This window comes from Phodopus roborovskii, unplaced genomic scaffold, assembly GCF_943737965.1.
Source record: "Phodopus roborovskii unplaced genomic scaffold, PHOROB, whole genome shotgun sequence".
NCBI lineage: Eukaryota > Metazoa > Chordata > Mammalia > Rodentia > Cricetidae > Phodopus > Phodopus roborovskii.
The window spans coordinates 1-142,572 of NW_026125484.1; the positions used below are offsets into that span (position 1 = coordinate 1).

At 44.5% G+C, this 142,572-nt stretch overlaps 5 protein-coding genes across 6 annotated transcripts; 2 read left to right on the forward strand and 3 right to left on the reverse strand.

Moving 5' to 3' along the window:
• Nucleotides 1-19,477: 19,477 nt before the first annotated feature.
• Nucleotides 19,478-42,275, forward strand: LOC127215592 (glycogen [starch] synthase, liver-like). The gene is given in 17 exon segments (XM_051175997.1): nt 19,478-19,612; nt 21,931-21,972; nt 21,974-22,054; nt 22,056-22,124; nt 24,048-24,230; nt 27,045-27,189; nt 27,685-27,802; nt 28,340-28,460; nt 29,487-29,593; nt 30,659-30,718; nt 31,162-31,240; nt 32,176-32,289; nt 34,644-34,770; nt 36,551-36,646; nt 37,608-37,771; nt 38,829-38,909; nt 42,036-42,275. Coding segments are annotated over 17 exon segments (1,953 nt in total). The 3' UTR covers nt 42,267-42,275.
• A 2,393-nt stretch (nt 42,276-44,668) lies between these two features.
• On the reverse strand, nt 44,669-51,041 carry LOC127215588 (spexin). Its single transcript, XM_051175991.1, has 6 exons — nt 51,036-51,041; nt 50,626-50,706; nt 50,452-50,509; nt 49,748-49,810; nt 47,766-47,849; nt 44,669-44,787 (listed from the first exon to the last, which is right to left on the reverse strand). The coding sequence occupies exons 1-6, from the start codon at nt 51,039-51,041 to the stop codon at nt 44,669-44,671; spliced, it is 411 nt and encodes a 136-aa protein (XP_051031948.1).
• A 7,726-nt stretch (nt 51,042-58,767) lies between these two features.
• Nucleotides 58,768-71,973, reverse strand: LOC127215589 (vesicle transport protein GOT1B). 2 transcript variants are annotated; one of them, XM_051175993.1, is made up of 6 exons: nt 71,824-71,973; nt 67,136-67,227; nt 65,508-65,686; nt 63,038-63,119; nt 61,424-61,456; nt 58,768-61,060 (listed from the first exon to the last, which is right to left on the reverse strand). In XM_051175993.1, exons 1-5 carry the CDS (start codon nt 71,846-71,848, stop codon nt 61,448-61,450), a joined length of 387 nt encoding a protein of 128 aa, XP_051031950.1. In that variant the 5' UTR covers nt 71,849-71,973; the 3' UTR covers nt 58,768-61,060; nt 61,424-61,447. The 2 variants fall into 2 exon arrangements, with proteins under 2 accessions (XP_051031950.1, XP_051031949.1); XM_051175992.1 differs by lacking the exon at nt 61,424-61,456.
• A 2,043-nt stretch (nt 71,974-74,016) lies between these two features.
• LOC127215590 (ATP-dependent DNA helicase Q1) lies at nt 74,017-95,016 on the forward strand. Its single transcript, XM_051175994.1, has 14 exons — nt 74,017-74,065; nt 80,207-80,404; nt 81,610-81,789; nt 83,317-83,423; nt 85,144-85,342; nt 88,674-88,840; nt 89,527-89,608; nt 90,430-90,578; nt 90,667-90,784; nt 91,238-91,376; nt 92,468-92,559; nt 93,452-93,671; nt 94,004-94,133; nt 94,817-95,016. The coding sequence occupies exons 1-14, from the start codon at nt 74,050-74,052 to the stop codon at nt 94,964-94,966; spliced, it is 1,947 nt and encodes a 648-aa protein (XP_051031951.1). The 5' UTR covers nt 74,017-74,049; the 3' UTR covers nt 94,967-95,016.
• Nucleotides 95,017-95,509: 493 nt separating this feature from the next.
• Nucleotides 95,510-113,945, reverse strand: LOC127215591 (pyridine nucleotide-disulfide oxidoreductase domain-containing protein 1). The gene is made up of 12 exons (XM_051175995.1): nt 113,869-113,945; nt 112,362-112,442; nt 111,035-111,154; nt 108,105-108,233; nt 105,765-105,838; nt 102,313-102,473; nt 101,227-101,327; nt 100,324-100,456; nt 99,179-99,291; nt 98,562-98,684; nt 96,697-96,834; nt 95,510-95,970 (listed from the first exon to the last, which is right to left on the reverse strand). The coding sequence occupies exons 1-12, from the start codon at nt 113,941-113,943 to the stop codon at nt 95,722-95,724; spliced, it is 1,497 nt and encodes a 498-aa protein (XP_051031952.1). The 5' UTR covers nt 113,944-113,945; the 3' UTR covers nt 95,510-95,721.
• Between the last annotated feature and the right edge of the window lie 28,627 nt (nt 113,946-142,572).

Sequence of the window (142,572 nt, forward strand, 5' to 3'; positions counted from 1 at the left end):
AAAAAAAACTGTTCAAATTTATATTAAATATGTGAAAAATAATAAATAAAAAGGACTTGATAAACCATTTCACACACCAAGAAGAAAATAATCCCAAATATTAATTTCTTTTTTTGAAAGCTTTACATTTGTTGTTTGTTCACCTGTGGGTATGTGTGTGCATGCCACAGCTCATGGGTGAAGAGAACAACTTGCAGGAGCTAGCTTGGGTGCCGTATGTAAAGAATATGTTTTTCCTCCCGCCGCTGATCTTGTCCTGCCACCGCCCCAGCCCAAATAACACACTGAGACTCTTATTTGATATAATGCTGTTGGCCGGTTTGTTCCTTATGGGATAGCTCTGTCTTAAGTATTAACCCATTTCTGTTAATCTATGTATTTCCACATGGACTCCTCTTACCCTCGGAGAGCGGAGCAGTGTCCAGCTCTCTCCAGACTCTCCCATCTTGACTCCTCCTCTCCTTCCTATTTCCTCCTTGTCTCCCTAGTCCCGCCTATCTTGCTTTCCTATTGGCCAGCAGTGCTTTATTCATTAACCAGTATGAGAAACAGACTTACAGAATGACATCTCCCATCACATCATGTGTGTCCCTGAAGACTGAACTTATCCGGCTTGGCTGCAAGTGCCTAACTGCGAAGCCATCTCACAGGCCCTCATTGAGTTTCTTGAATACCATAATGATATACAAACCATCATTTGCTTTTCCTACCCTTTGGTAATTCATCTGTGCTGATAGCAAAGCAAGACTTTACAGGTCAAAACGCGGTATCTTTTATTGATAGAGAAGGAACAATTTTTTTTGCATCCTCAAGAGACTGGAGTAATATTTATTTTGAAACTGAGAAATTCCAGGACCAATGATCAGAGAATAGCAGACATATAAGTGGCATATTATTCCAAGATGAATCTAGATTAGAATAAAAACAGCTTTCCAGGAAATTGAAAAAAGTATGAAGAGTTTGATGGGTTAAATAACACAGGGAATTTTAATCCCTAACAGGGTGTGGGATGGGATCAGGCAAAAGGCTACGATGTGGCCCAGGTTCTCCATTATTTTGTCCACAAGGTATTTAGCTGCCTATATCTCAAAACACCGATGGTTGTCAGCCCCAGCCCCAACCCCCCCTCCCCCGTCCCCCAACCTCCCACTTCCCCCTACCCCTGGGCCTTGAGGAAGGTGAAGGCTGCTTGGATCCAGGCCTCCCGCCCCCCAGCAACTGTTGCTTTCAATTCCCCTGGCGACATGAATGATTCGTTCTAATCAGCTGAATATAAGAACAATGTGCAGGGTATTTTTTTTAACAGTGTTTAAAAATAGCGCATACCTCTTGCTCTGCGCTTTGCCAACGGCGCCACGAGCTGCTTCTATAACATTTAAAAATGTATTAAAATTATCTGTTGGGTTGGGGTCACACGTTTGGGGAATAGACCACCAGAGTCTATTAAACTAGAAGCAAGCTTTATTCCGGAAAAAAGAAAAGAGAAACAAAACAAAACAAACAAAAAAAACCCAAACAAAAAACCCCACGGGGGCACAAAAGCTTATCAGCTACAGCAGTGACCACAGCCAGATTGAGCTTCTGAAATGTGGCAAAATGGGAGTTCATGAACTCTCCTTTTTATGGTAAGAAGCAAGCATTAGTCATGAACAAAGAGAATTTTTACAATCTTGAGGCCAAACTCACTTACAAATTTTTTTTTTTTTTTTTTTTTTTTTTTTTTTTTTTTTTTTTTTTGTTTTTTCAAGACGGTTTCTTTGTGTAGCCCTGGCTGTTAGTAGTATTCGGGCATTTGTTGCTTTTCCTGGGGTTCTGACGGGATACGCCCTCAGCTGCAGCCACTAAAGCACCCACCTGTGCACATTCACTGTGTTCCTTTAAAAGAGGGCCCTCCCACCTCCCATCCCTCTCTCCTCTTCCTCTCTCTATCTGATCCTCCCTGTCTCTTTTTTCTCTCTCTCTCCCCATTTCCTTTCTCCGCCTTCCATCCCTGAAGGCCAGGCTCCCCCTCCTCCCTTTTTTTTGATCCCTTTTCCAAAAACCCCTCTGCTTGAACCCTGTCTCATGGCATCCCTCCTCTCTTGCATGCTGCTTTTTCTTAAATTACAACACTGGCCATCCAGAAGGCTCTGCAGCCCAGGCTGACAAGAACTCACAGAGATCTGCCTGCCTCTGCTTCTAGAGTGCTGGAATTAAAGACATCAAGTAAAAACCATGCTGTGGTATGGCCAATGAGAAGCTGCAGCCAAGTTTTATTCCTGGGAGCCCTATCCTGTACTCTTCTGTAGTTAGGTCACTTGGAGAATGTAGCCATTCAGTGGAAGGTGAAAGTAGCTTCATCGGTGATTTAAAGAATGCTACCTTTCTCTCTGCCTCTAAAGGGAGCTGCTAGCCCCCAGAAAGTTGGGATCAATCCTGTCGAGGTCTATGTTTACATTTGCTTAAAAAAAAAAAAAAAAGTACACATGTATTTATCAGCACACAAAAGCCCCTCTGGTGTTTCTAGTGGTGATTGAAATAGTCCCATGTGGTTACCAGAAAACAAGCAGTTCCTCATATCAGCTGGGATAAACTCCTTCTCGGGGAGAGTGTTGCTGCTCTTGTTCTTTGCATGGTTTTTAGCTAATATCCTAACTTTTGTTTGGAGTTTGAAATAGCAATTTTCATCTTAACAAGATTCAAAGTTCTTGTGCTCCCGTTGTGTTGCTTATGGCTATGAGCGTATCTATTTTATCCGGCCAGCTGTGTGCTGAAGTATGCAACTCAAGGAGCCAGTTGTTCAAGGAACTTCTGCAGGTAACAGGAATTTCTGAGGGCACTGGAGCATGTGACTGGGCCTATGAGTGACAGGGAAGGGTCCATCAGCCTGTTGAGCAGAATGATTGGAAGAGAAACAAGGAAAGCATGGCCTGCGGCAGAACATGAGGGAACAATTTAGATAGTATGGCTTCTCAGTATATTCATTTTGTCTGTTTGCTTGGTTTTGGTTTTTCAAGATATGGTTTCTCTGTATCTTTGGAGCCTGTTCTGGAACTAGCTCTGTAGATCAGGCTGTCTTTGAACTCCCAGAGATCTCCCTACCTCTGCCTCTGGAGTGCTGGATCTCACGGCCCCCTGCACCACTAACACCCATTGAGTGTTATGCTCCATCCACACTGTGTGCTAGGGGATGGTTTGAGGCTCAAGGATGGAAACAATATACCCCGCCCTTGCCTTCCCTGGGTTTGGCCGGGGCCAACAGTATGTTGCGGTGGAATATACTACAACAAAATGTAGATGTGCCCCAGGCCATGAAGGAGCATGGGGCTTCAGCAAAGACAATCTCTGATATTAGAATTTAGGAAAGCTTTGGTCTAGGTGACATCTGACTGAGTCTGAGAGGGGAAAGATGAACTGACCACGAGAATGAATATTACACAGAATCCCTGCAGAAGGAATAATATCAGGGGAGAAGAGAAACTGGTCCGGGTGTGTTGTGGGTATGGCCGAACCTGGGAACACCAGGCTGGTGACTCTGAGTGGAAGATGGCGAGGCTAGATGGCCACCACTATAGAGATTGGTCACTTGGAAAATCTACAGTGGTCCAGCCACACGCAGGCATTTCACAGTCTTCAGGGAATGCTGAAAGTGTCTGAGAACCTGGATGTTATAGATTTCAGGCTCACTGGATCTGTATTTTTAAAAATGGATTTCTAGTACTAAAAGAATGGTATTAACATGTTTCATCATAAAAAAACATAAAAATTGGGGGCTGGAAAGAGGACTCCCTGGTTAAGAGCACTTGTTGCTTTTGTAGAGACCCTGGTTCAATTCCCCGTTTACACATGGTAACTCAAAATTGTCTGTGACTTCAGTCCCAGAGGACCTGATGTCATCTTCTGATCTCCTGTGTAAACCTGGAGACAGAAATACATGAGGCAGGACACCCATAGACTTAAAATATAAATAAATGTAAAAATTCAGCATAAGTGTTGGGATGGTGGCAGTGGGATAGACACAGTACCTGTTATAATTCTCAAAAAGTAAAACTAGATAATAAAAATTTCAGTTACAGTAAAGCCCTAGGTTTTTAATAAAAATACAAATACTGTCTTCCCTCTATTCATGATCTGGGGAAGCAACTGTTCTGGCTGATAATAGATGGGAAAAAATACTTGACTCAAAAAGACTTTTAGGTGCAAAAGGAATGGACTTTCCTGCAAGGGGCCTCTTGGTCCTGCTGGGCAAAGGGTTGTTAGTTTTTTCTTCCAAGCTGACATTGTGTCTCTGCATTTTCCCTTTCTTCCCCCCCCCTTTTAATGTTTCCAAATTTTCTCCGTTTCCCCTGTAAGTAATTCCCTACTACAGCTGTGACAGTTGACCTTTCGCTCAGGCTTAGTGACCAGAGGGTACCAATCCTGTTTAGGGTATTTCTCTGTGAAGAAGTGATAGGCACCGGAACATGAATCACGTGAGGAGAGGAAGGCACAGAGGATACAAAAACACTTTGACATAATTACTAGTGAAGTAATTGCAAATGACAACCACTACAAACCACAAAACAAGGTAGTTATGAACAGTAATCAGTATGTGAGAGACATGTTTGGAGGAAGATGTTCAAATATCCAACAAGAGTCTTTGAGAAGTGAAATGCTCCTTTTGTGGGGAATCCCTCCTCTAAGATTGCAATGGGCCCCAGAGATAAAAGAACGTGAGATCATCCATGGCAAAAATGTGCCTCAGTGGAAGTGGATGAGCAGTTCCATGGAAAACATGCCAGGACCCAGCCACACATTACTGATGAGACTTAGACTAGGGGAAGTTTGGCTGAAAAATATAGATGCAGGCAGTTCTGGAGAATTCTTCAAGACGTTAACAGAACTTTAAGTGACACAAATAGTGGTCAGGTCACATGAGAGCAGACAGCAGACAGATTCTGCAGTAGAATTTCTTAGAGTTAGAAGCTCCAAGCCTTCTTGACTTTGAAACTATCTGTAACAGTTATCTCTAATTATCAGCAATACTTAGACACTGCAACTTTGTGTTGGTCTGTGTAAGATACTTGATGCAAACACTCAGTCTACTGTGGGTGGAACCATTCCCTATGCAGAAGGTCCTGAACTGTGTAGCCCAGAAGGAGTGAGCAGAACACAAGGAAGCAAGTGAGCCTATATGCATTCATTTCTCTGTGTTTTCTTAACTGTGGATTGTACCTTTATTGTGCCAATTTTTACTGTGGCTTCCTAGAATGATGAACTATATCCTGGACTTGTGGGCTAAGCAAAACTTATCCCTGGTTGCTTTTTGCCAGGGTACTTAATCAACAACAGATATGAACCTAGGACATAGTTAACTGACCTTTACCTTGGTGTTCTGGTCTAGAAAGGACTACAGTGTCAGAACAGCTTTCCTAGAATTGTGGTGAGGCCAAACACTCAACAGACAAAAGACAGTTAATACACTGTGGGAACATCTGGATGCTCTGGGAAGGTCTGGTGGTGTCAGTTGATCCTGGGCATTGTAGACAGAGACAGAAAACCTCCAGCTCTAGAGGGAACACAGTTGCATTCAAGCATTGATAAAAATTAGTTTAGAATTAATCACTAAAAAGGGAAGGAAGTCTTTTTAAAAACAAACTAGTAACAGTCCAGAAGTGATTGGATGCTTGCATAATAGAATATTTTACCCTGTCAGACCTTTTGTTATTCTTCCCCTAAATTTGGTGGAGATGGGAAACGCAAAAGTTCTACCCAAGACCGAAAGAGCAGGAATCCAAGTAGCTACTCAGACACAGTGGAGTCAGACCTGGCAGTGCAGTGACCAGAAGGGGTTAGTTAGCCACAACCCTGGAAATAGCCATTGGAGCAATCTCCCATTCTCTCTTTCAGCAGAGTGTTCATGATTTTTTTTGGGGGGGGGCACGGGGACCAAGTGTGATGATTAATCTTGTCATCTCAGCTGCATCTAGGATCAGCTATGGGAGAAGCTGTTGGCCACACCTTTTAGGGACTCTCTTGCTCGGGTCATTTTAAAATGCTAAGACTTACCCTGGCAGTGGCATTGGCAGCCTGGACAAAAGATCTCAGGGAAAAAGTTTTGCTTTTTTTCCTTATTGCCTTGATGTCTCTAGACCTTGCTACAGCGGCAGTGACATTATTTGGGAAATATCAGAACCCAGAATCTCAGGCATCCCTTGTGACAAAGACCAGTGTTTCTCTGGCCCTCATGGACGGCTGGGCTCTGAGTCAATCCGCTCAGTGGGAAGGACTGCTGCGTCCTCGCCTCTCTCCACTGTGAAGCAGCTTCTGTTCAGTTAGCCTAAGCTGTAGTACATGAGCTCATGTAATAAGTCCCTCAAATGAATATTCATTTCATCAGCTCTATTTCTGTAAAAGATGCCAACTAATGGACTGTGTCATGGGAGTGTTCCAGAGAAACAGAGTGGTAAGGATAGATTTCTCTAGTGTGTTTGTGAAGTGTTATGTTAACTAGGCAAAAATGTCCTACATTTGTTTTTGCTGCCGAATATTACTTAGCTATGTGAAGGTGTGTTAACATTTGTATCTGTTGCCTTTGTTAATGATGTCAAGATGTGTTACATTTGTTTCACCTTGTCTGCCTAAAGCACCTGATTGGCCTAATAAAAAGCTGACCCGTCTAATAAGAAAAGTGGGGGATAGACAGGACAACAAGCAGAGTATAAGAGAATCAAAAGAAGGAAAGGAATGAGGGAGGGAGGGAGAGAGAGAGAGAGAGAGAGAGAGAGAGAGAGAGAGAGAGAGAGAGAGAGAGAGAGAGAGAGAGAGAGAGCGCTAAAGCCAAGCCAGGTAGACTGATTGTGATACACAGAAGGGAAGAAAATTAAAAAGCCCGAGGCAAAATGTAGATAAAGAAACAGATTAAAATAAGAGCTAAGCAAAAGGCCAAGCATTCAAATAGAATAACAAGTTTCCGAATTATAATTTGGGAGCTGGTTGGTGGCCTAAAGGAGAGTCTGATACACAGTGGGCTAATGGTGTCTGGATCTGGCTCCAACTCAGAAACCTCCTGGTAGCAAGCAGAGCTTTGAAAACCTGTGGTGTGAACCATTTCATTAACTGTGTAAGATAAATACATCAACTGCTGAACTTCCTGACTATGGGGGTGATATAGCCAACTACCTCACGTTCCTGACACCTGAGTCCAAATCAGTCCCTTCTCTATTAAGTTGCCACTCAAAATGTTATACTTTTTTATGTGTGTGTTATGTTGTGGTGTGTGTGTGTGTGAGTGTTGTGTGTGTGTTGTGGTGTGTGGGGGGGTGGGTGAGTGTTGTGTTGTGTGTGTATACGTGTGGGTGTCTGGGTGAGTGTTGTGGTGTGTGTGTTGTGTTGTGGGTGTGTGTGTGTGTATGTGTGGGTGTCTGGGGGAGAGTTGTGGTGTGTGTGTGTGTGTTTATGTGTGTACATGTGCATTGTGTATGTGGGTGTGTGTGAGTGTTGTGTGTGTGTTGTGGTGTGTGTGTTGTGGTGTGTGGGTGGAGTGTTGTGGTGTGTGTGTTGTGTGTGTGTGTGTGTGTGTCTGGGTGAGTGTTGTGGTGTGTGTGTGTGGGGGTGAGTGTCTGGGTGAGTGTTGTGGTGTGTGTGTGTGTGGGTGGGTGGGTGGGTGGGTGTGTTGCGGTGTGTGTGGATGTTGGTACATGGGTGGAGGTCAGAGAACAACTTGAAGCCTTTGGTTCTCTCCTTTCACTGTGTGGGGCCCTGGCTTGGATGTAGGTTGCCAGACTTTCAAAAGTACCTTTACATCTCCCAGCCCATGTTTTACTTGTGCTGAGATCTTTTACTGCAACAAAAGGAAAATTTACTAAGACACAATTGATTGGAGGCAGTTTTTATCTGCCAAAAGACTAGCACAAGAGATTTTTAAATTCATCTTATTAAAAAAAGATGAGAGAAATGCAGGTGTTGTCTTCATTAAAAAAAAAAAACTGTATCTCTGTTTTGGCATTTTTTTATGTTTGTTCATACTACGTATAATAATAAACAAAGGGAAGAAAGGCAATCAATTTGAGAAGGCATGGGGGTTGTGGATGAGGTTGGAGGGAGAAAGGGAAGAGTTAAATTATAAATTAAATTTCAATTATAATGACAACAATTTAAAAATAAGGACACGGTCTCTCTTTTCTTGTTTATTTTAAAAACCTATAATTGTGAATAAGCTTCTTTTTATCTTAATAAATTTAACCTAGAAGTTTAATTAATTCTTTGAAAATTTCATACTATATAAAAATAAGCAACTTTATTCTTAAAACTTAACATTGTTAAAAAACAGTAATATGAATCGTAAATATAGAAATGAAACTGGAGTTTCGGGCTTGCTGGTTTTTCTTTCGTTACTGTTAATGGAACCCCCTGTGACCACTTCTTCCAGATCTTCATGTTCACCGTATTGTTGTGTGACACTACTTCCTGGCCTCAACAGGTGCCCCTTTCTATCTGGTGATACAGCTTACATTTTGTAGTCTTTTTCAGGAACTTCATGGTACCTGATCCAACATAATTTATCTATATTGAACAAGATTAAAGCCTCTGTGTTCACACTAAAGCAGAGACTACTGTTGAGTAAAATATCCCGGGTGTGGCACAGACACAGGGGAGGATCTCAGGAGTTCAAGGCCAGCCTGGTCTATATAATAAGTTCTAGGGATAACCAGATTATATACAGAGACCCTGCCTCAACAAACAAAATATCCTGGACCGCTAGAATGGTGCACATAATAGGTGCTTCATAAACATTTCCATAATCAGCCAGGCATTGTGGTACATGCCTTTAATTCAGCACTTGGGAAGCAGAGGGAGGAGGATTCTCTGCTTGAAGCCAGCCTGGTCTACAAAGCAAGTTCCAGGACAACCAGGGCTACACAGAGAAACCTTGTCTTGAAAACAAACAAGCACAAAACAATCAAACAACAACAAAACACGCCCAGAGCCATCTTGGACACACAGGTGGAGCTTTCCAAGCCTTGGGAGTCCCAAGATGGACAGGAAGATTCCAACAGGTGCATAGCCATAGCTTTCCTAAGTGTATCTGGTGACCCCCTGCTAGCCTAGTTAACACAGGAATCAAATTCAATTTCCATCATGCTCACTCAACTCATTCTCTTGCTTCTTTGCACCAGTGGCAAAAAAAAAAAAAAAAAAAAAAAACGCCACTACACGGGGTGGAACTGGGGCTCAGCATCCTTCTTCTTCCACTCCTGTCCAGAACAGCTCCCTTCAGCCTGCAAGCTCATCACTTTGTATTTTTGGTACAAACTTGAGATTTGTGAAGGGAGAGAACTGTGCTTGATACAGGTCTTTCCTCCTCCCTCCCTCCCTCCCTCCCTCCCTTCCTTCCTTCCTTCCTTTCCCAGATTTCGCATTCTGTGGGTCAGACTTCACATCAGTGAAATGGATTGGTGAGAATATAATTGGCAGTGACACCTCATTTAGTCCCATGGTTCCATGTCTCTTGACTTAACAGTTTTGAAAATGGTATTCACCACCACAAAAGCAAGAGTTTGGCAAAGAAACTCTCCTTGCATTGAAAATGGCAGTCAGAAGAGTTACCACAAGTGTCTCAGAGGCATCATCAGGAAATGTCACTGAACTTGTTAAGACTTGACATGAGAAAGTAAAAGAGGAACTAGGAATTAAAAAAAATAATCAAAATAGGGCTAGAGAATGGCCTCAGCCACACTGGTGCCTCAGTAGGACCTGTAACTCCAGTCTGAAAAGATATAAAGCCCTGTGTGGGGTCTCACACACATGTGTACACACATCCATCCACAAATCATAACAAGCAAATCTTTTTAAGTTCAAAAAAAAAAAACAAGACTGGGAATATATAAAACAACAACAAGCTTTTGAAAGCTATTTTATTTACTTTGTGTGTGTATATACATGTGTAATTTGCTGAGCATAAAGCCATGTGTACTAGACATAACCACTACTGCATAGAGACAAAAAAAAATATCCTAGTTTTAGCCAGAGCCTCCAAGCCTGTTGATGCAGCTTTCATTCACATGCGTGCATGAATACATACATACATACATATACATACATTTACAGATGTGGATCAGTCTTACTGTTCATTCTACCAGCATACCCTACTGATTATTTGTGATGAGCCTTCAAATGTGTTCACTCACCTGAGGTTCACTACAAGTATTTTATGTAATTAAATATTCATAGTATGATATTCAAAATAAATTTGAAAAAAGAAAACTTTCTCTCGCTCCATCACCCCCTCCCCCACAGTGGCCCACCACCCCTAGGGGCACTGACTAGATCCTTACAGACCCTGAAACAGGATGCCACATTAGCTTCTCCAGCCATTCTCTGCCTTCCTTTGGGACTTTGTGCCTTTATTCCCATGTTGAACATGTTGACATCTCCAGAACTGATCTGTATCCATTGGATAGGCACTAAATAAACAATGGCAAAGTTCATATCACTAGTGGCCCTTCGGCTTGATCCCACCAGGACTGTGCACTTGGTTTAATCCGTAACTAGCGTGAATTGGCTCTCTGCAACCCATTCTGCGCTAGAGAAGCAGCCGAGATCACAACAAACCTGTGCGCTGCCTCCCTCCTAGCAACCCTTTCTCACTACATGTCAACATGACCCTCTCTTCGGTTTTTACTGCAATTTGTGTTTGCAGAGCCCTCAGTGTTATGTCAATACACACAAGGCATTTCTTCAAGAGACAGACATGCTGAGCATGTGGCACGCATCCGTATTATTGTAGAATTAGATTTTCTTTAAAAATGTTTTATGTGTGTGTGTGTGTGTGTGTATGCACGTGTGTAACAGAGGTGGACATACATGTCACAGCATACACGTGGAGGTCAGAGGACAACTTTGTGCACTTGGTTCTCTCCTTCCATGGACCACACTCAAGGACCTTGCTGCAAGATCTTTTATCCCGTGGAATCATCTCATCAGCTCTTGTACCTGAATTTTAAAGTTAGCCATATAAGCTTTTCTGTTGGACTTCAAACAGGTAAATAATAAATGATGTGACTACATGTATATCAATAGGCAAGGATAATGATTTATAAGTGTCACTGAATCCTGGAAGACAAACACACAATCTATTCCATTTCTATAGATGTATTTATGCTACACATTGTAATACTGAGTTTGCCCATTTTGAGTCATTAAAGAAATACATAAATTATACCAACTCTAAATGTGTTGTTGGAACCCTAATAATTAATAATTATTTCTGAGCCATGTACTTTACAGGTTTAACTTGCTGTCAGCATGCCCACATAATTATGCTTTTTTCTTCAGAAAATCGATACTTACTCCACATGCTTGTAACTGCTGTGTGTGTGTGTGTGTGTATGTGTGTGTGCCGCGTGTATGTGTGTGCCTGTGTCGTACGTGTTTGTGCATGTGTATTTGTGTGTGTGTGTGCATATGTATGCATGTGCGTGTACATGTGTGTGCATGTGTTGTGTGTGGTGTGGGGGTGTCTGTATGTGTGTACGTATGAATAAACACACTAGCACACACATAGTTGTATACCTAGAAATACAGGGAGAAGCAGATATATGCATGCCATTTACTGGTAATTTAATCCCGAAATCCCCATGAAAATTTAGATCCTAACTCTTTTGCAACATTTTCCTGTATTTGAATACTTTCCTGTCCACTGGATTATCAAATACTATCAATCCCGTAATACTTGACATTTAAAATATACAAATGTGACTAAAATCCATTTCTATTCAGCCCTTAAAATGGGACTGACAGTCATTAAAGTAGCCAAAATTATACTCTGTGTGTGTTATTCACACACACTTCAGTCTATGCTTGTGTATATATATTTAAAAAAAAAAAAGTTCAGTAATTACAGAGACTCAGTATCCAGCATCTCACCACAGTTCAGTTTGTACATTTAGAATAAGATAATTAGGAATGAAATTCGAAGTTCTAGGTAAGAAGACCGCGGCAAGGCGCGCACTGCCACACTGTGAGCAGTGAGGGAAACCCTCCCTGCTCAGGTGTCTGCAGATGGTGAAACCGCATCCAGCGAGCGCAGAGTTTGGTCTAAAGGACAAGGGCTAAAGGACTGGACTCTTGCCACTGTCGGTTTGTCCTCTGGCTACCTCCACGGCTGGGAACAGGCAGGTTTCACTTGCGATTTTTTGGGGAGGGGCGGGGGTGCACAGCGTCTGTGTGGGTATCTCCTTTTCAAGGTCTGCCCTGAAAGGCAGCAAAGGAGCGGAGCCTTCATCCAGCTGCAAGTTCATGTGACCTCAACTTGCTGGTTCGCTGCAGAACAGATCCCAAGGCTGGCATCTCTCAGTTTGTGCCACATCCTCATCTCCTGCGACTGCAGATAGCTGATACGGGTCCCCAAAGGCAGCGGAAGAATGCTCCGGGGCCGGTCCTTGTCTGTGACTTCCCTGAGTGGCCTCCCTGTGTGGGAAGCCGAAAGACTCCCGGTGGAAGACTTACTCTTTTGAAGTGTCTTGGGAGGTGACCAACAAAGGTTTGTACTGTCCTTAACATTGGCCTGTGCTGGGTGCGTGCGGAGGGACGGTACTGTCCTTAACATTGGCCTTGCTGGGTGCGTGCGGGAGGGACGCAGACCAGGAGCCACAGGTGACCCCAATGACGATGCACTACCAGAGAGTGGGGTAACATTGGATCTGAAGATACCCATAGGTCTCATTACTTTTTCTCAATAGGCAATGAAAACATAAGCGACATACGGGGTGAAGAGGGAGAGAGTGAAAATGCTAGTGGAAGTTGAATATACACATTTATGCTAAAGTTTTAAATTAATGTCATGACAAAGTAGGAATTTAAAAAGTTTTTTTTTTTTTTTTTTTTTTTGTTTGAGCATTTTCCTCTGAAATAAGAAGCAAATTAAGCAATCCTTTGATTAGAGACAAAGCTGTATGTGGCCATGAAAAATATATAACTTTAGCTCTTTATGTTATTCGTCTTTGTACTATTAGTGATTATATGAAAAATTCAATGTGTGTTCTAAGAATTCCAGATGAGATTGGATTAGGGTTTTTTGGGTTTTGTGGTGTGTGTGTGTGTGTGTGTGTGTGTGTTTGGTTTGGTTTTGGTTTTTTGGGACAGAATTTCTCTGTGTAACAGCCCTGGCTGTCCTGGATCTCACTCTGTAGACCCAGGCTGGCCTTGAACTCACAGAGATCTATCTGCTGGTCCTCTGCCTCCCAGTGTTGGGATTAAATGCATATGCCACCACCGCCCGGCAAGATTGGATTAGGCTTTAATTAAATTGTGTTCTATTAAAAGGGATGAAATTAACCTTTCTCCGATGCTATGCAAATACAGAGAAAAAAATAAGGAAGAAAATAAAATTGGTTAAAAAAAAAGTGCTTTTAAAATGCAGACAACCTGATGATTTCCTAATACAGACATTTCTAAGACTATATGGAAACCAATTCCTGTAGGGTGATGTTTTCTAGTTAAGGATGCTGGATGGGGTGTGGGGGGGGCCACTGTCCAGTTATGGCTGGCTTAGAACTCGAAGATTCAAGTGCTAAGACTACAGGTGTGTGCCATCACACCTGGCTTAAGACCGATCAACGCAATATTAGCAGGTGAATGAATTTCAATGGCTGAATTCTCCAAGATCAATCAAAACCAGGCAGAAAGATGGGTGGGTAAATGGTAGCACCAACCTTTGCAGTTTGAAGATGGGAACTCAGAATGAGCCGGGATCCTATTTCTTCCTTGCATCTGTTGAAAGTCAGCTAGTATCAGAATTAGGATTGTATTTGCTGGGAGCTGGTGAGATAACATGCCCAGTAAAATGCTAACCTCGCAAGCATGACGATCTAGTTCCTTCCCCAGAACTCACATGGAAAACCTGGGTGTGGTGGCAAATGCCTGTTGTCCCAGGGCTGGGAAGTGGGGACCAGTAGACCGCAGAGGCTTACTGGCCCGTCAGCCTCGCCAGGTGCTAAGCTCAGGCAGATGAGAGACCCTGTTTCAAAAAACAAAGCCCCATGATGGCGTTTGTTGACCTCTGGCCTCCTTGTGTATGTGCTACTCACTCACATGTGCACACACGTGCACCCATGGAACATGGGCACACACGTGCACCATGTAACGCACACACACACACAGAGCTGTATTTGAACTCTGTCCTGGTTTCTACCTCACGCTGACTGTCCAAAGTTCTCTGGTACAGATTTCGGAACTATGGGAACGGAGGGTTAGCAGTGTGTCTCTTCTGTTTGAAGTGCCCAGACCCACGCGAGGCACTGAGTTCTTTTCCTCTGGATTATTAACAGAGAGCACCCCACCTCTGTTCCCGGCTCTTTCAAATGCCCCTTCCAGGCTCCCGGGTATCCCTGGGTTTCTCTGCAGGTAAGCCCAGGAACTCGAGGAGCGAGCTTTGGAGAGGGAAGCTGGTGAGGGTCTGTGCTGGGAATTAGTCATGAAGAGCTATGCACAGGCCCCCGGACACCAGCAGGGCTCTTCTTGCTTCCATTTTGCAGTCATGAATGGGGACCGTCAGAGATCACGCGTGAAAGTTGCAGTCCCGTGAGTCCTATGTGACATGCATGCTGATCTCTGGCGCTAAGAGAGGTTCCCTGGCAAATAAAACATATTTCCTAACTGGGTGCTGGTTGCTCACACCTTTAATCCTCGCATGAAAACAGAGACAGTTGGATCTCTGTGACGGGTGAGTTCGAGGCCAGTGAGTTCCCAGGGTGGCAGGCTCCAAAGTTACAGAGAAACCCTGTCCAAAAAAAAAAAAAAAAAAAAAAAAAAGTTCAATTGCCTTTTTTAAAAAAAACAAAAACAACCTTTTTTTTTTTTTTTATGGATGTTTTGTCTGTGTGTAAGGAAAGACCAGAAGAGGTGTCTGCCCTCTTGGAACTGGGTTTCAGAGGTTGTGAGCTGCCATATAGAGAACTGCAATTGCACCCGGGCAGAGCACAAATGTCACAGCCCCTGTTAATTGGCTTAACAATGCTATCTACTCATGATGATGTCTTTAGCATATGTCTACTATTTTTCAATCTAGCTTGAGGTTGCAGCTTTGGTTTGGGGTTAAAAAAGAAAAAAAGAGAAGAAAAAAACTTAGGATACTTTTGGAATATTTAGGTATATTTAGTATCAGTTAAGCTTCACAAGTAAAACAACTACCGCATGCTCTGGCCATCCTACAATGATCTGTGGAGACTAAGAAATGTTTTCATAGCCAATAGAACAGGACTTTTAAAACTGTTTCTTTTTATTAAATGTATGTGTGAGTGCTGGCAGGCACGTAGGTCACTGTACCATGCTATAGGAAGTGTCCGTGAAGGCCAGAAGGGAGTTTCTGACCCTTGAACGTGGAGTTATGCATGGTTGGGGGTGCTGGGAAATGAACTCCAAGATTTCCCTCTGCAAGAACAGCAAGTGGTCCTATGCCTTGCTATCTCTCCAGACCCACAAAAGACACCCGAGAGAGGAAAGCAATTCTCCGGTGGATCACAGCTATGCCACATTATGCTCTGGCCTCAAAATGATTATTCCTACTTCTTCCCACTAGCCTCAAGCGGTTGCTTTTTATTCACTCGTCTGCCTACTATCACAACTATCCAGCTATTGTTTAATAAAAAGCCTTAAGTGTCAGAGGTACTGGGAGAGCAGACTATTTGTCTTGAACCCTACAGAATGTGTTCAGTCCTCTGAAATGCTGAGGCTCTTCAGGAAGATGGCCAGGACTGCATGTCATCATCCAGTGTGATGGGTGTGAACTCTACTGGGTGTTGGTGGTTGGGGTGTAATTCCCAGCCTACTCTAGCCTCAGCTGCCCGGTGGAGAGACATTTGTGCAGAGGTCTCTGGGCTGAGTCGGCGTGGGGGCAAAGCCGGTGAAGGAGCAACAATTCGGAGAGGGGGTTGTGTGGGGAGAACGCTATGCCCCTAGACTCACAGTGTGTAAACCAAGACGCACACTGTCGGCTGTTTACAGAAGGCAAACCGGGAGGCTGTGGAGTGGTAGAGACTGAATAGGCGAGGCTGATTGTGAAACTCCTGATAAATTATTACCTAAAGGTGACAGGCAGGCGTAAAGATCCACAAATGACTGGAACGTGCAATGTTTGCCGTCCAGAGTCTGCTCTGTTTTTACTCACTCAGGATAATCTCCAATTGTATCAGATTTCCTGCAAATTTACATCAGTTTTTTTCCCCTTCACTTCTAATGAATATTTTTTTTATTAATTACATTTGTTCTTTGACAATTCTGTACATGCATATTCTATTTCCTCTCGTCCAACCCTCTTTTTATCTCTCTCTGTCTCTCACCTGTCATCTCCCCCTGTCCCTACGGGTCTCTTCATACATTCATGCCTTCCTTTCTTTTTTTCCTTTTCTTTTGTGACCACTGATTTTAACCAAGATTGTCTGCGTTTGGAAATCTCCACTGGGGACTGATGTGCTAGCTGTTTGGTTCTTAGCTGTAGGGGTTGTTTTTTGAGACAGGCTCTCACTGGCCTGATAAGGCTACCCTGGCTAGCTAGGGGGCTGCAGGCGTGTGCCTGTCCACCTCTCCTGTGGGGATCACGACAGTCTGAAGACTCATTGGGGTCAGGACCTCAGGCGTACACAACAAGCTTTATACCGGCCGAGGTCTAATGTGAGCCTATTTCTGAGACGAGAGTCTGCTATTTTTTTTTTTTTAAATCAGATTTACGGATAGCCCGGGGATTGATGTGGAACACAGCTTATTTGAGAAGTGTCTGTTTAGGTCTGTTGCTCACCATATGGGGGTGGCGAGTCATTATGGAACTGGGTTTCCCACATTCTCTCTTGGTATTAACTCTTTGTGGGACTAATAATCATTCACTTCCACCCTGGAGAAGCCTCAGTTCCACCCCGTTCACTGCTTCTTTTGCTGGTTGGCGTGAGTTTGGGTGTCCCCCTGTGTCTTGAAGGTCTCATCCTGAATGCCTTGTCTCTCCCACTGGTTGGAGTCCTCTATGATTTCCTTCCAGAGATTTTCCTATCTCAGTCTAAGCATTAGCTCATTTGGACTGAGTTTTGTGGTGATGTTTGGTTCCATGGCTGAACTTGCAGACATCCACATTTCCCACAATCTGTCACTGATTTCCTCTCCCCAGCCGGTTGTTCTTTACATCCTTGTCGGGAGTCAGTGGACTGCAGCTGTGGGGATGCATTGCTAAGCTTTTTCTTCTATTTCATTGTTGGCGCTGGAGAGATGGCTCAGCCGTTAAACTACGATCACACCAAAAATATTCTCTTCCATTGCTATCCCTGTATTTTATTTTACGTACTTATTTATTTTGGTTTTTTGTTTGTTTGTTTGGTTGGTTGGTTGGTTGGTTGGTTTGTTTTGTTTTGTTTTTGTTTTTTTGAGACAGGATTTCCCTGCGTAACTGCCTTGGCTGTCCTGGCTCTCACCAAAGATCTGCCTGCCTCTGCCTCTCGAGTGCTGGAATTAAAGGTGTGTTTTTATTACTACGTGTTTGTAGTGTGCTTTGGAACCAGGTAAGTATAATTCCTCTTGCTTTGTTCTTTTTATTTTTATTGTTATAAAACACTTATTTTTATTTATGAGTGTGTGTGTGTGTGTGTGTGTGTGTGTGTGTATGTGTGTGTATGCCGCCTGTGTGAAAGTGATCATAGAGACCAGAAGAGGCTGTTTGAGCCTCTGGGACTGTAGTTCAGGTGTCTGTGAGCTACTGGATATGGGTGGTGGGACTCAAACTTGGGTCCTCTGGAAGAGCAGCCAGTGCTAGCTCTTAAATGTTAAGCTGTCTCACCAGCCCCTGGATTGCGGTTTTGTTGTTGTTTTGTTTTGTTTTTGAGACAGGGTTTCAATGTGTAACAGTTCTGGCTGTCCTGGAATTCCCTTTGTAGACCAGGCTGGCCTCAAACTCCTGAGATCTTCCTGCCTCTGCCTCCCAAGTGCTGGGATTAAAGTATGTGCTACCAGCGCCTGGCCTTTCTTGATTTCTTTACAGGTAAGTTGCTTTTGGCATATGGAAATGTTGCTGCTTTTGTATGAGGACTTTGAATCCCATCATAACTTTACTAATTTGTTGGTTTTAGTAGGGTTTTTTGTTTGTTTGTTTTGATTTTTTTTTTGTATAGTTTTTGGGATTTTCTAGATATTAGATTGTGCGATCTGTAAATAGCAACAATCTGACTTTCTTTTCTTTGGCTTAGAAAACTGATCATTTGTTCTCATGACTTTCTGCTCCAGCATAGGTTTCTGTTACTATGTTAGATAGAAGTGATAAATGTATGAGCACTTTCTCACCTAGAGTTTACAGAGAGAGCTGTCAGGCTTTCTCCACTGAGTGCAGGGCTACCTGTGGGCATGCTTACCCTGACTTCAATGTTGCATAATGTACACATACTGAAAGGTCACACACACCAGAAAAATGTGACTATTTAGAAAGCAGAAAGAAAAGCTCTAAACTTTTCTAAGTCACTGGGATTCTTTTTGTTAGTCCAAAAGTATCTAGAAAACACACACACACACATGCACACACATATATACACAGATATATACACTCTTACACATATATACATACACACATACATGCACATATACACAAATACATACACTCACAGACATATATACACACATATACATGTATGCATGCATATACATTCACACCCATATCCATACAAGTGCACACACACTCACACATTCACACTCCTCCACAAATTCACACAAGTTTAACCAGGGACAATGAGTTGGCTCATCAGATGAATATATCTGCAACTAAACTTGGTGACCTAAGTTTAATCCCTGGGGCCCACAAGGTGGAAGGAGAGAACCAACATGTGCAAGTTGTCCTCTGGTCTTCATACATGTGCTATGACACACATGCACCCCTCATTCATAAAAATAAAAATGCAATTTAAATTTTTTAAGAAAGCTAGGTCCCAACTATGTCATTGAGCTCTTGTTTCCCGTGTGGGTTTCTGAGGACCACAACAGAAAACATTCCATGGTCACACCCTCTGAACCCCAATGCCGTTTATGTTTTCATGAAATCTCTCTCCCCTCAGTGACTTTTGAAGACCCATCAATCCATTGTTCTATTTCAGTTATGATCTCACTCTGCTGTCTGGAGGCTGTGGAGTCAGCCTGAGCTGGAATCTCAACTCACCCAACCCCTGTGTGATGACAGATCTATCACAAAGTCTCTCTGAGCCTTGGTTTATTCATTTGGGGAATAAAAACAGGATCATCCCTACAGTGTTCTGTGAAACTATGAGAAACACCTCGAGTGGCTTAGAATAGGCCCAACATTGACCTTCTCCAAACATTTTAAAACCTACCCTTTAAAAAAGTTAAGAGAAATGCTACTTTAAATAGTACAGATAGTAACAGATGGGTAATTCATCTCTTGAATTACCTGCCACCTGGAATAATAATGGGAACTTTTCTCCTTCACAGTTGGGGGGCATCTATACTGTGATTCAGACCAAGGCCAAAACAACAGCAGATGAATGGGGGAGAAAATTACTTCCTGATAGGTCCCTATTTTGAGCATAATATGAAGACTCAAGTAGAACAGTGCGAGCCCATCAACGATGCTGTCAGAAGAGCCATGGATGCAATGAATAAGCATGGCTGCCAGGTAAAAGATTCCAGTTGTCCCTTCCCCTCTGTAACTCTCAATGAACTGCTCTCAGAAAGCAGATCACAGACACCCTCCAGCAACTGTCAAGAGATGGCCATCCGCCTAGCTAGGGAAAAGAGCAGATTTCCAATGACAATGATTGTTCTCATAGAGTGTGCTGGGAAAGCTAAGATTCTCTGACAGGAAAATGAGTGGGGAGCCGCAGGAAGACCCAGAGTTAAGATGGTCTTAAGAAAGCTGCAGTTAGGGCTGTAGAGATGGCTCAGAGGTTAAGAGCACTGACTGCTCTCCCAGAGGTCCTGAGTTCAATTCTGGGCAACCACGAGGTGGCTCCCAACCACCTGTAATGAGATCTGGTTCCCTCTCCTGGCCAGCAGGTACACATGCAGACAGAACACTGTACACGTAATAAATAAATCAATCTAAAAAAAAAAAAAAAGTTGAGACTATGATAGACAATAAAGTTTCAGGACTTTTAAAAAAGAAAAGAAAGTTGGAGTCATAGGAGTTGATGGCATTATATTCAAAGCAGTTTACTGAAAACTGACTAAGAATGCTATACTAGTTCCCTTCTTTTGCTGTGGTAGGGCTGGGGATGCAGGTCCATGGGAGAGTACTAGCATGCATGAGGCCATGGGGCCCCAGGTTAGAACCTGAGAACTACGCAAAGTAAAATAACAGAATTTGTCACTGTGATAAAATACTGGGACAGAAAGGAAGCAGGGGGAGAAAAGTCTGTAACGCCAGTACCAGAGGATCCAGCAGCCTTTTCTGGCCTCCTTGGACACCAGGCATAAACATGGGCACGCAGACATATATTTAGGCAAAACTCCCAGACTAGCCACGTGGTGGCAAATGTGTGTCCTCCCAGCACTCACAGTATAAGGTCAAAGGATCCAAATTTGGAAGCCAGACTGGATTACATAACAAGGTGCTTCTCACATGTGATATTAAATCCAGTATCTGTGAAACTCAGACTCACAAGAAAGTGATAGGGGGACAGAAAAGAAGAAATGACATGATCTGGACACCTGACTTTCAAATTACTTCACATAATGAAGAGAAACATTTGGAGATGGCATGCAGATACGTGGAGATGGGTGGGCTCTCCAGCTTCGGAGTTCAAACACCAGATGTTATCACTACTCTTCTGGGTGTAGCTTGATGTGTCTGTTAATCATGCTTTGTCATGGCGACAAGTACCCGAGAAACAATTCACAGGAGAAATGGCCTGTTTTGGCTCATGACTTTAGCCTTAGCTGGCATCATTGCTTTTGGGATGTAGTGAAATGGAATGAAATGTAATGTCATAGTGGTGGGAATATGACTTAGAGGTTGTTCAGTTCTTAGTAGACACAAGCAAAGAACAACCAGGAGGGACTAGGGACTGACAAAATACCCTTGAAATGCATCGTTATCCTTATAGCTATTCAGTTGTGAATTTTTGAATGAGTTCATCTATTGAGTCAGTACCTTTATGATCCAAAAGCTAGAAGTTTTCTAATACCTAAAACAAGAAACTTATGCAAATTTTACCATTTTTACGTAACTCAGTATTAGAAGTCTTAGCCAGAGCAATAAGGCAAGAAAAAGAAATAAAGGGCATCTAAATTAAAAAGGATACAGCCAAATTACCAGCTAGACATGGAGAAGCCGTGATAGTAAGATATACTGAAGGAAGGTAATAAGCTCAAGGAAAAGGTAAACAAGTTAGGTTAAGTTAAAAGAGCTAGTGTGAAACATGCCTAAGCTAGGCCAGGCGTTCAAAACTAACAATGAAGTCCTCTGTCATGATTTGGGAGCTGGTTGGTGGCCCAACAGAAAAGGTCTAATACATGCACTTTTGTCTTTGGGGAAGCATTTCACATTAACCCTTGGCCTGCCATTGTTCTTTGTCTTAGTTCCTTTGTTGTGCCTGTGATGAAATACGCTGACAAGAGTAAGGGACAAAGGGCATATTTGACATGCAATTATAGAAGGATGTAGTCCCTCGGGCATGAACAACATAGCAGCAGTCAGGACAGGCTATAAAAACCCAAGGTCTTCCTGTGGGTAGGTTCCACCTCCTAAAAGTTCTTATGTACAGTATCATATCGTCTGTGAATAGCGGAAGTTTGACTTCTTCCTTTCCGATTTGTATCCCCTTGATCTACAACATTCCCAAAGAGTACAAGCAGCTGGGGCCAAGTGTTCAAGCGTTTCACATTCAAATCACAACCCTTTCCAAATGTTTACATCTTCTAAGCACATCTTCTAACTCCTCTCATATGTTGTACTTAAAAGACAATGGCTGCGTTTTCCTTTCTCTGTATCAGGTGTATTTTGGAAGATGGCTTATAGAAGGGAGTCCATACGTGGGTGCTTTTTGACATAAGCTCTTCAGCATGGAACCTGGACAGGTGGAAGGGTGACTTCTGGGAAGCATGTGGCGTTGGCATCCCCCCATCATGACCGAGAAGCCAACGACATGCTTATATTTGGGTCTCTAACTGCCTGGTTCTTAAAAGAGGTACGGTTTTCTGTATAATGACAAAGCACAGGGCATCCTACTGCACTGAGGGTCCATCAATGACCCAAGAATTTGGAGATAATGCATTTATATTGATTGTCATGATGTATTTTTAAAGAATTTCAAGAAAATATTTACCATTCCTCAACTATGTGCCAACCTTTACAACAGAATAGTAATAATTATTATTATTTATCTCATGTAATATTTAAATGAAGTCATGTATATAAAACATCCCAGCTATAATCACCTGATTATGTATATGGCATGCAAAATATATGTATAAAAGAGATATAAGCCATGAAAAATACAAATAAAGTGTAGATACCAGGAAAGACTGGAAACATTCCATTTAGTCTATGTATGAGTCACTGTACTTACAGTGATTACTTGATATTTCCATTATTCACTAAGGTCTGATGCTGCCTCAGCAGCTATGCAGGAACCTTGGCAGCAGTTTAGTCCAGAGGTGTGGCAGCGTAAGGCCACTGGAAGACAGTTTGTTAAATGAGCTGAGGCTCTATTCTCTTACCTTCGCAAAGCACGGTGGAGTGATTTCCCTGGGGGCCGCCTATCACCTACAGAGGGTTACAGCTAACATGAAAGTCAGATCTTCAGGAGGAGACCCTAGTGAGGAGGGAGCTAAGGACATAGTATTGTGAGGATGCTCCCCTCTGATGAAGTTCTACTCAATATTCACCAAGGACTGACTGGAGTAGGTAGGCAGACAGCTTCTTAGAGGTAGTAGAAAAGAGAGGAAGCCAGGTTAGATATGTGGAAAAAGTCTGTCACAATGACAGATATACGAGTTCCATGTGCCACCAACCGGTTCTTCTACAATCTGCCTGCCTGAGCCATGGCCCCAAAGTGGAGACCAGCCATCAAGGGGGGGGTGGTGTGTGTGTGGTGTGTGTGTGTGTGTGTGTGTGTGTGTGTGTGTGTGTGTTAGTGCATTTGTTTGGCTTTAGAGGTATATTGGGGGGGGGGGAATGTGTGTGTGTGTATGTGTGGTGTATGTGAGGGGTATATTTATGGAGGAAGGTATGTGTGTAGCGTGTGTGTATGTGGTGTGCATGTGTTTGGTTGAGGGTTATGTTTGTGTGTGTGTGTGTGTACACATACATGTGTTGGGTGTGTGTGTGTATGTTTGTGTGTGTATGTGGTAAATATGTTTGGTGAGGGGTATATTTATGAGAGAAGGTGTGTGTGTGTGTGATGTGCATGTGTTTGGTGGGTTTAGTGTGGGTTATATTTGTGGGTGTATATATGTGTGTATGTGGTATGTATGTGTTTATCGAGGGCATATTTACATGGGAAGATGTGTGTGTGTGGTGTGTGATGTGTTTGGTATGGGGATGTATTTGTGTGTTGTGTTTCTTGAGTGTGCTTTGTTACACGTACTTACTGTGAAAGTGTGTGTATGTGTTGAGTGTATGTTGTGGGAATGTATTTATGTGTGTGTGCTGTGCATGTGTTTGGTATGGGGGTGTATTTTTATGCAGGTGTTTGTGTGTGATTTATTTTTGAAAGAGTCATATGGGTAGACTCAGTGGATTCCCTTGGTTTCTTCAAAAGCATTACTTCTGTTTTGAGCCATTTAGTGAATGAATATTACTACTTGTTGCATGTTTATCAAGTTATTAGTATTATAACTGGTATTTATTATTTATTAATAATATTTTTATTTATTTGTGGATACAAAAATAAATCTGATCAATTGCTTAAAGGGAGGATTAAGACACAAAAACATACGAACTTACCAATGAGTCAGTGAATTCTACTTCTTGCTAAGTCTGCATGCTTCTTGTTTAGACCCCTTTAGAGGGATACAGTTTATACGCCCGTATCCATCCTTCTGCTGTGGACAGTGCTCAAGATCAAGCATCACCAATCACTTTTCTAAAGGCTTTTCTCCTGATCCAGGTGACAGACCATGCAGACGGTAAACACGTCATTGCCCAATTCCATGAATGGCAGGCTGGAACTGGTCTGGTCCTTTCTCGTGCCAGGAAACTCCCCATCGCCACGGGATTTACCACCCATGCCACACTACTTGGGCGTTATCTCTGTGCAGCAAATATTGACTTCTACAACCAGCTTGACAAGGTAAACCACCCACAGGCCCCCCTATTCTCTCTTTCAGCTCACTGAAGCCCAAAGATGAAAGTTATTGATCTCCACATTTCAGCTAACAACCACATGGCAGCCATGCCCTTTCAGCTAACTCCGAATTCATGGAGCGGTCTCCCTGGGTGACAGAAGTGGAAGGAATTTGACTTGGCTCAGAGTGCATCAGAATATAGAGGGCTGAGAGGCCCAGATGGGCTTAATAGGAGGAAGACACAGTACTGCCAGGCATAGGCTCCTGCCCCTCCCTCATGATTGACAGTAGACAGCTGGGATCTTAGGTAGACCCCAACCCGAGCCTTGTTGCTCTGTCCTCCACGTGAGTCACTTACTGGAACACACTTCAGGCAAATGGCTCCTCTTCTTTCTGGAATCCTGAAGTGCGTGGTGAGGAGCTTACAGGCCCCTCGAGCAGCTGTCATGGAAAGTGGAGGAAGGCACCTGATGGCTCTTTTTACAGATGGCCTAATTCTGTGACCCCAGATCATTCACTTTTTATCTGTCTTCAACCTTCAGTTTAACTGGAGTGATGAAGGTATCGTCCCGATTTTAATTTTATTCATGTGTCTGTGTGAGCCTATGCCACTTGTGTGTAAGTGCCCTTGGAGGCCAGAAGAGGACATCAAGTCACCTGGACCTGCAGCCACGAGTTGGGGAACTGCTCAAGTGGGTGTTGGGAATTGAACTCAGGTCCTCTGCAAGAGCATCACGTGCCTTTGCCATTGAGCTGTCTCTGCAGCCCCAACGCATCTTCTATAAAGTCAGAAAGATTATCCAAGACACATTATTTGATGACCATCAACTAAAACATGTGTGTTTGGAAACTATTTTACTTATCAAGTCAGTTAAGCACTTGAAGGTTTGGTTTCATTATTAGGAAAATTAGGAACTTGAAAACTTGAATTTTAGAAACTTACCCAGAATTATTAGTTCCTGGATCTTATGAATCAGAGTGTGTGTGTTCATGGATGCACATTCATGAATAATTACCAGTAGCCTGGGGTGGGGTTGATGGCGCAATCTTGAACACATTTGGAATGGGAGGATGCTTCTTCTGCACACCTCTAACACTGCAGACAGCCGTGCTAATGAGAGCTGGCCTATGAAAAGGTCAGCTCAAGCTAAGGCCCAGGCTTTCAATGAGTCATCAAGGGATTTGGAAAACCAGGAGTCCAGGCAGGTGTGCAAACAGTATACAGTAACTGTCCGCTAATGAGGGCAAACCAGCAACCTACGGTGTGCTCCTCGGCAGTATGTGCTGAGGAGGTCAGGCTTGTATCTTCCAGGAGGTCAGGCTTGTATCTTCCAGTGACCCATGGAGCCATCACTCCAGAGGGTTTTGTGGGCTCACAGATAACAATCAATTAAATCTAATGATGTGTGATGGGCAGTCTTATTTGGGAACAAACACATTATAATACACAGATAGATTTCAACAAGCCTTTGGTTAAATGGTGACATCATCATGCCTTCGATGATGACTACATATCTCAAGTATGTTCAGATATATGTTACGTATTTCAAGCTCATCATTCTAGCGAATGGTTCGTCCTGCCACTAGTGGATAACAAGTAATTAAAAATCAGGCTTTCACCTATATTCATAAGCATGTTTTTTTTTTTCCAGTGGGAGATCCCAAGCTCACATTAGATTTAGATTTAGGCAATGTGTAAATCGAATTACACTCCTCAAATAAGTCATTTAATGGAAATGTGACCCTGGGTAACAGACAACATGAGTTCCAACAGGACAGTGAAGAGCAGAACTGAACACTGTGCTGTGGGCATCCAATGATGCTGTGCGTGAATTTGTCTGATTTTCTTTTAAGGCACCGCCAGGGTCTCGGGGAAGCTTTGTGAGAGCTAACCCTGAGTGAGTGAAATGGGAAAAGGTCAGTTGTTCAAGGGTTCATTGAGGATTTGGTTTCTGGGGGTTTAGTTTGTTTTTAGCTGAAACATCCAGAATGCAAATACAAAATCCTATGAAAATATTATATTACAAATGATATCAAGAGTGACAGATGAGCCCGCAATCTAATGCTATCTATTTAAAGTGGGCATGCATTCTTTGAAACTAACTTGGAAGGTATATAAAACCAAGGGCGGGGGTCCCTCGACAAATTAAATAGGGTAATAATAATTATCCAAACTTCACTGTCAGCTTTGTTTCATTCCTTCAGTTTTTAATTAGATTTTATCAAAATAGGTGTTTTGCCTACATGTATGTCCATTCACCCTGCGTGTGCCTAGGGTCTTCTGAGGTCAGAAGAGGGCATTAGATCCCCAGGAACTGGAATTACCGATGGTTGTGAGCTGCCTTGTGGGAGCTGGGAATCAGACCTGGGTTCTCTGCAAGAACAGCCGGTGCTCTTAACCATTGAGCTCGCCTGCCTCCTTTTTTAAATCTTTTTTGTTTGTTTGTTTTGTTTTATGGCCCCAGCACACTTCTGCTGCATGATTCTGCTACACTTTTTTCTATTTTATGATTTATTGTTTATGATAACATATGAAACATTTGGAGATTACAATTATCTTTATGCTTACAAAGTAAGGACTAAGAAAACATGCAACGAAATATCAATTTTTTTATAGGCAATAAAATAGCAGTCTGGAAGACATGAAGCAAACAGGACTTTTAAGAATAGCAATTTTGTAAGTTAGCAAGTGGCTTCATTTGCACTAGTACTTTGATGATGTTATCGAGACTTTTTATCACTTGTGAGGAAGTGAACTTGTGAACTACCGATTTTGTTTTGCTTGCGAAGAGATCACAAGATGTGTTTGTCCTCCACAGTTCAACATAGACAAAGAGGCAGGGGAGAGACAGATTTATCACCGCTACTGCATGGAGCGGGCCTCCGTGCACTGTGCGCATGTGTTCACCACGGTGTCCGGAATCACAGCTATCGAGGCGCAGCACATGCTGAAGCGGAAGCCTGGTAATTAGAGAGGCTGGGTTTACCATCTCTAACACACACACAGCAACCTTGCTTAACGGAGCCCAAGGACAGGACTGTGGCAGCGTGGGGGGGCTATGCTGTGTTCTGTGTTCTTTCCCAGTGTTCCCTTGGATGTGGGGTTCTCTTGGACGCTGTCGTAATTAGGGGTTTCAGTTGCTGTGACAAACACCATGACCAAAAGCAACTTGGGGAGGAAAGGGTTTGATTCATCTTGCATGTCCTTTTTTTCTCTCTCTCTCTCCCTCTCTTACTGCTAAATACCTCGGAAAAGCAAACCACAACGGCCACTTCCATTTACCCACAGAGCCTCAAGTGTTTGCCCTTCCACACTAAGTCAAAATTATCTTTTAAGAAACTACCAGAGTCAAGGCTTTATTTATTTATTACCTACCCACACCCAGACATTAAAGATGACAAAGAACGTATTTTATCTCTCAGGAACCAGTCCTGATGGTTTTATTTTGCTTTTTCCAGATGTAGTAACTCCAAATGGCTTGAGTGTTAAGAAGTTTTCTGCAGTGCATGAATTTCAAAATCTCCATGTTATGTACAAGGCTAGAATCCAGGACTTTGTTCGAGGTCATTTCTATGGGTGGGTATGTCTCTCTTCCTCCCTCCCTCCTTCCGTCCCTCCCTCCCCTCTCTCCCTCTTTTCTGTTTCTTCCTTTTCTTCCTTTTCTTTCTTCCTTCCTTCCTTCCTTCCTTCCTTCCTTCCTTCCTTTCTTTCTTTCTTTCTTTCTTTCTTTCTTTCTTTCTTTCTTTCTTTCTGTCTTCTTTAGAACACCAGGGCTATAGAGATGGCTCAGTGGTTAAGAACATGTGTTCTTGCAGAGGACCGGAGCTGTGTTCCAAGCACCCACATCAGGTGGCTCACAGCCACTTGTAACTCTAACATGGGATGGGGATCTGACACCCTGTTCAGGTCTCCAAGACACATAGGCATGCACGCATGCACACACACACACACACACACACACACACACACACACACACACACCCCTTTGCAAGGTGTTACCAACCATTACAACAAATGCTCTTCCCCCAGGCTCCTTCTGCTTGAGTAGATGTCCTGTTGTGGGTCTTGTTGCTAGTATTCTGTTTTATTAGAAGTTGCTTTGTTTTGTTTCAGTCATTTGGATTTTGATCTCGAGAAGACTTTATTCCTTTTCATCGCTGGGAGGTATGAGTTCTCAAACAAAGGAGCTGACATCTTCTTGGAATCCTTATCCAGGCTCAATTTCCTCCTAAGGGTAAGGCCCTGGGGTGTGGCACGCTGACTTTCTGCTGTGGGGTATGAAGAACCTGGCTTTCAAGAGGAAATTTGATTTTGACATCGTAAAATGATAACCTTGGGCAGGTGAGATGGGTCAGCCAGAAAAGGTACTTGCCACAAAGTCTGATGGAGGGAGAGATTCCCAGAAGCTATCCTCTGAACTCACACACACACACACACACACACACACACACACACACACACACACACGTTCATATCCACACATATCCATATGCTCATAATCTTAACTGAATTTTCAGGCTTTTACTCCAAAGCTGCTTGATATGTGTCATTGCCCTGTGAGAGATGTTAGGTCTACGACATTTGTGGAAGAAAGCAAGAAAACACAGATTTCAGATGCTAAAAAATACCAGTTTAAGTATCACTTTACTCCTAATAGGCTATGGGCACTCAGATAAAATATTACACATACTCCCTTGACATCAGTAGAATGCGGGGACTCACATCTAATGTGTATGGTGGCTGTGAGGGCAGAGGTCAGTTGTGGATTTAAAGTGCCCCAGCACAGAACCTGCTACATCAATGTGTGAAGCACATTTTGGCCTAAAAGACGAGAAGCATGAAAAAAACAAAACAAAACAAACAAACAAAAAAAAAAAACAATCCATTTGTACAAATCAGTAAATTAGAAAGAGCTAGAAGAATCAGAAGTAAGTCCTCATTAAACTTGGAGCCTGAACTTTTAAAGAAGGAATTTTGTTCTTTTGTTCTGTTTTTGTTTGTTTTTTTCCTATCAGGTCCCATGGGTTCTCTAGCCGCGGGCAAACACAATGGCATGGGTAGCTATTACTGTCTGTTTTACGTGGCCAATGGTGTGGGACAGGCATGACTGACAAACCCTGATTGGAAGTCAGGGCCCCCAGCTCAGCATTGTCTCTCCCCTGTGACGCGTGAAAACACTGTTTTCCAGGCTTAAGGTCCCGTGCCAGGTGCCTTTTGATCTTTGATAGGTGACGCCACTGTGTTCTCTAACCTTCCTCAGATGCATAAGAGTAACGTCACTGTGGTGGTGTTTTTCATCATGCCTGCCAAGACAAACAATTTCAACGTGGAGACCCTGAAGGGCCAGGCGGTGCGGAAACAGCTGTGGTAATGTCCCCTTTGTCAGCCTTCTCAGTCAGGTGACACGTGAAGGGAGCTCTGCCCAAGTGTGTGACCTCTGAGCTGTGCCCTGGAGCTTTGTTTCTCCTTTTATGGCTATGGCATAAATACTGTGTGTGGCTCTCTTCTCCTGGGGCTAGCTGCTGCTGCTGCTGCTGCATTTGACTGCAATGCCCGCACCACAGTGGGCGGTACTAGGAGAAGTCCCTAACAAACAACCACAGAATGAGCGAGTATCCATATATGGGCTTTAAAGATGGCTTGGGCATATCTTTACAGGGAAAACTAAAGTGTATGCCAAAGCAAGGAGATGAGTATAATGACTCCGTCTACACTCAGCCCAGAGCAGTTATGGAGCATTTCACTAAGGTGCTCTGTCTATACCTCCACCCACTGACCCACCCCGCTGGCAACAATTCCCCAGTTACCTCAGGCAAAAAAGAATTCCAGCTCTCTGAGCTATTGAATTTATTTATTTGTGAACTTAGTCCTGGATTCTTTTCAACCGGTCTAAATTAGCCGGTATGGATATAGTAGGAGAGGCTACATTAAAGAATACTTGTAGCGCCAAGGAATGCTGATGATACAACAGCACCTTCACAACGGATAATGTCTTAGTTACCTTTCTATTGCTGTTGACAAAGCGCAAGACCAAGGCAACTTATAAAGAAAACAATCAGTTCGGCGCTCACAGCTACAGGGGTTAGAACCCATCATGGTGGGCAGCATGGCAGTAGGCAGGTGGGCAACCAGGCTCCAGCAGGCAGACAGGCAGTCAGGTGGGCAGGGAGGCAGGCAAGTGATGCTGGAGCATTAGCCGAGGTAGAGGGCGCTAACTAGGAATTGCATGGGAATTTTGAGACCCCAGAACCCACTCCCAATGACTTTCCTCCTCTAACAAGGCCACACCCAAATCTTCCCAAACAGTTTCAACAACTAGGGACTGGGCATTCAAATATCTGACCCTATGGGTGCCGTTCTCCTTTAAGCCCCGAAGATGAATATGAAAAGTTATGATTCCGTCTGAATTAGGACTCTGTCTGTGTCAAACAGGGACACTGCACACGCTATGAAGGAAAAGTTTGGAAAGAAACTCTCTGACGGGCTACTGAGGTAGGCATCTTAAACAGCTTACACATCATCATTTAGAGCCTCACATTCACACACCACAGTTTATTCACTTTTCATGCATTTTGTTCCAAACGTAATGGGATTTGTAGCCTTTGAAGATGTCATATGAGCACTAGCATTTTACCTTCCATTGACATCATCAGTAGACAGCTTGCATGTCGGAGACCATGTGTGCATATACGCGCACAGGTTCTTATTCAGTGGGCACTCATTAATACGTCAGTCTGAGACTGGAGGGGCTCTTGAGTTCAAATATATTTTGAGTTAATACAGCAAATAAACAATAAATATTCATATATTAAATCTGTGTTGATATCTTAGCAAATAACCTTATTACAATAGATGAACTACATATGCCTGGCACTTAGGAAACACTTAACCTAGTGCCCGCTGTTTTTTAATCTTTAACGCTGTTTTCATCGCAGAGGAGAAATCCCTGACATGAATAGTATCTTGGATCGAGATGACATAACAATTATGAAAAGAGCAATATTTTCAACTCAGGTAAGGAAAATTTAAAAGTACCTACCATCTCTCATGATCGTTAAAAATCAGCCTAGGCAGTATTTTCTTCATTCGGATGAAGGAACTTGATAAATTAGGAAGTTTCAGGTCTGGGAGTTGGAAAAAATATTCTCTTTTCATTCTGTGTGTGTGTGTGTTTGTGGAGCTGGGCACGTGGAAGCTGTGTGGAAGGAAGAGGGGAAGCTTGAAGGAGTTAGAGTCTTCTCTCCACCATGTGGGTCCCAGACGAACCTCAAAACATCAGTCTCAGCACCAGAGCCGTCTTACCCACCCAGAAAAATACTCTTATGTAGTCACTGGAATGATTTTAAATGTGCTTTTATGAATCATTTTTAAGGGATTCTTGTAGATATCTCACAATTCTGTCTTTGAACCCATTCAAAGAATTCCTTTTGAATCAATACCCTCAGCTGAAAACCTACATCCATTATAACAACCGCAACAGAAAACTTGTGAACATCTCCAGAAGTGCAGAACCCCTGCCATAGCGGAGAAAATGCCAGCGTTTCTCGGCTGAGTGGGATTACTTTAAAATGTATTGTAGTGTCCTAGACGTGCATTGGGGTCCTGCTAATAGAGTGCTTTGCTAGACAATTCCAGTGAATCCACTTCATCTTGGACAAAGATTCCAAAGTACCTGCACATTCTAGAAAAATCCAGAAGCAGCTGTGAAGCCCAGCCTTTCATACAGTAGCTGCATGGGGCAGGGGCAGAAGCTTTCTATTCCTGTCTGTGAAGAAGGTTCTGGAACTGTTTGTTTTCCCCTGAACTACACAAAGCTTAGTATTCAAAGCAAGCATCATCTTAGAGGACTGAGTACAGAGAGGGTGTGTGACATGTCAGTGGCCTTTGCAGAAGTGAGTCACGCTTATTAATGCTTTTCACCGCCGACATTTTCTTCCCTGTTCCCTCAGAGACAGTCTTTGCCTCCTGTCACCACTCACAACATGATTGATGACTCCACGGATCCCATCCTCAGCACCATTAGGCGGATTGGACTTTTCAACAACCGTGCAGACAGAGTCAAGGTGGGACTAATTGCTTTGGTATAAACCGCTTCAAGATTGTACAGAACAGGCTGAGCAAACATTCGGTTGGTAAAATGCTTGCCATGCAAGCATTACAACCCCAGGTCACCTTCCAGCACCTCCATACCAGCTTGGCCTGGGTTCACACACGTGTAAACCCAGTGCTCAGGGAACCCAGGGAATCCCTGGAGCTCTCTAGCAAGCCAGCCAGGCCTAATTGTTGAGCTCCAGGCCAAAGAGAGACCCTGCCTCAAAAAGTAACATGGAGCACTCCTGAAAAACAACACCCCAGGATGAGCTCTGTCCTCTGCACGCCTGTACATACAAATGCAGGGACATCAGCACACACATGCACCCAGTAGAACATACATCCCTGTGCCCACATGCACATATATAAACAAAAAAAATTGTGTAGAGCATGCTTTGGAGGGAATTTATTGCAAGCTCTTCGTTGTTTTAACACCTTCTGTAAAAAGCAAAACAAAACAAAGAAACATGTAAATACTTCTAAGAAAATTGAGTCTGCTTCTTGTTTTAGGTACCCTTAGATATTAGTTAACTCTGGGCTTTAATCCTAACATTTGTTTTAATTGCACAATGTTACCAGTAGGCGCAAAGAAATTACCTACTCTTTAATGATGAAAATAAATTCTAAAACTTACTTTAGGGAAGAACTCTGATAAGAGTTATGTTTTTAAGTGTTCACTGTTTTTTATGCATTTTATTTCAAAATTACGTTTATTCATTTATTTACTTTCTGTGTGTGGACAGAAATGTGCCATGGCATTCATGCAAAGGTCAGAGGACAACTTGTGGGGGTCAGTTATTTCTTTCCACCTTTGGCTCCTGGGGGATCAAACTCAGGTTGTCAGGCTCAGCGACATGCACCTTATCTGACGAGCCACCTCCCTGGCCCTGCAAGTGTGTTCATTGTGACAAATTCTCTTCATATGGAGTGACGTTCTCATTATTGTTTTATGTGCATGGGTTGTTTTGCCTGCATGGTTGTGTGCCATGTGTATGCCTGGTACCCAAGAAGGCCAGAAGCTGGCATCAGAGACTCTGAAACTGGAACTACAGATGGTTATAAGTCACCATAGGGGTGCTGGGAATCCTGTCCAGATCCTCTGGTGGAACAATGCTCTCAGCCATTGAGCCACCTCACCATCCTCCCATCTGGTTGTGTGGTTGTGTGGGTTATGCACAGTTGTGTAGCCAGCCCTCTGTGTGTTCCTCCATCTTCCCCATCCAGTGTATACACTGGAATAGCCTTTCATTCTGGAGCCATCGTCCATTTCCCTTTTCTGGGTGACTCATCCAGGCGCCACCTCCTTTCTGCAATGCCCTCACCTGCTTGGTCCATTTGCTGGAGGTGATGAGTCTCAGTGGGCACATTGCTGTCTCTCCAATGTCCTTCATGTCAGGGCTCGTATTGGCCTCATTCATCTGAGCTTGGACAAGTGAACAATGATGTGTGCTTGTCACTGTAGCGTGGCATAGAAAGCTTTGCTGCCCTAAACACTCTTTGTGCGCTGCATACACACTGCTGAATAGTAGTTTGCCGATTCCTGACAATTCTGTCTTCCCCAGGATGTCATACAGTAATGATGTCTTACACATAAGTGGGTGTTTATGATTTATCTTGAACACCAGCACAGCTCTGCACACAGGCCTTTATGTATGTGTGGCATGTTTTTTTTTTTTTTCTTTGAGTCAAGTGTGATTTCCTTAGCAGAGAGGCATGAATAGCATCTTTGCAGGACGCTCCAGTTGTTGGGTGGATTAGTGAGTCTGGTGGACTCACTAAAGTCAAGAAGTGATAGATAATAACTATGTCCGTGTGAGAGGAAACAGCATGGTCTGATGTGGACAGGACTGTTTCAATATCTCTCTCCCTTGGGGTCAGTTTCCTCTCACATAACTCATGAGTAGGTCACAAGTGACCCATCCTCTCTTTGCTGCTCAAGCTGGGAACACACTGACAAATAAGACAAATATAACTTTCCTTGGGGAACAAGGCTGAAGAAGGTTTGAGGGATTCATTTGGTGTGAAAGCAGAAAATGTGCAAGCTAACTCTCTACCCTGTGAGCCAAGATTTGGAGACAGAGGGCAAAGTTAGGCGTGCAGAGTGGAGACTTTGTGCTATGGAGTGGGGGAGGGGAGGAAAGGAGAGACTAAGTTCTTTATTGTTCATCTTTCCCTCTATCCCAAACATAAAACACATGGATTCTCTGGGATTGCAGTAAGGATACAAGGATGATGATGATGATGATGATGATGATTATTATTATTATTATTATTATTATTATTATTATTATTGCTTTATTTTCTTCATGAGAACTTTCTCTTTTAGGTGATTTTACACCCAGAATTCCTGTCCTCCACCAGCCCCCTACTACCCATGGATTATGAAGAGTTTGTCCGGGGTTGTCACCTTGGGGTATTTCCATCATACTATGAACCCTGGGGTTACACTCCAGGTATGTGCTATGTGTAGATTACGGATAGATACTGATTTTCCTGTAAGGTATTTCAAGTGTGTGTATTCCAATGTTAAAGTTGACTGAACATCTCTACTGTGGCTTTACTTTCTTGGTTCCTTTAAAAAGTTGGGTTGGACCCACTCAGGCATTAGTTTTATGCTCTGTAGATCCTAACATAGGGGACAAAACCTATGTGACTGTGCTACAGGGGGTCTGCTGCCTCCTGAGTGGGTCAAGCCCGTTGTCTAATTGTATTCCAAAGAGGGAATAGATGTTCTATGAGGGTTGTGTGTATACTCTTTGGTTATCTCTGTAGATCACATTAATGTGAAGTAGAAACTAGGCAGAGCTGCTGTGAAAATTGTTAGTATCCCAATATGGTTCTTTAAAAGTTATTTCAAAAGATACAGTTTTTTTTTTTAATTTGAATTGGATTTTGTAAAACAAAAGTCGGCCCTGGAAACCCAGGTAGCGTTAAGAAAGCGCCGTGTTTAGTGGTGGCTAAGGCATTGCAGCTAATGCCATCGTATGTTCAGAAGCTCTGCAGTCTCCCTTTATCTTTTGCACATTGACAGTGAATTCTCAGATCCACTATTTGTCGTTCCCTCTTCTGGTCCCTAAGCGGTATAGTTACCATTAGCAACAAGAGTGATGGATTTCCATGTGTACTGAAGTGTCTTATAAAAAAGATTAACAGGGGTTTGAAGTGTAGCTCAGTGGTAGAACATGTGCTTAGAATATGCCAGGCCCCAGTCCCAGCATCACTGCATAAATAATAAATAAAAAGCAAACAGTTTGCCTACAGTCCAGCGTTAAGGATAGGAATAGCTTTCCTGTCTTATTGATAACAAGAAATACCTTCCTGATCTAGGTAAATTCCACTTATTTTAAACACAATGCAAAAAAAAAAAAAATATTGACCTACAGCTCAAGGGACAGCAGTGGCCAGGTAAAGGGGACCAGCATTCAGATCCCCCAAACCCACCAAATACCCCGTGGGGTTGGCAGTAAGCCTGTTATTCCAACCTCAGAATAATAGGAAGAGGGTCCTGGAGCAAGCTGGCCAGCTATACCAGCCACACTGGCGACGTCTGGGTTTGATGGAGAGACCTTGCCTAAATGAATACATTAGAAGAGCAATTGAGGAAATTTCCTTGATATCAGCCTTGGCCCTCAACATGAACGTGTACACACAGGTTCGCACACTCACTCACACACAGGAAGAAAGGTGTAGCTATCTTCGATATTTAGTGGGAAACGGGTTTTAATCAAAAGGCGAGGGAAGACTGAAGCAGACCACGACTTCCCTGCTCCTTAGAGAGAGTAGCAGGGGTGCGTGTAGAGGGGATCATAGTGGGGGGGGCCTGGCTGCGTCAAAGCACGCACCCTACCCCATGAAGTTATCGGGCAGAGTCACAAGCTCAGAACAGAAAAGACGCAGCCAGAAACCAGGCTGTGGGGCTTGGGCAGGAGAGAGCAGCAGAACTCTAGGACTGGGTGTCTCCTTTCAAGCCCCAGCTCTCCACGTCCCCCGATCATCACATCAACACCCATGCTTTAATTTCTTCACCTGCCAGAGAGCGATGATGTCAGCGTCACGTCAGGGGATGGTTGAAAGATTACATGTGTTGTGAGTGCTCATAAAGGGTTTATACCATGCCTGACAGGGAGTAACAACCTACCCCCAGGCAAACAGGACCCTTTCTCCTCCATGAGCGTGTGAACACTGAGGGTGGGTCCGAAGCTCATTCTTTGTTCTTTGTCCATGCTCTGGCAGCCGAGTGCACGGTGATGGGCATCCCGAGTGTGACTACAAACCTGTCTGGCTTTGGCTGTTTCATGCAGGATCATGTGGCTGACCCTACTGCGTACGGTGAGTTTTTGCCCCCATTGTGTCCTGAAATGAAATTAAGGTTTGTATTTCTCATTTAACTAAAAGAAGATTTAAATAGGCGACCCGTAGGGAAGAACATTCTTAATACTGAATATATTGCTCCCAAGAAGAATTGCAAGGGGGTGGAGCTTGGGCAAACTTTGCCTTTAATTAATTAATTAATTTATTTTTTGATGGTGGTGAAAGAATTTTTTTCCCTTAAGTCCTGGGAGCAATAATACTAAGTAGCTCTGGTCTTGGAGTATGCATATTGGCCACTCTATAGAGAACCCCGTTTAGTCTTTTCAAGATCCATGTCAAGGTAGAAAAAAACCAACAACACTTTTTTAAGACCATAGGACAATTTGCATTCCACTGTGTATCAATTCAGTTGCCTAGCAATGAGAAATTTTGACGAGGATGTTTTCTCTGCCTCTGTCTTAGCAGTTGAGTCTGCAGGGGGCAGCTCTCCTCTGCTTGGCTCTCAGTGAGGTTTCGGGGAGGTGGGGAGGACCTAATACAGGTTCTGCCTGGTGTTGCTGGTTTGTAACAATTCCTAGAGAATTACTGACCCAGAGGGCTACATATCTTTTTTTTTTTTCTTTTAAAGGTAAGTTCTACTTTGTTGACAGAGGATTAATGATGGTTTTTAATAATTAGAAGACTTAGAAAACATACAACCTTAGAAGGGGAAAGATAAAGTGAAGGTGGTAACTTAGGCAGATACTGATGCCAGGCTGGTTGTGGCCTTTGGTGGAACCTTGGTAATATATTGAAAGTAAGTCATGTTTTGGTTTGTGTGTGTGTATGTGTGTGTGTGTGTGTGTGTGTGTGTGTGTGTGTTCTCCAGATATTTACATTGATAAGTTGGAAGATGATTGTGTTTTGATTTGTGTATGTGTTCTCCAAGTATTTACATTTTAAATTGGATGTCAGATTTTGATATGTGTATGTTCTTCAGGTATTTACATAGTCGACAGGCGCTTCCGATCTCCAGATGATTCTTGCAATCAGCTGACTCAGTTTCTCTACGGGTTTTGCAAACAGTCACGCCGTCAGAGAATTATCCAGAGGAACCGCACGGAGAGGCTCTCAGATCTTCTGGACTGGAGATATCTAGGCAGAGTGAGCAAATTCCTAAGCAGCCAGGAGGAGCGTGTTGAGATCTTCTTGCACAATGAAAGCCTTGCTTTTAGTCCCAATCTGTAAATTCAACTCAGTACCATGAGTGCTGAAATCTCAGGATGTGTCCCTGTGCTTTTTAACTGAACATGAATCCTCAGAGTTATAAACCCAAGTCTTCATGGTTTCAGATAGTCCATGAGGATATAGCATGCCATAAACCCAGCATGCACTTAGCTTGATGCATAACAGGCATGCAGAAATGCTTTGCGGAGTTGAGAAAATGTCAAGAGCAAAGACCTTACTGTTTTTCACTCCACGGATGATGCAATCATATTCTTCAACAATGTAGAGTGGAAAGGACCCTCCCTGTGAAGCAGCAAGTACAGACAATGCCCTTATTCACTTATGCCATAGGCGTGCAATCACTGAGGTGTCCACATATCTTAAAACTGAGTGATTTGTTACTAAACGAAGACTTTAGCTTTCCTGAAATGTGGGTTTTTTTTTTTTTTTTTTCATATTATTGAATTCTCCTTGTCAAGAATTGGTGTAGCCATCTGCTGAGTATCTACATCCAATAATAATCATGCTCAGTGTGACCTAAGTAGTTAATACCACTACCTCATTTGAACCAAGAACAGGAAGGCCAGGCCTTAGACGTTCTTTCCAATATGTCTCAATATCAAAGGATTGAAGCAATTTCCAGTCGTGTTTATATTCAGCCCAAAGCTCAGCATGACCAACACAGATGATCTCCCTCAATATTTTATGGTATTTCTGGGCATGCCAGTAATAGAACTATAGATGGTCATTTCTTCATTGATTCTCAAACTTGGGACACATAGATTCCCCAACTTCAAATACACAGCTAGCTATTGGTCAACACAATGTCTGATATGGTAAACTATTATGTGATAGCCCATGATAAGTACAGTTTTACATATCTGTTAATGTGGAGATGGATCTTTCAGGCTTAGGAAGATAGGACCTTATATTCTTAATTGGTTACTGAAATACCTAGTTGGGTTGAACATGTGAGTTTGCTTTGTCTTGACAGTATTACCAGCATGCCAGACACCTGAGTCTAAGCAGAGCTTTTCCAGACAAATTCCATCTGGAGCCCACCTCACCTCCAACGGTAAATATTTAATGTACTGTTTGCTTTTTACAAAAATGGCATTTCTTACTTGACATTTCTAAGAAGACCTTTGAATCTGTAAGTAGCTCAGTATGCCAGCAGTATGCCTTTTATGGTGTTGAATCAAAGCGAAGAGTAGAGTCACACAAACCTAATGGCTGATTCACTCCATCAGAGGGGTGTCTCTTCATTATAACTCTCTCTGCCTTGATGTCGGGAAGCTCTGTTAGGCTCTCATTCTTCTGAGTCATTCAGCAACAGAGTGGTTTGATTTAACAGGAGGTAGATTTGCTATCCAAGGAAGTGTTCAGAGAATGACCAACTTGGCAAGAGTTAAATAGGACAAATTCAAGCTCAGAGGAGGAATTGGACCCCTGCATTCAGCATGGCCCACAGGAGTTTTCTCTAACATCCAATTAGACATCCCAATCAGTGAAACCACCGCAGTTCACGCATACTCTCTTCTAAAGGTAGAGGACAGGGTCTTCAGCTTGATTCATCCCTGCTGGAATCTATTGATCCTGATCCAAGGATTACTTTTTTTTTTTCTTTCTTTCTTTTTTTTTTTTTTTTTTTTTTTTTTGCCTTGCATCAATCCAAGGACAGCCTCAGAGGGAAAATATGAATTCTTAGTGTGTCCACATTTTTTGATATTGCAATACTTTGCTTTGTGTATAAAGTTCACACAAGAATTATGCCAACTGTGGAGTCAACATTTTTTTTTAAACAACCACGGAGAAAATCTTACAGTTTAAAAAAAGTTTCCAGTTTTGTCTTGGTCCACATTCATCACCATTCTTGGCTTCATGTAGTCCATGGATGGCAGGTTGGACACATCTGAGTTACCATTGTGTATAAGATCACCTTAGAGTCACATGCATATAGGCCCAGTTACTCAGAAGGCTGAGTCACAAGAGTCATTTGGATTTGTGACTTTAAGAGAACCATGGAGCAAGCCTGTCTTAAACAAACAAACAAAACAAAACAAACAGAAAGACCCACTTTGTTCAGGGGCTCTGTGTCCTGAAGAAGTATCTTTTGAGCAGATGTACACAATTTTTTACACTGTTGAGTGTTACCAGTTTTATCACCTCCCCTGAGACTGTCCATCCCTGTCAAGGGCACGAACATCCCTCAAATCCAGCTGCATTCTGATCCAGGGTCCTAGGCTGGGATCATTTTTACTGAAACAAGTTTTATTAATATGAGAGTGACTAGCCCATCTAGGTCAGATTTCTGGGAGAGATGTAGAAGGAAGGATTAGCCCCTACATGAGGCAGGAGGATTCCCCTGAACTTCCCCTCTGCACATGCCAACCTCTGCGGTTACTGGGAGAGCTGGGTGCCTCATTTACCTGAAGGTACATGTCTCACCTGCTAACTCAGCTCCAATCACCCATTTATGTTTTTCATTCAATTAATGAGAGTTTAGCTCTTACGCCTTCAGGTCCTAAGTGCAGGTTCCGCTCTTTTAAAAAATCCCTTGATACTTCCATAGACGTATTTAGATCACTCCCCATATCCCTCCCAACTTCATGTTTCCTCCTCCTCTTCTCCCTTCTCCTCCTGACCCACTCACTAATCAGTATTTCCCAGGAGAGGGTCGCAGCCCACCTCTAACTGAGGGAACTGTCAGCAGTTGATGGTCAGCAGGGGAGGGAGCCTCTGTCTTCTTTAGCAGCATGGCCCACAGTGTGTGACTCATGCTCCAGTTCCTGTTTTGCCTTCACAAAAAGTACCAGGAGCTCGAAAGGACTATACTTGTATAACACAATAACAATGTCCAAACGCGATCGAAATGAAGTTGCCCAGTTGCTTTCAAGCACACGCGCTCCTACAAGCAGGGATGCTGTGATGCATTCCAGGCTGTGTCTTCGGTGGCAAATGCGATCCAGGATGAACACCGTTGGTGCTGAGCGTGGGTTTGCCACATGAGCTTTCTCGATGACCACAGGTAGCTGAGCAGTGTCACTTATACCTCCATGATGTTTATCACAAACTAAAACGATGCAGTTGGTACAATCTCAGGAATCAATGAGGTCACCCTGCCTCATTGGATTCTTCTTAGTGGTGTCTGTTGGTGGCCTATGTAGCTGCCCATGTCCTGGAACATTCTGGAAACATCTGAAAGATGATAGAGCAACATGTGTGGCCATTGGGAGAAAAGAAAGACCCTAGGGTTGTCACAGACTTGGCACTAAATTTTGCTGTGCCACTCACATGCTGTGGCTTCTAGAAAGTCATTTGCTATCTCTCTCTCTCTCTCTCTCTCTCTCTCAGAGAGGAAGCAGGAAGAACTAATTTATAAGGATATTGTTAGAATATTAAATTAAACAGTGTATAATTATATACAATTATTATAGACAATAAATATAGCACTTAGTATATTTTAGTGCGTTATCACAGATAACTAACTGAATGTATAATGGATCTATTTTAATGTTGATAGTACCAGAGGCAGAGTTCCTAAGCACCTGAAGGATCACAACAGACTACCTAAAAAAAATTAAGTTAGCATCTGTACTGTCTGTGTCATTGAAAACTGGGAAGTCGGGGCTGGGAATCTGATGTTTTCATCTGGTATCTGTGAGCTGTGTGTGTGTGTGTGTGTGTGTGTGTGTGTGTGTGTGTGTGTTTGTGTGTGTGCCCCTTCACATGTGTTTGGATAATGTTAACCCTAAGCTGATTTGGAAAAAGACAAATCATGTGTATAGCATGCACTTGTGAAATGTAATTAAAAATCTTAAAAAGACCATTATATTTAAAAAAAGGAAAGGAAGGAAGAAAGAGGGAAGGGGGAGAAAGAGAGAGAGGGAGAGAGGGGGAGAGAGAGAGGAAAAAAGAAAGAGAGAGAGAAACAAAGAAAGAAAAAGAAAACCAACCAGGTGTGGGAGTGCATATCTTTAATCCCAGCACTCTGGTGGCAGAGGCAGGAGGATCTCTGTGAGTTTGAAGTCAGGTTTGTCTACATTTCGACAGTTAGGGCTATGCATAGAGACTGTTTCAAAACAACAAGAGAAACCAAAAGAAAAGCAACAAAACAAAGAGAGAGAGAGAGAGAGAGAGAGAGAGAGAGAGAGAACCTAGAAGTTATTTTGAACTTTTATGTCTTATTTGTCTTCGGCAGACGGATGGGTTTAAGTATCCCAGGCCCTCCTCAGTACCACCTTCTCCATCAGGATCTCAGACTTCCAGTCCTCAGAGCAGTGATGTGGAAGAAGACAGAGATGAGGATGAGGATGAAAGATATGACGAGGAAGAGGAGGCTGAGAGGGATCGGTTAAACATCAAGTCACCCTTTTTTCTGAACCACGTCCCAAAGGGGAAGAAAAAGCTTCATGGGGAATATAAGAACTGATCCAGAGCGTGCAAAGTAAGAATGAGTCTCCGAGAGAGTGAAAATGCTTGATTCCTTTTCCTTCTGAAAAAACACAATCACAGTTTCTGCCCGTAAAGAATGGAGGAGATTAAGTGGATGACAGTTTTGTAATTCAGAATAAAACAGTGTTATATTGTATTATATTACTTTAATCTTTAAGTCTTGTCTCTGCAAACTTAAAGATGAGTAGGACTTTTTAAGCAGTGGGACTGGAGGCATTTTAAAGATGGGTAATTTAGGTGGAGATGGTGACTCACACCTGTAATCTTAGCACTCAGAAGGCTGGGGCAGGAGGATTGCCATGATGCCAAGGCCAGACTGGTTTAAAGAGTAAGACCCTACATTTAAAAAAATGTTTAATGTAAGTGATGAGAGTTTTTTAGCTACTTATTTTTTAGAAAAATCATTATCATAATCCTTTGATTAATATTTATGAAGCTTCTCTCTTCCCAAAAAGACTGGATCTGAGCTATGATTGCATGGCTCACATATTTTAGATCGGCAAGACTTTGTTATTCATTTGTCATTTGCATTGAAGCCATGGATTTCTATTTCGCTCTGCAGATGACTGTTGAAGTCCACAAGAAAACAAACTAGCCCAAATCCATGTTCTGATGTGTGCTGAAAAATATTTACTACATGATGCCTGCTATCTAGAATTTGTGTTCAAGTAACTGATAGTAAGATGTTACCACCAGTGTGTGTCACCTTATTGTAACAGTACTTTAGTTGATTAAATGGAAATTTCAATCTTTTGTAGATAATAAATTGCCAAATCCAAATGAATAAATGTGTCACTACAGATTTTATTTTCTTTGATAATATCGTGCTTAAGATGTTTACGACGTCAAAATAACATGTGTGGAGTACCTGTCATATTGAATAGTACTTAGCATATTGAAAGGAATCTATTTCTCTTTCTTTTTGAGAAAGGGTTTTCTGTGTAGTTTTGGCTGTCCTGGAACTCCCTCTGTAGACCAGGCTGGCCTTGAACTCACAGGGTTAAAGGTGTGCGCCACCACCGTCCAGCTGGAAGGGATCAGAAATTGTAGGAAAAGTAGAAATCTATTTAAATATAGGAACAGTTTCTCTAACATAGTCTGTAATATATTTAAGAGGGTAGCTGAATGGTTGCAATATGCATAGTTATATTGCAAATGTAATGAACTAAATTGACTAAACACTAACAGCAGAGCCAGGATTTACCCTTGGTTCATTTTTTTTTCATAACTGACTAGCCATTCATTGTGTCCCACACACCACATAGTGATCACTTTGATTGACAGATCAGTTGGCCTTGCTCCAAAAATGCTCTGTATAAGTGTTGATCTTCTTAGAGCTGGGTTGTGGAGAGTAACGGTGAAAAAGACACCATATCACACGGTTGAAGACAAGGGTAGGCTGTCATCTAGCACCTCTGTGGCCATAGAGAAAGTAGCAGCATGAATACAAGCAATGAATCAAGCCAGCGTGGAAGATGGTTGTAAGTTCACCTTTTTATATACATCGGGAAGGAGGAACATGAATTATATAAAGCTCAATCCTGCTAAAAAACAATCTTCCAGTATGATAGCACTAGGAATGATGGCCTCTGTAAGGTGTCAAGGCTGTGAGAGCATAGTCTTTGGGAATGAAGTTAGTGATCTTAGAAAAGAGGACACCCCCTCCCCACAGCCAAGCTGGGGATGGTAGCTTAGATGTATACTGCTTGTTCAGCTGCATGGGGCTCAGGGCTCAATACCCAGTACCAAAATAAGAAGAGAGAAAAGACAAAGAAGAAAGAAGGAAGGGAGGAAGCTACAGAAGGAGGAAGAGAGGCAGGGAGGGAGAAGAGGGGAGGGGAGGCCCCAGGGAGTTGCTTCCTGGAGGTAAAGCCATGCAAGGAAGCAACTACGAGAGAGCAGTCTTGGCCAGACAGGCATTCGCCAACATGTTGGTCTGACAGTTCCAGAACTCTAAAAGGTAAATCTGTTTTTGTTAAGCTGCCAGTGTGGGGCACTTGGTTTTAGCAGTGAAACCACACCCTCCAACGGCAAAGCCAGGGTGAGCAGAGCTGGTTTCATACCTGCAGCTGTAAACTTTGGGACTTGCAATGCGGTGCGGATGGTTTTTCAAGGCACAGAGAGGACTGTTCTCGAGGAAATCCAAAGAGGCCCCATAGGAGGAGCTCAACTTTCAGTGAAGTCACATGGCTTCACAGCTGTATCGTCCGTCACTCAGTAACTTCAAGAATCAAATGAAATGAGAAATGAACTCTTCGAAGAATTAGCCACTGGAAAGACTGAACTGAATGCAGCTGCGTTGCCAGCTCTACTTTTACCCGAGGCCAAGCTACAACGATGAAACTCAAGGCCGCTAATACACACCCATTTCTATGCTTTTCACCAAGCACGGAGGGGCGTGGACCAAAGGCTGACCCGAGCAAGGCAGAGCCCCTTTGCCCTTTGCCCTTGCCTCTCCTCTTTCAGGGTTCCAATGGCGCTGGGGTTTGGGGACACATCTAGAAATACAAAGAGAACAGCAACCATGAGTCAAGACTGAAGATGGGGGATGGGAGGGGGCAATGAGAGGGAGAACATGTTGCGTTGTGCAGAAAGTGGCTGGAAATTCCGAGGAAGAGATGGTCTGTATGCATATATGTGTCGACGTCAGCAATGTCCAACTTTAAGATGAGTCTCATAAGGTAAACAGCTTTGACCTGTGGCCTTATTCATTTCAATTTGTACAAAGGTAGAAATAAAGAGACTGGAGAACACACCCGGTTCTGGCTGGAAAGTAGTTTTCCCACCTGTTCATGTTGGAATTTGCTGGCTATTGCGGTAGTGTTGGAGGGTGGGGCTTTTAATCCACACCTGGTGTACCCATTCATTAACTCCATAAGTCAATCCACTTTTAAGTTAAGTCATGACTAGTGACAAGTGCCTATGATAATGCCACAGTTTCTAGTTCTTGGATTTTTTTTGGGGGGGTGGGGGAAGGCAGAAACCAATGGTTCATTAACTTAATATAATTTTATTACTTAATAGTGAACAGAGAAGCAGACAAAACACAAGCACAGAGTTCAAATTTCAGACTGCATATATTACAGATATTCACATAAAGATATTCCGAAGTTATGGTTAGCAATTCTGAATTGATTAGGTAAAAAAAAAAAAAAAAAATACCATGGTGATCATGCTGTAATCCCAAGTAAGTTATTACCCTTGCTGTAGGGATCTTATCCTCAACTGCCCCCACTGTGTGTGTGTGTGTGTGTGTGTGTGTGTGTGAGAATGCATGGGTGCCTTCCCTTGTGTTTGGACTTGGAAATGGATAAATCATGCACATGGAACACATTTGTGCCATGGGAGTACCCTAATGTGAAGTCATGGCGAAGTCTCTTTCAGCCACAAAAAACAGGGATCTCCACAGGCTACCCCCGTTTGTGTGGCATATGCTCTGGCAAACTCCGTCACCATCTGCTTATATGCCAGTGACTTTAAGGTCTAAGTTTCTAAGTGGAATTCAGTTAGATTCCTTTGGAACACAAAGAGGCTCCCAGCCCTGACTCTTCACGGACCTTCCATGGGTTTCAGGATCATGCAGGGTCCCCCGTCTAAGCAGCAAAGACAATGGGTGTCTTCATGGGAGCTTTATTTACCCCAGGCATCCTCTCCCACCTCCCTCCTTAATTAACCTCTGTAGATGAGTTACAGGAAGACATATGCTGCCCCATACACAGGAAGTCCTGTCACAGCTTCTCTCTTACTGGGGACGAGAAAAGGGAACAGGGAGAATTGCTGCTGAGTGAACCCCAAAAGGGTGAGACACAAACCGCTAAGACCCAGACAGCACCCGGCTGCGGGGAAAAGAAAGCATTTCTGAGTTCCCAGCCTTGGCATTCTAAAGGCCATACAAAATCCAAGCCTGCGTCAGACACAGCTGTCCTGAACCCAAAGCAGGGGAAGAACTTGGCGGTGTTCCAGCCAAGAATTCCGTGTGTCTTCTGCTTCTGGAAGACTAATCCTAGAGCTGCAGGCGTCTAAAGTTACAGGCGTGGAAGGAAGGGTCCTAATCATGGGACTGCGTTTTCACAGGGACAGGCGTGCACTTGAATGTGCCCGGGTGCCTTTTCACTAGTTCAGTCTTCCAGGGATACACTTTGATAAATTCCCTCCTTCATCTGTAAGAAAGAAATCCATCAGTCAAGCAAACACTTTACGCTTGTTTCCCCCAAACACTTGAAATGGGGACCTAGAATGCTATCCCTCCTCCCGCTTAAACTGAACTTTCCTTTCTCTGTTGTAGCCTGGTGTCTGGCTCTGTCCATCTTCCCAACATTCATTGCTACTGTCATTTGCCACCAAAGTTCTTTTCCTAAAGACCTCAAGACTTGGTTCATTGTTGCACAGCTGGGAGTTAAAACCCATCACCTGGACACAGCATTCTCTGTCTATTATCCAGCTTCCTGTCACTTTTCCCATGGCCTGCCGATGACGTCTACTCTTAATAATAGGATTGGGACCGGAGACATGGGCTCAGTCGGTAAGGAGCTCCTGAGGATCTGAGTTTGGATCCCCAACACTCAAACAGAAGAGCCAGACACAATGACACATGCCAGTAATCCCAATGGTGGGGAATGGAGACAGGCTGATCTCTAGAAGCGCACTGACCAGCCAGATGGATGAACCAGCGACTTCCGGGTTCAGTGAGAGACCTGCCTTAAAGACTAAAGCAGAAAATGACAGGCCATCTAGTGACAACATCTGGCCTCCACATGCGTGGACACACACATACTGCACACACACACACACACACACACACTATGCACCTCATGACAATGGGTCCTTAGAACCGTGGGGCTGTCCCTGTAACAGGGTCACACAGCTAGTGAAGGCTGATGGAGCAACACCCAGGTGTGTGAACTTCCAAAGACATAGCTGACCCATTGCCAGGATGCCTCGGTTCTGCTAGCTTCCACACCACGTGGGCAGAATGGCTGGCTGTGTGCAAAAGTGAACCGGGATTGCTGAGCAGGCTTCCATTTGATTCCATTCTGAGAGTGAGCAATTGGATTTTCGTTATTTCATTATTTGTTTTTTTTGTTTTTGTTTTTTTTTTTTTTTTTTTTTTTTTTTGGTTTTAGTGCTTTCAGTTATAAAACAATACAGCTGGTTGGAGCGCCTTCAGTTTTAACTATTGGGTGGAGGCAGGAGGATAAGGAGTTCAAGGCCAGCCTTTGCTACATAGGGAATTTGAGGCCAGCCTCAACATAAGACAGTTTATTTAAAAGTAAACAAATAAATGTTATTAAAAGAGTGATGGGTCATGAAATTCATATGCTATTCCCCACTCTCATCAAGGAAGCATTTTTTTATATTCTTGGGACTAATTATACTGGGAAGTACATTGGCTTGTATTGAATACGCATTTCTGTGGGTCTGGAGAAGGGCTTGGCAATCAAAGCTCCAGAGTAGAAAGCAGTGAGCATACGTGTACCTTTTTGTGGTTTCTGCAATGAAGCCAGCAGCAGCGCTACAGCTTCTGGAAGAGTTAGTGGTTGAAGATTCAAGTTCCGTCTTTCTGGAGAAACACAAGTATACACAGCCTTGATATTCATGTAAACAAAGCAGCACTTAGCTATTCATGTCAATTAAACACTGTGAATAAATTAACATGTAAATGATTTCCTCTGCTGTGCGTGGCCAGAAAGGCCTCTGTGAAGCCGACTCTCAACCGGTGAACAGCGTACACTGAATATTGATTTTAAAAAATGAATTAAACATTTGTATTGCATTTTATTTAGAACATTCCTCTCCATGTGTGTATGTGTTTGTGTGTGTGTGCATGTGTGTGCATGTATGCGTGTGTGCATGTGTATGCATGTGTGTGTATGTTTGTGTGTGTGCATGTGTGTTCATGTGTGTGTCTATGTGTGTGTGCATGTGTGTGTATGTGTGTGCATGTGTGTGCATGTGTGTGTGCATGTGTGCGTGCATGTGTGTGCACGTGCATGCGCCCACACTCATGGAGGTCAGAGGTCAGCTCTGTGTGTGTGGGTTTGAGGGGTTGGATTTGGGCAGTAAGGCTTGGTGTCGGGCCCTTGTCTGCTGGTCAGTCTCCTTGGTCTCATGTTGGTCTTCGTAAGTTGAGACGTCTGTCATATTTCTCTTGGAAATGACTTCCGATTATTTTTGCTGTGTTTACATTTGGGGCTGGAAGAGGAATGCACACCTTATGTTAGGGAGGGAAGATGGAGTAAGACAGCCTCTGCGGCTTTCCCTCTTCCGGGCTTAGGAGGGGTGAATTTTCCTCTCACAGCTCAAAACAGTTGTCTGGGCCAAAAGATTGGGGCATGATTCCATCGGCGCCTGAATTCCCCACTTTCCATCTACCGAATGAGTTTGAGATAAACATGTGCATGCTGGGCCACACACGAGGTAATTAGCCGACTGAAGATACTTTCGCTAACTATTCAGAGCTGTTTCAGATTCCTTGAAGTCCATGTTTAGTGCACTACAGGTGTTAGGATGCTTCCTCATCCTACCTCAAATTTAAGGCACCAGATGGCTCAGTCCCAATTCAACACAGACACTGGGTTTAATGGAAGTAACAGAAAGAGAAGAAACGTATTTTACACTCACAACATAAGGTTAATCACACTGCAAAACCAGAGGAACAGAAACGGTAACTCGTGAAGCGTCTGCTAGGGGTTGTGTCCCACAGTGTTAAAGATTTCTCAAACGCTATCTTTTATTCCTTGCATTTGTATACAAAATTTTACCAAAATCAGTTTGTCTTCTTTTTAAACTGCAATGGCGTGGTTTCGTCAAGAAAAAGGGCCTTGACCCCTCCACCCCTCAGGATTTCATGTTTCATTAGTATTGCGTCATTTCTGTGATCTCTCTCTCTGCCCCAACTCTTCCTATGCCCCTCTCAGACTCATGACTTTTTCTTTAATTAGTATTTCCACGCCCCCCCCCCCGAGTTATCTAGTGTTACTCATGTGAACAAATATTCAGGGCTGACCATTTCAGATTGGATAGACCAACCCGGAGCTGTCCCTGGAGAAAACTGATTCCCTCCCCACCTACCCCTCCCCTCCCCCCCAGGCATTCGTACCTGGCTCCATTTTTAATGACCTTTGCTTGTTATGTTTGTTTTTAAAACCTTTTAGTAGCTGTTTTCAGTAATGTAAGAGGGAGATACATTTGAACCTTGTAAGTAATTCTGTAATGGTAATTAGTGTTTGGGAGGAAAAGGAGCAAGGCTCTATCCATAAATAAACACCGGGTGGGCTTCTCTCTGCCCTCTGGCCGCTCTGATGGGGCTCGGGGCTCCGCAGCTGCCTGCCGGGGTGGGGTGGGGTGGGGTGGGGTGGGGTGGGGTGGGGTGGGGTGGGATGGGGTGGGTGGGGTGGGTGGGGTGGGGGCAGTACAGGTTGAGCCCCCGCCGGCGGCCGCAGCGCAGCGCTCACCCACCTGGAGGCGGCCGGTCTGCCAGCTCCTTCCTGCGGCTCTGGTCCGAGATGAAGCGGCGGCCCTCTGCGGGGGAGACGCGGGCTGAGCTCGGGCCGCCAGACCCGGGCCAGGAAGACCGAGGTTGGAAGGCGACGGTGCCCCAGAGACCAGCCCAGCGGGGTTCGCGCACCCCCCCCCCAATTCCTAACTTTTCTTTTTGTCAAGTTCATCCCTTGCTCCTCTAACCCCAGGCACCCTGCTTGCTCAACAAACTAAAAACAGAACACCAGTAGTCCTCTCACTGAACCACCCACCCCCTCCTCCACCCTCCCTCATTTCCCCTTCTCCTCCCCTCCCGTCCCTTGAACCCCTCTCCTCCTCCTCTTCCCTCCCTCCTCCCTCTCCTTCCACCTTTCTTACTTTGACCCGGAACTTACTATGCAGCTCAAGCTAGCCTCGCACTCGCAGCTGCTCTCCTGCCTCAGCTTCCAGAGAGAGAGCTGTGAGCCCCGATGCCCGGCTCCTCTCTGGTGGCTCTGGCCATCAAGGCTCTCCCTGCATCTCACCTAACCTCGCTTACCATTTCGGCCTTGCCGGAGGGAGACCCTGGCTATTTACTGGAGCCAGGTTCCACTCTCCCCAGGTTCCCGCTCTGTGGCTTCCAGGGTTCCCGGGGTGTCTCCCATCATCACCTCCGGGGAGAGAACCAAGAGTTTGGGACTCACGCGCGCCCTTCAGGTAGAGCATCGCCTGGGGAGTCCAGTTTCTCCTCTCAAAGAGTCTCTGCAGCGAGAGAGGGCAGGAGAGCAGTTACTGCAGGGCAGCGGGGTGGAAAGAAGAAAAAGCCCGGAGGCAGCACAGTTCCCACGGGGCTGTGCCCTCTGGGTGCCTGCGATTACCTGCGGAGCGCCGCTGCTGTTTCCCAGGACAGACAGCGCCAGGAGAAGGGCCAAGGCTGTCACCGCCAGGCCGCTGGGGCCCTACAAAAAAAACATAAACCAAACAGGCCCACCTGAGTTCCGCTGGATTTTCTGCCTTCTCCTCAGACCAGACAAGCTCCTCACTTCTGTATATGGTCCTACCTCCTCGGCAATCCACACTGAGCAATTTTAAAAACTAGAAACGTATGCTTTTCTTAACTTTACCCAAATAAAGAATTGGAGGATAAGTTATTTTACTCAGCAAAGGCAAAGGATTTCACTATTTGGATGCGTTTTCTCCCAATGCCTTGTCATTAAAACTCTCATTAAATATTACCCAGACAGGCAGGCAGAGTGGGTGTGGGGTGAACGGGTCTGCTGAGGCTTACCTTCATGTTCCGGCCCTTTCCAGAGTCCCACAGTCGCTGTCACTCTCTACCTGCCAGTCTGCTCAATCCTTTTGCAACCTGGGGCTTTAAAAACTCTCCGTGTGAGCCTGCACAGGGGAGGGAGAGGAGACCACACAGGCAGCCTGTCAATCTTCAGAACAGGGCTGATCTGATGACTCCTCAAGGGAGATCTAGTTGGCGGAAATAGGACAGTGATTGATGGGCGGATATCATTTGTTTAGGAAGTGACCACACCAGCTAGTAGACACTCTGACTGTACCAGCACCCACCGTCACCTTTGTTTTCCTGTTAAGATGCCCCGTGCATTCTATCACCATCATTATTAATGAAAACAAGCGGATAACACAAGGAGCTGTGGCTGAAGATGAATCACCCCGGTGAACACGAAAAGGTTAAGGAACCTCAGAGGAACTTGACATCAGCCATTCACCCAAGTATCTATCCATCTAGTCAATGATTTAACAAACATGCCTTGAATGTCCGCCTCATACCAGACAAATCCTCCTTTAATTCAAGCATCCCCCCTTGGTCTCAAGGTACTCTTGCAGTTAGAGGGGCTTCATCTAGCCATTGGCACAATGCTGAGGTTGATAAGTCAAGGTGGGTAGGATGACATTGGGGGGGGGGGGGGAGTGCTGGCTTACTTTACAGAGAGAAAGCCATAGGGGATTAGAAAGATAAGATTCCAGGGGCTTTGGAGCTGGTATTCCAGTTACTCTGCAGTCAAAGGAAAAGGAAAACAGAGAGACAGCAAACAGCATGGTTTACTCGAGGTGGAGGAGGCAGAAACACGGTGGGCTACAGGGGAGGGCGCTGAGCGCTGGCTAGTACATAAGAAAATGTGGTCACAAGCAAAAGGCTGTGACGGAAGACTGGAGTGGCAGAGAATGGAAAGCTAGAGATGATTTTGGAGGTGGAAAACAGAGGATTTGTGGGTAAATCAGACAGGAGAGTACGAGAAAATAAATCAGTCAAGCCAGGCTGCTGCTTAGATTTTTGGCTCAAGCATGGATAAATGAAACAGTTTACCAGAGCAACAGAGACTTCCTAAGGAAGCAAACCATGAACACAGGGACATAAGAATGTGTATTTGACATGCAAGTAGGAAGGCAAAGTAGATGACCAGAAATGCCACGTAGGGGTCCAGCAAAAGGTCATCAACTTTTCTAAACAAAGGAGTGATCCACTGTAGGAACTTGAAGAATTCTAAGAATTTAAAAGTGGGGGAAGACTGGGCGTGAATGAATCTATCAACAGGAAGAGAGAGAGAGCTATGAAACAAGCATACAGAAAGCGAACAGGTAGACTCAGGAAAAGAGATAAAGGAGAGCAATCAGAAACAGGAGTCCTTGGGGCGGGGCTGATGTCAAGCAGCTCAGAGTCTGCAGTGATAGTGAGAGCCTGAGTGGCTGGTGACTGACTCAGCAGGTAAAGGCGCCTGCTGCCAAGACCCCTGAATAACTTGCATTTTATCCCTGGGACTCAGGTGGTGGAAGGAGAATGCTGACTCCTGTATGAATTCCTCTGACTGAAAACATGGTGTTGTGTATACACACACGTGCACACACGCACGCGCGCGCGCGCACACACACACACACACACACACACACACTATAGTTCCATAGTTTAAATTTTCACAAACACACACACACACACACACACACACACACACACACACTGTAGTTTAAAATTTCAGAGCTCAAGCTAGATGAGGCAATAGACAAATACATTTGGAAGTATGAAGCTGTCAGAGGGAATAAGCAAAATTGGAGTTGGTTAAACAGCAAATACAATGAAATCAAAACAAGTGTTGACAACCAGCCCAAAACTCACATTTTGGGGAGGAGAAATGATGAATTGGAGTATTCTAAGCTGTGGCGTTGTGGGATTATGTTGTTGGTTGGTGGAGTTGTTCTCTTGTGCAGATTGTAAATGCCTCCCTACTTTAGTAGATTTCTGTACCCCCAGGCTTCTCTAGCACACCTGTGTGTTTGATGGAGCCTTCTGCTGGGTCAGGAGGAGCCCCTAGAACAGTGGAGGCAGATCTAGTTTCTAGAGCAATTCTGGCAGAGTTAGTGGTGGATTCCAGAACTTAGTGCTGGGGTGTGATGACCTTCCCTTTGAGTCTTTTGTTTAAGCCAGTTAGGTTTGTCATTGTCTGTTGATAACAATCATTTGTAAGATGTATGCCATTGAAGATAATCAGAGCTATTATTGATGATGGAGAGTAAAGATAAACAACAACAAAAAAAAAACTAAAGGAATGAATTGCAGAACATTTGTTTAATGTGTGAAGATGTGTCACTGTAATTGGTTTAATAAAGAATTGAATGGCCAATAGCTAGGTGTGATTTCTGGGGAGAGAGGAAGAGGATAAGGAATCTAGGCATGGATTACACCAGAGAGATGCTGGAAAAAAATCAGACGTATGGTATAGAGCAGAGATAATAAGAACATAGATTAATTTATAGTTATAAGAACTATTGGGGACAAGCTGAAGCTAAGGGCCTAACTTTCATAATTAATAATAAATCTCTATGTGGAGATTTGGGGGCGGGGTGGAGATCCAAGGATAGTTCTACAAGAAAGCTTGCTACAAATGGCTGGGGAGATGGCTCGGTGGTTAAGAGCACATGCTGTCCTTGCAGAAGATACAGATTTGACAGATTTGGTTTCCATCACCAACAATGGGCAATGTACAACATACTGTAACTCCATTTCCAGGGGTCCAGTGCCCTCTTATCGTGTCCATGGGCACCTCCACAGATGCGTTGCATACATAGACATCCGGGCTCACGCATCAAATAAAAGTAAGTATTAATAGTATAAATCTTTACAAATGTGTTGCAAAGAAAGGAGAGCTTGCCAAGAGGGACAAGGTATCAACTGTGCTAGCATTCAGTTGAAACAGCTCTGCATAGCAACAGATAATTGGATGAAGACTTGAGCCCCGCCCCATACACTCTCACACACATGAAAGATGAGTGTGAGAAACGGCTTCTGTCAGTTCACAGGGGCTACATAACAATACAGTGAACTGATGTCCTGGTTTGGATCTCAAATGTCCCTCGAAGACCTTTGAGTTCAAAGTTTGTTCCACAGGGTGCGACTTAAAGATGGCAGACTTTCAGACGGCCTGGGGTGGGGGTGAGGGGAGGCTTCAGGTCTTTCCAGCACACTCCTGGCATGGATAGTCAGAATCACAACCTCTCCCTCTTCTTTTCCTTCTCTGCCTTGCGATGAACAATCCTGCGCTGCTCTAACGAGCTGACAGAGGCCCGTGGCTCTGTGTCTAAGATAGGGTTTCTACTCCTGTAAAGAGACACCGTGATCCCAGCAACTCTTATAAAGGAGAACATTTATGTGAGGTGGTAGCTGATAGTTTCAGAGGTTTAATTCTTTATCATCATGGCGGGGAGCAATATGGCTGGCGGTGTACAGGCAAAGAGCTGAGGGTTCTACCTCTTGATCCAAAGGCCACAGGAAGAAGGCTGAGATACTGGGTGGTGATTGAGCATATATGAGTCCTCAAAGCCCACCTCCACAGTGACACACTTCTCCCAACAAGACCACACCTACAGTGGGGGGGGGCGGATTTTCTTTCAAACCACAACCCTGTCTATTACTTTGTGGAGTGGAACCTTCAAAATGTGGGCCAAACATAAACCTTTCCGCTCCATAAACCGTATCATCTTCATTATTCATTACAGTGGCAGAGAGCTGACTACCTACCACAAATATCTTGTAGGTGACAGAAATTCATGACTCAGCTCTATAGGGTCAAGAGTCAGCATGGTTGGGTTCTGGTAAGGGCCTTCTCTGCCGTGTCCTCATATGCTGGAAGAGGAAAACAAATTCCTGGGATCTCTATTATAAGGACATTTGTCCCATTGATCCCATTATGTGTGTGTGAGTGTGTGTGTGTGTGTGTGTGTGTGTGTGTTTATGAGGTTTTGCCTGGATGTAGAATGTGGGGATTGACATTTAAAGGGTGAATATTATTTGCTAATTCTTGGAGATGAGATTGAGGTTTAGATTCTTGATGTTCAGGCTGGCCCTTGGACATGGACAGGAAAATTGAGGTTTTAACTAGTGTCATAGGTACTGTTCCTGATGCTGAAATGCCACAGGAAAAGCCATTAAAAAGGGAAAGTGTTTGTTGTGGCTCGGAAGTTCAAACATACAGCTCATCATGGTGGGGAAGGCAAGGGGATGGCAGCTGGGGGCAGCTGGTCATGTGACGTCCACAGGGATGAGAGCAGCTGGTCCCATTGCATCCAGAGAAACTGAGAGTAAGGAATGCTTCTTCTCAGCTCATTTATACACAGTCCAGTATCTGAGCCCAAGGAATGGTACCATGCCAAAGGCTCTGGATCTCATCAAGTTGACAGCTGACCCTCCATCACAGCTAGTGTATGAGAATGGGAATTACAGAGGAGTTCATATTTAAAGATTTGTAGACTGTTCTTTCCATCAGAGCAGCCAGAGCTGCTGAAGTGGTGGCTTGTGCCCACTGTCGAAGGAGACAGATTAAACCAAGTGCCAGGGGCCAGGGAGCTGGAATAGTGAGACCCAAATGCCTGGCAAACCTGAGGGCCTGAGCCTGATCAGCAGGTCCCATAATGTGAAAAGCTGTCTCCTGACCTATAGCCTCTCTCTCTCTCTCTCTCTCTCTCTCTCTCTCAGACACACACACACACACACACACACACACACACACACAAAGAAATGTAGCAAAAACAAAAAAAAAAAAAAACAAAAAAAAAAAAAACCAAGCCATGGAAAATGAATCACCAAAACTTCCAGTTTATCTGGTGAATCTGTAAGTGGGTGTTTTACGTCAAAGCTGCCATTTTCCATTTCGTGGAGCAGATGAAGGGAATAGCCTGACAGTTATCGATAGCATGGTTCCACCATGGACAGCACCACCTCCAGGTAGATACTGCTGTTAAGACACAGGCTTTAAAAAACAGATGCCCTTCCAAACCAACATAGAGAGAGAGCCCTGTTGTTTGGTTCAATACATGACAGGTCAAAACACTGAACTTTTTCTGCTGACAGTACGCACAGCAGGTTGCCAATCAAAAAGGCTCTCATGCGGTCCTTAACAGTATATTCATTCCTCATGCCGTCCTTAACGGTATATTCATTAGACATCATTATGCCTTCATCACTAAGACAATTTGGATTTTGAAACTTGGCTCTAGCATGCTCAGGTTCCATTTGAACAGCAATCACCTGTCACTGCTTAAAGTGTCATCTCCTCAAGTGACATATATTTGAATTGGTTGGCTGCTCAGCCAAGGGTAGTGTCAGTACCAATGCTTACACAATCTCTGAACCCGGAGCTGCCTCACAAGATCACAAGCACAAGAAGAGGCTCTTAGAAGTTCATTTTCATGGGAGAAGGCTCCTCACTCAGGACTACGTGCAACAGGATTACAGCCTGATCCTTCTGCCTCTCCTAAATTCCGGATTTACAGGTATGTGCTGGCATTCCTGTGACTTCTTTAGACCTGTAGAATCAGAGCTAAGGCAAAGCACTACTGGGCCGCTCTGTAGTCAGGGTTGCACACCCCTGCCTCAATTCTACCTCTGCTGAAACATAGAACTCATTTTAGTCTACCCATAGTTTAGCTGGGGATCACTGAGCCCCTTTAGTCCCCTTTCCAATGCACATAAAGAAACATCTCCTTCCTCTGATTTCCATAATTATCCTTTCAGTTGGGTACTGACGACAGCTGCCAGCCCAATCTGCTGGGGCTGCCACAGCTGGGCTTTTGAATTGAAACTCCAGTCACAGCACCACATCAGAAGACTCAAGGCCCAAGAATTCCATTGCTTATCACAAGTAGTTTCACACGAAGCATGCTGTTTTCAGATACATTCACTTAGGGAGGAAGTTTATTTCATTTCTTCCACTTAGGAAAGTTCTTTATAATGTCAACTCTAATTACAAAGTCCTCCTCCCCCACCCCTTTATTTAACAATGGGAAGGAGGGTGACCAATGATTCACGCTCACTTGGAGACATCAAGAGTGACTTCCATTGTCCTGGCATTTCCCTTTCCTAGGGAAGACAGCCTGCCCTTGATGATCCATCCTCTCCAGTAACAAGTTACCTTGTGAAAGGTCGGGATGTAAGGTAGAGACTTCTGCAGGGTTCATCTCAGTCACTGTGGCTGGCAGAGACCTCTGCTTCCACAAAACTGACTTCAACACACTAGGGGGTGGAGAGGACAGCAGCAAAGCTGGATAACTGCATTTGATTGGTTCAGCATTTCCTGGTACCTATGAAGCCCAGGGATGGACATACATCTTAAGAGACTGGAGCCTTAAGAATCATTTGCTACCAAATCAGTGTAAAGTCAGGAAGTGGAAAGGACCCAGAAGATCCAGCTGTGTTGGCCCAGCAAATAGGTAAGGGGAGAAAACGCTAGTGGCGTCCAGTGCAGTCTTCACAAGTGAGTATACCACAGGAAAGTAATTCAGCCAGTCAGGAACTTTCACATCTTAGTTCTGTCAACAACAGGACTCAAGTTAAAACTCGTGGCTCCTGGATAAGGTTTGGGAACTGTGCTAGATCATCCATCCTTCCATCCATCCACCCATCCATCCACCCACCCACCCACCAACCCATCCATCCATCTACTCATCCACCCACCAACCCATCCATCCATCATCAACTATCTACCAGACAAGATGTTTCATTATTTAGTTCAGGCTGGTCATGAAGTCCTGGCAAGCCTCCTGTTTCAGCCTCTCAGGTGGTAGGATAGATAATTAACTGACTTGTAGAATAACAGAACCTTCTGGCAGGGGGCCAGATGGTCTGAAGGAGGAGCAGCTGCTCTGCTGCTTCAGGCCTTTGCTGCTATCAGAACTCAGATCCTTTGCTCTTCCAACATGGGACTGAAGAATTACAGCTCTCCAGGGGTCCCCCATGTCCCCAGCACCGATTGGGTGTCAGGCATCTAGCCTCAAGAACTAATTCAGTGCAACTCCAGAGTACGTTTGGAGAAGTTAACAATTCCTGGTGGACAGGGATTAGTATTCTAATCGCTAGCATTTGGTCATGGGCTTTAAGCTCCCAAGAGACACTCAGAAAATGTCTGTTGAATGACCAGATGCTTAGCAGACTTCTGTTCGATGTTCTTTTGCTTTTTTGAGAACATACCTAAGTAGGCCTGGCTGCCTGCGTCTCACAGGGCTTACAATGCATCCTGAATGCCAGGATTAAAGGCTGCACCAATATGCCCAGAGTTTACCATTTTTTAAAAAACAGAATGTGGCCCAAGACAATGAATATTCATTAACATTTATATGTATGAGCGTTTGCCTGCCTGTTCGTGTATCACATGTATGCCTGGTCCCCGAGACCCAAAGAGGGCAGCAGATTCTCTTGAGCTGGCATAACTGAACCATTCGAGATGCCACATGGTTGCCAGGAACCCAATCTGTATACTCTTATTAAAGAGCTACAAACCTCTGGGCCATCTCTCCCTCCACCCAATATTCTTTTATACATTTTACTAGTTTTCAAATGTGTTTTCCTAATTTCGTTGTTGTATGACTGTACTTAAGAAATTTTGAAATTAAAATTTTCAAGGTCACTTGAAAAATTGCACATTTTTAAATGTCCCAATTTTAAAAAGAAGATAATTATAGTGTAATTTAAGCGTTAAAACTTCAAAGATACACTTGACCACCAATGAATAGAAAAGTACCCTTTTATTGAGGTAAGACAAGTGTATTTACAATACGCCATTGTTAAGAGTATATAATTTGACCATGAGACTTCTAAAGCAGCTGAATTCCAGAGAAGTGTAAGGGACAACATTGCAGGCATGTTTCTGTTACAGAAGGTACATTTGAACATGACAGAAACACTTAAGGCTGAGTACTAGAACTTTTCCTCCATTTGGGGGAATAAAGGTTTTTGTTGTTTTTTGTCACAAAGACAGAAGGCTGATTTTTAGAAGTGGGCAGGGCTTCCAGAAGTCAAAAGGCTGGTTTGTTTAAAGACAAGCCTCCCAAGGTTCTGACAGAAGTGCAGTGCTGATGAGCAGTCAGTCTCAGGCCCCCGAAACAAAGTGAGCCCAGCCCCTGCCTTGCAAAGGACGAGAGCTTCTCGAATCAGATCCAGTGTGTTCTGAAATCGGACTGCTGAAAGGGCATTTTGCTGTAGTGCAAAGAACACTGTGATGGGTCATGTCGAGGACGAATTTAAATGGCAGACTCCCGCTCTAACAGAGTGACACCTAGCCACTGTCAAACCACATGGGCCAGAGCCTATGGGAAGCGTACAGGGCATCTCACACACGTCCGTTCCCAAAGCATAGCACTGACATTCCAGGGAAGGTGTGACTTTGAGAAGGTCAGACACATTGCCAGGTCTTTTATTATCCCATGAGCTACTGAGGTAGGGTTCTCCAATTCACAGGTTACACCATAAAGTCAGAAGCAAGTACCAAACAGGACAGAAATCCACAAGAATGAACCATCCCACTACACACCAGTCCTTCCTTCTGCAGACCAGCAAGGCTGGAGATTCTCCTGGCACCAAGAAATTTAACTAAAAACATCAAACATTGTAACGTCTTGTAGAAATGGTTTGTAAATAAATACAATTTTAATTATGATTTTCTGCATTAAAAAGCTCTGAAACTGTTAAAAATAAATAGTTCAATCATTAGTGGTAAGATAAACAGTGTCACATCTGAGGGTGCTCCCATGACCAGGTAAGGAAGGACACCATTGTTGCTGCTGGTAGAGTAGCAACAGAAGGGAATGACAAGATTGCCCCAGCACTAAGCTCCCGAGGAACCCCACAAGTTTAGTTATAATGTAATAGTTTTTGCATGTCACCGGGGCATCTTTTCTCCTAAGTCAAGATGGAGATCAGTGGGGGGCAGGTATGGTGCTTGCTGCCTTCTGGATGTTACAATAAGGCTGCAAACAGGAGGAAAGTTAAGATGAAATAACAGCCCTTCTCAGTCACAGAATCATGCTTTTAACATGTTACACACCTTCAATGTCACCACAAGTTGTGAAACCAAGGTAGGAAACTGTGGCCAAATTTCATAAGAACACAAGAAGAAAAACTACATCATAACATGGGGAAACCATCTGATGTGCATCATTTAGTATCTCAGTAACTGATTCCAATGCCCTCTGCGGCAGACTACTCCATGGTCAGAGTGCTCTCTGCTTGGCGTCTGCGTGCAGCAGATTGTATGAACACACCCAGGCCATGCTCAAGAGATCTGCGCATCCACAGTGTCGTAGAGTCCAGAAAGCACTTGGTCAGCTATGCTTGAAAAGTAACAGCTCAAAATGACCTCTGCGTATTCTGAAAAAGAATGTCTAGTTCAGATTTTTATCTGGCTCCAAAATATTAAGATTCAAAAGGACCACAAAAGTTTTATTTTCATGTTTACAAAAAAAGTGATTGACACATGAAACTGGGCTTTCCTTGGGCTGATACATGGAGACGACATAATCTAATCCAATTCAGGCATCATTATCAGAGACCCAGCACACCTAGAAATACCTGGGCCATCATTAAAACAAAACACAAAACAAAACAAAAACACAGAAAAAAAAAAAAAAAAACCCCAAATGGCTACTGGTGTTCCTGAATCTTCTAAAAAAAAAAAAAAAGTAACAGACACCATGGTTCTCTATTAACGGCTGTTTCACGGGTTGCAGCAAGACTAAGAATCAGCCTTCTCAAGTCACTAAACTTGGTAACAAGGATCCATCCTCTCCAGCCGCTGTGCTCAGATGGTCTGGCCACAAGGCTGCTGTCAGTGCTTCTTCCATAACTGTTGGTGCTCTGGAGGGTGTGCGCTTTAAACTTCTGAAGGGCTTTACAAGCTAGTTTGAGAAACTGAACTTTGTGCTGAATAGTCTTCAAAGGGTTCATAAATAATATAATATTTAAAGTCTTCAGTTCCCTTGCTGTTATACCATATTGTTGCTTTCTCCAACTTTATCTACAAACTGTAAGAAGAAAAACATAATTAAAGGGAGCTCAGGCCTTGTATAGCATTGAACCAACACTTTACATGCTGGTTTCAAACATCCAATTTTATAAGGTTTGCGGGAATTCAAGGCATGACATAGTGGTTAGCTGGATGGTGTCCAACACCACCTTCTCAGGTGTGTATAAAATTTACTTTTCTAGAAGCTGCTTTTGCATGACATGTCATACACATGAATTTAAGGGTGAAACATGAAAAATGCAACACAATGAATAAAATAACGTATAAAATGACACTGACACTGCTAGCTCAACAAAAAAAGAAAAGACTGAAATGCCGGCCACTCATGCATTAATGAACCCAAAAAGATATTTCCACTGACCATTCCTGTGGATCTCTTCTGGGCCTATGTGGTCTTTGGACAAACAGATTTAACTCAATTAAGTTCAGTAATAAACAACAGCTATCAGCTATCAACTGAAAACATGTTACATGGGCATTCTGGACATCATACTTAGGGGGCAAAGACACTGAGACAGTCAGTGTGGCCAATGTAAACGTATGAACTTCAACGGACACTCAGGTAAATGGTCACTGATGGGCTACTCTGCTGTCTTACGTGGGCATCCCAGATGGTGATGATGTGCAGCTTGCAACAGTTACATCATCAGAGCAGTGATGCAGGGCGGGCATTGCTGAGATTGCACCCATGCTTCACACCTGTTACGTAGGCACTGACCGCAGACCCCTACTGTACACACTCATTTACACACTCATTACAGACTTGTAACTGCAGTCTTAGCAAATTCAAACGTCATTTTACATATAAACGATACCTAAGCTGAGTCTGGTAATAAAATGAATGGAGCCAGGGTCCACCCACCCCAAGCTGAGGCACCAACCTTTGCAATGATCCTCAGCAGGTGACTGATAGAGGATGCCTGTGGGTTCACTAGAGCCTTAAAACACCGTATTTGCTCTCCACAGACAAATGATCAGGCTGTTATCAGGGTGCTTTGCCTCTAAGACTGATCCCCAGGGAAAAGACTGGGCTTACAGTGGTGCCCATTTTCCTGGAAGTCTGTTAGCCAAGGACTCAGGTGACACTGTGGCTGTCCCTGCAATCTCTAGACAGACAGATGGGCCTAACCACCTTCTGTACTTCAACCTGGTTGTTCAGAATGAGCATGGACCTGTGGAACAAAGGTTCTTCCTAGGTGACTTCTGCTACGGGTTGGCTCTAGAGCCTAAAGAACTGTCTCCCTCCACCCGGGCTCCATCTACAGCATTCTCTGCGTATTTTAGGATCTCACTTAGTTTTCAGACTAAGGAAGATGGCTAGAGAGAAGTCAGAGTTGTCATGAGGTTGACTGGCTCTGTGAGGTCATTCACTGACTTGGGAAAAATGTTTGGCATTTCTACTGTGAGTGGCAGGTGTTACGCTGGGCTCTGGAGAAGAACGGCTAATAGCCATCTGCCTACTCTGCTACGAGCGACTATGATCACGGCTCTGGAGCTCTCTTCTCGATAATTAAAACAGGAAAATGTTACAATAGAGGCGTATACAAGGAAGACAGGCAAAGCCATCCTGAATCTGCCACAGGGAGTTGGGAAGGCAAGTAAAGCCTGAGAGGCTTCCGAGACCCCAAACCGATGGAGCCCCCATGCCCCATGGCAGGTCAGTATTAACACATCCACAGAACACACCCTGAAAGCAGGATGGGTTTCACTTAACAATTCACAAAAGTAGCTTAGCATTATCAACCAGAGTAACACCAAAATAGAAAACAATACTGAAAATGGCATGTCCAAACAAAATGTCAGGTTTTGCATATCTACAAACTATTAGTTTCTGATTTTCAGGGTAACCAGGATCCACGTGACACAATCATTTATATCATAATGCCTCAATCACATTGACGATTCACGCTCCCAGTGGGCATCACATTCATTTGGATGGTTTAAAAAATGTATTACTGCATATATGACTACTTACTGATCTGATTCCAGGCAGATTTAGGAGGGATCCAAGGACAGGCACTCTTCTGATAAAGCCAACAACCACAGGAAAGAAGCCCCTGGGAGGAGAAAGACAGGCTGTCAAATCAATGCTTTCTACCAGGAGGGGCCACTAACCCAGGGAAACTGAGACTTCAGAGTCGCTAGTTACAACAGTTAACGGTTTGATCGCTGGCAAAACGGTGCCCGGAGTACAATGGGCAGAGCTGTGCTGTCACCAGACCATGGGCTTTTCTGTCTGTCCCACTGCTGAAGACGGGAGGGGCCACCAGAAGAACCGAGCTGCTGAGGCTTCGTGTGAGACCATGAAAACACACACAGACAGAACAGCCAGTGGAAGGCAGCCTCACATCTTGTCAGTTTTTGGTGGGACACATGCCCACACAAGTGACCCAGCCGCCAATTAGTTACACTTTGTCTTCCACATCAGAAATGCTAGCTTTCCTAAGACAGATTTGCCTTAATTCATTTTCATGGTTTAGGTGACATGGTGCCTGGCACTCTAAAGTATAAATACAAGCAGTGTTTCTGAACGTATCTTCTCATGCACACTCTGCTTTACTGCCTAACTGGTTCCCGTAAGACAGCAGTGCTCAACAATCCCCGTGTTCTTCACTGGGCCTCTCGCCATGCAATGCACATGCACGAAGCATGCTGTGCTCAAGAAGCAGCTACTATAAAGCAACATATTTACATAAGAAAATGACCTGTCTATCCACTTATATACCCCACTAAAGAAACAGCAAACCCTGCTGTTTGGTGTAATGTCAACTTGACACAAGCTAGAGCCATCAGAGAAAGGAGCCTCAGCTGGAAAAAAAACAAAAAACGGCTCCCTGAGATCCAGCTGTAAGGCATTTTCTCACTTAATGACTAATTCGGGAAGGCCCAGGCTATGGTGGGTGGTGCCATCCCCGGCTGCTGGCCCTGGGTTCTATAAGGTGGTCTGAGCAAGGCAGTAAGCAGCACCTTCCACAGCTCTACAGCAGCTCCTGCTTCTGGGATCTTGCCATTTTGAGTTCCTGTCCTGACTTCCTTTAGCGATGAACAGCAGTGCTGAAGATAAGCTTAATAAACCCTTTCGTCCCCAACTCGCTCTTTGGCAATCATGTTTTGTCACAGCCATAGAAACCCTAACTAGGACAAATTGTTAGGAGAGTGTAGTATTGCTGTGACAGACCTTACCATGTTTTTGGGGGGGACTGTGGAACTTTGGTCTACAAGAACCATTGAGTGTTAAGAGCTTAGTGGGGGCGTTCTTTAGGAACGGAATATAAGAATGTTAAGTACAGAGGATGGAGGCTTGACTTGTAAAGTTTCGGAGGGAAGTTTGAAGACTCTTATCAGGGCTGTTATTTTGAATTAGGATCGCTTGGCAGGGGCTGGAGAATCCACTGTGGATAACAAGATAGCAGAACTACTGAGGCAAATTTTACTTTGCTGGAATACTTGATGTGGGTGGGCTGAGTTAAGAAATCATAAAGAAGAGACCAGCATCGTTGAGGTGAAGCCACACTTGGTAACGTGTAAGCATCACCCAGGTAGTATTGGTGTTGCAGGCATGAAGGGATCATGGGGAGCAGCTGAGGCTTGGCACTGTGAGAGGCAGGAGAGGCCACCGGTGAAGATGCAGCCTCAGTGGCAGTTGAAGGCCCAGGACTGAAGGGGTCACGCGGAGAAGTCGAGGCTTGGCACCACGAGGAGACCCTACGAGGGTCCACTGGTGAAAGTGCAGCCAGCTGCAGGCAGGGACCGGCACACTGGAGATGCCAGGACCACGGGAAGACCAGCAATAAGTGTAGCAGCGGTGGAGTGCAGCCAGCTGGCGCCTAGAAGACAGCTGTGTGTGTTGCAGAGGGCGGAGCTGGAGACGTAGTCAAGACCTCTGGAAGAGTCCGGAAGACAAGTGGGGCCCAGACATTGGATGGCTGGAATTTTGTTTTGCGCTGATTTGGTTGTGACTGTGTCCTGATTTTTTCCCCTCTTGATGTAAAAGTATTTTATTGGAGCCCCTAGTTGAGAGACTTGAATTTTAAAAGACTTTGTATTTTTAAAGATATTGATTATTTTAAGGGAATTGTAAAGATTATGGGACTTTGCAAGTTATTTAAGATCTTGGGGAAGAAGGGTTGTGGCTTAACAGTGATGCGTTTGTGGGTCAAGCTGAGCAGGGGTCAGTTGTACTGGGTGGTTGTGTGGGAATCTGACACATGCTAGAGTCGTCAGAGGACGAAGCACTGCAGATGCTTAACAAACACTTCCTTACTTCCCTCAGGCAGTCACTTACACCTAGGAAACTTTCTTATAGTTGACTGACCTAAAATTGAAAGACTTAGTCTAAACAGTGGTCATTCAGGAAGCGACACTCCCATGTGAGGTCGCCTGCCCAGGGCTCTGAACAGTTATCTGATACACTGGCTCACTGAAAGTAGGAGATAATGGCCTACCTGAACAAGAGAAAGAATCCATAAATTTCGAAGATCATGCCTATCAATGGCCAACCAATGAGGACCACAAACACACCACCCAGGAAGAATCCCGTGGCTTTCACTTTGTGTTTCTGGAAGAAGAATCTGAATGTTCTTTCTAGACCAATTACAAAAGCCAAGCCAGCCACAAACAGAACCTAGGAGAGAAAGACAACACAGACAAGGTTAACCCCTCATCAAGTGAAGAGCAAGGAGACGAGTCAGCAGTGAAGCAGTTTGCTTGGCGTCTGCTGTGCACCCTGCGCAGAGCCAGTTCACGGGGCATGCACGCTGGAAGTCCTGGCTGTCTCCACTGGCCTCATCTTGTGTCTAACCCCATTCAATGGGGGAAAGATGGTGGAAAGGGACTCCAAGACCCACATCGGCAGTTTCCCCAGCTGGCCTGGATGGAAGGGAAACGGCTTAGTTCAACAGACAGCTGGTGAGGCCTGGACGGCCAGCTCGCTTTAATTTCCCACCAAACGTCGTTCCTGACTGTGTGACAGTCACTGTGGGGTGTAGCGGTTTCTACGGGTGGGTGATTTCAGTGGTGACTTCACAGATGGCAGAGGATCAGTGTAAAGCCAAGGAGGAGAGCCCAGCAGCAGAGTAAGAAATCCTTTCCCTGCACTGTGAATGAAATGCCCCCCCCCACCCCATCCCCATAGTTTTCCTCAGGGCAAGTTACTTCTTACCACACACACCATGACCACCAGCTAAGTACCACATTCTCAGAAATCACTAACTTTGTTTTCCTTTCTTTTAATTAAAGTAAGCCACAGACTCCAAACACATCTTAAAATCATTCAGTGACTTTTCCATCTCCCCACAAGGGGGTTATTTCCTCCTGGAACTCCTGTCTGACCAGACACGTGGACAGGGTAGTACACAAGCAAGCAACCAAAGCACTTCCTTTCCAGTGATGTCAGGAACACAGCACCCAAGTATTCAAAAACAGAAAACTACATTGATCTATTCACTCATGTGCTGGTCCACAGGCATGTGCATGGAGGTTAGAGGGTATTTTAGAGGAGTTAGCTGGTTCTCTTCTTCTATCATGGAGCTCCCAGAGATTGGTTAGTGGCAAGCCCCTTTGCCAACTGAGCCATCTCATGACAAAAGATGTACTTTTTAAAAGCTTCTGGTTATTAAAAATTTGTTTATGTAATTTAATCACATGCACAGTCCCAGATATTTCCATTCAAATAGTTTGATAAATTTACTAAGGGGCTAGCAAGTCATCCTTCTTTTCTTTATTGTCTGAGATAGTACCTTGCTACGTAGCCCAGGCTAGCTTTGAACTGGTGGCAATCCTCCTGCCTTGTTTTTCTACGTGTTGAGCTTATAGGTTTGAGCCACCATGCCTGGCTAGGTCTTCTGCCTCCAACCACTATTCAGGTCTAACACTCATTTACTCAATTGCAAATCACACCACAGGGTAGCTGATCAGGTGGGAGCCTTAAGTTTATCTTCTGTTCACACAGAGCTGATGGGGTTCACTGCCGCTGCAAACTGTGAACCTGAGATTCATTTACCTATGATTATGAGCAAGCAAGTCACCAATAGATAAGTCTGATGAATTTAAAATGCACATGTCCAAAACTTACATTTCCAATAGCCAGCAGTGCTTTGTCAAAAAAGAGGATCATTCCAAAGAACAGGAAAAACACTCCAAACCCTGTTAAGCCCATGCCGATTTCTGCAACACAAAGCACATGGTTAAGGCAGAGAACCAAGTCCCTGACAATCCCACAAACCCAGCAAAAACCACAGGTCTCCTCCACCCTGGAGGTCAGCTTCTTCATGGCGTCAAGTTCTCTACCAAAGTGAGGCAGCATCAGCTAGTTCTGTGGCCAAGTGCCAGGAGACAGGAAAAGGTAGGCCTAGATTCTAAACTCTCTCTCTCTTTGATTGTAGGCAAAAATGTACAGGTTTTAACTGTTTTGTCTCCTATAAACTTTACAGCACAACTGTTACATGCTTAGGACTAGAACCTGAAATAACAACCTAGCCCACATTTGTACGTGTTCACTTAGAGACGAAGACTCTGTCAATCAACTCCTGGAGACCCAGGGGTGTTTGTTGTGGTGCTAAGTGCAGTGGTGGACACAGTACAACTGAGGTTGACCTGCATATTAATGCTTTGCTGACCTTACATTTTCTAGGTCCTATCTTTCGTTTGAGGCCACAGACACTCTTGCTATTGCCACAAAGAAAAATCTGCCAGTTACTTCTTGGTCACCCTGCTTTAGCTGTTAGAGGCTAACTGGCAACCTTTATTCTTCTCCCCAGAACTGCTGTTTGTATTAGTGATTTCTGGCCCGTTGCTTATTATTTTCCCTTCAGCTCTAGAGTGCTAAAATCCAGGCCAGCCTGTCTCCCTTCCCCTGCCCCCATACACATTACAAATCAACAAAACTAAGACTGAACCACATCAAGGTTCTGACAAGCCAATACTTTATAAACTTTACCTCTGTCTACAGCTCCATGGCCTGTTTTTTATACCATCTTCTATTTTGTTTCTAAAGTTAGTCTGAAAGAATCTACAAGCCTGTCTACCATCATTCTAGTTTAAATGTATTTCAGGCGCAAATATCGTAATTCCAGGCTAATACTTCCTTGCTCAAATGTTTCAGGAGAATTTACTAAAACAACTAGAAGGGCAAAAAACTTTATTAAGCAACTAGGAGTTAGGAGCAATTCATAACAGCCAAGTTATCCGAGTGTGACTTCTATGTTCACAGATTATCTTAATAATTACACAGAATCCAAGATGTTTGTTTATGGAAAAGGAAGTCAAGCTGGTAACGTGCCCGCAGTGCAAGCAGGATGATCTGAGTTTGGATCCCAGCACCCACCTACAAAGCCAGACATGGTTCATGCCTGCGATCCCATGGCTTGGGAGCAGAGACAGGAGAATTCTGAAGTGCTCTGGCCAGGCAGTCCAGTTAAATCAGTGAGCTCCAAGTTCAGTAGAGAGCCTGTCATTCATATTCACCCCCTCCCTTCTCTGAGAATGACTGATTGAATGTAAATCTGGCCACAACTGCACACATAAAAAGTAAAAGCATTCCCCAAGTTTATAAATAAAGGAGAAAATTAAATGGAGATACAGTAATATGCATTGAGAACTTGCCAGGCACTGTGAGGTGTTTCTCAGAGCATATGAAATGCAACCCTCCCAGTATCGCTGGGATGTAGGCAGAATCACATCACTTTGGGATTGGAGGAAGATGATGGGTAAGAGGGGATATTAGCTGCCCCAAATCAAACTATCGTTAAGTAACTGAACCAAGTCTATTTTAACCACATAAATATTTTTACCCACAGTTTAAAAATACATTTACTAAACCAGAGGGTACTGGGCTGCCCAGAATGATGTAACTGACATAAAGTTTAAATCTCAGTGTAGAACAACCCAGTAGGCACCAGAACTACTGAGAGTTAGCTGCAGTGGGAGAGCGTCCCATGCGGCTCATCACAGTGCAGTGTCCACACGCATGCCTGGTGATCCCTTCAACAAGGTTCTCAGGCAGCAGGTGGCAGGCAGCAATGGCTTAAGCTTCCAGTGAGCAAAGTATCAGCGTGGACAGCAGCCAAGGCCCTGCCGCAGGTAGACATCTAGTCTTCTCACACCACTATCCTACAGCTCAGAACCCAAACATTCCCACGACCTCTTCAAGTGCAGAAGGTCGGTCAGAAGGGGACAGACACCTGTGGGACCTTTACCACAATAACATTAGCACAGTGCTGTCAGAAATACCCTACTGAAATGGGTCAAAACCTCACCACACCCTTTCTCGTCTCCAGAGTTCCCTTTGTCCCTCTCCGTATCCACCCACAAGTTCTCTGAAGTCAAAAGAACTGTATGGCACAATGATCTTCCTGCCATGATCATACCTGGGAATACGTAATATCCTGTCTCCATTTTTTTTTCTGCCCATAAAAAGTAAATTTTGATATAAGCAAACCGAGAGGTTAATTTGAATAACAAAAAAACCTACTTAAGAAACTTTATAAAAAAAAAATGACCAGTTTAACTCAATGTCAATCATGGCTGGCATTTTATCGACAGTGACACTTTACAGAGACTGAGAGCAGGCCCTCCTCCCCCATCATGTCCTTTAAGAAACAGGTAAGTTCAACCAGTTATGAATCTCAGAAGGTCAAACAAATACCACAGCAGCATTTTACTTAATGTGACAATCCAGACGTAACAGGATGCTGTCCCCATGGAAACCCTTGCCCTTCCTTTAGGCACTGCAGGAATGGGGGAAGTGGTACCATAGTGTCTTCAGTCATCCACCCTTCTCAGAACTGAAAGCCTGAATCGTGTTGGCACCTCTCTGGAATGACACTGTCCAATCCAGCAGCAAACACAGACACAATTGGATTAAAAAAAAAAAAAAAAAAAAAAAACCCAAAAAACCTCTGGTTCCCTAAGCATCTCTTCTAACTCAACATCTCACCTCAGGCATCGCAAGTAAACATGGCAGAATTTCACACAGGAATTCTATAAAGAGGGGCAGGAAAGCGACTTTTTCTTCAGAGTCCAATTCCTCACTGCCTTATGCACAGGGTAATTTAAATTCAGACTTGCACCATCCCCAGATGTGAAATTTACACCGAGTCTCCTCAGAAGCCAGTAGTACAGTGAAAAAACAATGCTTGTGAGCCAGCGGTCTTGGGACCATGGCCTTTTCTGGCGTGCATGTGTGCAACTGAATATCCTACATGCTCCAATTTATAAATGGCCCATGTCTGCTTTACTGAATCAAGTTTGGCTCCCAGCACCCACATCAGGCAGCTAACAACTGTTTCTAACCCCAGCTCCAAGAGAACCCATGGCTCTGGCCTCCTCTGACACCCACATGCATATGTCAACACCCCCACACAGGCACATTAAAGGAAAACTAAGCCCACCGTTATGTACATATTTACATCTAACACTAAAATGGAAGAACACACTTTTATAAACTGTTACTAATAATAGTAGGGGGGAAAGGGCCACTTTTACTTCCGATCAAAACCAAATGAAATGGATGGACCAACAGGCAATGATTCCTGGCTAGTTCAAATCAAACACCCAGTGGGCATGATCGGGCTGCGAAGGTGTATAGGAAACCATAGAAAATCTGGTATTCCGGTGTGCCGTGACTTGAATTTGAACCTTCAGACTCTACTTGAGAATAACTTCAAGGAAGGTTTTCGTTTTCTGTTCAATGGGATGTTAGAACTCTGAAAAATCTAAGGCGGCTAGAGTTTGAAGAAGCAAAGGTCATGGCAATGAGGAAGGTGAAGCAAAAAGTTGTCATGCTTTTTTTTTAAAGATTTAAAAAAAAAACCTTTAAAAAGTAAACAGTTTTGGTAGGTATGTAAGTACAAATGAGTTTTTAAAGCGATGGAGCCAGGTCCGGAGAACACTTCAGTGTACTCTGATCTCTGAGACCACAAAAAAAAAAAAAAAAAAAAAAGGCAAGAGGACCGGAATGCTGAGATAGGCAGAGACGGGACGCGCACACAGTACACAGCGACACTAATAACGCAATCCTTTACCTGGAGAGACAGGCAGGGTTGCTCATGCTTGTGACAGTCAGAACTTTAGAGGCCGGGGCAGAAGGATTGCAAGTTGGAGGCCAGACCGCACACAAAGAACCAAAACCAAAACCAAAGGCCAGCCTCGTTTACACACTCCCAGACCCCCAGCACAGACAACCGAGACGCCACTCCCGACACCTCGGGGTGCTCCGACTCCAACTGAGCGCCGAGCGGCCTTACATTAAAATCGGCAAACTCGGTAGAAACTGAAAGGGGCGGGCAACAACCGAGGTCCTTGCGAGGGGGCGTGGGGCGGGCTGGAGCCCGGGGTCCTTGCGAGGGGGCGTGGGGCGGGCTGGAGCCCGGGGTCCTTGCGAGGGGGCGTGGGGCGGGCTGGAGCCCGGGGTCCTTGCGAGGGGGCGTGGGGCGGGCTGGAGCCCGGGGTCCTGGCGAGGGGGCGTGGGGCGGGCTGGAAGCAGCGGCAGCGTCTGAAAGCGATCGAGCAAGCGCAGCCAGCGCTCTCCGCGGGCCCCGCACCCCAGCCCCGCAGGGGCCCGGCCCGAGTGCAGGCGGGACGGCCCGGGAACTTCGTCCTCCGGCGGCGGCTCCACCCGAGCGGGCGCAGGCCGCCCGTCCCTCCCTCCGTCCCTCCGTCCCTCCGGCCGCCGCCCCACGCCGCGCTCGCCCCATTCATTGCGGGCGCGGAGCAGAGGCTGCGGCGGGAGCGCGGCCGACGCGGGGCCCCGGCAGCGCTTACTCTGCGTGTCGGTGAGGGAGATCATGGCGGCGGCGGCGTTGGCGGCGGCGGCCGCGGTGCCTCGGGGCCCACGCTGCGAAGCCGAGTCCGGAGAAGAGCCGCGGGGACGCCGCCCGGCCCGAGCCGCCACGTCTTCCGGAAACACGCAGCCGCCGCCGCCGCCCGGCCGCAAGGCCGCGCCCCATTGGCTGCAGCCTGGCCAATGGGGCGCGTTCTTGTTGGGATGGCCGCGCCGCGCCGCCAATCAGAGAGGCTCTGGCCTGTGATTGGTGGACGGGGCCGTCCCGGAAGGGTGGGCGCTGCGGGCCGGTGGCGGGAAGGGTTTTTATTTTATTTATTTTATTTTTTTCCACGGCGGAGCGGCTGTCAGGTGCGTGGGAGCCGGGCCTCGCCGCCGCCGCCAAGTGCTTCCACCCCCCCTTGTGGAGGCAGCGGCGTGGAGGGACGCGCGCCGGCTTAGCTTGCGTTTTCCTCCCGCATCCGCGACCGTTCAGGCATTTGACTGACAGGCCTTTTCTCGGATGTATTGTGCGCCGAGCTATCTTTTACTGCAAAGTTACGAGGTTTGGGGGAAGGGGCAGGTTTTTGGCAACAAAATCCTTTTTTTTTTTTTTTTAATTTTTTTTTTTTTAAATAATGGGAGGAAATGGACGTAGATCCATCGTTATCTCTCCTGAGCGAAGGGAGAGCGCCTGACGATTTCAGGTCCTGGAAAGGGCATTTTGCTAGGCTGTTTGATTACAAAAGTGAATAGAGGCAATCTATGCTCTGACCTCACAGCCCACGGACGGAATATTATCACGCTAGGAAGTGGTAAGGACATGCCGGTGTACACGAGGAAGGAGTCTTCACTTAGACTCATCCTTAAATGCCGGTAGCGATGTGTGGCCTCCATACCGTTTTAATCAAGGCTCAAACTGCCTTAACAGCCTTAACAGGAAGGGTGTGATTTGATAAAGCGAGAGGTCCAAGTGAGAACAGACATCTGTCTTTGGAGGGCGCGCTTAGTTTTAGCAAACTAAAACTAAGCTAAATATAACATGCTTTCTATTCTTCTTTATTAATGTAATGGTGTTCATAACAGTTTGGGGAAATGCACATTCAGGTTTAAGTTTTAACGATTAAAATTTAGTATCAGTTATGCTTTCTCCCATTTTTAACTATTCCAGATTCTTTTAAACCAATATGGTATTAGATGGTCTCTGCCTCCACCCTCTCTCTCTAAGTAAGCAAAGTTTACAGAGAAGTAGAGTAAGATCCCTGCAGCAGAGAGGGTCCTGAAAATCACCTGCTTGGAACACTAGCTTCTCTTAAGGGTGAATTTAACTGTAACTCTCTAAAGCAAGTGTTCAGTAAAATGCTAAGTGGTTGATCTATTTATGTTTTTGCTTAATCTGTGATATTTGAATCTAGCCTGCTTATTTGTGAGATAAGTCCTGCCAGACATGGCTGTACACACCTTTAGTCCTCTGTGGGTTGAGGCCATGAGTCCTGCCATCCAAGCTTTAAAGGCAGGGGGAAAGGGTTAGAGGAACAGCGTGTCATGTTGCTAAGGTCCAATGGACCTGGTCGCAGGTCTATTTAATATATGACCTGTTTTTTTTTTTTTTTGCTATATCTGCAACTTTAGGACATTTGTTGAGTGGTGTTGACTTTCTGCTTGGCACCAAACAGATATTTGCTTTCTAACTCTTTTTGCACATAATAGTGACAGGTTGTCATTGACTGAGAATTATTCGTTGTATTGGTTTGGTTTGGTTTGCATTTTGTTTTGTGGTGCTGGAGATTAAACTGTGTAGCTGAACACCACAGGTTCACATGTTAGCAAGCACAGCTAAGACATGAAAGAGTGGAGAAGGATTTATTGCCACCAGGAGGCAGGGAGAACAGGGGAATTATTTTGAAAATGATGTTCTCCAGGAACAAAGTGAAGGTAAGGAATTGGTTAGGGAGGCCTGTTCGTATTCATGGGGCAGGAGAATTGGGATACATTCCTGCACATATCCAGGGTGCAGCAGAACAGTTTTAGCTGATAGGAAATAAGACTTTGGAAGTGTGCTGCAGAGGAATCTGCCCTACCCTCCAATGCCTGCCTTGCCTACTGACTAATGCTTGTGCATGCTGAACAGGACCTGTGCCAGCCTCCACAGTATTGCTGTTAGAAAATGTTGCCATATTTGTTCTTCACTTTTAGAAGGACGTTTGGATCTCCAGTCCCGTTTTAGAATGGCATCTGTCTCAGGTTAGTGAATGAAATTATGCTTCGTATGTTACTTTGTCCTACTTTAATTTGCTCTTTGATTAAAAAAAAGTTTGAACAGTTATGATTTTAGAAATGATTTTTTTTAAAGCTGTTTTATTTATGTGCACAACAGGATTTCCCATTTCAGTATTAGTGAACAAATAGTTCACTGATGGTTGTCTATCTCCAGAACCTTCTTACCACCCCAGATTGAATGTTGGTCTACTAAGCTCCTTACACTTCTTTTCCTCCAGCCTGGAGACTTACTGTTCTCCTTTCTCTCTCTAAACTTGACCTTTTAGGGGCCTCACACACAGGGGTGTCTGTCAAACCTCGCATGGCATTATGCCTTCAAGGGAATGTGTGTTCAAGTATTTTTCCCCTTTAAGGCCCACACTGTTCCATTGACTGTATGTGCTTTTGCCCATTCTTCTGCTGATGGCAACTAGAATAATTCTGATATGACTTTCGGTATAGAAATGTCTTAAATACCTCTTTACATGGGCTTTTAAGTGTGTGTGTGTGTGTGTGTGTGTGTGTGTGTGTGTGTGTGTGTGTGTGTGTCACAGCATCCGTGGAGAGGTCAGAGTGAAATATTCTGGAATCAGTTCTCTTACCACTGTGGATTCAAGGGATAGAACTCAGGCCATTAGGCAGTGTCACAGTAAGCACTACCCGTTGAGCCATCTCACTGGCCATCTCTCCAGTTGTTTTGAGTGTGTACCTAGAATTGGACCTGCTGAGTCAAATGATAATTTCATGTTTAATGTTTTGAGGAGCTGGTGTTGTTTTGCACAGTGACTGCATTGATGTCTAGGAGACTGAGAACAGATAAAGAAGGAAATATAAATCACTCATAACCCCAGTGCTCCAGTTAATATGAATGCTGACAACAGTTTTATGATTTTTCAACCAAATTTTTAACAATTTGTACAGTTTTGGAGTGTGATATGAAAAATAAAAACATACAGACTACAGATGTCTACATTATGTAGCTTAATTATTCTATTTTTAATGCCTAGAATGTGTGGCTTTTTAAAAACTGACCTTACTTATTTGAACTCTATCCATTTGAACAATATGAGTGCGCCACATTGAACATATTGGAATCTAAAGCTTCCTGTGGCTGTCTGAGTACTACCTTAAGTTCCAGAAGCAGTCCCTACATTATGCACCTCCCCCAGATCAGCTGCCAGCGCGTTGATGTATTTCCCTTTATTGCGGGTTTCACATGGTCAGACTGTGCTGTGATAGTGAGATCTTGTGCTTGGTTTGATTGGCAGGTGACCCACTGGCAGGGGCAGGGAGCTTAAAGGAGGGTGGTTCTCCAGCCTTTTCTGTGGTGTAGTGGTTATGGCCCTTGCTGCACACTACCCTACCAGCTGGGAAACAAGACTCAGTTCTCTTTAGGAAAACACTGAGCATGGTTTTCGTCTGTATCCAGCACACCCTGCCACACAAAATGGCATACAACGTTACAATTTGCCTAAGTGTAAGTGTGGACATACATCCACCCACGTTTTGGCTTCATTTCAGGACCCATTCTCACAGCCTTGCAGGTTAGTGATCAGTGGTAGCAGTTTGTTTAGTCCTTACCCAAGTGGTCTTCATGGAAAAGATGAGACTAACAGGTGCTGTTGGACAGAGACTTACTTTTGTCCTGTCTGGATTCCACATCTTACCTCACTTATCCAGACTTAAGCTCTCCCGATGCCAAATAATGGAGCAGATGCACTCTAAGAAGTTAGTCTACTTCCTCTGCTGTTCTATCCATCTGTTGATCTGTATTTGAAACACCCTTTGAAATGGCCTTTGGTTTGTTGTTTAATATGCGTTGGGAGGGAACCACTTGTTAGTTTCCGCTTGGGACATTGCTAGAACACCCACACAGGGACCACACACAATCTCAGGGACTCTGGGGTGTGACCCACTCTCATGAACATGCTCTTGAGATAAAAAAAAAGTAGCAGCAGTATGCACCCTGCACTTATCCTTGTTCGCCCTTGTGGCTTGCCGAAGTCATTCGCTTGAGTATTACTCGCACCTGCAACCTGCATCGTATAGGCTAGCTATAGAAATAGTATCGTTTTGAGTATGTCTCAACACCCAGATTTTCTTATCTGGTCCATCAGGACTTTGCGTAAGGGTTGCCAGGGCTGACTTCGTTTCGGTAATACCTGGATGAAGCAGAATTTGGTCAGGGAAGCAGAAGTGCCGTGTCTGTTGAATGGGATTCACTGCAGTGATTAACCCCTACATGACTGTGGAAGTAGTTAAGCCCTCTGTGTTAGCAGTGTGACTGACACCAGGCCTGAGGTGTCTGGAAGGCAAACAGAATGAGAAGAGGCCTAGAGCGGGGGAAGGGAAGGCAGACCACTGTCTGTGAAGATGGGCTGTTAGTTCTTACACGGCTCGTCCCATGGCTCACAGTTGGGGAGAGGGGAGACTGTGGCAGAGCTGCTGTGCTTTTGCCCACAGCCTGGCTGAAGGTTCAGAGAGCAGAGGAGGATGTGCTCTGCAGGCCCTGCTGCTTTCCTGAAGTTATCTTCCATGCCAGGAAGACAACTAGCCCTGATCTGACACTCATCTAGAGTTGTAGATGTGGAAAGGAGGGTTCTCTAGGACTTGACGGCGAAGGGGATGCTGGGCAGTGTAGTTCTACCCCGGCTAAGGCAACACAGCACAGCTTCCACCACTTGGTCTCTGCCTTAATTGGACTCACAAAGGCCGTGGTGCAATCATGCTTCTGCCATGGAGAAACTCTGCCTTGTGGAGCCTGCCAGAGAGAGCACCGATTCGCCTTTATCATCCCAGCCACATCCTCTTGGTTCCCTTGAGACTGGCTCTCAGCCTGATGTAGGAGGTTAACTTCTTCAGTCGTTTGTTAGGTGTTTGGGAAATAGGAGAGGAACCGGGAAATCAAAACCAGAGAGCCACAGGTGCAGCCAGTAGGCAGGCCACAAAGTGAAGGAGAAAGGCGTGGTGTGCGTGCCTTGTTCCTGGTGGTCGGTGGTCAGGGTTGGTGTTTTAGGGTTGCCCTCCCCAGCTTTGCCCTTGAGCTGCTTGTGGTTTGTTTCTAGGCTAGGACTTCTCTTATTGGTGTGCTTCTTTTGCAATAGCTGTATCACGGGAATGTGGGAATGTGGGGTGCCCCTGGAGCCCTGGTTTTGACACACTTTATTTCTATAGGGTGATAGTGGCTCACCCTCCCCTGAGTACTCAGGGTCACTTTCCCTGTCCAGCTCAGCCTGTCTTGTCTGTTGCCTTTCTATATGCAAGTGCAGGCCTTCAGTTTCAGTACCTAGAGCCTCGAGGCCAGCAGCATCCAGGGTTTGAGGAAGACTGGCAATTTAGTGGCTCACTCAAGGTCAGAGCAGGAGGGGCCACTGCTTCCTAAGGCCACAGCACAGGTGTCAGTATTCTCTGTCATGGAGCAGACCATGCCTGTGTGTGCGCGAGTGTGCGTGCGTGCTTGTGTGTGTGTGTGTGAGAGAGAGAGAGAGACAGAGAGAGAGAGTGAGCCAGAAACAGAAACTACTCCAGCCTTTAAAGTATCGTTAGCCGGCACTAGAGCGGATTTTTTTTTTTTTTTTTACAAGTGTGCATGAGTGAGGCTCTTCTGTTGTAGAAGGTTCCAGTGTTGTGTCTGCCTGCTGCCAGGCAGCTGGTCCTCCTCTTAAGAATGGTGCCACAGGGGAGACCCAGGGAGTGTGTGCTGTCTGTGGGCCGGATAGTGAGTGACCTGTGTGGAACCAGGCGAGTGGATGTCGGTGAGGGGCTTAGGGGTTGCGTTACCCTTTATTAATGTCAGAATCTGCACAGTAATCAGAAGACAGGACGAGGACTCTGGGCCAAGTCAGTGGCTGCTCCGCTGTCCCCGGTGGGTCCCACTCCGTTTCCTCGTTCCCAAGGGGTGGGGACCCCGAACCAAGCCGCTAAGTGCGGCTGCTCCCGTGGCTCACTGTCCGTCCATCCACCTCCCAAGAGTGTGCGACCCAGGGCAGCCCTTGCCTTTTATTCTGGTGGTACACGCTTCGATGCAACCCCTCCTTCTGGGCCAAACGGCTGTTGGCCAGCGGAGCAGTGACGGAATTCCCAACAGTTTGTGCTTGGCCTTGTACAAGAGTGGCCTTGGCCGATGTCCGGATGCTTTTGTCCATCTGATGGGTTAGCGTCTTCTTTGTTATTGTTCGTGGGCATGCACATCTTCTCAGTTACGCCCCTGTGGAGTTCCTGTACAGTCCTCCCCAGGCTCTGTGCCACTTTTCTAGGGTCCCTCTTCCCCAGCCCTGACCATCTTGCCAGGCGGACGCTGGAACTGTACAGTGCAGATCTATACCGGAGCCTGTGTGAGGAGCCATGTGAGCACCGCCTGAGGGCCTGTAAACTACAACTCTCTCCTTGTTCTTCAGGGACCCTTGAAATATCCTTGCTCCTGTTTGGACTGTGCCAGTGTGTAGTGAGGTAGTCCTTCTGTAGCACTGACCACGCCCATTGGGGGGTGGAGCGATGGGCGGAGGTGACCTGAGGAAGGAGGTCGGAGGGGGCCAGGAAGGCGCTCTCTTTCTTTCTGGCTGACTCGGACAGGAGAGGATCGGGTTGAATTTCCTGGTGTTCATCTGTCTAGGTTGTAAGTTATTTCTCCCTGAATAAACATCTATTCGGCCTATTTGTTTATCCTGATCCTTATTTACCGCAATACCAGTGTGTCACACAGATTCTTCTACGAGTTGAACCTGTGTTGATTTTCTTCCTCAGTCCAGTAGTCAGAATCTAGTGTCAGGAACTCCCTGAGAGGTCACCATAGGCTCATGAGGTTCATGAGGGGCAAGATAAGCTTGTACCCCTGTTCTTGTGGAGTGTTGTAAGTTCAAGGCCAGCCTAGGTAAGTCAGTGAGAGCCTGTCTCCGTACAGAGAGGATTTGGGCTGTCGGTCAGGCTGAACTGCATGTGTGGCTCACCCCAGGTCTTAGGTGCAGCACCGTGTGATGAAGTAGCAATAACAACAGTAAGATAGTATGGGTAACTGTGCAAGTCAGGTAGGTCCCGGCGCCCGGTTAGCTGTGCCAGCAGTGAGGAAGGGCGCTGGTATGAAGCATGGGAAGGTAAGGGTGCATTCAAACCTGCACGGGTGGGCTGCATCCTGTACGATAAGCTGGAACTTAGGAGGACAACATGGGACTCGCCTGGTGCTCATTGGGACTTGGATCCCATGCCAGCATGTCCAGGATGCTATGTCCTGCTGAAGACCTCAGCCACACAGATGTGCAAACAAACCTGCTCCAAATTTCCAGAACACAGAGAAGTCGCAGGCCACTTGCTGTCCATGGCTTCTGACCCATGGCAACAAGGGCACCAGCAGGTACCTGACCCCATGCCTGCCACCCCAGTGTGGACCTGACAGCTGCTGCTCTCCTTCCTTTCAGATCATGACCACAAGACTTCATCCCAGGAAGAGGCACTAGACTAGACTGATGCATGGGCAGATGCGATAGCATTCGCTTTAAATTTTCCCTTGCTGCCATTGGCGTGGCACGGTTTCACTGTGATTTCAATACTTGCGTTGACACCTGACTTTAATGGTGGATCTTCACACAGAGGCTTCATAGGTTTTTCACGGTGATGTTATGGAGCGGGTTACCACAGCACTGGTTTTCATCATGTATCCCATTGAATTGTTTGTGATTGGCAGGCTGTTATCATGCCACTGCTCAGCTGCAGCGTGGAGGCTTCTGTGAAGTAATGGCTCAGTCACCAGGTGGCTTGCTGGGAGAGGCCCAGGAGCCTGTGACAGCAGTTCTGAGTGACATACAGGAACGGTGTCATTAGTACATGCTTAGCTTCTGACAAGGTCCCTGAGGAGAACGTCCCGTGTGTCGTCCCTTTCAGCTTTTCCTATCTGTACTTTGTTCTTAATTGGACATTCTGGGCATTCAGTGGAAGGGAAGATTGAGGTGTTTGTGGCGAGGGTTTAGCAGGGAGGGGGGACTGATTAACCCTGTATCTGTGACTTTAGAACGCTCTTAGCCCTCTGCTCTTTTAGGCTTGTAATTTAGACAGGAATTTCCAAAACCAATAGGGAATCTCGTACTGTCCGTTCGTTCTATCTGACCTCCCCCCGCCCTTGTCTACCTGCTGCAGCGCTAACAGAGGAATTGGAATCTGTAACCAATGAGCTCCATGCAATTGACATCCAACTTCAAGAACTTACAGAGAGGCAGCAAGAGCTCCTTCAGAAAAAGTCAGTCCTGACGAAAAAAATCAAGCAGTGCTTGGAGGGCTCAGACGCCGAGGAGGGCAGTGACTGTGACTCTTCACCGGCCCAGTGGAACAGAGAAGGTTTGCCAGTCTCGTGCCTTCTGGTGGCTTTAATGTAGTCCCATCACTCCATGGGGACCAGTCTGTCCCTGGGGATAAAGGTGGCTCTTGTGGGGCATGGGGACCTTGCAGGTAGAACATTCTTTATCCAGGTCCATGGTATTTTATATGTAGACTTGAAAATTGGGGTTTTCTCTGCATATGGTTTTAGTAGCAGTCCCCAGTGTCTAAAAAGTGAATAGAATATCAGCTAAATGTTTAAGTATTAACTAAAACAAAGAGAAAAAGTTAGCCAAAACCTTGCCATAGTGAACCCCCCCCTTTTTTTTTTTTTTTTTTTTTTTTTGAGACAGAGTCTCTACGTAGACATAGCTGTCCTGGAACTCATTGTGTAGAACAGACTGGTCTTGAACTCACAGAGGTCTGACTGCCTCTGCCTTCTAAGTGCTGGGATTAAAAGCATGTGCCACCACACCCAGCCCAAAACAAACCATTCTTAATTTACAATAGTGGGTGATGGGCTAGAGAGATGGCTTGGTGGTTAAGATCACTGATTGCTGGGTTTGGTTCCCAATGCCTACATGGTGGCTCACAAACATCTGTATGTCCATTCCCAAGGTGTCCAGATGTTTCTAGGCATCACGCACTCACATGGTACACAGACTCATATGCAGGCAAATACCCATACATCTAATGAAAACAATTAAAATGCTGTACAAAACATTTATTACTAACTTTAATGGGATATTTCTAGAAATTATATTTGTGTGTTTGTGCTTATGTAGATTATTTTCTGGTACTGGTCTGTAAATGCAAAATATTTATATCCAAATTTGAGTTTCGTTGAGTTCATTCATGCCTGAGGTTATAGGGTACTATAACTAACTCTCTAGTCACCGTTAAGACTGTCTTCCACGAGCCTGCCTGACTGAGCACGACCCTCCTTCATGTGCGCTAATTTCAGTTACTGGCTAGTGTTTAATTGGTTTCTGTTGTAATAACCATATAGTTGTCAATATGCTTTTGTTTTGACTACTTATTTGTATTAATCACAATTAGTCACAATATTATTATAAACATTTGGTGGTTCATAGATGTTAAATGTTTTATATATGTGTGATTTGCATATGGTCTGGTGGCTTTATGAAAACTGAACATTTATATGCATTTCTCATTTACAGTCCTGATCATTCTAATCTGTTAAGCCTATTTTTTTCTCTTTCCAGATTTCCCATGGTCTGGGAAGGTTCAAGATGTGCTGCAAAATGTTTTTAAACTGCAGAAGTTCAGACCCCTGCAGCTGGAAACCGTCAATGTCACCATGGCTAAAAAGGACATCTTTCTGGTCATGCCCACAGGAGGTGGGAAGAGCCTGTGCTACCAGCTGCCAGCGCTGTGCTCAGATGGTATGTACAATAGGAGGGCTGATGTCTAAGCGACTGGAAATACTGTCGCATTAGACTGTCTTCGTTGGCCTGTGAGCACTGGAGAAGGGACTTGTTTGAGGCTAGGGAGGCAAACGCTGAAGTTGTTGGGTGTGTGGCCTTCACAGTGCTTAGAGGCCTGCAGGTTGGCCGGGGTGGGAGGGGGCCTGGCGTGGGGTCGCGCTGGGCCATGAGCTAGGCTGACGTAGTATGTCTCTGGGGCCGCTGGAGTGAACTGTGTCCTCCCAAGTGGCTTGAGGAGAGAGCAGGGCTTCAAGTATTCAGTTCCAAGGCTTTCGGGGGACAGTGGTGCTGAGGCCACTGCAGGTGTCGAGGGTTTCTGAAAGATGACGGGCACACGGCTATGTTTAAGTGTAACGAGTGTGTGTGCCTAGCGAGGAAGCAGGTGACAGTGTGGGAGAGAGTGGCTGAAGGGCAGGAGCCTCTTCAGGTCCTACTGGCAGTGGACAGATGTGTCTAAGTCAGGCTCTTCTCCGCCACGTTACCGTGAGGAGCAAACAGCAGAAATGCAAAGTTGTGTCATTTTCACAGCGTAACGTGACTTATAGATTGAAGTGTGTTCAGCCACTGCTGCTCACGGGCGTGCACTCGGGCTGACTGTCTGCTGTGCAAAGAGAAGTCCACGTGTGCCTGGCATTTGCAGCAGCATAGACTGCTCCTCTGGGCAGGGTTGGGGTAATTTTTCTCTGCTAAAGTGCTTTAGTGCTAGGCCTGGTGTGTGCTACTTCATTGAGATTGTCTGTATTGGTTGTTAAAGAGGGTAACAAATTCAAAACAGTGAAATCTGCCTTTCTATGGGATTTAAGAAAGGTAGAGGTTTCTATTGTCTTAAAAATGTGTTTGTGAGTGTATGTCTGTGTCCACATTCGTGTGTGTGTGTGTGTGTGTGTGTGTGTGTATGAGTGTGTCTGTGTCCACATGCATGTGTGCCTGTGTGTGTGTCTGTCCACATGCATGTGTGTATGTGAGTATGTGTGTGTGAGTGTGTGCCTGTGTCCACATTCGTGTGTGTGGGTATGAGTGTCTTTCCACATGCATGTGTGCCTGTATGTGAGTGTGTATCTGTCCACATGCATGTGTGTGTGAGTGTGTGTGTGTGTGTGTGTGAGTGTCGTCTGTGTCCACATGCATGCGGGAGTCCTGTGAGCTCAGAAGAGGTGTTGGATCTCCTGCAGTTAGAGTTACAGATGGTTGTGAACCACCACGTCTGGGAACTGAATCCTGGTGCTGTGTGAGTCTCAGCTCTGAACTGCTGAGCCATCACTCCAGCCCAATATTTTATATTTTATTTGGCTTACATTCATCTTGTTTGGTCATTTATTTTGCCCATCTCCCTTATTTATGAGGCTAAGAAATAGCTAGGCTGATAAATCTGCATCAACAACTGCCTGAATAGTGGGTGGGTCCCACAGGCTACAGGATGAGTATTGCCGCGCCCATCATGGTGCGAGTGTGAAGTTGAAAGTAGGGTTTGTTTTTCTCTTTTAGGTTTTACACTTGTGATTTGCCCACTCATCTCTCTCATGGAAGATCAGCTGATGGTTTTAAAGCAGTTGGGAATTTCAGCTACGGCGTTGAATGCCTCTAGCTCTAAGGTATGTGAGTACGGCTTGGCTTTTCAGTTATAAACTCTTGCCTGATTTGGGTCTCAGCTGTGTCCGAGAGTCACAATCTTATGCTCACAGGCTAGTTCTGGACACTGTCTGTTTTTGTATACCCCACTCATTAAGAAATGCCCTTTATACTCATGAAGATGGGGAAAAGAAAAGCAGCCAAACAGCAGTGAAAAGCAGCAGTGTTTTATGATGTAAAGTCATGGAGATTTTGGGTTCAGTGTCCGGGAGTAAACTTGTGTTGGAACCGGCAAGCTTATTTTCTTAGGCACTGCTTCATCCTGCAGAGTTGAGAGGCGGTGGTGAGCACACTGTCCACATGCCAGCCTTCCCCATGCCTAGCACTTGGGAGGGTGCATCTGCTGTAAAGAGCAGGGCGGGCCTGTGGAGATGGCTCAGTGCACAGTGCTTGCAGCACAAGGGCAGGCTGAGTAATTCCAGGACACGTAGTCCTAGAGCTGGGGAGCGGAGACGGGAGGCTCTGGAGCTTGCTGGCCTAGCCTAGCCTGATGGATGAGCTCAAGGCTTAGCGAGAGGCAGCCTCATATCAAAGTGGAGAGTGTAGAAGAGGAAACTACTCTGACTTCTGATGTTGGCTCCTTGTAAACATCTCCACATGTGTACAACACACATTTACAAATAGCAAAGAAGAACCTTTAGTCTAGTTTAATATAGAAAATGAGTTACTAAGTACACGTGTGGGGGTGGATCATCTTATCCTTATCTGTAAGGACAGACCACTTCCAAGATGTTCGTTGCAAATTCCATTCTCCAACTCTTTAAAATACACAAATTAGTGTCAATAATAAAAAAAGGAAAAAGAAGTTGCCATATAGTTGCCATTTTTCATCTGTACTCTTAACCCCTTGATTTATTAATAAAACAAATCCAAGGCCTTGGGTTCTGATTGGAAGTTTTTCAGAGTTTTATCTTGTTTCACTCATTTGTGTCAGTGGAGTAGGGCATGAACACACCACGGTGCTTACATATATGCAGGTCAGAAGGCAGCTTGCAGGGGTCACTCTCTCCTTCCATACTGTGTTTCCTGAGGATCAAACACAGGTTCTCAGGTTTGGCAGCAGACTCCTTTGCCTGCTGAGATATCTTGCTGGCCTGTGTGCAGACCTCTAATGAAGAGAAAAGAGAAAGCTCAGTACAACACTGAACGCATCCTGTCTAAAGTATGATACGATAGAATGTATACGGTGAGTGTACCCAAGAGCCTATGTATTTATGTATTTAAATAGGTTGATAACATTATTAAATTAGCTGTAATTTAAAAATATTTTTATTGATTGGTTTATAATTATAAATGTAATGAACGCACTTGTAAAACCTACCATTATGGCCACAGCTACTGTATTACACATTTTGGGTTCTATTAACAATTTAAATTATACACATTATTGGAGAATTTTGTCACATTCATGTTTCTCCCTCTTTTTTTTTTTTTTTTTTTTTTTTTTTTTGCCAAGTAACTGATTTTATCTTCAGCCATCTGGAGTAAGTGAGTAACTAGAATACTGTCTGCGCGGCTGCCATGAAGCTTCCAGATTGATGTGGCTTCGGTTTTAATGAGCCAACATCTGCTTCAGGAAGAGCCCCAGGCTGTTGCTTTTCAGTAATGAACACCCTTTTCTCACTTAGTACCCTGGTCCACCAGCTTGACTCTACAATGCTTGCTTCTGCTCTGCTTTAATAGGAACATGTGAAATGGGTTCACGCTGAGATGCTGAATAGAAACTCCCAGTTAAAGCTGATTTATGTGACTCCAGAGAAAATCGCAAAAAGCAAGATGTTCATGTCAAGGCTGGAGAAAGCATATGAAGCTGGGAGGCTGACCCGGATAGCAGTGGATGAAGTGCATTGCTGCAGCCAGTGGGGACATGATTTCAGGCCTGGTATGTATGTCTCTGTTGGGGACGGGGTTCTTGCTCAGCTCGACGTGGTGGTGAAAGTGCTTGCCCTTGTCCCCCTGGCTTCTCATTGCAGCATCTCACATACTCATGCTAGCCTGTGAGATACCTGCCTTCTAGCCCGTGTTCATCGCTGGCATCTCCAGCCCCTTCCTGACTGTTTCTTATTTATTGAGGAATTTTCAAGACTTTAAAGCTGTTTCATCTTCCTGGGATTTTCAGTATCCCATCCAACTTGAACAGCTGAAGTTTGATGAGATGTTTAGTAATACTTCAGCTGCCAATTTAATCCTATAGTCATCCTAGAGAAAGTTAAGGACCTAGTTCAGTGTTCACTTTCCAGGTGTGTTTGAATCCCCAGGACCCATGAAAAGCTGACTCCAGTAGCTTGGCGTTCCTTTGTCAAGATGGGAGGGGGAGACAGGAGAATTCTTGGGAGCTCGTGGGCCAGCTTGCCAGGTGTAGACAGCACAGTAGCAACAACCTAAAAGACATTGCTTCAAATGCTAGAAGGTGAAGAACCAACACCTAAGGCAGTCAGTGACCTCTGCATGGATGTGTTCACACATACATCATACATGCATGCGTGCATACATGCATGCAGTTTTATATTCGTTTTGTTCTGGTTTTTTGAGACAGGCTATCTCTGTGTGGTCCTGGGACTCACTTATGTAGACCACTGTGGCCTTGAGATCACAGAGATCTGCTGTTTCTGCCTGAATCCCCCCCCCCCCCCTTGCTGGAATTAAAGGCATGTGCAACCATATCTGGCCACAACTTTAAATTAAGAATTCTTATTCCCTGGCTTTGGCCACTTTTCCTTCTGGGGATTTTCACTCTAAAAGACCTGGGTCAGCCTGCCTGTCTGTCCCCTGGCCTCTGCTGCATTTGCCCTGGACTGTGGTCATCCCACAGCCTGTGTCAGATAAGGGGCTGCTTTCCCATTCCTGATGTCGATGTTACCGCACCATTTTCCACCACAGCTCAGCTTTCCATCGGGCAGTCAGTTATCCTGTTAGCTGTCTACAGTCCTTCCAGCAAGTTCCACCTCTCAGCATTTGAGTGGTTGACACTGGTCACACCTACCACCTTCTCCCCTGTTTACTGTCATGTAACAAACACTGTTGGATTTTGTACTAATTTTTTTGTCTCTTTCATTTTTTTCCTTAGATAGCAGTGTTTTCTAGAGTTCTGTTCTATCTTTACCTTTCTTTAAATTTCTTCTGTGACAGTGCTTTTATGGCCCGAAGACTAATTTTCTAGTTTGTAATTTTTTTTCTTAAATTTCAACCCCAGAACTCCATTATCTTTAAAAAATTTTTTTTTCTTTTAAGATTTATTCATCATATATATCAGTGTTTTGCCTTTGTGTATGTATGTTCACCTTGTGTGTTCCTGATGCCTCAGAAGGCAGAGAAGAGAGTCTTAGATCCTCTGGACTGGACTGAGCTACCCTGTGGGTCCCAGGAATTGAACCCTGTTGAGCAGCTAGTGATTTCAACTGCTAAAGCATCTCTTTAGCCCCAGAGTCCATTATCTTAACCATGTTGCCATAGCTCAGCACTGAAGACATCTGGTATGGGCCTTAAAACAGGCTTTTCTCTTTGTCCAGTATTTGCTTGTTCTAGCATGATCTTTGCAGTGCTATTCAATATTTATTTCTGAAATGTAAGTCTGTTATGTTCTTTGTCTGACTTGAAAGTTATATGATGACCCCTCATGCCCTATCACATAGAGTCCTGGCTTCTTAGAACAAACTGGCTGTGTTGTTCTTAGCCTCACAAAAGCCTGATTTTTACATGAATGTTTCAGACAGAGTGCAGGCAGAAATCAGAGGCATTGTGAATGTGACAGGATTTATGTAGATGGGACATAGACCTTGCACAGCTGTAGGAAGAACTGAGCACAGGCTGGTAGGAAGAGGGAAGCTGGAGGACCAGCAGGTAACCCTAGAGTACTTTCCTGAGCATTGTGAGGGAGGTCGAATCAGGGCTGAGTGTCCAGGGGGCCTCAGTGGGAAGCTGATGGAGAGCCCTCTGAGGTCTTGTCCTCTAAGTAGCATCTGTGGAACCTGCTGTAAGATTCTACCACTGTTGGATGTCAAAGCTTACCCTTGGAAGAGGAGTCCAAGGAAGAATGGAGAGTTAGGTTGACTAGAACTTGCCAGGAACATGTTCAAAGACAAGCTGCTCTTGGTACTGTATGTGGAAGAAATTCTGGGACGTAGAAGTCCCTGAATGTATTGGACAGTGGGTTCATCCAGATTATACCCTGTGATCTGGCCCCTGAATTGCTTGCTGGGTAATTCCCACAGTAATTAGCACTATGCTATCTTCCTGTTTGGCCCTGTGTCTTCTTCCAGACCTGACACAAACGCTATGTCTGAAGTCTTCAGCTTCCTAGGCAGTCATCTTCTCCAGTGCTCACTTTTTACCCCATTTCTTTGTCAGTTTCTTCCAGTACTGAAGGGGAATAAAGGACCGCTCTTGTTAAGATTGCATGTGTGACAGTATCAGCCTGAATGGTGTCTCTACAACAGGTTCTTCCAAAAGCAGAGGCCTTACCTTGTCTTCTGCTCTGAACTGCTACTCTGGGGTGACCAGGTAGTACATCTGTGATGATCACACAAATGACTGATGGCTTCATCTAGCTTGCTGGTTGGATAGATGAAGTGTTCTGATTTTCCCACCGACTCTTGAGCTATTGTTTAACAAGTATACCACAGTGCACCGCTTGACAGCATGCTGTGTGCCCCTTACTGCATGACCTTTTCTAGGACTATCACTGCTATTCAACCCAGATAGAGAAAGTCATGACACATCAAAGAGACAGTCCCACACAAGCCCAGCTTGGTGAAGCAATACAGGAACATGACTGATTTAGAGCTGTCACTGGGAAGCTCACGCCAGCGTGGGTGACGACTCACGAATGATGCAGCACAGGCGTCCTGGGTAGGTTTACTGGCAGTACACTACTGGAGAGCCTCCCTCCTCCCAGCAATTGTTTACTTACATAACCTCAGGGGAGAGACCTTTGCAGCCATGTGAGTTTCTTGAGCCCGAATGGCCTCCCACAAATGTTTCAGTCCAGAGGAACTATCTGCACAACACCTGCTCTTAACAGACCTCTGTCAAGAACATTATTTCTGAAGAAAAGTGCAGTAAAACCTCTAAATTCAAGAGTGGCAGGCCCTTCAGACACAGTTAACTCTGCAAGTAAAACTGGGAGCCATTGCTCCTCTGTGTGGTGTTAATCATCTGATTTACCCTCATTCTCTGAGGGCTCACAGAGAGACAGACTGTGTCATCTTTTTCAGATTATAAGGCACTTGGCATCTTGAAGCGCCAGTTTCCCAACACCTCACTGATTGGGCTGACCGCAACAGCAACTAACCCTGTTTTGAAGGATGCACAGAAAATCTTGTGTGTGGAAAAGTGTTTGACTTTTACAGCATCTTTCAACCGACCAAATCTTTATTATGAGGTATACAGTGGTTACTTATTTATAATGACAGAAAATATAAGCATTTTAATGTCATGAAGTAATTATTAGGACATTCATTAGTGCTTTACTTTATCTGTGTCTTGTGCAGCGTAATCCAATTAGTTGTGTTAAGTGATTCTGTCTTTTATATACAATTTGAGCAAGTAGGGTATATTTGTTAGACTCTTTTTTGCACAAGGATTGAGAGCAAGGAGGGGTAAAATCAAGAGCCCCACTGACATCTGTGTAACCAAGTAATAGAAACATATGAACACACTAATGAGTTTGCCAGTATTTCCCATGTGGATTTTATCTGATACACATGCTTGGAGGTAAACTATCCCAGTGGCTTTCTGATTTCTTTCAAGCTGTGTTCGGGACAGGTTTAATCTCTGCATTTTTATTGCTTCATCCTGTGCTTCATGTTTTTTAAAGCATCAGACAATAGAAAAGCATCCATCTTCACAAGCTATTCTATGCCTCCTCACTGTGGCAGATTAGGGACTGAAAATCAAGGAGAGAGGCTGGGCAGAGGCAGGAATGAGTCACGTGTGAGTCCTGCAAGGCCAGCAAGACTGACAGAAAGGGTCACTTCCCATGTGGACTCACACCTCAGAGGTTGTGTAGCAGGCACAACTTGGGTGTCACTGGTGAATCTACTTTTTAATGAGACCGTTTTTTTGTAGGTTCGGCAAAAGCCCCCGAATGCCGAAGACTTTATTGAGGACATTGTAAAGCTCATTAGTAGACGATACAAAGGGCAATCAGGTAATATAAAACAAGTCAGCTTGGGGGCATAAATCCCTCCAGTGGTACATGACTTATACCTGGAAACGAGATCAAATCTATTCATTTGGTCTCAGGGGCTATGTGTGGCATCCCTGCACAGTTGGAGTCAAAGCTGCGTGCGTGCTTTGCCTGCTGTGGAGTAGGTCCGGTGACAGTATGGTTGACACGTTAGCTAGTATCTGTCGTGTACCTTGCTGTGTGAGCAGCGATATTCTGAAGAAGGGTCCTGTGCATACCTGTGAAGCAAGGTGAAGTTGGGGACATCTATCCCTGGGTCCCTGAGCTAGGAACTACACCAGTGCCTAGAACCGTCCTCTGCGTGGTTAGCAGAGAGTAGTGGTATCTGGGAAAAGGAGTTCCTGAGTCAAGTCCGAGAGAGGCTGTAGGTGTTTTGTCCGTCCTGGAGTTTGTACCTGCACACTAGGGGCTATCACCTTGCTCCCCCCCAAACACACTTGAAAAGGCCACTTTAACTGAATCTCAGCAGATTCTTCAAACTCACTCTTCAAAGCATCTCAGAGTTTATATCAGTTTAAGAAATGCTGTGTAGCGGGGATGAAGTTGCAGAGAGACCCTCTTTTGGTCATGGGGAACGCACAGGCTCATTTCTGCTTGGGCTAAGCTGGGCATCAACCTTGGATTATACCTAACAGTCAGTGTGTGTTCAGGGCCTTGGGCTTTCACAGCTCATCCCCCTTCCGCCTTGTAACAGATCAGGGTCTTGAGCATGGTGCAGATTAACTTCCAGGTCTGTGCCATGCATACATACATACCTACTCCGTGGTCATGTTTTACTGCAGGGATAATATACTGTTTTTCTCAGAAAGACTCTGAACAAGTTACCATTAGTTTACAAAAACTGGGAATTCGTGCAGGCACTTACCATGCCAATATGGAACCAGAAGATAAGACCAAGGTTCATACACTGTGGTCAGCCAATGAGCTTCAGGTGAAGTATATGTATTTTCTATGAAAGCCTAAATTAACCTTTTAAAATATTTAAATGACTTAATTAACCAAGTATTAACACATTGTAGGTGGTAGTGGCTACAGTTGCATTTGGCATGGGAATTGATAAGCCAGATGTGAGGTTTGTCATCCATCATTCAATGAGCAAATCCATGGAGAATTACTACCAGGAGAGTGGGCGTGCAGGTATGTAGGACTCCAGTGCAGAAGTAATCTCTGGAGGCTTTGCAGAGGACATCTTAAGAATCGCCTGCGTTCAATGCTTGCTTTTTGGTAGTAACTTTTAGAACAAATATTTTTAAAAACCAGATTTATACTTATTTGCACGCATTCTGTTGGGATGTTAAAAATTGTTTCTTACATGTTGTAAGCTATTATGATGTTCATGTCTACCCCTTGGAATTTTAATTAGTAGGTCCACCTATACAAGCTCAATAACTGGACCATTCATGGACATTCTTTTCTCTATATTAATAAGCTGATTTTTGATGAGCCTCTTTGTAGTCATTAAAACCTCAAGGTAGCTCTCACACATGAACTTCGTATTTATTGTGAAGCTGTCAGTCAATTGACATACACTTTTGCATGTTACGGATTTTTGAAAGCAGTGATGCAAACTCAAGATTCCTCAAAGCACAGGTCGCGATGACTCGAGAGCAGACTGTATTCTGTATTATGGCTTTGGAGACATATTCAGGATCAGCTCGATGGTGGTCATGGAGAATGTAGGACAGCAGAAGTTGTATGAGATGGTGTCATACTGCCAGAATATAAGCAAGTGAGCCATCTGCTTTCCTGTATGTAGCATGTCATGTGTGTGTTGTGTGGTGGTTGGGTACCTACTGAATACACTGCTGTTAGCACAGAGCACTGTGAAGGTAGATGCCTATAGTGGAGAGACCTGGACCCCTGACTGCCTGGCTCTGATAAAAGGGTCTCTGTCTGTCTCTGAGGTGCTCCTCGAGGCCAGTCTGTTGAAGATTATGTAGCAAGCCGTTTTCCTTTGGCTGCAGTGTGTAACTGCCTACAGTGACTGGAAAGTTGTATGGGAAGCTAGGCACTGGGGAGGCAAGTTCAGGCATGCTCCTGGTGATGAGCCTGAGTGACCCAGGGCGGGGTCAAGTCTCTCATTAGGAAATGCATGTCAGTCTCTGAGTGATCCAGGGCGGGGTCAAGTCCCTCCTTAGGAAATACATGCAGTCTCTGCTTATAACACTCAGCTCCCTTGGGGCCCCAGGGCCTCCACCATCCTGTCTTAATACTTATCACAAAAGAGCTCAAGTAAGAGGTGACCTGCCAATGATTAAAAACTGCATTTGCTTTCCAACTTATGCTAGAGTCGTCAAAAGAAAGGAGATTCCTGGGAAGACTATTTTCAGGTTTAGTGTAAAATATAAGGACCCCATCATCAAGAGCATTCTCCTCAAAGTGAGACAGATAGCTTCGGAAATGATGGTTGTCAACACACTGCTGGTAAAACAGGAGTCACCAGAGACTCTGCGGGTGGCTTCATTGTAGTCACAGGGGTCCTTATGTGGCAGAGGGAGTAAAGAGGTCAGTTTGTTGTGATGAGAGTAGCCTCAGCCCACAGTTGATGGCTCTGAAGGCAGAGGGGGCCAGGAACCAGGGGGTTAACACTCTAGACAGTGTTAAGTCACAGAGATTACGGCTTCCAGAGACGTCCAGCCTACCATTACCTTGACTTTGACCCTGTGAGATTCCTTAGACAAGGGGAAGATGACACACTGGTGTCGTCCTGGTCTCCGCATCTGTGGGCTCCCTTGACGCAGTAGAAAGCCAGCACAGGTGTTAACCTGAAGCAGAGCCTAAAGCTTGACTGGATGAGTGACGCCTCTCGTGTGTCTGCAGGTGTCGTCGTGTGTTAATAGCACAACATTTTGATGAAGTGTGGAATGCAGACGCCTGTGACAAAATGTGTGACAACTGCTGCAAAGACATTTGTAAGCTTGTTGCTTTATTAGACGCTTGGGGGGGGGGTCAATGAAGCAAGGGCTGCATGTGGGAAGTGAGTTAAGTAGAATTAAAACCAAATAGAATTAAAAGGCAAACTGATTAGAATGTTTCAGATTCAAAAGTGATACAAATTTTTGAAACAAAGGTAAATCAAATATGTATGCACACATGTCATATTGCTATACTGAGGACATCAAAGTTTTTAAGAACTAAGGAAAAGTCAGAATTCCCCTGAATAGAAATACTCTACCCTAAGAAAAGGCTAATGTAAGACAGTATCTATACTTTATAGTCTCTGTTCTTGATACAATATAGGACCGTGCATCTCAATGCAGCTTTTACTTCTGGTCTGTGCTGTGTTCTGATGCTTCAGTGGGTAGAGTTCTCTGTGCTTTTTACTTGACAGACAGCTACAGACACTAATTTGATAGCTAGTTCACGAGGCTGTTTTATAGACATGAAGCTCATGAGTCCTACGTGTAAGTCAGGGTGCTAGTCTAGTATCTGTCAGAGCGCTCCCTCAGAGCGCAGACTGGCTTTCAGAGTACCTTGTGATTAGCAGCATCAGATAAGAAGGTGGGAAGAGCAGGTTTTCTCCTGGAATGCGCACCTCGCACTGATGTCACTCGTTCCTGGAGCACGGTACAGCCTTTGGTAGCCAGGTTCTGCCTTTACATCACCGTAATCCCTACATGTGCTTTAGGAGGAGAATTTAGTCTGGTGATAAAGCCCGAGGAGTGAGCGCTCTGGTCTTAATTCTGAGCACATTAAAAGAAGTATGTGTAGACGGCCACAGTACTAATCAAGCCGTTTTAACCAGAGCTGGCTTCTCGCCCTGACTTCTCGATCCCAGCCACCCATCATCCTCTGTCGTTGCAGTGTTTGAGAAGAAGAATGTAACGCAGCACTGCAGAGACCTGGTCAGGATCCTGAAGCAGGCAGAGGCACTGAACGAAAAGCTCACCCCGCTGAAGCTCATAGATGCCTGGATGGGGAAGGGAGCAGCCAAGTTGAGAGTGGCTGGTGTTGTTGCTCCCCTGCTTCCCCGAGAAGACCTGGAGAAGATCATTGCACACGCTCTCCTGCAGCAGTATCTCAAGTACACGGCCTGTTTGTCTTCATGTCTTCAAGCCCTGTGACTGGTGCACAGGCAACAGTTTTGCAGTTATTTGATGTGGACTGTTAGGCACTATAGAAAACAGGTTACCTAGTTAGTAGTCTTAGGCCTTGATCATGAAGTCAGAAAAGTTAAAAAAACAAAACAAAACAAAACAAAAAACCACCACCCAAAGGAAAAAAGAAAAATCAAAACCCAACCTATTTCCCTTGAAGGTTATATTTGTGTTGTTCTAGTATTTTATACAATTATACTGTTCTAAAAGTGTTTTCTGTGATTCCTTCAGCTTTCTGATTGATTCCTTTCTTTTACAGAGAAGACTACAGTTTCACAGCGTACGCTACCATCTCGTATCTGAAAGTCGGATCCAGAGCTAGTCTTCTGAGCAACGAAGCCCATGCTGTCACTTTGCAAGTGGCGAGGCCCACACAGAGCAGCATCTTGGTAATTGTTGATTCTCAATGTGCTTAAAGCCTCTGGGGTGCTTTTATGAAGTTCTCTACTAGGTTGGGTTGCACACAAACGATGTCAGTTTTATTCCTGGGTTTTGAATTTGGATAGACTGGCCCAGTATAGAGTGGGGGCTGCAACTACTTGGAATGTGAGGGCTCCCATTTAAAGTCTAATCCTGTGAGATGCTTCCCTCATAATACGGGGTGGGATCCTCTGGTTAAGAAATCTCTGGTGGGATTAGCAAGATGGCTTAGTGGTAGAAGTCCTTTCTGCCGTCCTTGGACAGTCTAAGCTCCATCCCTGGACCTGATCCCTGTGAGCTGTCATCTAATGGAAGAGATGCTCTACTCCTGTATGCTGTATGCATGGTGTGCATATGTACACAATAAATAAATAGTAAATGTAAAAAAATGAAGTCCTGTGTTCCCCAGAGGTTATAAGCCACAGTTAAGTCTGTGCTGTGGCAGCCTCTGGGGACTGCATGTCCTCTTCAGGGTGTCTCTTACAGTACCCCGGTTTTAGCTAAGACAGTTGCCCATATTTGAACAGAAATCTGTAGACAGGGAGCAGACCCTGGAAAGAACCGGTACACAGGGTGTATGCTGAGATGGTGACTCACGAGACAGTGGAGGAGTTGAGCCTTCACTGACAGGTTGCTGCTTTGTCTGTCACAGGCTGCATCGTCTGAAGCTCGTCAGCTGGAACATGCAGATGCGAAAGGGGAAGAAAGAAGTTCAGGTAACTTCCAGAAGTCTACAAAAAGGCTCCAGCCATCTGGTTCTAAGAACACAGGAGCTAAGAAAAGAAAACTTGATGATGCCTGAGTGATAGCTAGTCTTGCACAAAATAACTGTTTATATATGTTCATGTCTGGTTCACTTTTATAGTTAATCAAGTGTTTAATTTTTGAAACAGTTTTATATTTTATACATATAAAGCTTTATTCTCGGAGCTTATCTGAAGATGGGAGTATTCAGGAGCATTTGAAAATTTACAATATATAATAGTGAAAAATGCATCTTGTATGCAGTCGTCTAAGTGTAGTGTATCTAAGGTCAAGTCCACATGACTGTTACAAACTCGTCTGCCTGGCCATGACCGGCTGTTTTCTGTGTGACTCTCGTTTAAACCATCACTATGCTGACATGGGCACACACACACTTCCAAGATGGCGCCACTTTAAGCTGAGTAATGTAGATGATTTCTGATTAGAAAAAGCTACTGCTATAATTTAGATAAAAACAGTAAGTAATCAGTACCAAGTGTATCAGCAAGATTCTGAACAGTCTAAGTAATCAAGACAGCAAGCCTCTGGAATCCCTGGCCTTACTTTGATATTCATACAAAGAAAAGATCTGGACTGAGTGTTTTTGGGTGAGTCAAGGTTTATTGTCAACTCTGTAATAGGAATGTTCATCTGTGAATTAATCATTAAACTGAGTTCATCCTAGGAGTTTTCTTGACTTCTTCCGAACCAGGACTCTGGCTTCTGCATTCTTGACTTGTGGGGTCATTCACTTGGTGCAGTTGTTATTTTTCCTTCTTATTTTGAAACTTCGTTACTGAAGAAATTCCAGTGTCAGTCAAAATAATCCTCTATATCGATATTTGGATCTAGGAGGTTCTCTCCATATGATGAAAGGTCCATCTGGTTTAAAATTAAATTTTCAAATGTTTCCTCTAAATCAGTTTCACCAATTAAGACAGCTCCCATCATGCGTCCATTCTGCATGACGACTTTGACATACTCCTGTCCCCTGGTGCACCTCAGCATTAACTCGTGATCCGAGCCTAGGCCTTGTGCATTGTATTTTCCCAGCAGAACAACCTGCATGAGGGTGAAAAGGTCACTTTTATGAGTAGCCCCTTCCAACTCCCCACAAATAACGTAAATCCATTTATCTGGGTCATGTTAGCTTAGACAAAAAAAAAAAAAAAAAAAACAAAAATCAAAACAGTTCCGCCGTGGGAGGAACCCAAAGAAAGCACCTGAATGGCATGAACACACTGCCACACAGCCTACAATCACGTTAAACTGGCATCATTAATATTTTAATATTAAAAGTAGAAAATATATGTGGGTAAAAGTGCCCCCCCCCCATGCAGAGTGAACCGTTTTCCTGAAACCATGGCTTGGAAATTAACATGCGATTGAATCAGACTTTCCCTCAGACTTGCAGACATGTTTCCCCTATGTCTAGTTGAGGGAAGTGGAGACCTGTGTCAGAATGGAGAGAACCAGAGCTCCTGGTTCTTTATTGATGTGCATGTGTGTACCTGTGTGTATACATGCCTGTGCTTGCATCATGGGTATGCAGGTTCCCATGGGGCCCAGCAGAGAGTGTCAGATCCCCTTGAACCGGAGTTATAGGTGCCTGTGAGCTGTCTAATGTGGGAGCAGGGAACTCGAGATTAGCAGTAACTACTGAGCCATCTTTCCAGTCCCCAAAACATCATTTTGATAACAGTTTAAACCACAGATAATTATTTGAGAAGAGACACAGTTGTAATACTTTCAAGCACAAAGGGTATTTTTTTCCCTTTATCATCTTACCTTATAGTTAAAAAATTTTGTGACGTGAGCGAAGAGTTCAAAGCTGAAATCCATGTCGATTGAGTGTCCGGAAGTAGCCGCAGCCATGCACTTGGCTGCGTACCATCCCATCTGCCGTGCCTGGGTCCACAGTCTCATCTGAAATAATGGGAAATGGCACTTTACAGTACTTCTAGTTACTATCTGAATAAAAGTTTCATCCATGAATGTGGGTGTGTATAGGCATGTTCATGAGCATGAACATGAGTGTATGCATGCCAGGAGCATGTTTGAGTGTCAGTGGGCACCTTGAGTCCATCTTGCTTTCCACTCTTTTTCAATTGAGTATGCCAGGTTAGCTGCTCTTCTGACGCTCTCAGTTGGAGTGCTGGGATGTGGTGGCTTATGATGACTTCAGCTTTAACATGGGTTCTGCGAACTCAAACTCTGGCCTTCAGAGTTTGTGTAGCAAGAGCTTTTATACCCACTTCAACTACTGCACCTTCCCTACAATTTCAATCTTACAAATTCCCTTAAGCTAACTTGTATGCCTTTGTCCCAGCTAGTGTTGTCTTTAGTGGTCACCACTGAATGCCAGTCAACATGGTATTTGCTAATCCTAAATTACTGCACCAGACATAGAGGATTGATACCCAACTGTATGTTTGAATATAATATCTATTAAATATAGTGAACCATTTTCGTCTTTACAAGGTGGGAACAAAGTATTTCCAGTGCCTTCACTTCCCAGGACCAGACAGTGATGGCCTCTGAGCTGACTCTGCTCAGACAGACGCAGATGAGGTTTCAGGCAGATTCTCAGAGGATGCTGCAGATTCTTTAAGACAGAACACATCTCACCTTTATATGCTTTCATTACATTTCCACAGAAGTTTTTTAACTCTCCCAATAGAAGACAAAAATCGTAGCCTTGGGAGTCACAGGAGAGTAAAATACTAATTTGTTTACCTATCTAGCTTTTCTGATCTTCCATGTCTTCCCCTGAAATAAACGGTGACGCTGCCCCATGGCTATGAGAACAGGCTTCCCTGCCGGCCGGCCCCTCTGAGCGTGCGCTCCTCCCGCTGTCTTTCAGTACAATCACAGCTGCAGCATGAGCCTCAGAGTGTCTAGAGAGTTTTTACTTTAACTCAGTCTCTGTAGAAGGTCTGATGAAGGAAGGGTCTGCTGTGGAGTAAACTGCCTAGCAACAGCAGATTGGCAGCAGACGCAGCCTAGCGCCACACTGCTGGCATTACCTACCCAGGCACCGACCGACACTGCAGCCCGATACCATCCCTAGGGTTCACACTGGTGACTGAGCAGCATGCGGACATTTAAGTCCGTTTACAGTTTTATGCCAGGGCCACATCCAGAGCCATCCTGGGAACAGGCCTGTTGGCTGTGGCCTGGATAATCCAGAGCCATCCTGGGAACAGGCCTGTTGGCTGTGGCCTGGATGTACCCGAGTTGTTTGAACCTGAAACTCCCTTACATCTGCAGTGTGGGTGATAAAAAGCTAATTAAGTGTCTTTCTTGCAAATTAGAATGTGGAACTATGAAATTCCCTTAGAATAAGGGTTATCTACTCTTTTGAGATGTTGTTCACGTGTATCAGGTTTTGACATAAATTAAAGATGTAATTTGTCCTGAAGGGGTTACGCAGAAGAGAAAGATAACACCCAGAATGCTTTCTAAATTAAAAACATTCCCGCTTACTGTAAAGTGACTTTACAGTGGGAATCTAGTTATGCACCCACAAATCAGCAGCTATGGCTTCCACCTTAGAGTAGAAAAGCTGGCTCAGAAAACTGGATCCATTGATAGCAACTGCTTAGTGCAGATAAATGGAATCTGACAGACGCATGGTCACAGGCGCGGCTCACCTGCTGCCAGACTGGGCTCGGTTGCCAGCATGCAGTGCAGATGTCTCCAGCAGCATAGATGTCAGGGAGTGACGTGCGCATCTGCTCATCCACTTTCAGGCCGCCATCTTCCCCCAGATCAAACTAGGCAGTTGTCATTAGCACAAGGGTGACAAAAACAGAAAGTGACATTTCCCTCTAAGGAGGAAGTCAAGCGTGTGTGTTAACCAAGCCCTGATCAGAGAGGCAGAAGCATCTGCCCAGTGTAGACACCTGGCCAGAACGTTCAGGGATTCAGTTCCTACCCAACAGACTCAAGTCTCAAGAGTTTTACTATCAAAAACACCCAATAGTCAGTAGTCAGTCGTGTTTACTCCAACCCTAATTAGAAGAGCATTCTTTAACACTTCCAATGCTAAGATGCTAGTGTAACAGTCTGCAAGATTTACTCTTGAGAATCCATACAGGTCAGTCTCCCACCAATGTTGACATAAATAAATTGGACATTATGTCCCTGGTGATACTTAAGCTGGATGTTACGTGCTTAGGGATGCTAAGTGGAAGAGAATACTGTAGATCAAGTCAGTTACAGTTTACTAAAATGATAAAGATTAGGAAGCGGACAGACTTCACCTTACATTGTTTCCATGGAGAAAAGGGTGTACGTTTGGTGTGACTCCTGTAGCACTGACAATGAAATCGCAGCCGTATATTTTCCCATTGCTTAATTCCACATACACAGGCCACGTTTCTTTAAAGAAGAAGAATAATTCAATTCTCAAGTGTCCTCTCTAGCAGTTCCCTCAGTGTCGTGGACGGAACAGAAACAGCAAAGGCAGGCGGCTTTAGAGCGCCTCTTGATTTCAGAAGGCCCTGTGACTGGGACAACAGAACGCAGTGACATTGCTTTGTGCTTGGCAGCTTCAAAAGCAGGGTACTCCAAAGGGGACTAAACACTGTCCTTTGGACGTGTGCAGAGAAGTTAACAGTAAATTTAAACTGATGATCACTTTCTAAATAACTTGTGAAGCGATCTGATCAATACTTTCGTCACTCAGCATTTAACCCAGCCCTTCCTCATGTTCCTGTCCACAGTCCCAACTCTACCATTCTATTTCTAAACAAGAAAACAACCAAACCAAACCAAAACAAACAAACATGGAAGATTCCAGAACATTAGCTGCCTGAATGATAGTTCACAGGACTGTGTGTTTGGAGTAGTTCTCAAGGGGTGTAGAATGAGACCAGGCATCTGCACTTAGTCCCAAACACATAGATTTTTAAATTTGATCTAGAAATTTTGTTACTTGTAGTCATGTTACTTATGAAAGCTTCTAGTTTGTTTTAGTCTGTGTAGTACTGACTGGGTTCCTGGGTTGTGTTGTAATGGTTCAAACACTGAACCCAAATAAAATGGAAAGCCTCGTAACATGGAATTCTCGAGAAAAGTACTGAAATGAGAGCCCAAAGTTTCTGATTATTTTTAACCAGATTTTATATGAAAATGTGAAGTTGAAAATAAAATATAGCACCAGGCAGTGGTGGCGCACACATTTAATCCCAGTACTAGGTGGGCAGAGGCAGGTAGATCTCTGAGTTCGAGGCCAGCCTGGTCTAAAGAGAGAATTGCAGGACAGCCAGGGTGACAGAGAAATCCTGTCTCAAAAAATTGTGTGTGTATATATATATGTATGTATGTATGTATGTGTGTGTGTGTATACATACATACATACATACATACATATATATATATATTTTTAAGGAGTGATATTTTTCCTTTTACCTTTATCAACTGTAACTGGCTTATCCTGATGCTTTGGAAAAGTCAAGGGCTTTTTCTTTGTAATCTTAAATTCCTCTTGAAGGTAGATGTTCTTTACTTCACATCTGGTTTCAATGTGAATGCTGTGTGAAAACTGGAAAGGAAATAAATGCTGGTCAGCACAATGCAGTCAGTGCCTGCAGAGACAGATACTGTAGTTTAAATACAGCAGGCTGGTGTTCCCAAACAAGCTCCTCAGAGATTGCTACACGAGTGAGCAGAACCCACCCGGCACTGGAAATGCCAAGTGTGACAGGGTGAGTGGAAGAGGGGGACCCTGTGAAGTCACAGAAGTAACAGATGCACCAAGGAGGCAGCAGGCAGCAGGCCGCAGCATCCACTGATGGAATCTTAAAGCCCTGGATGTTAACACTGCCATTGTAGGAAATGCCTGGGGGAAACGATCCCGTGCCATTTCTATCCCCAGTTAGATACCATTGAGGCGGCTCCCCTCTCACCCACCAAAGCCCAGAAAAGTCTCGAAGCAAATTCAGGCACAAATGACAGCTTTTTTTTCTAACTTTAAAAAAAAAAAATTTTAGTGTTACACGAAAGCAACTTATCTGCTTATTCAATTAAAATATGAAATATCTGACTCCACCTAAAAACTTTCATAAGAGCACTGCATGCATCAAAGGGATGTTCAGCACAGGACAGGACTGTGGTTTATCCCTGTAGTCTGCATGCAGACGTCTCCAGTTCGGCAGTTAGAAAGCAGGCTGAACATTTCTTTTATACAAATTTCATATTCACTATTTTGGTTGGGCAACTGGGCTCTGAAGATCTTCCTGCATGGTGGACTTACAGTCAAGAGATGCAGAGATTTGGTGTTTGGCTGGGTTTCATCAGTTTATGGAAACATACCTCTTCTGGTCCTTTCAGATTCAAGCCTCCATGCCAGTCTGGTCCAAGGGCACTGCCCACATTATCAGCTTTAGCTTTGCTTCTGTTTTCGTCTTTTGCTCCTAAGAAATGAACTCAGATGATTTTAGAGTGGCTGGGCAGAGAACCGGTTAGCTCTGAAGCCTCTGGGCAGTGCCCTGGTTCTCATGCAGACGTGCGGCATGGTGGCACGATCCCTTCGCTGGCTGCTTCCTTCCTTAGTGTTCCATGACAGTGACAGAATGGGTGACCTCTCAGCTACACACCGTATGCACCAGTGTGCCTCAGTGTCGCATACTTGCTAATTTAGTAAGGGTATGAAAGTTAGCTATTCGAGCCTAAATTCTGTAGCCTCGGCAAAACTTAGAAAATTCACTTTGAATTTCATGAGCCAAGATTCTTTCAAGGCTCTTAAATGTAAATCAGTGAGTATGGTTCTCAGTGGACTTTGTAGAAAGTAGTAGTGAACATTGCTCAATTGTAGCGATTCTTTGCCAAGATGCAAATGGGCTGCTTAATTTAAAATTCCCATGCGTATTAAGTATGTATTTTCTACTTTAAATTAACTTGTTAAAAATAGTTGTTCAGATTTTGTTTTTGTTTCGAGATTGGGTCTTACTTCGTAGCCCTGGCTGGCCTAGGCTCTGTGAAGAGAGAGAGCCTGCCACTGACTCTTGTGTGCTGAGATTAAAGGTGCACACCATCAACCCTTTAATACAGATATATTTCACGTGTGTGGGTGTTTCACCTGCATGTCTGTCTGTCCACTACTTATGCTCTTGGCCCCCTTGGAGGCTGGAAGGGGGTGCTGGTTCCCTTGGAACTAGAGTTACAGATGTTGTGGGTTCATTTGTGGGTACTGGGAATCAAACTTGGGTCTTCATAAGGAGCAGGGGTGTTCTTAACTACTGAGTCATCTCTCCAGCCCCCATGTACTTTCTAATCTGAAAATTGCATATAAAGACATAGAAGTAAATATCCATATTCCTGCCCCCTGAATACTTTTTACTGAAGTTTCTTATTGTTAAAAAATAGTTCATCTGCAAATGTAACAAGTCAGGTACTTACCTTCAATTGTATATATGGTTCTTCTATGTGCGATTTTAGCCTCTGACTTTTCAGACATGAGCTTGGAAGTCAAAAATTCTGCTGCGCCTGCGTCAAAGAAAGTATTCCCAATGGCTTTATCCTTTATGGCCCAAATCACTTCACAGCCTTCAATTTCATACCTAGGAGGAATGTTACAGTTTCCTGTAGGAAAGTCAAGGGAGAAAAATCTCTGCGAGTAACACCTGTCCTGTGCAGCACAAGCAAAGGACATGGGCTACAGAGGAGAGCAGTTCACAGCAAGTATGTCAGCTTTACAGAAAGAACCCAGTAATGCCATGTACAGAATACCACATAACATGCCTCACAATGACTGTCCTTCCAGTGTTCAGTGGACAACACAGCTATATCAGTGTGTTCCAGGGGCACTATCTGGCTGTGACAGAAGCAGTCACATGTATGTCTAGATATACGTATACATGCATATATGTATGTATAGATGTATATGTGTATGTATAGATGTGTGTACAGATGTATGTATATACAGATGTATGTACATACAGATGTGTGTATGTATGTATAGATGTATATGTGTATGTATAGATGTGTGTATGTATGTACAGATGGCTGTATGTATGTTGAGATGTGTGTATGTATGTAAGGTTGTGTATGTGTGTATAGATGTACAGATGTATGTACATACAGATGTGTGTATGTATGTACAGATGTACATGTGTATGTATAGATGTCTGTATGTATGTACAAATGTCTGTATGTATGTTCATATGTGTGCATGTATGTATAGATGTATATATGTATGTATAGATGTGTGTACAAATGTCTGTACATACAGATGTATGTACAGATGTCTGTATGTATGTACAGATGTGTATATGTATAGATGTATGTATTTCAGATGAATGAATGGATGGGTGATATGACCTAAGAACACTGGAAACACTGCTTCATGTGGTAACTGTTTTCTAGATGCTCATGTAAGAAGGTAGGAAGGAGGTTTGTAGCCTACACCTTCATGCAGTTGTAAAGAACTATCACCTGCTTTAATTTCTCTTCCCAAACCCTTTAACAAAAGAGATGCAGTTCAGAGAGATGAGGACCTTAAAGGGGCAGGTCCTTGGTAATACAAACTGGCCTCTGTTGCCATTCACCAGCTAACCAAGCTCCCAGCATGTCATTTATCTAGATGTGGACACAAGCATGCTGTGTGCATTCCATTCCCTCCCGATGGCCATCATGATGCAGATACTTTCTGCTATTTAATAAACTATTAGGGTAAAACATGTGTGTGTGTGTGTGTGTGTGTGTGTGTGTGTGTGTGTGTATATATATCAAATTGGATATGCAGACCCCCTTCCGTAGGACACGTGGATTTTATAACAGTAAGAGTGTAATTAATATATTTTTTAACACTTTAACATTTTTCTTTACCCTTGTATGTGCATCTTGTATGTGGGTACATGTGTCACGGCATGCATATGAAAGTTGTGATAACTTTATGAAGTCCATTCTTTGTAAAATTTGTGTGATTGTTATGTCTGTGTGTAGGCATCTCCCATGACCACGGTATGCATGTGGAGGTCAGAGGTCAACACTGGAGTTAGCTCTCACACCTTGATAGACATGGACAGGCCCTGGGGCTGACTGAGGTCAAGCGTGCACTAACTAACCTGCTGAGATAGCTTGCCATTTTCTCACTGTTACGGTATAAAATACCGCCATCTTTATTTATAGGCTGGCGGGATGACTTTCCTAGACTAATCCATAGCTAGAGATAAACAAAGGTTTAGTGCCCGTGGCTCCACAATACCGGGAAGTCACACCTTCTGATATGTGGTAGACTCTATTGCCCCATCCCGGCCAATGAACATTCATAGTCACTGAGTTTCTGATCACTGGAAAGACACTGGATTTGGTGCTGCTCAGGCTACATATATAACATTGCTCACCAGAAGAAAGTAGAGAACATACATGTGGGTTGAACACATTTCATACTTCACATACATTTAAGCATGGTTATGAAATGCTTTTCTTTTTATAATGTGGAAATTTGTATGTCATCCATACTTCTAGACGTAATGTCACAGCATACAACAGTCAGTGTGGCATAACATCCTCATGACTGACTAGCAGGCCGCATTACATATGTAATCATGAGAGACTACTGTGTTAGCTCTCCTTCAAGAGCACCCGTTAGTCAACTCTTCATAATGCTAACAGTGTTCTCAGCAAGATACCAAAGCTTGGTATCACACTGGGAGATACCTCCACTTTAGAAACCACTCTAAAGAAAGGTATTACAGGTATTGTGACTGTGTGAAATTACAACAATTATTTGTTGTGTGTCTTTGGAAGGGAAAGCATCAAACTGCCTTTAGAGATTGGCAGGGGCATAGCAGGGACAGTAACCAGCATAAAGGAACGCAGAGGACACAGCTAGCACTGGCCACTGGGGCACAGAGTGTCACAGAACAGAAGGGTTGACTGTCACTTTTCACCATGAGTGCTGACTCAGATCCAGAATCAGGGGCAGCATGGTAAGAGACTTCCCTCGAGCCGCATGCAAAACTGTCTGTTTACTTAACAGACAGCGAACAGGAAAAAGGTTTCAATGTAACTATAGTACTGATAGCCCACGGGGTACTTTGGAAGTAGCTAGAGGAGCATGTGTGGTCCCCTCACCCCTCCAATCAGCACCAAGGCTCAGTGGACTTGTTTCCCTGCATTTCCCTGCACAGTGCCACAGCTGTCACAGTCATCTGAGGACCGCCACCCTGGTACCCAGGTACCCTGTGGCGTGGCTGTTCTCTAAAGGACAGGTAAACCAGGCGGGGAGTTGGAATGGGTGCTGTAAGCAAACACTTGAGAAGACCTTGTTTTAATTCAGATTTGTTTTAAGTCCAAGTTGGTTTGGACCAGCCTTCCTAGCATGAAAACCACCCACTCTTCCTTGTCAGCCACGGCTAGCGGACAAAACTCCTGAGGAAAAGTGAGTCGGGGTCATGCAGCTGACAGAGGAACGTTCCTCAGTGCTCACTGAATTGGAAGTGTCTTATGATGAAAACATCCATATTAGGTGCTCTCATTTCTCCAAGCCACAGATCAAGAGCTGGGAAGAACACACGTCCTAATCAGCATGACAAGATGCTGGGCGAGTGAGGCATGCTGGGTAGAAGCGGCGCCGAGAGACTGCTAACGGTATGCATATGTAGACTGTTAAGCAGTGCATGCTTACAGAACACATCGCAAGTCTAACAAGCCCAGGTTAAACACACCCCAGACCCTGTATATTTAGCAGTATTTCTGCAACTTGGGTTCCATAAGGGTTAAATAGTAAAGTGGGTTCTCTTAAAAAACATACGGGAAGGCATATATATTCTCTCGACATTTAAGATGTTTTCTCATCTGCCAATAATGATATAATCTCAGAGTATCTTTTAGTATGAGAGACTTACACCAGCTCAAGTGCAATGCCACCGTTCCCGACGATCATTATTCTCTTGGCTTTTGTAAGCTGTCTCTGAAACTCCTGTCAGGAAGAAACAAGGAGACAGCATTTTGACAGAGTAGAAGTATCGCTGATAATATTCTAAGCATGGGCGGTTTGCAGAGTTTACAGGTGGACAACAAAATAAAATGTGCTCCCCCATGCCAGGACACTTCCTCCCAATTAGCATTATGGCCTCCCCATGTGCTTCCTGCCTTTGTGTCACTGTGTTTTAAAGCCCCGTGAACCTCAGGAAGAGATGCTGTCTGGATCACCACGTGCCTCGTGTTTGACTGACCCATTGCTGTAAGCAGGTAGGTCCCATCACTGGCTTCCCTGGACTGAGAGTCAGGGCACGTAAATTAGGAGTCCCTGGCCTTAGCAGTTTCTACACAAGACAACCTGGGATGAGCTACTTAACCTTCTATGTCCCATGGTGCCCGTGTTTGTGTAAGGATGATGGCACCTGTATGCAACATCACATATGCAAAAGTTGAGTAGCAAGGACACAATAATTTGTAACATTTAATTGAAGAAATGTTACCATTTTATGATGACTAGTGCCTCTTGCACAACCTTTCCTCATGATTGAGATGAGCTCAGAGTAGTCTGTGGCCCTCCTGGCACTTGCACAGGAACAGATGTCCCTTGCTTTAGGATGACTTCAGAAAAGTAATTCATTCCTCCCTTCTAAGTAACCACCACCATTAAGTTCACTTGAAAGCATAATCACCGACTATAAGCTAAGCACTGGAGTTTTCATTTGCTGCCATTCAAGGGTCAGACCTTAAGGAAGCTCTACAAGGAGCAGGTGTTCAGAGGAGAAGACCACACATTTCAGCCACACATGGAAAGCACTGAGGGTTACCCCAGAGTAACCATACTCTCTGGGGAGCACTGGAGTTACCCCAGAGTAACCATACTCTCTGGGGAGCACTGAGGAGGAGTTACCCCAGAGTAACCATACTCTGGGGAGCACTGAGGAGGAGTTACCCCAGAGTAACCATACTCTCTGGGGAGCACTGGAGGAGTTACCCCAGCCCCCGGGCCGACCCCAGAGTAACCATACTCTCTGGGGACCACTGGAGTTACCCCAGAGTAACCATACTCTCTGGGGAGCACTGAGGAGTTACCCTAGAGTAACCATACTCTGGGGAGCACTGAGGAGGAGTTACCCCAGAGTAACCATACTCTCTGGGGACCACTGGAGTTACCCCAGAGTAACCATACTCTCTGGGCCCTGCTCCCCCTGGGGGGCACTGAGGAGTTACCCCCAGAGTAACCATACTCCGGGACACTCCTGGGAGCACGAGGAGTTACCCCAGAGTAACCTTACTCTCTGGGGAGCACTGAGGAGGAGTTACCCCAGAGTAACCATACTCTCTGGGGAGCACTGAGGAGTTACCCTAGAGTAAACATCCCCATAAATCCCGATTCGCACACCATCTTATGCACCCCAATTAATACTGCACGCCTTCCCTTCAGCCATGCAGCTGCCTCTGTGGCAGTGTTTCCTGGAGTCACAAGGGATGTCCCGAGGGGCCAGTGAGTCCCTGGAGTAAAGGCTGAGCCGAAGCAGTCACAAGCGTGCTCTGCTAAAACAAGCCTCATTGTTCATGAGAAGCTACTGAGCTCTGCTAAAGTCTCCTCTAAATTCCCAAGGAATTATGGCAACAGCAGCCTGGAGAAAATCGTTAGCCGCTTGAAAGAACATGGATCATATCAATGCAACGTAATCGCATCCCCGCGGGGTGTGGAGATGAAGCCAGAAAGCTTCTTGGTAACATGGGGTGGTAAGTCCTGACACAGTTAAAAAAATGTGGGCCACACTGCATAGAAGGAAGTGTAGCCTTACAGGGAGAGGGAGGCTCTGCTTGTGAGAGGGCAGAGCAACAAGCCAAGCAAGCTCTGGGACCCCACCCACAAACATCCTGCAAATATTATTATTTGCTGCGAAGTTACTGGAGATCTGTTTGTTTTACTTTGGGAAAATGATTGTTACACTGCTTAGTTGCAAATCTCACATTCCCAGTACAGAATGACTAACTGTTGAAGTAAAGTGCAATGCCAGCACTGTCTTTATACATGTTTTGGCTGAGTGTCTCAGCCAGAAGAACAGGGTGTCAGTTTTAGCTAGAACCATGTAATCATTAGCCAAAGTGAAGCTGGCGATGGTAAAAGAAGGTAAAAGATTCTGTGGCCTCTGAATGACGGGTCAGACTGCCTCTCTTTGGACACTGTGGGAGTTAGTGATCAGTGAAAGGCTGTCAATCACTTTTGCTTTCCAGACTCACCCTTCAGACATTACCTGAGCACTGTCGGTATCCCGAATTCCTAATACATAAGGATTTCCCTCACAGATCAACTTTGGCTTAGCTCCAGCACACAGACAGAGTTTCTTATACACATGCTGATGGCCATCTTCTGTGAAGATACACTGTGAACACAGGGCAAGAGAGGAAGAAATGGCTGACAAGCAAAACACAAACACAGGGGCTCGGTAACAGCCAATACAGGGTAATCAAGGGGAGTCCACCTTCTCTAGTGTAGTGAGCGTCCCTCGTAAGCCACATGGAGACTAGCGGGAACTACCTCTCCTTCTCTAAAACACAGAGGTTTGTATTAACACACTCTCAGGGTTATGCTGACTTCAGTTAATATGATATGAGAATCTTCAATGAAGATGTATACATTTTTTTTTAATCTTGAAGGAAACTCCTAAAAGGCCATTTGATTCTAATCATATCACACCTTAATAATCTTAACATTTGCTATGGGTTCAAATGAGCAGTACATGTTGAAGTTGTAACTTGTCTTTTTAAAAAATAAAATATTAGATTATTAAAATAGTATTTGTATTATTAAATGTAACAATAGCTTTGCTAGTATTTATCAGATTTACTAGTGAAGATTTTACATGTGTGAATTTCTTTAAAAAAAGCTTTTGTTGTGTTTTTGAGACAGGGTCTCATACAAACCAAGATGGTCTCAAATTTCTTAAGTATCTGAGGATGACCTTGTAGTCCTGATTTTCCTGCTTCCCTTCCAAAGTGCTCAAATCACAGTTGTGCACCAGGCTTGGACACAAAGAGTCAAATAAAAAACTGACACATCCTACCTTTAAAATTATTTCCACTAATTTCATCAACACCAGTGGATCTAAAATGACATAGCATATCTGCTTATTTTGTTCCTCTATGTGGAATGAAAATCTACGTCTAACTAGTGTCCGTTAGAGAGTGAGTAACCGGTAAGTACTCGACACTGTGAAAACGCGGGCTGAGAATGAACTCGTTCACCTTGGTGTGTGTGTGTGTGTGGTGTGTGTGTGATTTGTAAAGTCTGGCAGTCACAGCACTTACTCCACAGAGGCTTTTTTTGTCCACAGTACTTTTCACAAATATGAAACCCAATAATCCAACACAGTGTAGTCCACACGGAAACTTGATACCAGTCTCCGTTCAGAATCTGGCCCAAATCTGGTCAGACAGACAGACAGAAGGCAGAGGGATCGACCAAGGTTTAAACTGATTCACATTTAGACGGCTAAAAACACTAACCCTTTTTATTAGCTATTGCTGACTTTTTGGACACAGCCAAGAAAGAGCCAGCGCTACGGTGGTAACACGGCTGTTGTATTAGGACCGGGTAGATAATCAGTCCAAGGGCAGCTTGAGCTACAAGGGACCAGAGCCAGCATCCCTACACATACAAGCCATGAGATCAGAATCACACTTGGGACACTTGGGTGTCACTGGGAGAGATTCCGACTTGTGAGTGCCCTGTTTACTACACCTTTGAGAGCTTGCTTCCATTTGTAAAATAACTGAGCCTGGACCCTGTTCTACTGAGGTAGCTGGAATACAATTGGCCCCATAAGCTCATAGGGAGTAGCACTATTGGGAGGCGTGGCCTTGCTAGAGGAAGTGTGTCACTGTGGGGGCGGGCTTTGAGGCCTCCTTTACTCAAGCCATGCTCAGTGTGGTGCACAGTTGTTTCTGTTTCCTGTGAATGAAGACGTAGAACCCTCAGCCCCTTCTCCAGCACCAAGACTGCCTGTATGCCATCATGCTTCCAGCCATGACAATTGATGGATTCATCCTCCTGAACCATGAGCTAGCCATCTGAATTAAGTGATTTTATCTGTAAGAGTTGCTGTGGTCATGCTGTCTCTTCACAGCAAGAGAAACTACTGGGACATCTCCCATAACAAGGGATCCACCCTGTGATCTGGAACTCTGGTTCTTTTCCAGCAAACAAGGCACTTTTCCTTTGTTTTTAGTGAATTGCACTGTACTCGTAACTTAGAGCTTACGGAAACAAGTGCACACCCCTATCTGCATCCTTCCTAAAGCTCACAGAAGATACACCATCCCTGAGACCCCTCATCTGCTTTCACATGTGAGGGGAACAATGTCCAGAAGACTTTGTGGAGTAGCTCAAACCCGAAACATTTTCCAACTATATTGTACCTGTCAACCAGACGCTACATCATTTTGGACAATGCAACTATGTTGTAATTAGTTGTTGGCCAAGAGCCACCTGCTCCACCTCAGTTTATCCTCAACACTGTTAGACACATCTTACTTAAAATACTGTATTGTCCATACGTCTACAATTTCATACAACTATAAAATAAACCTGCCATCACTCAATATTACTCACTTAGCTTGCTTATCAGCCTCCTTTCCCACACCCTAATCCCACTGACTGGTCAATCCCCCACTCCCCAACCCTTCCTTCCTTGGGGTTACAGTTCTTAGAATATCCTTTTCTACCTGTAAAATACTTAACTTACCATCTTCTAAAATCCATGCTCAAGCACGTCATTCCCTCTGTGAGTCTTACCAGAGCTCGGCATCCGAGCTTTGACAGCAATTGTGTGACTTCACCCCTTGAACACCATTATAAGATGATGACACGGTGTCAGTGTCTACTCTCCCCACGACACTGACAACTGTAGGAGCAAGTGTGTAGCCCTGTTGTACGCCAGGACCTTGTGCTGTGCCCAGGACACAGTGGGCGCTCCATGACTACCAACAGAGCCCAAGGTGCCTCACGACCTACTCACACAACTTCCCAGAGGGTAAACTTTCTAATAATGGGATCCATGCCACTAGCCTACACAATTTAGGGCTTAGGGAGTGTTGATGACAGAAGCATGCTTAAAAGAAGAGGGGTAAAACCTGGGATTTAACATTAAAAAAAAAAATATCATTTAACAAGAAAAGGTCTTACATGTTCTTCGCTCTTCAGCTGTTTTACTCCAGATTCTATGACCTTAATGTTGGGAAAGCGATTTTCCAGCACAGTACTTGGCTGTTCTTCAACATCAAATTCTTCCAATACTTTAGAAACCTTTACGAGACCAGAGAGACTTATAAGTGCACATTTTAAGAAGGTATTTCCTTTGACTTACACAGTGTTGTTCATGCTTACAGACAGGAAGGTTAGCCTACTGCGCTGCTGTGGTTCGCGAGCTATGTCCCTTGAAAACCCACCAGTTAAAGGCCTGGAGGTCATTCTAGGTGGGGCCCACTGCAGGGAAGCCAGGCCCCTAGACAGGCCCAGGGCATCGCAACATGGGTGCCCCCTCCCTATGTGGGGCCTATATGAAGTTTGCAACTGTTCTACCACACACTAATCATGGACTGACCCCTCTTTTGTCCATGATAGTGACAACTGGGAGGAGCAAGTGTGTACCCAGGTCACAGTGGTCCCCATAACTACCAACGGACTGAAGTGCCACACTGCCTAGTCATAGAACTTCTGACTGAGGCTGATACTCACAGGCATTCTGTCAGGGTGACAGAGAGCTGATTGATACATGCATTCTTTATATAGTAGATGTATGTGTCTTCTGCGCTAAGCTCAACGGTCCGGCTACTGCTGTGCTTTGGATTTCTTTCTTTCTTTTTTTTTTTTTCTTTTGCCTCTAAAAATGTCAGCTAACACAACTGACTTTACTGGCATGTAACTGAACAGACAATGATTTTCTTAAAGTATTCTAGCTTCTCCACTCTCTTTACCAGGTAACTGTTTTGCATCTTTAGAGCCTTCTTTCCTCTTCTTTAAAACCATCACTATCTCCTCGGTTTCGCTCTGTCCTTTCCAGCTCAGATTCCTGTGAGCATTTAATCTTGGGTCCAAACCCTTTAGTTCTCCATGGCCCTATCTTCAACCACAAACCCTCAAACACGTATAGCTCAAACTCCCTAGTCTGTGTGACAGACCACAGCTCAGTGTTGGAACTTGGCAGCTCTGCAAATATTTTGTGAAAAATCTGACTGTAGGACTTGTAATATTCAAGCTTTTTACATTCTGAATTACCAGGGATCCCAGAGGCCTATGTTAATCACACAGAGTGCTATTTGCCTTATTAGAGATAAAAGTCAAGAAAAACGCCAGAATTTCCCAATTCAATTAAAAATAACTGTACTTAATATACGTTGAACACATAGACATTTAATGAAAAACAGCTTCAGACTTCCCAAATTACAACAAATTCGGTAAAAAGGCAGTGTTTTACATCTCAAATGCATTTCATTGTTGCACAGTTTCTTACCTGCTTGAAGTTTGTAACTGCTTTGATAACGGGAGAGGCTGTTACCAGGAGAATGTCTTCTGCAGGAAAGTTAACAGCCAGCTGAATTTTAGAGAGAAAAAGCGGGCTAGTAAATTACTTCAGGTATTACTGAATAAATGATGTCAGTCAACTAATAAAACTTCAGTGTTTTGCATGTAAAATCTGTTATTCTGAGTTCTGTTCATAATGGTACAGCGTTGGTAATGTTAAACTCTTTCAGTGCTAAAGTAAACAATACACTCATGGTAAAGGTGAGCAAAGTCCGGGTAAGTGTCTCTGGTTGACTTATTTTGCATGCTAATTTAAAGTTACAACAGTCTATTACAAACTGCCTGGTTTCATAAAATTATGTTTTCATTTTGTCTTCAACCAAGGACAAAACTAAAGCTCTGTCGCTTCCTCTCCGACTGGTATGTATTCTGGGGAGACAAAGCCATGTTAACATCAGCTTAACAAAAATGGGGGAGCCTTACCTTACTGTGGTTACATTATTTCCTCCTTTCTTCCTCACTTTGCAGGGGAGCACTAACTCATCTTGGATTCTGCTTCTCTGCTGGCTGCTTCTCTGCTGGCCTCTCCTCATGGCCCATAAACCTGAGCTCCTTCCAGTAACATGCCCTTAGTACATGCAAGGGCTCTTTGTCTCAAATTATTTGACAGTACTATCTCTAGCTCCATCTTTGTTTATTTTTCATAATATGAAATCCATCCCTATTTCCATTGCTAGATCAAGTTCTCAAAACCTTATACTCCTGAAAACGATCCACAAGCGAGCCCCCAGGCTCAACCACCTATCAATCATCGGCCACTATCCCTAACACCGTAGCCAATTACACGTCAAAAGCTTTCATTTGAACACTTTACTCTGCAGGTCAAAACCACGTATTTGTAGATTTTCGTTAAACACTTGGCATGGCATACAACCCTATCTGCTCTGAGCTCTGGCAATCTTCCTTGCTTGGGTCTCTTAATTAATAGTGTCATGCTATTCCCCACTGGAGGTTACACTGTGGAGTTTCTCGTTCTCGGGTAAACCCTACTACGCTGCCTGGAATAAGAACTCTTGATGGGCAAACAGAAGATGGCCTGCAAAGACTAAACGCTCAAAGTACTCAAACGTCTTCTATTTCTTGGGACTAAAGTGGTTGGTATGCAACATCCCTATAGGGACTCGTCAGATTCGCTTTCTTGGTCACCATAGCCGGGAATTCGACATCTGTATTCCTTTGCCCCAAACTTTGGCTGGAGATGCAATCTCATCTTGGGAGTCAGAAGTACTGTACTAATTAAGGGCTCGGGACCTGCCAAGAAGCTAAGTTTCACGTGTGAAGGAATCACGAAGAGCGGGTGGATTTTCTGTGCAAACGCTAAGGCCCCTCTTGCGGGCTGCGGACGGAGAATGCTCCGCCAGCCCGAGCGCTGCATCCCCCAAACTCGCCACCCCCGCCCACGGGGTCCGGAAGGGGCGGAGCCCGCGCACACGAACCTGCTCCGCACACGTGACGCCCGCGATGCCGCCTCCCACCACCACGAACGTCCCCTCCGATCGCACGGCCGCCATGCTCTCCCCGGACAGACTGACTGACACTGGTGACCTGCAAGCCTCTATCCACCCGGAAGGGAAGCTGCTTGCATAGCCACTTCCGGGCGCTCGGTCCATGGACTCTGAACTACGGGTGCCCGGAAGCTTCATACTTAATCCGTTTGAGTATTTCCTCATCCTGCGTTTACAAGCTTGGAAGTGGCTCAGCCTTTCCCAGGTTTTATGTCTGTGTTACCACACCCACACCTTACTCTGTGTGGTAGACGCTGCCTTCAGGCACCTTACAGTAGCCCTCTCTTCTCATTCTGTAGATGAAAAACACGAAGCTTCTCAATTACCGCAGGTCATCTAGAGATGGGAGATTTTCATTGAGGAAACATTTCTTCTTTATGACAATCAAACACTATCAAATTGTTCTGTAAGAAGCTTGGTATTGGTGCAAATAGGCAGGAAGACCAATGGAATCGAATTGGAAACCCTGATATTAATCCTATAAACACCTGATTTTTGACAAAACTGCTAAACTCATACAATGGAAGGAGGAAAGCATCTTCAACAAATGGTGATGGCATAACTGGATGCTGGCACATAGAAGACTGCAGATAGATCCATGTCTGTTGCCATGCACAAAGCTCAAGTCCAAATGGATCAAAGCCCTCAACATAAATCCAGCCACACTGAACGTCTTAGAAGAGAAAGTGGATAGTACCCTTGAACAAATTAGTGCAGGAGTCTGCTTTCTGAACATAACTCCAGTAGCACAGACACTGAGGTCGATAATTAATAAATGGGACTTCCTGAAACTGAGAAGCTTCTGTAAGTCAAAGGACACAGTTGACAAGCCCACAGAATGGAAAAAGATATTCACCAACCCCACATCTGACAGAGGGCTGATTTTAAAAATATGCAAAGAACTCAAGAAGCTAGTTACCAAAATACCAAATAATCCAATTAAAAAGTGGGGTACATAACTGAATAGAGAATTCTCAATAGAGGAATTTAAAATGGCTGCAAGACACTTAAGAAAGTGCTGAACATCCTTAGCCACCAGGGGAATGCAAATCAAAACAACTCTGACATACCATCTTACTCCTGCCAGAATGGCTAAAATTAGGAACACCAATGACAACTTATGCTGGAGAGGATGTGGAGAAAGGGGAACACTCCTCCATTGCTGGTGGGAGTGCAAACTCGCACAGACACTTTGGAAATCAGTATGGTGGTTCCTTGGGAAAGTGGGAATCAGTCTACCACGAGATTCAGCAATTCCACTCTTAGGCATGTACCCAAAAGATGCACATTCATACAACAAAGACATCTGTTCAACTATGTTCATAGCAACATCATTTGTAATAGTAAGAACTTGGAAGCAACCTAGATGGCCCTCAACTGAAGAATGGATGGAGAAAATGTGGTGGAGTACTACTTAGAGGAAAAAACCAATGGAATCTTGAAATACGCAGGCAAATGGTTGGAAGTAGAAGAAACCATCCCGAGGTAACCCAGTCACAAAAAGACAAACATGGTATGTGCTCACTCATGCTTGGATTTTAGACATAGAGCAAAGGATCACCAGCCTACAATCCACACCACCAGAGAAGCTGGGAAACAATGGGGACCCTAAGAGAGACATACATGGAAGGGGACAAGATCTCTCAAGCAAATTGAGAGCATGGGGGAAGCGGGGGAGGGCGTTAGGAGAAAGAGAAGGGGAGAGGAGGACATGAAGGAGCAGGAAGATTGAGTCAGGGAAAGAATAGAGGAGAGCAAGAGAAGAAATACCATAATAGAGGGAGCCATTACAGGTTTAAGGAGAAATCTGGCACTGAGGAAATGTCCAGAGATCTACAAGGATGACCCCAACCCCAAGAATGACCTTAACAATCTAAGCAATAGTGGAGAGGCTACCTTAAATGCCCTTCCCCGATATGAGATTGAGGACTACCTTATATGCCATCCTAGAGCCCTTATCCAGTAGCTGATGGAAGCAGAAGCAGACACCCACAGCTAATCACTGAGCCGAACTCCTGGAATCCAGTTGCAGAGAGAGAAGAGTGATGAGCAAAGGGGCTGGAGAAACCCTCAGAAACAGCTTGCCTGAACAAGGGGGAGCTCATGGATCCCAGTCTGACAGCTGGGAAACCAGCATAGGACTGACCCAGACCCCCTGAATGTGGGTGTTAGTTAGGAGGCCTGGGCAGTCTATGGGGCCTCAGGTAGGGGATCAGTATTTATCCCCAGTATATGAATGGACTTTGGGTGCCCATTCCATATAGAGGGATACTCCCTCAGCCTAGACACATGGGGTCTGGGGATCCAAACAGGTCCTCATGCTTGCACGACAAGCGCAATATCTATCAAGCCATCTGCAGTCCTTCATTCTCACACGCGTCTCCTCCCAAGGCTCAGGGATCATTGTGCATAAAAGTATTGTGGCTCTTGGGAGAGTGGCCCCTGCACCAGCCTCGACAACACAGGGAGAGCTGGCCCTGAAGGTGTAGGTGTGGAAGATCCCACCCTGAGGGCAGGAGAGCAGGCCCCGCCCACTGCTCATCCCTGACAGGGCATCCCAGGAGAGCTCCCCTGGGGGAGCCAGTGGGCTGACCAGCCCAGGCCCAGAGCCAGTGTTATGGGTTGGCCTGCTCCAGTGTCCACCCTACCTGTGATCTGCTGGAGCATGTGAAGGAACCTGGCCTGTAGGATTTTCACAGCACAGGGCAACAACAGTATATCCAAGAGGGGTCCCTGTGAGGGCCCAGCATTGATAGTGTAGCAGAAACCAGAAGCCTCAAACCAGAGAAATGGCTCTTTGGAATGAACACTTGAAAGTAAAGATGTATGGACAAAGGGTTTTTTGCATCACTCACTGGGTCACACTACAGCTTCCATGACAAGATTTTTGTTGTTTGTTTGTTTGTTTTTGTTTTGTTTCAGTGACAGTGAGTTGCAAGGGCAGAGGGCACTGAATGGGGCTGAGACGCATGATGCGAAAGACATAAAGAATAAATAAACAGAATGTTAAGGGGAAAGGAAAGCATATGTGCAGGGAAGAGGGATACTGGGTGCATGGGGTTTTTCCATAAATTTTACAGAGAGAGTCTGAGTCCTCTCGCCCTGGAAGGAAGCATGCTAGTGAGAGCCGCTCTGGAGGGCATATGATGGAGGATAACTAGAAAGATGCTTTGCCTATCATGGCACCACGGCACTGAAAGCATCCCGGCAGGATGGCCGCATAAACAGTAGGTTGACACAGTGGTTCCTCTGGCCACTCTGGTCCTCTGATGTCCCACTTGACCTTGTAATAAACTCTGTCCGCCCTCTGCACTACGTGGTTTATTCTCTTGACAGAGATCATAAGGCCTGGAAAAAAGGGGAACCAGAAGAAGACCCTGGCAATGGCTGCTGTTTCATACTATACACGAGTATTTTCTCAAGTTTACATAGACAGATGCTAAGTTTTAGTATACTCCTCCTTTTACTGTTGAAAATTGTGCTGGATAGTTTTATGCCGACTTGGTACAAGCTAATGTTATCAGAGAGGAGGGAACCTTGATTAAGAAGACTGGGCTGTAGGCAAGCTTGTAGGGCATTTTCTTAATAGGTTATTGGTAGTGAAGGGTCCAGCCCATTGTGGCTGGTGTCACCTCTTGGTTGATTGATGGTCCTGGGATCTGTAACAAAGCAGGGCGAGTAAGCCAGTAAGCAGCTCCCTCTGTGACCTCTGCATCAGCTCCTGCCTCCAGGTTCTTGCTCTGATTGAGTTTCTGTCCTGACTCCCATTGAGGATGAACAGTGCCGTGGAAGTGTAAACCAAATAAACCCTTTCCTCCCATCTTGCTGTTGGTCATGGTGTTTCATCATAGCAATAGTAGCCCTAACCAAGACACAAACATTTTCAGGATTTTTGGGAGACATTTGAGTTTTAGCTATCAGCAATTAGCCAATCAGTTCAAATACAATAGCGTTGGTTGATTCACACTGAGAATGCCAGACTCAAAAACAGCAAGATTGAAAATTAAAAGAAAGATTCTCATTCCATAGCAGGCACTTGGAAACTGATTTTTCTGAAAGCAACAGCAGTGACTGCTCACTTCAGCTCATAGGGTAACAAACGCCATAGGGAAGCCGGCTGTTGTTCCTGAGCCTATTTTCTTTGGGTCAGACTTCTTCCTTGTGCTATATTCTTTAAGTATTAGTCACTTAAGGAATGTTTGTCCATCTAACCTCTCAGCTCCCTTCAAAGCTGGAGGCATAACAATAAGCCATTGTTGAAACTTCTAGTCTCTGGATTCTAGGAACAGCAGATGTCTGGCGAGATAGACTATCCTCAGAAAAGAGCATCCATGATGGTGAGGAGGAGAGCTAAGGGGCAGGAACCAGGTTGCTTCTCTTTAATCCTCAGAATCTCCAGAGAAAAACCAGTTCCACGATGTTGAGCCAATTTTGGTGGAAGCTTTAATCAAATACTGGCCAGGAAGACAGACACTTGCCAGGTGTACCCCCCGGGTTTCCAAGGAATAGCCTGGAGTCACGTTTTGCAGACACTTAACAAGACAAACTCCATAATTCACTACATTTTTCCTGAGGTCAAATCAGAGGCAAGCACACACCCTGACATATTTCCTGTCTATGTACCGCCTACCTTCATCCAGCCAAGCACAGCCAGGGTAAACAAACTCGTTTAGGAGAACAAAAAGCCATGGCTTGTTATTCCCCAAGAATGACAGTTCCCATCATTGCAGGAAGTTATCTCGTGTCCTTGGGCAAGTGGGGCTTACAGGTTAACTTTGACCCTTACATTTCCCTCAAGTCAGAGTATAAGTAACTTCTAGGTTCCTTGCAGAAGCATCGAGACAATCCGTTAGGCCTCTAATCCTTGCCTCATCCTTCCTACAACTCAATGTAAAATTCAAACTGACCTTGAACCCGTGATCCTTCACCTCCCAAGTGCTGGGATTGCAGGTGTGTATCCCCACCTCTGATCTTATGGAACTCAACACTGTGTGAACAGCTTCAGGCCCTATATAACCTGCTTGCAGCTAAGGTAGTCACATGCCCAGTTCTGAGTGATGGGCAAGTGGGTGTGAAACAGGAAGGAGGGGGAAAACCTTTGCTCTCCAGGTACCATCACGGGCTCTTTTTTCTACTACCTCTCTGGGATGTGCCTGTGAGATTAGGGCAGAGCATCCAGGAGCTTTATGTACATAGATGAAGTCACCATTATGTTAGTGGTATTGAGGGAAGGGTGTGATGACCTTGATGACATGAGTTTGATTTCTTTATAACTGACCATACTGGTAGTTAATGGCTCCTATGAATCTAGCACGGATGGCTCCGTTAGTGGATTTACACTGGGGGAAGGTGTTGCACGTTTTGTAAACACATAAATCCCACTCTTCCATCTTTTCTATATTGAGGTTACTCGGCATGATTTAAAAGTCTGTCACTGTGAATGTTTTCATGCACAGGGGAGCAAAGAGTGGCTATTAAGTAGGCTAAGAATTACCCAAGATAAATGCTAGCATTTTATGAAACTGCACAATTCCAACCCCCTTCCATTGTTGAAGCATCAATTGGCCAATCAACTTTTCTTTTCTAGGAATTCTCATTCATACCGACCTCGAAAAGAACATTCTTTATCTTTTCTCTTAAATTTACTCTTCTTGGAATTTTGTATCCAACACTGATAAAAGTGGATCTGTTTTTCTTCTTAAAATTTTAATGATTTGTGTTTATGTGTATGTGTCCATATGTGTACCATTGTGTACATATATATATATATATATATATATATATATATATATATATATGACAAAAGCATCATTTAATGGTGGGAAAGGGGATCACATTTCATTTCTTTTTTGTGTGCATGTACATGCGTGTATTTTGGGGGTTCATTGTTGATCTAATTTATATGGATCAGCAATTTTCTTTTTGATAAAGGTGAAGAGAATAATTGCGTGACTTGGAGAACCACATAGTCTCCCTGGCAGTTAATTACTGACTCTGTCATTGAAATATTAGGAGAGCCATGGGTAGTAAGTGAATGAATTAAAGTAATTGTGCTCCAGTACAGCCCTCAGCCCTCAGGAGGCAGGGGCAGGAGGATCTTCAGTTCTAGGAAAAGACCCCATCTCAAAAACCAGAGAGATGGCCATTTTTCCTCCTCCCCTCCCTTCCTCTCCCCTCCCTTCCTCTCCCTTCCCCTCCCCTCCCCTCCCCTCCCTCCCTCCTTCCTTCCCTCCCTCCCTCCCTGCCTTCCTTCCTTCCAGGCTGTTCTGGAAATTGCTATGTAGCCATGTAGCCATGAGGCTGGCTTCTAATTTCTCCTCTTCAACCTCTGAAAGTGCTGGGTTACACTCATGAGCCTCAACGCCTTTAAAAATATTAGTGCTGGGGATTAGTGCTGGGTACTATACTCACTGGGCTGCATCCTCAGCCCCCACCCTGGCTTTCTCTGAAGATCCATGATCCCTCTACCTACTTTTCCTCGCAGGAAGCATTCCAAAAGCTACAGCACAGCATCACAGGCAGATACAACTGAACCAGCAAGGCACTGAAAGTTTCCTCATCCAATTCCTCCTTCCTCTTTAACAGCTATGCCCACATACACCCCATCCATGCCCTCATAACCTCCCATCTTTTTTTCTATTTTGGTAATTCTACCACACAACATTATAGAAATAGAATCAGGCAATTAGGTACTCTCTTGGAATTGCCCCCTTTTCTCTTCCCTTGATCATTCGGAGATCTCCGTGTTGGCAAGCATCGATTGTTAAGCCTGTTTGAGGCAGCTCTTGATGCTGCTCCTCCAGAAGAGGTGTGGATGGCTACCACTCACAGGGGAATCGGATCAGTCTCAACTGTGGCTCCCTTGATAGCTTGGTGAAGGGTTGAGCCTCTTACTTACTGCTGGGAAAGGACACCGCTCCCTTCAGTGGGAGTTGCCTTGGTACTCCTGGGAGATGCTAGAGGTCTTCACGCCTCAAGGCTTCTGTTGGCTTGCCTACAGAAACAAAGTAGCAGTGCATTGTTGCTGTGCCGAGCGGAAGTTCCTGCTTCTCCTGTGACCCCGTGGTGGGTGGCAAGGGGGCCAGTGCTGACTCCCATTTTTCCTTCTGTGAGGCCACCACAAGGAGAAATATTTTGGGGAGGGGGCAAGGCTGGGATCTTTTCTCCACCTCTGTTGACAGCAGTGGGCACCCCATTTCTCTGGTATTTAGCTGGAAAAGAGGCAAGTACCTCTAAGTTTCCTGTCTGGCCAGGTTGCCCCTCCTTTGATCATCTAGCTAAGGAGAACAAAGATGTTTTTGTTATTTTTTTTTTTCCGTGCTCAAAATTATTTTTGGGTTCCCAGTTTATCCAGCAAAACTGGTTATACAAGAGAAAGAAAACAAAACACAACAAAGGAAATCATGCCACTTCCATGGTACGACATGTTCCCACCCACTTACCTATTTATCTCCCAGAGACAAAGCACTGTGCATTTAATATGATCTTTACGGACCACGGAGTACTAGTCTTATATTTTTAAAAGGGCCATTTAAAGTCATAAAAATTGTCCCTTTCTTACAAGTCACACAAATACAGATTATGAGCCAAACATGGCACACAGGCTGGTAGTTCACTAATATGCCATTGTCTTAGTTAGGTTTCTGTTGCTGTGAAGAGACAACATGATCATGGCACCTCTTCCAAAGAAAACATTTCAGTTCAGAGGTTTAGCCCATTATAGTCTTGACAAGAAGCATGGCAGCAGGCAAGCAGACATGGTGCTGGAGAAGGAGCTGATTCACAGACAGCAGGAGACTGTATATCACACTGGGCATCACTTTAGCATATGAACCCCCCCCCCATGACACATTTCCTCCAACAAAGCCACATCTCCTAATAGTGTCGCTCCCTGTGGGGGCCGTTTTCTTTCACACTGCCATAGCCCTGGGTAGAAACCCTCTCACCCTTATGTAAATTTTATGTAAGACTTTTGTAGTCTGTGTCAGAGGTTTCTATCGTCTGAAAAACATTTTCCTTCCCATGTTGCTCATCTCTTCTCCTCCCCACTCTGAAGGTTTGCGTTCCCACACTCCATGGAGATTGTCATTGGACTCCACACTATGTGGGCATTTTCCTTCTGTCCCTGCTGACACCCAGAACATGGACTTGGAAATTTCCTCTGGACTCTGTGAAAGAGCCCTTTACTGGCTTCTGTTTGCTGTCCCCAGACTAAGGCGTTACCTCTAAATGCTGGCTCAAACTGTTCTCACTTTACCCAGCATCTTTGACCTGTGAGTCTCCCTTCCTCCCCTCTGTGGAGACCCACAGTGTGCAGGAAGTGTGCAGGAGGAGCTGTGTGCCCTCATCAGATGTGAGTTAGAGCAAAGGAGCAGTATCTTATTTACAAGTTGGCCTGCTACCTATACATTGTCATATACGCGTATTACCTGCACTCACAGAAAGGTCTGAAAAGGTCTCAAACATCTTAGTAAACTCCATAGTAATGCCTTTTAAATATTGTTTGTTTAGGAGCATGTGTCTGTCTTTGCATGCAGATGCCTTTGAAGGCCAGAAGAGGGTGTCAGATATCCTGGGGAAATGGAGTTACAGGCAATCATGAGCTGCCGGGTGTGCGTGCTGGGATTGGACCACCGTCCTCTGCAAGAGCAGTGAGTGCTTGTAACTGCAGAGCCAGCTTTAGAGCCTAGACTTAGACTCTAGAGCTTAGACTTTAACTTCCTAGACTTAGATTTCATTTCTTTGTGATATGGGCTGTACTCTCTCTTCTACTTATTTTGTTAAGTTAGTAATGTGACATGGTTTGTATTTATTTTACCTTGTTTTAAATTAAGTTTTCACAGATATTGAACAAATCAAATTATTTTACAAGACTTAAAAACGGCAACATAAAAAACCCCGCTGCTTAGAAGATATTTCATAAAAAGATAAAAGCTATGACTTCTGCCCCTTTAAAAAGATGTTCTTGCTTCTGCAGGAGATTGAACTTCCTTAAATGGTCCACTATACAGAACTCATTTTCCCATGCACCAATACATACAGGATGCAATATTCCTTTATTTGGGGTTGCCATTTGAGACAGGATCTTGGTATGTAGCCCTGTCTGGCCTGAGAACTTGTTTTGTGGATCTGTCTGGTTTTGAACCTGTGGTACCCCCCCCCCAATCTCCCAAGTCCAAGTTTTGATGTTAGTCAAGAGCCTACACTGGATTTTACAAAACTCAAGTGGTTTCTGCTTTGTTTCCCCAAGACCAGTTAACGCTACTTGTCTTTGTAGTTTTAATTCTGTAATGGAGTTTTTTTGGGGTTGATGGTTGACAAGTTTTTGATATACTCGATGCATTTATAATTCTATGAACAATATTCAGTGTTTACGTGTAACCCGCCTTTCCCCAAGTACCCAAATTCAGAGAGGTATACACGTCTGGCTACACTGCTGTATGTACTGGGGTCTACACAGAATCTCCACTCAGAGCAAGAGGAAACTATGTCATCTAACAATCCACTTAGCTTCCTGCCACAGGAAGGCTGGTGACCTTGGGTACATGTGTATTCAGAGAGGAGGCATTATTTCTGATAAAAAAAAAAAGAGAGAGAGAGAGAGAGAGCAGCCGTCTGAAACAAAGAAACGGGAAGAACATGTTGCTTATGATCAAGTGGCAATTATCAGCAGAGAGAGTTTTTCAGATGACAATAACCCTTTGTCAGTCAGTCAGTTTGTCAGAGGATAATGACTTTGTATATAAAAAAAATCCTCTCAGACTGATGAATAGTAGAAAAAAATAATCTGGTGCCCTAATTACTGAGAGGCCTACCCAAAGAGTTACCATGGAGCTTTCTAGACCTTTTCCATGAAAAGCATTGGTCAGGAAATCCTTGGTGTACCCCCTCCCCAAGGTATTCTGAGTGTGCACAGGAAACATCAGGTAAGACGGGCAGAATAAGAGTCAGAGGACAGAGAGGAATGCCACGAAAGGCTGTCACCTGCACATGACATGGCTGTTGGACACATAAACCCACAGCATCCAGAGTCACCTACACAAGTCATGCACAGAACCAAGCCAATCAAAAATTCTATCCTGGGCGTGAGAGAGGCTCCCAGGCTTCCACTCCTGCATGAAGACTGTTGGCAGTTGATGGCTTCTGGGGAGGGGAGGGTCTCTTTGATTCTGACATGTGCATCTGGGTAGCATTAAATAAACATGGAAAGATGACATGAAGTTCGCAGAGAGATGCCATTGAGGTCCCTGCAGGAGTTGGAGGGAGAAATGAGGGATAGGTATGATCAAGATATATTGCATGTATATATGAAATTTTCAAAGAATAGATTATATTCCATTAGTTCTTGGAGAGTTTCGCGTTTTGATTATATTCACAGCCTCCCCTAACTCTCTGAAGGTCCAACTCCCTTTCCCTACCCACACTCTACTGGCTTCTGCTTTGTTTCCCCAAGACCAGTTAACACTACTTGTCTTTGTAGTTTTAATTCTGTAATGGAGTTTTTGGGGTTGATGGTTGACAAGTACATACAATTTGTAAGATTCAAAATTCCATGTCAGATGACAATTCTAATTTATATTTTTTTGGCTGTGAGCCTAGCCTTTAATGGCCGAGCCATCTCTCCAGCCCAACAAATTCTAATTTATGTAAGTTCATTACATCGTATAGAGTTTGGGTCTAGTTAATTTTGCTATGTGATGATTCGATTTATTTACGAGTTTGTATTTTTAAATAATAGAATTAAATTTAAGAAAAGAGACTGACCTGTGCTACTCAAATATCCATGGGTGTGTGGTCAAATTTGCCAGGAGCTGCACTCTTAGAGAAAACCGTCTCATCTCCCAGAAGCTGACAATTGCCCGACAACTGCATGGCTGGAGGTTAGGCTTTCATGCCCAGCTGTATTCTCCATGCTGGAATTCGGTCTGGGTTGGACTTGCACAGGTTTGCACGCGCTACCGTGATCACTGTGAGTTCATATGCATGGCTGCCCTACTGTAGGTGGGAAGTGCTGTTTCTTGTAGTCCATCCCCTGCCTCTGGCTCTCACACACTCTTTGTCCCCTCCTCTGCAATGACCCTTGGGCCCCGTCAGGGAGGATGCAGTATATTCGTCCCCTACAGAGCTCAGCCTTTTGCAGTCTCTCTTATTCCCCTGCATCTCGGTCAGTTGTGGATCTCTTTGCTAACTGCCATCTACTGCAGATAGAAGCTTCTATGATGAGGGATAAAAAGATGCCTTTATCCCCGGGTATAATGATAGGGAGTCATTAGGAGCTGGTTTAATACTATGTCCGTTTGGCAATACAACGGTAGTACCTTCTCTCCTAGGGTCTATGACCTATCTAGCCCTAGATTCTCAGCCCAGTAATGAAAACAGGTGTGGGTTTCATCTTGGGAGGGTGCCTTAAATACAATCGGGAAGTGGTTGGTTATGTCCACGATGTGTACGCCACTATTGCACTGGTGGGCAGGTCTTGACAGGCCGGTCAATGTTGTAACACACAGGGATCACAGCTGGCTCTCTGATCGGTCATTATTTGTTTCCTCCAGTAGCATTCACAGCACCTTCTAACACTATGAAAGGTAAAATAATTAAAAATGGGAAAGCGAGAAGTCAACTTATACGTCTTTGCAGATGCGATTCTACATGCGAAAGACCCTAGAGATGCACCAGAACACTCTGACGGCCAATAAAACTAACATTTTTTTTTCCAGGTCATTTTCTTGCTCCATAGTCCAGGAACTCATTTCAGATGGCCTGGTGCTGCACTGACACCTGGACTGTGCTCACTGCCTTCATTCCTTGTCCCCTGGCTCCTCAGTGAGTGACCTTTCTTCATCAACAGTGCCTTTCTTGCCATACATCTGTGCTTGTTTCCTCCTTCCTCAAGCTTTGGCAATCACAGCTCCACACCCTTGGAAGACTCTGTCCCTAAGCATCTAAGAGCTTGAGGCTCTTCATTCTCATCTCGGTACAAGCACTATTTCCTCTCAAACCCTCCCAAACCACCACGCGCTGTGGGCTCCTGGCTGGCTCAGCCCTGCGCTTTGATTGTGTGTGTGTGTGTGTGTGTGTGTGTGTGTAGGGGGGGGGAGATGGACGTTGTCTGTAGCTGAAGAAGGGAAGGATCAGGGTGTGAGGAGGAAGGGCATCAGGCAGGGTAGGGAACTACTTTTTGGAGAGGATTGGAAGAGAGGTGGTGTATATAAATGCATGGCCTGCCTGCCCTATCTTTTTTCCTAAGTAGGGTCCTCCAAGGTTTGCACAGGTCTAAAAGATGGTTTATCAAAATTGCAACAAACAAAGGGAAGAACACATGCAATTCTCAACAAAGTCAGTTGGAGGCACTCATCTTCCCTTTTGCTAATCAAATGTCAGCTGCTATTTTATTCAGTTACCCAGAAGGAGTGCAGTGTAGAGCCCCCAAAAGGAAACTAAACACTCACAAAGCGCTTACCGGGTCTGTGATCTTGGGGCCATCAGAGCCTGTCTAAACCCAGTCTTCCTCTGCAAAGGCAGGGTCATGACGGTAGCCCATTCCTGTTAGTGGGGGAATTAAGATACCCAGCTAGCACACATGGGCTCCTAGTCTGGCTGAACACAGAAAGCACTCAGGAAACATTAACTTCATACCAGAGGAGAGAAAACCATCCAGCCTGTGGACAGAGGTCAAAGGTAGGAACTTGCAAGTCAATTCTGGGAGAGGTGACTGGCCTCAGCCAGCCTCCCACTCTGGAAGCAGTTTCCCGGCTTTCCCCAGTGGAGCCTGATGCTGTGCAGGAGTGTGGGGGAGTCTGCTTTTCTGGAAATGATGGGAGAACTAAGAGATGAGAAATCTCACCCGCAGCAGCTGATGTGTGGGTGGTGACAGCTGAGGCAGAGGAGACAGGAAACATGTTCCGGATGATTTGGTTAGGTGTCCTTGTTCAAGACACCAGCCCAACTATGTATGCAGCAGCTTTACTTGTAATAACCAGAACCTGGAAACAACCTAGATGCCCCTCAACTGAGGAAAGGATAAAGAAAATGTGGTACATTCACACAATGGAGAATTACTCAGCTGTTTAAAAAAAAATCAGAAAATTTGAAGGCAAATGGATGGAACTAGAAAAAACTCATCCTGAGTGAGGTAACCCAGACTGAGAAAGACTAACATGGTGTGTACTCACTCATAAGCGGGTAGTAACTGACCCAGAGAGACTAGGTAACAAGGAGGGCTCATGAGGGAGCTTCCAGATCTCCCTCAAAAGGGGAAATGGAAGAGATGTCATAAGTGAATTGAGGGCTGGTGGTGGGTGGGGATGGGGACATGAGCATTGAGGTTGGGAGGGGGCAAGGGGAAGGGTACTGAAAGAGAATACTGGAAAAGTGGGCATGGGGGAACTTCAGGGTCAGGAAAAAACTTGGCACAAGGGGAGTCTTCCAGGATGACCCCAGCTAAGACTCCTAACAATAAAAGATCTGTAGCCCGAACTGGCCATGTCTTGTGTCTAACCCAACTGTCACCGGCAACGGATGGGAATAATGCAGACCCACAGCCAAGCATTAGGCAGAGTTTGGGGAACCTTGCAGAGGAAGGGGGGGAATGATTTTAGGAATCAACTCACCTGGGCTCACAGGGCTCATAGAGACTGCACAGACAACCAGGGAGCCTGCATGGGACTGACCGGGGCCCTCTGCACGCATGTGACAGTTGTGTAGCTTGGTCCTCTTGTGGACTCCTAACAGTGGGGACAGGGGCTGTCTCTGACTCTTTTCCTGGCTTTCGGACAGGGTCTCTCATCAAGTAGGTGAAGCTGTGTCCACAGCAAGTGCCACGGATCTATCTGCCTAACTGGCTCTCGGGTGTTGAGATTGTGAGTGTACACCAGCATACCAGCTTTTGAAAGGCTGGTTCTAGAGATCAAAACCAGACCTATGCCTGTGAGCACTGAGGGCAGAGGAAATAGCGGCGCGACTCCATTGAGTTTTTGTTTGTTTTTTAAGAATTATTTTTGCCCCCCCCCCCAGCAATATGTAGTAAGCTTTCTCTCTGTCTCTCTTCCTTCTTTCCTCCCTCCCTCCCTCCTTCCCCTTTCTGTCTTTCTATCCTTCTTCCCTCCCTTTCTTACCCCCCCCCTTTGTTTTGGTGATGGCCTTTGTCTCCAGCAGTAACTTTTTATTTCTCTAAAACATAGCCCATTCCCTTCATTCACATGCGGGGTGTTTCTCTGTATTGGTCACATCACAAAGCACAGAGGAGGTTGGGGGACCCAATTTTACCCCAGCTGATCAACAATTCCAGAGGCAGGGTAAGAGGGTGACTGGTATCTTAAACACAAGGAAAACCCCAAATCCATTAAAGCGGATAGGTTTCCCTGTTCTGGGGGCTCCTTTTCTATGTAAGATGTCTGCTAGGCTTGCCCAAATACACACTGACTACCCAGTCTCCTTTTCTCTGTCTTTTATTTCTTAACTGATGCAGGCCCACCAGCCACCTGGCAGCTGTAGCCTGCCGGTACTTTGTGGCTGGGCTAGCTCTCCAACCCTCGGTGCTCACCTGAAATCAAGTGGGCAGTTATCAAAAGTACAGGAGGCTTGTCTTCTTAATCAGAAAAAGAAACCAGAAAATCTGCAGGCCAGTAACACAGAGTAACATCAAGGGAGTTCTCTATGGCCCCTTTGATAAGATGTTGCAACCGGAGCCCAGGCTACTGAGGAGTTAACTGAAATCACAGATCAGGAAGGAGGGGCCCCAGGCTCCAAGTGGCTAATCTTGGAGTCTGTTTCCAAGATTATAACCAGTTTTATGCAACCCTCAGAACCAAAGAAACTTTAACAAAGGATTAAAAGTTATGTAAACAAAGATCCTTTTATTTACCCCTCTGCCTCTCCAAGGCACAGGGAGGCTCCTGCTCAGGCTTCTCCTGCTACTCACTCAGGAGGTAACCAACTATGAGAGCGCTGAAGAGCTCACAGAGCAGAAGCAACTGTCAATGGAAATGGTGAAGAATGCTCAGGTAAAAGCTACTCATTTCCTCTGGTTGTTGTGGGTGCAACCCAGCAATCTCTAGCGGGAAAATACAAGGCAGACTTAATTCTAAATTACAAGTTTAGGATTCTTTGAGTTTTCTAACACCTGGCTTTTAAATTCTGGACAGTAGCAGCACCTGTATTTAACACTGGATTTAATCTGTGCAATCGGGAGCATGGTTGTCTGTTCCTACACAAAGTTTGCAGTGCCTGGAGCGTTTAAGTGTGCAGCTATAAGTGGTTTGGTGGATGAGGAATGAGTCTAACTGGGTCTGAGGGAAGTTGTTTTCTTTTTCTGCATTGGAAACTGGAAGACTGCTCCTTCTCCTGTTTAGTTCCTCACACACCAGACTCCCTAATTTCCACACACCTTGCTTTCTCCATTGGATTCTTATCTCTATCCCTTCAAGTACAAATCCCAGAGCCGATGACCACCCATGCTGTCCCACACACACTACTGAAGGTCACACGCATGACCGTCTCTGTTGGAAAATGAAAAAAAAAAATGCTATCCCCCAAGCAAACACAAAAACACAGTCAGCCGCTTGCCTGTCTTCATATTATCCCTTCCTGTGGTGCGTGAAGAATGTATGGAAGCATAAGGTGTCACATGTAAGCATAGACACGTCCCCCCTTTCACTGCGTGAGTTTAAGGCCATCATCTGATATCAGGATGTGTTGCTGCTGTCCTTTAAACATGCTGCATTGTGGAAAGCTTTCAGTGCCAGCATGCTTGGTCCTTAGGTGACAGGCGTGTCCCCCCAAGTGAAGTCACAGAAGCCTGGGCTCCTGCAGTTCACAGCCCCACCACTCCATCCCTGGCACTGGGTGTTAGGCATCTTCTCCCATTTCCTTCACTTTCCAGTGAAAAACCAGGGGCATATGTTATTTGGGGTGCATTTTCTCAGCGCCTAGCGACCCCGTGAAAACCCTCTCTGGTCATTTCCCCCAGTGCTTGTTTCTTTCCCATTTACAGGGTTGGAGTCACCAGCTTAGTTTTTTCATGTATGTCTGGGACATTTCACCACGACATCAGTTTCACTCTGTCCACAGTGTTCTTGGAGCCTGTGTGCTGCTGGGTTATTATGCAGGGAGATCCACCACTGGAAAAATATCTTTTAAAGATGTCTTTCCTCCGCTTAATATTTCCCTAGTGTTTTCCCAACCACCCAAATTTTTTTTTTTTATAAAGTCTCCAATGTCTTGGCTTTTAAATTTTGGAGGTGGTATTATTGCCTAGGGCCACTCTCTTCTGTTTTTGCTAGAGGATACAGAATGAAGACCATTTGTTAATAGGCTTTGCTTTTTTCCTGTTAAGCTGTACTTACATGTTACACCTCCATCGACTCTGGTTCCAGCCAGCAGCCTGCTTGTCTGTATGCATGCTCAAAGCATACCGTTCTAATGAGATCGGTGTCAGGGTCATGGGTGTGACCTGGCAGTATCCATAGGCACATCTGACATAGTCATTCTTTGCTACTTAACCTTTAAAGTTGCTTCAGCTTAGTTTTTTTGAACCTTTAATTAGTTACTGATCTCTTTGTGCGTGCGTGTGTGTGTGCACGCACGTGTATGTGTGTGTGTGTGCATGTGAATGTATATGTGTGCCATATGCAGCACAAGTGTGTCCTGGCCAAGGAAACCCATTCTCTTCTCCCAGCGCCTGGTTTCCAGGAATGGAATTAAGGCTGTCAGGCTTGTCTGTAAGTGTCTTCACCTGAACTGTGTGCTTTGCAAGTGTTTATAATTTTCCACAATTAAAGCTATTTTGCTTTTATTCACGCACACACACACACACACACACACACACACACACACACACACACACACCATTACTTGTCCTAACCGGCCAGAAACACTGCCTGTGTGATTCTAGTGCTGCTGTGGGGATGGCTTACTTCTCTCATGGATGCCACAGAGTAAGTTTTCTGCTTATGCTGTTTTTAATCTTCTTCCCATGCTTAGCTATAGGACTAACAGGGATTTGTTATTTCATGTGTTATTTCATACTTGTCCTTTCATCCACTGGCCACTAGGGGCGTGAGTAAAAAGGCGATCCCTGGGTACTAGTAATATCTGAATATGTAAGGATGTCTTGTGTGCTTCTGGATCCACTAAGTTACTCTTCTTATTGCTGTAATCAAATATCCAACAAGAAGGAAGTGAGAGGGAGAAGAGTTTATTTTTAGCTGAAGGTTTAAAGTACATTTATCCATGGTGGATTATGCAGGAGTGGCCCATTGTTGGACCAGCAGACAGAGCCTGGAGCAAATTGGGGTCAGACTAGAACCCATAAGGCCATGCCCAGCCTCCTTCAGGGTTTCACGTCCCAAAGGTCTCAAAGTTTCCCACACAGCATGGCCAGCTGAGCCTGTGGACAACGGTCTCATCCATGACATCAAAGAGGGCCTTCTTAAGACATGCTTTATACTTCCCCAAGCTAAGTCTGTAGAACTGACCAGACCCCTGCTCAGGGGACAGTTTCTCGAGTTGCTGCCCCTGAAGTGAAGTCACAATTCATGCTTTTTCTCAGCTGCTTCATCAAGCTGATCCAAAAGAGGAGGGAGACACTTGAAGACTCACTCAAGTGGTGATCTCTCTCCAGAAGTTCCTTGGGTTTTTGAAGCATTCATTGTCTTGTCTATGGGTGCAACAGTTCTCTGTTTCCAGAAACTCTTGACTCAGCTTTTTTTTTTTTTTTTTTTTTTTTTTTTTTTTTTCTGTAAAGATGGTCACTGAATCACGGCTGGGTTAGACTTACTGAATAAAAGTATTGATGCAAAGACAAAAGTCTCACCTAAGAAGGGATAAGGGATCGTTTAGTCTGGAGCCAAATATGAGTGACCATGGCTCACAAACACAGACTTAAGCTACCCCCCATGGTCCACGCTCCAATGTGGAAACAGTTTATAGCAACAGAACAAAGAAAGTCATAGACTGAGCCAATTCCCCCAAACACATTAGTGGAAGCATCAGGTAGGGAGGATTAAAACAAGAGTGGAGACATGTCTGCTGTAGGCCTGGATGTCGATCTGGCGGCATTTTTAGTTTTTTTGGTTGGTTGTAAAGGGGGTACTCTGTACATTTCAAATGGTTTACCCAATGAGCACAAAGCTGTCAGGCCAGGCACAGAGGACGGCAACATACCCTGCTAAGAGGGATAAACAAGATAATTTGTCTCTGGGCCTGCCCACGCTCTAAGCTCACCACAGCCACTTGGCAATAAGTTCACTGGCTTTGCAGGCATTCTGTTGCTCACCAAGGACAGAGGGCTCGTTTTCAACTTCTTACTGTTTGCTATGAAGTCTACTTTTACGAATGTCATTTGATTGTATGAGTTCCCCCCTCCCTTAAAAAATGAAGAGCCCCATTAGTATGTGATAACCTGGGGTCCACTATGCAGGCCAGGTTAGGGACTGAACTTGTAGCAATTCTCCTGTCTCTGCCTCCCGAGTGCCGGAATCACAGACATGCTCCACCAAACCTGGTTCGTTTGAATTCTTCATAGTAGAATATCAAAAAAAAAAAAGTGCTAAAATACTAAAGATTATTGATGATGCTAATTTTCTTCACGTTTTTACTGAAAGCAAAATTCAGAGAGATTTTTTTTTTTAAAAAATTTGGTCATGAGAATAACTCCCTTTGTTGATTTCTGAGAAATATTTTGAAATATATTATATAGACTTATGAAAGGATTACTGACCATACCTTGTCCCACTTACTGGATACCAACACTAACCAAATAATTAGTTGGGTATGTTTAATGCAAGACTTCCCTGCTCCCTAATAAGTTATAGGAAGGTATATTTACTTCAGTTAACTTCTAAGTTTTTTTTTTTTTTTTAAAATCTGGAAGTCTCTGAGATACTTCAACATAGGTTCAAGATGGATTGGGAATTAGCTTTTGGAGAATTTTATCTAGATTTATGAGGCTTCCCCCCCCCCCCATGATTCTGCAGTGCTTTAAAAGTTAGAGTTTGTCATCTGCTGGTCAAGAGTGCCCGTGTTAAAGATAGGGAAACTGCTTCCTCCAGGCTTAGGGTGTTGCCACTTCAATGGTTTTGGAAACATTTTGCCTTCCTTCCATAAACATGCAGGTAACATGCCTTTAAGAATACAATGGATCCCCAGTAGGAAAATTAAGTACAAAGCAAACGTATTTGGCTTCTACTGCTTGGGACACTTACAGGAAGCCTGGCCTCTGGGATGCTCCGGGGAAGAAGTGGAGTGAATCCTTTGATAAAGGGGAAGGAAGGAATGAACATTTTAGAAGGTGAGGGATGAGCCTTTCTTCTGCAATGTGTGAGAAAGATATTATTCAAGAGGAGAGTGTGGGAAAACAGACAAACATGCCATCACAAATGTGGGTACGTTTTTAGATTGGTTTTGTAAGTGGTTTTATTGAAAGGAAACAGAAAATGGGTTTCCTTAAACTTATTAACATCCAGGTAGAAACACCTGTGAGTCCTAAATATTCACATACCTTAGAGCACAGGTTTCAGAGTATCAATAGGCTTATAAAGCTAGTAGATGAAATGGGTTTTATGGAGCTGGCAAGAAGGGCTCACTGGAAAAGGCATTTTGCTGCCAACCTTGAGAATCTGATCCCTGGGACCTACATGGTGTAAGGAAAAGAGGAATGATTCCTGCAAATCGTCTTTGGACCTCTACCTAGCAACATATACATACGCACGGATGGATGGATGGATGGATGGATGGATGGATGGATGATTTTGAAAGATCCCTGTGTTTAGACAGAGGGAATTTTTTGGTGAGAGTTGGACTGTTTTGTTTTCCCAGCTCTAGGAGACAGTGACAGAGTTCCTTCCCCTGAACTCAAGCCCAGTAAACGCGACTTTTAAGAAGCTTACTCTAAGAGATGCCTATGCGTATTTTCTGAAGTTTGGAAGACACTGGGGACTGATGTCAGACTCGTGGAAGGAATTCGGGCCAAAGCTTGGGCTGGTAGAATGCTTGCCTAGCACGCAGGAAGCCCTGGATTTGAACTCCAGCACAGCATAAAATCAGGCGCGGCGGTGAGGACAGGAGGACCAGAAGGTCAAGGTCAGGGCTGGAGGTGGCTCAGCGCTTAAGAGCAGAGAGCTGGCTTCTCCAGATGCATCTTCCCAGAGTATAGCGTTTGGGATCCCAGCACAACTGGTACCCAGTCATCTCTGTACACACCCCCGTTCACTTGATCAGTGTGCTGTCCTGGCCTCCATGAAGGAGCTGCAGGCGCCTGCTGCTCCAGACATGCATGCAGCAGCTAAAACTCACATATGCACCTAAAATAAAAATAATCAAGCAAGTCTTAATTAAAGAGAAGTTCAAAGTCATCCTCATTTAGTACACTTGAGGCCATTTGTGGGATATAAAGAATCCCATCTTTAAAAATGGATACGGCCGATGCACCATCAGCTGAAATAAGAGGGATACTGAAAGATTCTGTCTTGTCTGTTTTGTGTGCATGGGTGTTTTTTCCACATGCACGTCTGTGTCACCACATGTGTGCATATAGAGGCCTGAAGAAGATGTTGGATCCTTTAGGACCAGAGTTACATACACCCATAGCTGTGACTCGCCATGCACATGCGTGGAATCAAACCCGGATCCTCTGAAGAGCATCTGGCGCTGTTAACTGATGAGCCATTCTCCAGCTTCCACGAACAGGGTCTGTTTTTAAAATGGTCCCTTAGCTGTTAGTTCGTTGGGACCAGAGGGCCGAGGGAGTTTGGGGCTGTCTTAGAAGCGAGCTCAGGCTGTGCGATAGTGACACACGCGCAGGAGAAAATTTTGTATAGTTACAGCTGCAGGAGGAACTATGTGTAAACAGAAGAGATGCATTTACCAGGAAGATGAAGAAGGAGGGCTGAGATCTTGAAGATTTCCCCAATGCTACCATGAAGTAGAAAGAGCAAGATTTAAACACTGGGCCCCAGCGGCAGGCAGGGAAGATGAGGTTGTCTAAGTTAAACTCTCCCTTGAAAGCTGTAATCATGAAGTTGACGGAGTTGCTTTGTTCAACCTGGGAGCGAATAAGCATTAGGTGATGGGAGCAACTTGGATGGAGAGAAGCACTCGATAATCTGGAAATTTAAAAACTTCAATGTATGTTATTTTTATGTGCATGTGTCTGTGCTTGCATGAGTTTATGCACACTATGTGAGTGTAGGAGCCTGAAGAGGCCAGAAAAGGGTGTTAGATTATCTGGAACTAGAAAGATTTGTTGGGACTCAGAAATTTGGAGGCAAGAAATGTTTCATTCTCCCGCAGCTTCTGTCTGCCTCAGCTATTTTGCAAACTATTTGAACTATAGATATATTGCAAAAAATTTTAAGGACAGGTTCAGGTGTGGCAGATTTTTCCTGTATAAATCCAGCAACTTGGGAGTTGAGTCAGGAGCATGGCTAAGAGTCCAAAGCCAGCCTGGGCACAAGGTGCGAGACTCTGGTTCTTGATAAAATTTCCTATACAAAGTTTTAAACTCCCTCCCTTTTATGAATGCCATAGACCCATAGACTAAGATATATATATATATATATATATCAATAAAGAGACAGTAGCTTGGAAACTGGACATATTGTACATGTCCAGATACGTGTTATTGTTGTATGCTTCTTTTCCCAGAAGGTTTCTTTATATGATTTAAAAGTTCTATAAAACTCTTAAACAACGTCTGTGGTAATGCTATAAACAGCTCAGAGGAAGTCTTTCATCTCTGTGTGGGATATCCTTTTTAAAATGTCTTAGTGCCGTGCCATTCCTTTTTTTGTGGGTGCCTGGTTTCTTGTCTGTAAATTTTCAAGTGTTAAATGAAGCTAGTTGGTATGGCTACTTAATATGTGAATGCATTGCACACCATATTGCTAACCTTCACAAATATAGCTTTGCTTGTGTTTATAATGATGTTTTCCTACATTTCCGTAAGAGAATAACACTATATACATATAGAGAACGGTTCAGAAATCAGACCATTTTCTAGTCAGAACACTGACCATTCACTAAGCTAACGCTGGGTCTCCACTTGTTAAGAGGCCGTCTCTGAGCCTTCATCTAGTGACTGAGAGAAATAGATACAGATATCCAAGCACTAGGCCCAGCTCTGGGAACCCCGCTGAAGAGAGGGAAGAAGGATTGTGCAAACCAGGGAAGTCAAGGTCATCACAAAGGGAACCCACAGAAGCAGCTAACCTGGGCTCATAGGAGCTCACTGACTCTGGATCAACAGCTAGGACTGACCTAGGCTCTCTACACATGTGCGACAGTTGTGTGGCTTGGTCTACTCGTGGGACTGGACCGTGGTGGAAGCAGGTCCTGTCCCTGACCCTTTGGCAGGCTTCCGGGAGCCTCGTCCTCATACTGGGTCACCTTGCCCAGCCTCAGTACCTGGGGGGTGGGGGGGTGGGGATGAGCTTAGTCCTACCTCCACTTAATAGGCCATGCTATTGTTGACACCCATGGGAGGCCTGCCCCTTTCTGAACACACTCTTAGGAGGAGTGGATTGGTGTGGGGGAGGGAATGGGAGGAGGGAGAGAGAAGAGGGGCATTTTAGCAGGATGTAAAATAAACGAATACATTTAGTTAATAATTGTATGTATGTGTGATGTATGTATTTGTGCATGTATGCAAAGGTGTCTCCTTTGAGTCTGGGGTGGCAGTTTAGCTGGCTATGGGCCCACCTTTGTAAGCAGGAGGGACCTGAGTTTGGTTCTCAGAGTTCATGTAGAAAAGAGCCAAGCCTGGTGGCATGACTTTGTCATGGGGGAGAGGCGGGGGCCAGTCTTGCCTACCTGTGAGTTTGACTTGTGGGTGGATAGTTCCTACTGTATTCCTAGAAAACACTACAAAGAAAAGCGTATGGGTGGTTGCAAAAAAGAGAAACCCCTAGAGTTTTCCTGAGGCTACATCCACAATAGGAAAACCACAGGGTAGCCAGGATGATGAGGACAAAATTTTAAATTAGTCAACTTTATATCCTGTTACCTTTAGGTCTCACGGATAGAGAAATGGTTTGCTTCAGGCTACTGATGACAGTGACTAAGCTCTTTGTTGGAGATAACACAGTGTATTATCTACCTTGGATGACTCAGCCCCCTGCAGCTAAGGTACCCAAGGGACAACCGGTATTAGAGACAAGTGCAATCTTAGATATCAAGGAAGCTCAGCTCATTGCATCTCAAATCAGCCACCCTGGGCAGTCATTGAAATTCAATGTATGCTTATAGTGGTGAGCTACAGCGAGGTTGTCTCTGCACCCAAACATGTCCTAGAACCTAGGACTGTAGCATTTGACCACATGCAGCTATTAGAATCTCCCAAACATCTTGATCCATGAGTGCCTCTCCTTTCTTACTGTTTTGCTTGGAAGTAAGCTGGGACCAAGTGTGAAAAGTGTTAATTGGTATTTTTCCTCAACATCCCATGATTTGGGTAATTCCATAACATTCTAGAGTACAAATGTGTGGTGTTACCCTTTCCAAGTGTTGTTATTTACTGAAGGCCTCTGCTGTGTTCTGTCCCGTTTTCTTATTTCTTTAGACACATGTGTGCACATTACTATTTCTTGTACAAATGGAAACCGGAAGCTAAAATGTTAGGAATGTACACAGATGTTTGAAAACACACCCAGGATGCTCCGGGGGGCCCAGCCTTGTTCCCAAAGCCCACATCGCTCAGCATGCCATTTGCTCAGCATGCCAGACTATTGTTATTATTTTTTGTGCCTTATTGGTATTTGGCTCTTTACCATCTTAATAGAACATCCCATGTTTACTTTAACATGTGGGAAGCTGAATACACTTAGGTAGAAATATCTGTGTAAATTATAAACTCAGTATCAAACAAATCTCTAGAGCCAGACTTGGCTCCTCCAAGGGCTAGTCCTGTTTCACAGCCACTAGGAACTATACTGGAAAGGGGTTAGGGGCTCCTGGATACAGCCTAAGACTCCAACCTTGTCTGAGGAAGTCTCAGAGAAAATGAATTTGCTTCTGCTGCCTTTTTCCTTCTTGCCCCGACAGCACATCTGCACCCCAAGGTTAGCATTTCAGGGTCCTCAAATGCAAAGTGAAAGAGAAGCTTTAAGTCTGTGTCATGCCTGCTTATTTGAAACAGGAGACCCATGAAAGCATGCTGAGCCCGGAGCTGGATTGGGGTAGTGGCCAGGATCCCTTGATGCCTTTTTCTAGTACTTTCTTCTGATTTCACAGAAGATGGAGCCTCCATCCATCATTTATCCTGGACCCAGAAGCATATCCATCCCCTCACAGCTCTTAGCTAGTTGCTAACTAACTTCAATTACTACTTGGAAAGAATTTCCCCAGCCAGAGGGATGCTTCTCTGACTAAGAGACCCTTGAATTTCAATGCTCTTCTGTGTCAGGAATTAACCCTCACTGTTCTGCACCAGTCCCCCTTGGCTTTGTTGTTTTGAGGCAGATCTTTCTGGAAAGCACAGACCTGCCTTGAGCAACCCTCCTGCTTCAGTCCCCCAAGTGCTGGGGTAACAGATATGAACTATCACTTCCAGCACAGAATGAATTTCCAAAAAAACTGTTCAGTTATCATCACATATTTAAATCTAGACCTTACACATGACAGAAAACATGTAATATATCTGTCATTGATCTATCTGTGTATAGAAGGAAACACACACACACACACACACACACACACACACACACGCTTAATTTGTTAACAGTTTGTTATGTATGTGGTGTGGGATGGTCTCAATTGTCAACTCAATGTGAGATCTAGAATGGCCTGAAAAAGATAAACCTCTGCATACTTGTGGGGATTATCTTGAGTAGATTACAGAAGTTTGAAAATTGCTGATGAGGTTTTTGTGTCCAACTTAAATGCCAGCTGTAGCTTAATTGCTAGTGACTGATGTGGGAGGGGCCACCCAAAGTGGGCTGGGTCCACTCCTGGACTGGTGGTCTTGGGTTCTATAAGAAAGCAGGGTGAGCTGCTTTCACAAGGAGCAGAGTCAGCAAACAACACTCCTCGACGGCCTCTGCATAGCTCCGCCTCTATGGCCTGAGCCTCCAGGTTCCTGGGCCCAGTCTAAGTTCCTCCTGCCCTGACTTCCTCCAGTGACGGATTTCGATGTGGAAGAATATTTGAAACAAACCCATTCCTCCCAAAGTTGTGCAATAGAAACCCTAACTAAGAGGGTATCTTAGACCATAGAAATAGGAGAAAATGAGCCATCTCTGCTGCCTACCGCACAGGTGCCACCCGAGCAGTCATGTGACCAGCTGCAGCTAGCTCCTGGTGCTTTGACTTCCCCGTTACGCTCACTATGGAGTGACTTACTCCGGGAAGTGCAAGCCAAAACAAACCTGTTCTCCTGCAAGCATCTTATGTCAGAATCTTTTATCATAACAAGAAGAGCAGCCAAGGCATGTGGTAAAAATTTCTGTCCACTTAAGTTTCCATCCTCCTACACTTCTAATCCTCTCATAACGAGGATTTTCTTGGCTCCTTGGGTATGCTAGCCTTTGTTCTAGAGAACAGCAGGAATGTTCTCACAGGGAAACAGGTGGATTTATGGAACCTGGATCTTAAAATGGTTCTGTCAAATTTTTGTAATTCTAGATAAAATTGCACAGTATAGATGTCTTTGTGTCCCTTGGCTCTTCCGGGGCAGGAAGAGATCTGGTGGTGCATAATCCTGGTATGTGAGTGGATTATTGTCCTTCTATTTCTCTGTTTGTTTATCTTCCAAGCTTTCTCCAATGTTGTTTTATCTCCAATCAGGCTGCCAATCTTTGTCAGGGCTCCCTTTCTCAATTTTCAAGCACTGCTAGTCAACAACAGAAGTATACTGTGTAATACCAAGCCGCCCTACCCTTTGTTTAGATTACGTCATCATGACTAAAATAGCCATGGCTGATTAAACATAAAACACATGCTAACTACTTTACTTTAGTCCTAATCTTTAATAAAAAAATACCGGAGGAAGGCTTTTTTACCGCTGTCTTTGTTTTTATACAGAGGATGTGAAAAAGCTACACCTTTAAACACTTTATTGTACTATACAACACTATTGTTATACCAGAAAGCATTCATACATTTACCTCACTCATCATTCATAGACAACTTAGGAATTCCATCCATGTGCACCAACACCTGTTCTGTGAAAATACTGAATTTGAATATTGTGAGGGTTAGAAGTTGCTCTCTATATATCTCTGACCTCAGGAAAGCTTTGGGGGATTGGCAGAGACGTAAAGAACCAAGCATGGCGATCAAAATATCAGTTAGAAAGTGTGGGATCTCTCCGAAGGGAGTTTTGAGGTCCTAATCACCACCACAGTATTAAACGTAAAAGCAACTTATACACACAGTTGTGGTGACTGAGGGATGTTAGAGCAGACTGGTAGAGCTACAGACAGTTAAGTTGGAATTCAGAAGAGAGTTGAATGGACCAGGAGACGTACCCCCCCCCACACACACACACTGTGTAGCATTTACACAGAACTGAACACATCCCGGAGATGGAAAAAGCTGTTTTGAGAGATCAGAACTTATGAGCAGGAGGGTGGAGGTATTTCCAGTGTAAGGTATGAAGTAGACAGAAGTCAGGTGCCCAAGGGTATTTTTCTAGCATCAGAGTTCTCATTGAATCGTATAAGAAAGTTTTTCCAGTTGTATATCAAGCACCGAAACAAAAGTCTCAGTAGGAGGATGAATACTGTGCTGCTCAGGGGTTAAAGGGTTTTCCACACAAGCTTGACGACATGAGTGTGAATCCTCAGGACCCATGCAGAGCTGGACAGTAGCTTTCACAATCCCAGAACTCTTGGGGTTAGGTGGGGGGAGGAGGAGGAGAATCCCTGGAACCCTTCCATCTGCAGTGAGGGAACCAGCAAACAGGGCTAAAGCAGCCTCCACCAAGGCATTGTCTTCTGTTTTCCACACATGTACTGCAACACACACACACACGCACGCACACACACACACACACACGCACACACACGCACGCATGCACACACACACACACTCACACACACACACGCACGCACACACACACACACGCGCGCACACACACACACACACACACTGCCTATGCATCTGAAATATAAAAAGAATACAAAATATTATGACTTCTAAAGACTATTTTAGTTACTATGTATAGAGTGTTCTGCCTGCAGGCCAGAAGAGGGCACCAGATCCCATCATAGACAGCAGTGAGCAACCATGTGGTTTCTGATAATTGAATCAAGACTTTTTGAAGAACAGCCAGTCAGTGCTCTAACTCTCTGAGCTAATTCCCCCAGACCCTGTTATTGTTTCTCCAGCCCCTATTATTGTTTTTTTTTTTTAATGAAACATTGCCAGTTGTCATGGATCACACCTTTAATCACAAGACTTGGAAGGCAGAGGCAGACAGATCTCTATGAGTTTGAGGCCATCTTGTTCTATCTAACGAGTGCCAAGACATCCAAGACAGACCCCATTTAGAAAAAATGATATAAGATAGTATTATAGACATTTGTATACATTAATGTTATTCCCAATTTATAATCAGGAAAAAGCATGCAGATTGTAACACTATCTTACAGAGTCATATCATTCATCTAGAAACTTCCCTGACTTAGCTAGGAGAATAAGTTGACATGTAGGCTTGAGTTTGAAGAATCTGTGATCTCTTAGTTGAAGACATAAATGGTAGAAGACAGGATCCTTTTGAAATAAGCTCGATATAAATATTCAACAGCATGAAGTCATGGACACATTATTAAAGTTCACTGCAGAAAACATAATGAACCCTTTATGGACACAAACCACCTTCATGATTCAAAAATCTTTTTTAGTGCCATCAAGCACATAAAGAACAGAATTAAAAAACACCTTAATTAAATTCTGAATAAGATTTTGTGTTGTTTTTGACTAACTCTCAACCATTCGATTTTACCAATAGAGAGGTGGGAGCCAGGTGTGCTGGGGTGAAAGCCTGCCGGCTCAGAGAGGCAGAGATCAAGCACTTGGTATGACCATCCTCCTCTCCTCCACCAATGCCCCAGAACGCAAGGTCTTTTTTCCTACACAGTCTCAATGAGAAAACTTCAAACCGAATGTCCCCCCTCTACTTCCTGTGCACCCCCTCTGTCTCTCCTCCGGACTTCCTTATTCTCTATGATTTTTTTCTTACGTTCACTTTTTTTTTTGTCAGCTGGTTGTTTATTTCACCTCTTGACCTATGGTTGACTTTATTTAATTCTGTTTACGATAAGAAGAAAGCTCTGGATTAAAAGTGTTTGATTATATTATTTCACCAAAACCAGAAACAGGTTTCTCCAGCAAATAATGCAATCTCAGGTTTCACAGTGTGATCAAATGTCCTGCAACATAGTTTTGCCAATTTATTTTGAGCTAATCGCATCTGCACAGGCACCCAGAATGCTTGCCTTTCCAGTGTCCAGAATCAGAACTTTGCCATTAGCTGTTAATGACTTGTCAAGTTGCATGCTCCCATGGATTCCTTTTATTGGGAAACTTGAATCATAAAGTTACAAGGTTTAAAAAAAAAATTTATGTATTTCAAGAACATGTTGTGTTAAGAGACATTGTCTTCAGTCTGATCTCATCTCGACCAGCCCCGGTTTGAAACAA

Excerpts from the sequence above, each read along its gene's own strand:
- LOC127215588 (XM_051175991.1), bottom strand. Across the intron at positions 50,510-50,625 it reads ACAGCAGCGGCGCTCCGCAG|AGACTCTTTGAGAGGAGAAA; the intron begins GTAATCGCAGGC and ends CTCTCGCTGCAG. Across the intron at positions 44,788-47,765 it reads ATTGCAGAAACCACAAAAAG|ATGTGTCCCCAAACCCCAGC; the intron begins GTACACGTATGC and ends TTGTATTTCTAG.
- LOC127215590 (XM_051175994.1), top strand. Across the intron at positions 89,609-90,429 it reads ACGATACAAAGGGCAATCAG|GGATAATATACTGTTTTTCT; the intron begins GTAATATAAAAC and ends GTTTTACTGCAG. Across the intron at positions 94,134-94,816 it reads CCACACAGAGCAGCATCTTG|GCTGCATCGTCTGAAGCTCG; the intron begins GTAATTGTTGAT and ends TGTCTGTCACAG.
- LOC127215591 (XM_051175995.1), bottom strand. The coding sequence starts at position 113,943 with ATGGCGGCCGTGCGATCGGAGGGGACGTTCGTGGTGGTGGGAGGCGGC. Across the intron at positions 100,457-101,226 it reads ATCTGAAAGGACCAGAAGAG|TTTTCACACAGCATTCACAT; the intron begins GTATGTTTCCAT and ends TTTCCTTTCCAG. Across the intron at positions 95,971-96,696 it reads CAAAATTTTTTAACTATAAG|GTTGTTCTGCTGGGAAAATA; the intron begins GTAAGATGATAA and ends ACCCTCATGCAG.
- LOC127215589 (XM_051175992.1), bottom strand. The coding sequence starts at position 71,848 with ATGATCTCCCTCACCGACACGCAGA. Across the intron at positions 63,120-65,507 it reads GGATTCTTTCTCTTGTTCAG|GGGCTTCTTTCCTGTGGTTG; the intron begins GTAGGCCATTAT and ends TTCTCCTCCCAG. Across the intron at positions 61,061-63,037 it reads ATCTGCCTGGAATCAGATCA|TTTGTAGATAAAGTTGGAGA; the intron begins GTAAGTAGTCAT and ends TTCTTCTTACAG.